General features: G+C 34.7%; 5 protein-coding genes, 2 long non-coding RNA genes and 2 other non-coding genes across 14 annotated transcripts; 5 read left to right on the top strand and 4 right to left on the bottom strand.

The window, feature by feature from the left end:
* Positions 1–17565: 17565 nt before the first annotated feature.
* Positions 17566–26725, top strand: LOC132627388 (protein YIP4b-like). The gene is made up of 3 exons (XM_060342714.1): positions 17566–18159; positions 25727–25801; positions 26190–26725. The coding sequence occupies exons 1-3, from the start codon at positions 17683–17685 to the stop codon at positions 26448–26450; spliced, it is 813 nt and encodes a 270-aa protein (XP_060198697.1). The 5' UTR covers positions 17566–17682; the 3' UTR covers positions 26451–26725.
* A 3693-nt stretch (positions 26726–30418) lies between these two features.
* Positions 30419–31682, top strand: LOC132627387 (uncharacterized). Its single transcript, XR_009577863.1, has 3 exons — positions 30419–30605; positions 30874–30957; positions 31543–31682. It is a non-coding gene; the product is annotated as an uncharacterized LOC132627387 (long non-coding RNA).
* Positions 31683–37579: 5897 nt separating this feature from the next.
* On the bottom strand, positions 37580–46835 carry LOC132627386 (protein PIGMENT DEFECTIVE 338, chloroplastic-like). 2 transcript variants are annotated; one of them, XM_060342713.1, is made up of 5 exons: positions 45929–46835; positions 44843–44917; positions 44687–44760; positions 38020–38090; positions 37580–37794 (listed from the first exon to the last, which is right to left on the bottom strand). In XM_060342713.1, exon 1 carries the CDS (start codon positions 46751–46753, stop codon positions 45944–45946), a length of 810 nt encoding a protein of 269 aa, XP_060198696.1. In that variant the 5' UTR covers positions 46754–46835; the 3' UTR covers positions 37580–37794; positions 38020–38090; positions 44687–44760; positions 44843–44917; positions 45929–45943. The 2 variants fall into 2 exon arrangements, with proteins under 2 accessions (XP_060198696.1, XP_060198695.1); XM_060342712.1 differs by having other exon boundaries at positions 45933–46835.
* A 26979-nt stretch (positions 46836–73814) lies between these two features.
* LOC132627385 (type IV inositol polyphosphate 5-phosphatase 3) lies at positions 73815–91037 on the top strand. Of its 5 annotated transcripts, none has more exons than XM_060342710.1 (12): positions 73815–73972; positions 82283–82365; positions 82455–82611; positions 82705–82770; positions 84084–84156; positions 84252–84356; positions 84849–85713; positions 86813–86997; positions 88023–88131; positions 88743–88885; positions 89313–89392; positions 89469–89608. In XM_060342710.1, exons 2-11 carry the CDS (start codon positions 82330–82332, stop codon positions 89359–89361), a joined length of 1788 nt encoding a protein of 595 aa, XP_060198693.1. In that variant the 5' UTR covers positions 73815–73972; positions 82283–82329; the 3' UTR covers positions 89362–89392; positions 89469–89608. The 5 variants fall into 5 exon arrangements, with proteins under 5 accessions (XP_060198693.1, XP_060198691.1, XP_060198690.1 ...); XM_060342708.1 differs by lacking the exon at positions 89313–89392 and adding an exon at positions 90720–91037 and having other exon boundaries at positions 73816–73972; positions 82500–82611; positions 89469–89703; XM_060342707.1 differs by lacking the exon at positions 89313–89392 and adding an exon at positions 90720–91037 and having other exon boundaries at positions 73816–73972; positions 89469–89703.
* Positions 91038–97635: 6598 nt separating this feature from the next.
* LOC132627384 (uncharacterized) lies at positions 97636–101694 on the top strand. The gene is made up of 3 exons (XR_009577862.1): positions 97636–98921; positions 100915–101119; positions 101472–101694. It is a non-coding gene; the product is annotated as an uncharacterized LOC132627384 (long non-coding RNA).
* A 1739-nt stretch (positions 101695–103433) lies between these two features.
* Positions 103434–111094, top strand: LOC132627383 (uncharacterized). Its single transcript, XM_060342705.1, has 10 exons — positions 103434–103588; positions 103700–103761; positions 104678–104797; positions 104917–105016; positions 105095–105175; positions 105256–105305; positions 105398–105548; positions 105625–105681; positions 110507–110628; positions 110730–111094. Exons 1-10 carry the CDS (start codon positions 103526–103528, stop codon positions 110932–110934), a joined length of 1011 nt encoding a protein of 336 aa, XP_060198688.1. The 5' UTR covers positions 103434–103525; the 3' UTR covers positions 110935–111094.
* An 82-nt stretch (positions 111095–111176) lies between these two features.
* TRNAG-GCC (transfer RNA glycine (anticodon GCC)) lies at positions 111177–111247 on the bottom strand. The gene has a single exon. It is a non-coding gene; the product is annotated as a tRNA-Gly (tRNA).
* Positions 111248–122019: 10772 nt separating this feature from the next.
* Positions 122020–126592, bottom strand: LOC132627382 (signal peptidase complex subunit 2). The gene is made up of 5 exons (XM_060342704.1): positions 126387–126592; positions 126034–126185; positions 125065–125146; positions 122429–122571; positions 122020–122326 (listed from the first exon to the last, which is right to left on the bottom strand). Exons 1-5 carry the CDS (start codon positions 126486–126488, stop codon positions 122230–122232), a joined length of 576 nt encoding a protein of 191 aa, XP_060198687.1. The 5' UTR covers positions 126489–126592; the 3' UTR covers positions 122020–122229.
* Positions 122750–122874, bottom strand: LOC132629665 (small nucleolar RNA snoR74). Its single transcript, XR_009578425.1, has one exon. It is a non-coding gene; the product is annotated as a small nucleolar RNA snoR74 (small nucleolar RNA).
* Positions 126593–132042: the final 5450 nt, after the last annotated feature.

Raw genomic sequence — 132042 nt, 5'->3', positions numbered from 1 at the left:
TCCCCGTCCCGCAAAAATAGGCGCGTCTTGTCCCGTTCGACAGGCTTAGTTGGATCAGTGATATTTTAAACAGATAAGATTTGGGTTCCGACCTTTATTCAACCCATAAAAGTATGGGTATTGATGGGTAAAATATGGATAAATACTGGTTAATCTATATTATTAGTGAGTAATTCAGGTCTATCTCATTTGAGGGCTGCTAGAGGCATCTACATTATGGATTTATGATTCGTTGAACTGTTACGCCTCTCGATTTCGTCGTAAGAGAACTTAGAGCTTCCTAGTTGAGTATACCCTTAGAATAGAGACCCGTGCTCGAGTTTTGGTGATAGCAAGTGTTTTACCCCGTGTACAAAGGTACCAGCAGGTATTCCTGGTAATTTAACGGATTAGAAGTTGAACGGATTGAATCTTCGCGAACTGAACTGATTCGGGAATCTGCAGATATTAGTCAACGTTGATGGGCCGTCAACATGTCGACGGACCGTCATTGCGCACCGTCAACATGTCTTGGTAGCATCTAATCTGCTGGTGCAGATCGACGGAGCAAGTCGATGGGCCGTCGATCCGTGTCGTCAACATGTCTCTGTAGCTTCTAATTTTGCAGGCGCAGTTCGACGGAGCAAGTCAACGGAATATCTACACATCGACAGGTCGTCGACCAGCTCGTCGAACAGCATCTCTGGAACTTTCTAGTTCCACCTCTAAATAAGTGATCCCTCGTTTTATTCTCCATATTACTCATTACCAGATCAGAGAAAACCCCTAAATATTTCCCTTAACATTCTCCTTCTTCATAGTAGAGATTTAGTAAGATCCGGGCCCCGTAAACCCGAGCCTGTGAAGGGAAAGTTGCTCCTAGTGTTCTATTGGAGTTGTTCAGCTTTGGAATTGGAGTTGAAGTTAGATTCTTAGGACCCTAGACTTCTCAAGGTGTGTAAATGGTTCCTATCTTTGTGTTTAAGCTAATTATCAAGAATTTTAGTGATTTTAAGCCAAGGGAATATAGTTACGGAAGTGATGAGTTGAATAACAGTTAAGATGAGTTTAAGAGCTGTTTTGGGAGTAAAATTGATCATATTTTGATATGTAGGAATTGATATTGTTGTTGCTAGTATTGTTATGGATGTTTAAGTTGAATTGGAAACTGAGGGATTATTGAATTATGAAGAAAATGTTGTTTGGGATCCGTTAAGTTCCCTTTTCACTTGAATTGGCTAGTAAGTGCTAAAGAGGGTCTAATTATGACCTATGTTATCTTGATTGTAGACTTACGAGTTCAAGAGGTAGAAGTTGGACGAATAGATATGCTTCGAGGTATGTTAAGGCTTTCCCTTTCTTTTATTTTGGCATGATCCTATGATATGAGCGAACAACGAGTAATCGAGTCTCCATATTACTCTACTTTTAGAAGTACTAGGAGTATCTCAGTTATTGACGATCCTATACCCCTTGTTATGATTGTCCTTCTGTTCATGGGTCCTGAGATTTTGTATGATGATAATGTTAGTTTATATTTATGCATTGCATTCATTTACATACATGATCATTGACCCATGATCAGAAGGCGCTATAGACGCATTTGTTTCAGGTATGTGGGGTATGGGGGAAAGGGAGAGGCGTTATACACGTAGCACCACCTAATCAGCTGGTACACAGTGATGATTATATAGATCGGGTTGCACGTTCCTCGACACTATTATATGATATGTGGATCGGGCCGTACGTTCCTCGACACTATTATATGATATATGGATCGGGTCGTACATTCTTCGGCACTATTATATCGGATATGGATCGGGCCGTACGTTTCTCGGCACTATGACCTATGCATATCATACGCCCTCAGAGGCATTTCCAGTAAGCAGAGATATATAGATATGTTCAGATAATCAGACATATAGATGCATTCAGTCAGTCAGTCTAGCTTATGAGTTTCTGATTTTCTTCATGACTCTTATGTGTATGTTACTCCTATGCCTTACATACTCGGTACATTATCCGTACTGACTCCCCTGCTGTTCGGGGGCTGCATTCATGCTCGCAGGTACAAGTAGACAGGTAGACGATCCAGCTCAGTAGGGCCTCTTCTCAGCTATTGTTGGTGTGCTCCACTTGATTCGAAGCAGCGGTCTATTTTGGTATGAGATTTTTTTTTGGGATGCATGATTATGGGTATGACGGGGCCCTGTCCCATCCTTTCTACAACTTTCTAGTTCCTTAGAGGTCTGTAGACAGTTGTATGTATTAGACACTTGATGTAGCCCTATTGGCTTCCATTCTTTTGCGGTACAGTATATGTAGTAGCCTTGTTGGCTTGCACTGTTCCTTCAGTATATATATACACACATGCAGATGTACACAGATGTTAGGTAATTCTTGATGTCGATCTAATACGAGTCAATCTGATTTAGTCATGAGTTACATGGGCCACCTAGACATTCAGTGAGGTTCAGGTGCGAGAGTAGGGGTGCTTGGCCAGTAGTGGTCAGGCGCTCGTCACGACTCAGCGAATGGGTCGTGACATGAACTCATCTAATGTATTAGAAGATTAATAAAAGCTTATAGATGATGATGGCATAGTAAACTTGATAATATTTCAACAAAAAATCCACAAGCAGAAAGAATAACCTAATGGTTTATATTCTGCTTGAAGTGCATTTAATATTACTGAACTATGTAGTATTATTGATATTTCTTTAACTGCATTAAGCATGTTTACTCCTAAATGATGAAGAGTACAATTAGTTAATAACTGCCAAAGTAAAGTTTATAAACTATTACACTTGAAAAAAATATTACGCTTATATAATATGGGTTAATCCATTTCCGACCCATTTTTACCCGCATAAAATGTGAGCGGATTTATAACCCAATCGATTTTTGTTCAATAAGTTTTCAACCCATTGAAATTTGACCCACCCCGACTATTTGCCTCTACTAGTCCCCACATGTCAATAGCTAGGAGACCTTTAACATCTTGAGGGAGTTCTGAGAAGTTGCAAGATATTTAGTTTGAAAAAGGTGTGGCGCATGGCTGCAATAGCTAGTTACTTTTTCTAAAGTAGTGGTTTAATTTTCACATCAAAGTTTGAAAAGATGAAAAGTACTCACTTAGTATTTTAACCTCTATTAAGATATGAACCTGAAATCTCATAATTCTTAACATACCTCATTGATTCTAGGTCAAGCCCTTAGATGCTAAAAATGTTAGATTAAGTTGATAGCTTACTAAAGTGTTTCTGGTTTCCACTTGTTGCTTATTCATTTTTGTTTTCTTTTGTTTCTACGTGCTCTGCTACTGTTATTTGGTAAATTGTTCCTCTCAACTTTATTTTCGAAAAATGGTTAAAAATTATGTTTAACGTATTAGAAATGCCTACAAAATTTCTTCCTTCTAATACATTGGATAAAATTTGCTTCTTCCACCTATTGGATAAAAAATGCCTTACGTATTAAAAATTGCTCAAAAATGCCCTCCTTTCACCCATTAGGTTAAATTTGCCCCTAACGTTATTTTCAGTCTTTGGGGTATCATTCCCAACTGTTGGGGTCGGAGGAGTCCCTCGGGGGCCTCTTACTCGGCATTTGGGTTGTCGGAGAGTGGTGACATAGTTTTCCTCATAAGTTCATCTCTACCATCAACAATCGTTGTTGCGCCCTCACAATATGCATCACTTCCCCCGAGGTCTCGTCAGTAGGAGTTTCTTATTCCATAACCCGCTGATTTTGACCGTTCCTTGAGGCGGTTAATACATCTGTGTGCTGAGTCCCAGTTGTAAGATCATGGGCAGGCACGCTGTTCAGATTAAGCTACGCATTGTTACCGTCGTTTCTCGCATTAAGACGTGATTGATCGTCAGTGGTACTTGTCATACCTGAAATAGTTATTTCATTAGAGAAAAAAAGAATTAGTATAATAGACAGGGTCACAATGATATCACAATTGTCTAGGTCCCACGTGGACGCCAAGTTGTTTAACCGTAAATCGGTATAGTTGAATTTGTATATATGGTTATGCATGGTCACGTGGATCAATAAGGCCAAAGTGATGAAATAATACATAAGATTAATCAAAATAATTATAAAGAAATCTAAAGAAGTTAAAAAAAAAATAGACTGAGCCCTGATGAAGCGACAAGCTAGAGTATTTCGATAAGCTAAGCGTTGGAATCTTTTCAAGAACAGTCAAGAGCAAAAGTAAGGAAATTGCTTCAGAATACTTTTTTTCTATTAGATCTTAGGTGTCCTTACAGTAAAATGAAAATCTCTATTTATACTTTGTTTACCCTAAAAATTGGATAATAATTACATTTGTACGCGGTTCAAATAATATGCGATTTAATTTAATACGAATGATTACAAAGCTACAAATAATAATGTAAAGGCGAATAAGAACAGTCAAACCAAGATATAACAATGATTGATCCTTAGACACGACCGACCGATTGGCTCGGGTCCCCGAAACAGGGCTCGTGTCACAATGGTAGATGAATGAACAATTATAGAACACTTGGAGAGATTGATAAACACTTAGAATCAAATTGTATTGCTTAGTATGTTTGTGCGTGTAAAGAACCAGCCCAAAAGTAAAAGGGGTCCTCCTCTTTATATAGCAGAAGAGTCCTAATCCTAGTACAAGTCTAAATAAAGTACAAAATCTTCAGTTACTGACAAGCGAAATCGGCGCCGCGATATCAGACTGATGGCGGATATTTCGGACCCTCATTTGTCATTGTTAACCGCCTTCTCGTCCTATCTCGGTATCCAGTTCCAACCGAACTCAGTGACCCAGGATCAGATGTGCTCTGGCTTGCTACGATCCAATGCTTGACCTTGAACCCGATTGGGATTCGTCCGATGCAGCAACGACCATCATGATCTTAAGTTCCTTGATGGGAAATCGATGATACATTTGCCCTCGGTTTTGCCCATATACATATAGTCCTCTAGTACTGAAGGCCGAAGTATGAGGGCTCGAGTACTATTGATCCGATTCAGTTCCTTCTTCTATAAGTTTCATGCAAGTTGATAAGTCCAAACGTCGCATCACTCACATCATTTTGACACCAGACATGCGTCAGACCCTGATAAGCTACCTCGACGGTTATAGAATGTGAATCGTCTCGGTTCCACTGTATAAAACTTCGAAATTTTCACTTCCACCTTTTTACTATTGATCTCAAGCTCTTCCAATTTACCATCGTTTTTCTACCCATTCCCAAAACCTTCAAGTTTTTATACCTTCATATATTCATTCTCCTCGCCAAGGTCTTCTTCTTATCTTCATCAAGTCTTCCCCAAATTTTTATATCGTCATCTTCCAATCTCCATTCCTTATTATATTTAGAAAAATGGCGAAGACTTCAAAAACCAATCCCCAATATGTTGCTACGGCCTCCCGTACCGAGGGAACTTCCTCGATTGCTAAACCGGAACCACCCATGTCGGATTTTATTCCTAACACCTACTCATCGGACAACGACTTAAAGGTCAAAAAACCTTCGACGCAAGGAGATTGATGTGGCGTGATTTTACGCCACAATCGATGCTTTTTTACTATAAGTTTTACTTGTTTTTAAGCAAGTCTATGTGATTTTACGTGTTTTTTAGTGTTTTTCAGGTAAAGGAACAGATTTGACATGACAACAGTTGAAGTGCAGAACCAGGTCGTAAATGCAGTTTACGGTCCGTATTCTACAATACGGCCGTATTCCATGGTCGTGTTTAAGGAAAACAGAACCAGAAAGGCATGTTCAGAAGATGGTGATTTACGAGCTCAGTTTACGGACCGTATTTCAATTTATGGTCCGTATTCCATCATGTATTTAACCAGTTGAGCATCTGGCAGAAAGTCGAAGTGTTGGATGTTGAAATACGACCAGGCAGTTTAGGGACCTTAAAATACTTTACGGTCCGTATTTCAAAAGAAGGAATTTGCTCACAACTGATGGACGACTGGGTCGTAAACTGACTTTACGGTCCGTAAATCACTTTACAGACCGTATTTCGGAACGACGGGACTAAAGTGCAAATCTGTAACTTTTGTATTTCCAAAACCTATAAATAATCATTGTAGGATTTTTAATAAACATCAGTTATTATATTTTTCTCTCTTGACTTAGAATATCAAATACTCTCTAGTTTTTGAAGATTTCAACCATCAATTCAAGTATTATCAATTCATCTTTCATTCCAAAGTAAGCAATTATGAATTCTTCAATTTCTTATTTCTTGTTTTGTGTCATGAGTAGCTAAATTCCCTTACTAGGGTTGTGAACCCAATGATGGGTGTTTTGTGATTGGGTTTTGTGAATGATATACACATAATGGATTATTAGGGTTTAGTTATTCTTCATTCTTCACTCATAATTAATGATTGCAAACATTGATTAAAGCCATAAACCTTAATTTATTTAGGAAAATAATTAGGGTTGGTAAGAATAACTAACAAGGACTCAAAGCTTTAAACTTTGTTTAATAAATTCACTTAGGAATAAGATGAATTTACTTGGCATGATTAATCGTTCTTCATGGTCACTTTCTTATATTTGGGAAAATCATAGAAAGACATAATCTTTATTTATTGGAAAATAGTAGAGATTCACATAGAGATTAAATGCATTCATATAATGGTTCATTATAAGTATATCAAGATCAATACCCATGATCATACACCCTATCTAGCGGGAACACAACCTTAGTTTCTTTTACCATAAATTTCCTTCAAAGCAATAGTTTAGCAATTAGTTATAGAAAAAAAACCAACTTTTACCAAAATCATCGGATTAAGACATTAGACCTAGAACTTAGCATCTACGACTTTAGTAACCTTTTCACACCATATTCCCTGTGGGATTCGACCCCAACCTTGTTGGGTTACTATATTTGACAACGTCCGCGTTATACCATTAATAGGTGTAATTTGAGCGTATCAAATTTTGGCGCCGTTGCCGGAGAACAATTGGCGTATTTTGGCTAATCTAGGAAATAAGCTAACTTGCTTTGAACCTAACCTATGAATATTTGTATAGTTGTTTTCAGTGCTTTATTTTATTTTAAAAAAAAAAATAAAAAAAAATGGCATCTTTCCATGAAAACCTATTTAGAAGTGATTTTTATTGTGAGCATGGCCGAATTGGTGAGTTCAAACTCATGATGGAGTGCCTGCTAGGTGAGGGTAACGAAAATAAAAAAACCTTGGAAGAATACTTGAAAACTAGTCTCCAACTTGGTTTGATGACAGACGAAGAAAATCCTCCATGGGCAAATCATTATGAACTCCCAAATGCTCAAGATGAAAGGGTAAATCATGAAGATGAATTTATTGGGAATGCCAAAGAAAAAAATAAATTGGAGTCAACCATTGTTCTGAAAAATATGGTTGGTGTTGACTCCAATCTGGGGGAAAAAAGAGGATGTCGTAATTCAAGAAGTTCAAGAGCCTTCTATTTTGCAATTTGAAAATTCAAGAAGGCAACATGACATTCCTCACTTGAAAGCCAAGAAGTGTAAGATGAAAAATATTTTACTTGGCGTGGTCATCTATTTACCACCCCCCGCTGCGCATGGTCACAAACTTGAATCAATGTTGGGTGCCCAGTTCATAAGCTCCAAATGGCGAGAAAAGTGATAAAGTTGATTCACATCGTGTCGCGACATTAACTAAGGCGCTTGTTGGGAGGCAACCCAATGTGTAATAGTTTTAGATTTTATTTTTTTAATTTTTTATAGTGTCACGTGTTGTTTTGTTTTGCATATTAGGGGAAGTCTGAGTACCCTGAAGTTGAAAGCTGAGGAGTATGTTTGGGCATAAGTGTGGGGTCATCCCGATCCTTAATGTTGAGGATTATGCTGCTAGCTAGGCCCTAGAGGGTCTGAGGGAGTATTTCTCACCCTTGTTTTAATTTTCTCTACTATAAATGCATCGAGGACAATGCATATTTTTAAGTGTGGGGTGGGTACTTCCGATTTTTGAGGTCAAGGATGATTATGCCATAGGATTTTTTCTTTATTTCTTAGCCTTATATAATTAAAAAAGACTAATAAAAATTCAAAAAGATTTTTTTTCTTTCTTTGTTCGTTCTTTTATTATTCTTTTATAAATTCTTTTTCTGTTTTAGCGGCATACATCATCCGCCCCCTTTGGTTTTCTTATCGCCTCGGTTCTTTCCCGAGGGGGGGGGGGCTTTGAACCGGGTAATTTTTTTATTTTTAGGATTAATTGTTTTTTAGGAGTAGTAAAAAGAGAGAAGAAAGACCCATTTTTGACTTGTTTGATACTAGCATATTTGGGCCTGAGCTTGAGTAGTACTTTTCTGTGAGTGCTTGAGTAATGAAAAAGATAGCACGCTTTCTGACACCTACACTCAAGGGTGAGACTCTATATATAGCTTATTCTTATTTTGTAGTTCATCATGATCCTTTCTGTCCTAGAATAGAATTGATTCATCTTGATTGAGACTTGTTCCATGTGTGGTGAGGATTTCTTGCATAAATTCCATGTTCTGCATCTTAGTCTAGAACTTGCCCTGCAAGTTATTGAAGCGAAATAAAAAGTGTTGCTCTGTTTAGAAAATGATAATAGGCTTTCTTTGATATGTCTTGTAAATTTTTAGCCTTTTCAGAAATTGTACCACAAGTTAGCCCATTGAGCCTGTAGCCTTTCATTTGTTAGCCGTATTTTTGCCTTGATCCTTTTGTTTGAATCCCTCGTTTTTGCACCCTGCTTCCTTGAGCACTATAGCATAGACCGTGATATAATTGATAAATCTGAAGAAAAGGGATGGTCGAGTGAAAAATGGTGACCAATGATAGTTACGAAGTGATAAAAAGGCCCTCTTAAAAAGAATGTGAAAAAAAATGAAAAAAATAAATTGAAACGTTCTTGATATGATGAGAATTACTAGTGAAAATTTTTTTTGATGAAAAGAGGGCTGAAAAATAAAGTGAAGAGATGAAAATAATGGGTGATGAAGTCTAAAAGTGCAAAGTACTTAGGGAAGGGTAAGTCACTATTATATAGTTTTCCTACCCGTCCCCTAGCCAACATTGCAACCCGTTAAAGTCCTATTTGATTCTATTCGAGCACACTTAATTAGTGGAGATGTACATAATGGGCAAGCCTATGGTTCTTTGTGCATACATGTGAATTTCTTTATGAGTGTGAGAATGTGCTTTGATGCTAAGTCCTTAATTTACATTCGATTCTTTGATTTGAGTGTGTGGACTATTTCTTCTTGTGAGGGCACTTGTTTCATGACAGATAGGTGATGTTATTAGCTTCTTTGACATAATAGGTGAGCGTGCTTAAATTTGATGAGTTAGAGTCCATCTTTGATATTAGGAGGTTAGAAGTTTGTTATTTATTTGTTGACTTATATATCTTTCATGATGATCGGGAAGTGTATATTTGATGAGCTGGTTACAATAGGCCCTAATTGTTGGTATCAACCAAAATGGTGGTGTTCCTAGGCTTGATTTATTGAGAGTAGTTTTAGTGCTTACTCGAGGACGAGCAAGAGTTTAAGTGTGGGGTGGTGATGTTCGGCCAAAATTGCATATATTTAGCCATTGTTGCCTCACATATTAGTACTTTTAATTGTCTTTTGAGTATTTATTATAGTGATCTGTGCTAATATTGTATTTTTATTATGTAGAAATAAAACCATGTGAAGATGAAGATATTTCGATTAAAATTGAATTAAAAGTGCTGAAATTGAGGAAGGAGCACATTTCATATTTGGAATTGGAAAAGGAATGTCGCGTACAAATATTAACGTTGAAGGCTTGTAATGATTAGCTGGTGAAGGCTTCTACTAATGGAATACCTAGCAGCAAAAGAGATGTTTGCCTACGTGGAACCAAGTGAAGAAAAAACAAGTAAATTGAAAAGGCAGCAACTAAAAGGGAATGCAAAATTAAGACACTTTGTCTGCGTGGCAATCATTAATTAAAAACAAGAGTAGACAAAGTTGTTGTTTCTGAAGGCGTAACAAAAGTGAAAATTGATCCAGCCAATTGACATGTCAAATTGAAGCAGCCAGGGGCATAAATAAAATTCAGGGACGCTGTACGAAAGCTTCGGTCCATACAGTGTATTTTCCTACTCTTTTTTTGGACTAGGTTATTTGTGTGGGTCTTTTTCTACACCTATAAATATTTTATAAGACACAATTTTTAGACATCTTTGGCATAAAACTCAAGTTTGGAGGCTAGGTTTCCTACGTAAATATTCTTTCTTTTATTTAATCCTTGCTTATGGGAATTTCTTGGTGATAATTAAGATTGATACTTTTGTTGTGCTTATTTATTCATCGACATTATTTATATCCAAGTAAGTTCTTGTTATTTTAATTATTCTTGTTCTTCAACGTTTCTCAAGGGAGTAGCTAACCCTAGGACTCACCCATTTATGTTGTTTGAAACTCGGAAGAGGAAAAACGGGATTGGGATAGAATAATTAACATGAATTTGGGGCGTTAACCCTCATCTAATGGAAATTGACATAGGAATAGGCGATACCACTTGTAGCCATATTCGGGTGTTCTTAATGCTCTTAATTGCTTGAGGGATCTTCAATCGGGTAGTCTAGTTAATCTTCGGGAGAAGTTAATTTAGAGTCATTATCCGAGGCTAGATAACATAAACTTGCTATTATTTATAATTCGTGAAATATATTGGATCGTTACTTGAGAAGTAGTTTCCTTTATTCCATTCTTGTAGCCATTGATCAATTTACGTGCTCTCTAGATTAGAATTTATATTTCCGCATTTTATCAAAACCTTATCAAAAACCACCATTGATGAGTTCGGTCTAGCTATTGTTAGTGATAATTCCTAATCTGCTTAAATCGCCTACATATTGTTCTATGTGGGATTCGACCCCAACCTTGTTGGGTTACTATATTTGACAACGGTGAAGAAGCGTGGAAATATCTTTGCACCATTACTCCGGACAAACTCGAAAGGTCCGAGAAGATTGTGACAGGAAAGGGAAAGACATTGTCATTCCCAGCCCCGAGGAGGATATCATGACATATGTGAAAGGGTATCCAAGTGTTTACACTTATCCTTTCACATTTGGCCCCCTTGATTCGGTGGTCGTAGAATTTTGCAAGAGATACGACCTTTGTCTCGGTCAAATCCACCTTTTCTTTTGGAGAATTGTAACACTTCTGCGTTACTTTACGGCCAAGGCAAAGTAGCCCTTCACTGTCAACCATCTCATCCAGTTATACAGTCTACGAGTATTTCGGGATGGGTTAATCAAACTCACCCAACGAGTTAAGAATGCCTCTTTCTCATGTATCGATGATGACAGGGATAGAGGATGGTAGAACAGGTTCGTCCGAATAAGGACCGAGGACCTCAACCCCTCTAATCAGCTTCCGTTTCCCGAGAAGTGGAACCCAAAGCGTAAGTGCATCTCCCTTCAAGTAGATGAAAATCTTTCTGGTGCCGTATTTTTAAGACCGTTAATTTTTCTTTCATTTGTAGCCACTCTTTAAGTTCTTAATGCGGTTCCAAAATGGAACCTTTGGATCAAGAGCATATGTGGCCAACTCCCTTATGTCGAGCGCAAGTGGTGGCTACTTTCAAAAGACAGATGGGAGGCTCTTCATCACTGTGAGTACATTAGGCCAATATTTTCCTTATTTCCTTCTCAATGTGTCGGTATTAACCGGGCCCATTTTGTTAATCGACCTGAAAGCTCGGGTTTATGCATGACATTCCTTAAAGGGCACGATGTTACAACACATATAGGATGACATTGAAAGTAAGGTTTCAGCTTCCTAGATGCACTCAGTAAAGCAAATGCTAATTTTTCTAAGTGTGGATACCTTGTTTCAGTATCACCTAAGGTTCCACTCACATAATAAATGGGAAATTGCGTACCTTCTTCTTCTCGAACTAGGACTCCACTTACCGCTATCTTGGATACTGCCAAGTAAAGGTATAACTGCTCGTTCACTTTTAGTGTATGCAGCAGTGGATTGCTCGATAAATACTTCTTGAGTCCCTCCAAAGCCTTTTGATATTCGGGGGTCTAGGCGAAGTCGGTTTTCTTCTTCAATAGTGAGATGAATCGGTGGCTCTTGTCTAATAATCTAGAGATGAAGCGACCAAGTGTGGCTATTCGTCAGGTCAATCTCTGTACTGCCTTTATGTCGTCTACTACAGTGATATCCTCTATTGCCTTTATTTTGTCCGGATTGATCTCTATTCCTCGGTTGGATACCATGAAACCGAGAAATATCCCCGAGCGGATGCCGAAGGCGCATTTTTTCGGGTTCAACTTCATGTTGTACTTCCTCAGTATATTGAAAGTTTCCTGCAAATGCTTTAAATAGTCCTCTGCTCGCAGGGACTTAACTAACGTGTCATCAATATAAACCTCCATTTTTTCCCTATTTGGTGTTCGAACATGCGATTAACTAGGCGTTGATATGTAGCGCTAGCATTTTTTAACCCAAAAGGGCATTACATTGTAACAGTACATACCGAACCTGGTTATGAAAGAGGTTTTCTCTTGATCCTCCGGGTTTATATGTATTTGATTGTACCCGGCGTAAGCATCAAGAAAACTTAGCATGTCGTGCCCTGCCGTTGTGTCGATCATTCGATCGATGTTAGGCAAGGGAAATGAATTCTTTGGGCATGCCTTATTCAAATCCTAATAATCTATACACATTCTGAATTTATTTCCTTTTTTAGGCACGACCACTACATTGGCTAACCAATCCGGATATTTAACTTCCTGGATGGACCCTATTTTTAAGAGTTTAGATACCTCATCCTTGATGAAAGCGTGTTTGATCTCAGACTGCGGCCTCCTTTTCCGCTTTACTAGGTGACAATTTGGATCCAAGCACAACATGTGAGTTGTCACCTCCGGTAGGACACCTGTCATATCTAAATGGGACCAAGCAAAGAAATCAGCATTAGTTTTAAGGAATTTAATGAATTTTTCCCTGAGCTCGGAGGTTAACCTCGTACCCAGGTATACCTTCTTCTCTGGTTGATACACGAATAGTATGACTTGTTCCAGCTCCTCTATCGTGGACTTAGTAGCGTCCGAATCATCGAGTGCCACAAAGGATCTTGGAGCCCTATAATTGGTCTCCTCGCCTGCAGCATACTCCTCCCGACCTTTCGAGGCTACCGGGATCGGAGCCTGTGATTGCTATTTAGCGTCTTTTCCCTTGGTCGGCTTCGTATCTTTCAGTACCAGAAGCTTTGGGGTTGGAACTGCTTCCTCAACCGCGAACATTTCTTTTGCAGCTTATTGCTCACCACGGACTGTCTTAATTCCCTCTAGGGTCAGGATTTTCAGCACTTGGCGCATAGTTGAGGGTACTGCCCTTATGTTATGTATCCACGGTCTTCCAAACAAAGCGTTGTATCCCATGCCACCTTCGATCACATAGAACTTAGTCTGTTGTGTGGTTCCCGATGTGTTGACCGGCAGGGTGATTTCTTCCTTCGTCGTTTCGCATGCCATGTTGAATCCATTAAGTACTCGGACTGCTGGCACGATCTGATCTAACAATCCTAGCTGTTCGATAACTTTCCATCAAATAATATTAGCCGAGCTACCTGGATCAACTAACACACGTTTAATTTGAAATTTATTAACAAGTACAAATATTACCAGTGCATTGTTGTGAGGCTAAATGACGTCTTCTATGTCCTCATCGCTGAACGAGATAAGACCCTTGGGATCATAATTCTGAGTTCGATTTTCTCTTGTGATGTAGACTTTGGTGTGCTTCAGTATCGGTCCCTGGGGAATGTCTACTCCCCCAATGATTATGTTGATCACATGTTGAGGTTCTTCCTGCTCGACCTGCTTGGTCGTGTCCTTGTTTTTGAAGTGAGTCTTAGCTCGTTCTCTTAGGAATTCTCGAAGATACCCCAAATTAAACAACCGAGCAACTTTCTCCCTTAGTTGCTGACAATCCTAGGTTCTGTGCCCGTGAGTACTGTGGAACTTGCAAATCACGCTTTTATCTCTTCGATTCGGGTCAGACTGGAGAGGCCTCGGCCATCTCATCTCTCCAATGCGACCGAGAGCCGCTGTTATGCCTGCTACATCCACATTGAAACTGTATTCCGATATTCTCAGGGCATCTTTATTTCCCAATGGTTTGTCGAAACCATTCTTATTCATCAGTCCTTGATTGCTTGGACCACGTTCATTCCTTCTATCATTCCTGGTGAAGTCATAATCGTGGTCGTTACCTCTTCGAACGAGTGGGTAAGGTTGATACCTATCACGATATTGTCTTGGTTCTCGATCTATCGCCCTCCTCGATCGATCATTTTCTTTGTTTGGTCGTAACGATCTCGATGCATTCCTCAGAAATTGATCGTCCTCAACCCTGATCTTTGATTGATATCTATTGTGCACATCGGCCCAGGCAACAGCTGGGTACTCTACCAGATTTTGCTTCAATTCTAGAGATGTGGTCAAGCTTCTTGGGTTGAGTCCCTGAGTAAATGCTTGAACGGACCAATCGTCTTGGACCAGTGGTGGATCCATACGTTCTATTTGAAACCGGGCCACAAACTTTCGGAGTGTCTCGTTCTCCCGTTGTTTGACATTGAACGGGTCCGATTTCCTCGTTTTCACTTTTATGGCTCCGACATGAGCTTTGATAAAGGCATCTTCAAGCATAGCAAACGAATCAATAGAATGTTCGGGTAAATTGTGATACCATACCATCGCTCCCTTTGACAGGGTCTCTCCGAATTTCTTGAGCAGCACCGACTCTATCTCGTCTTTTGCGAGGTCGTTGCCCTTGACAGCGCATGTGTACGCGGTCACATGCTCATTCGAGTCAGTGGTCCCGTTGTAGTTGGGAATATCAGGCATTCAGAATCTCTTCGGGATCGGCTTCGGCTTCGGCTTCGGCGCAGCACTTGGAGGGAAAGGAATTTGAATAAACTTATTGGAATCCGGTCCCTTCAATACCGAGGGTGCTCTTGGGATTTGATCGATCCTGGAATTATAAGTTTCCACTTTTTTATCATTTGCCTCTACCCTCTTTGTTAGCCCTTTGAGATTTCTCTTCAGTTCAGCGATTTGCCCGAGCCCGTTCCTGTTGTTCTCAGCAATGATCCTTTACTCCCTCAGGGTGGTTTCCTCAGTCTGTTCGGACCGAACAACTTTGGGTGCTCGATTCTGGTTTTGTAATTGAGCTATAACCGCTTGTTGGGCCTGTATTTGTGCCATAGCCATCTCCAATTGATTCCTGAGTTGTTGCAATGTGGCTCTGTTGCCTCCATCTGCATGTGCGTCACGCACCGATGACTGATTGGTGTTCACAGTGTTTTGAGAGTGAGGATTGGCTTCATTTGGATCAACTGGGGGTATGTTGTTGTTAGGTACCCCGTTATCGTTTTCCTCGTGGTGGCTTGATTCAACATGAAAGTTAACAGAGTGAGAGTCTGACATGTTGAATAGTCCTGAAATCAAACTTTAAAGAGCAAGCGTAAAAATATGTGTGTTATCAAAATTCATATAAAACCGCCACTATTACCCTAAGCCCCACGGTGGGCGCCAAACTATTTACCCTAAAAATTGGATAACAATTAAATTTGTATGCAGTTCAACGGATATGTGGTTTAATTTTATACGAATACTTATAGAGCTACAAATAATAATGTAAAGGCGAATAAGAACAGTCAAACCAAGATATAACAACGATTGATCCTTAGACACGACCGACGGGTTGCCTCAGGTCCCCAGAACCGGGCTCGTGTCACATTGGTAGATGAATGAACAATTATAGAACACTTAGAGAGATTGATAACCACTTAGAATCAAATTGTATTGCTTAGTATGTTTGTGCGTGTAAAGAGCCAGCCCAAAAGTAAAAAGGGTCCTCCTCTTTATAGAGGAGTCCTAACCCTAGTACAAGTCTAAATAAAGTACAAAATCTTCACTTACTGATAAGCGAAATCGGCGCCGCCATATCCGACTGATAGCGGATATTTCGGACCCTCATTTTATCATCGTTAACCGCCTTCTCGTCCTATCTCGATATCCAGTTCCAACCGAACTCAGTGACCCGGGATCAGATGTGCTCGATCTTGCTATGATCCAACGCTTGACCTTGACCCCGATTGGGATTCGCCCGATTCAGCAACGACCATTATGATCTTAAGTTCCTTGACGGAAAACGGAGGATACCTTTGCCCTCGATTTTGCCCGTATACATACTTGAGCTATGGGGCACATAATTCCAAGAACATGCCTCTCTTTGTTACCAAAAGTTAATGCTATGACAATGATGAGTAATAAAAAGAGTAATTATGCTCATTCAAGGTTTGATGAAGACTCGAAGCCTTTTTGTATCGTCTGAACATTGAACTTTGTGTGTCCGAAGTAATTGAACAGTTTCCCAGATCCTCTTTGAGCTCAGTCTCTAGATGGAAGATGTCGTGACATTCCTCCGAGGCTACACAAAAATATCCTTGGAACCTTGCGCACGTTGACTCGAATCCTATATGTCATTAATGCCGCGTGTCACCATTCAATATGTTCACTTGGATTCTACGAATTTTTCCCAATACATGCTATTAATACAACTTCACTCCAAATTATACTTAAAAAAGGGAAAACAAAAAGAGTAAAAGAAACCAGCTCACCCAGTCTAAACAACTTTTTAATACGAATGTATATGATTTAATTATTTATTTTGAACATTAAAATTGATTAATCAAATTATTAGTTTGGTAAAGAAAATTAATTATGCTTTCTGTTCAATTGCAAGAAAAATTTCACTCGTCCATTTCCTGAACAAGTAATACAATATCAAGTGTTTTAACTTGTATACATTTCCTTAAGATTGCTAGTCTGTTTGTTCAAGTTATTTGTGAAGCCAAAAATGGTTATTTTAGTGAATGGATGATAATTTAATATGATATGAGTTACTGGAGGACCTTTTAAAACCAAATCTAGTGGATGAGGGCACTTTTGGCCCTTTTGTCATTTATTTAAGTTGTCCATTAGTTTTTATTTTTTAAGGCATGTATTTGGGCGAAAGGAAAATGACGGGGGTATTTTTGACTCAATAGGTAGATGGAGGATATTTTGGTACTAAATCCATTAGATTAGGATAGTTTTGGCCCTTTTCTAAATTAAACATAACAGAGCCCAATTCAGAAGTATAAACGATTAAGCATACCGCACAATACACACTTCGCATAGGGTTATTTCACACAAATGCCCCTATTTCAGGGTGATCTTTAATTCCCCCCCCCCTCCCAACCAATATTGTGGTCTTAAATATTTATCCTTTTGACACTTTTGGCGCGTTATAAACTAAATTTTGGCCGGCATAATTAGCGTTTAGTTTCGGCATATGTATCATCACATCCCACACAATTTATGCCTGAAAGATAAAAGTTTCAACACTCAACATAATCTGAAAAATACTACAACTTTTGCGGAGGCAAAAATTCAGTATCCGAAAGATAAAAAAACGTAAAACAAAACTTATGGGGAGCGAAAATAGCTGGATATTTTTAATTAAATAAGCTGCTGAGGAAAAACAATTAAAAGTTAGACTAGTGGCTTTTGAAGCACAAACCGTGCAAAACAATATTGGGGAAGTATACGATCAGCAACCCCGAGCTGTCCCCCATCTCCGATCAGCAAATCTGGAGTCAAAAATGTCACAGGGAGACACAGTACCTCTAAACTCAACCTCCCAATCAGACATTGATGAAATCGAAAACCTCATTTATTCCCCTCAACCTGTCCTTCCAGCGCGCCCTCCTTCTCCTCCTCGCATCCCTGTTTCCTCATCTCCTTTCATGCCCTCCAATCTCCGCCCCTCAACCACCAATCACAAACCGACACCTGTCGTCCCTTCCGTTCCAGCACCCCCGCCGCTACCTTCATCAGGGGGACAGCCTAATATAGCTGCCACTGGGTTCGGATCTCCACCGAATACACTCACGGAACCTGTGTGGGATACGGTGAAAAGAGATCTGTCTAGAATTGTGAGTAATTTGAAGCTGGTGGTGTTTCCTAATCCTTATAGAGAAGATCCTGGCAAAGCGCTTAGGGATTGGGATCTTTGGGGTCCTTTCTTCTTCATTGTTTTCCTTGGTCTCACTTTGTCATGGTCTGCCTCTGTTAAGAAGGTACATTCTCTATTTTATGACCCTTCATTTTGTAATTTTCTTTTACTCGAGCTGAGGATCTTTCGGAAACAGCCTTTCCAGACCCCACTTTGTTGGATTACACTGGATATGTTGTTGTTGTTGTTATCATTTCATAATTTTCCATTTTAGTGATCAAACTCTCGGTTGAATCTAATGTACTTGTGTGTTGTGCTAGAAGGTACTCAATTGTGTAAATTTTTTGATGCATTTCTCTTTGTGATTGTGATTGTGTACATACGTTCTTTTTGTAGTTTGATATATAATGTGTGCCCAGACCCACTTGTGGGATTACACTGGGTATGTTGTTGTTGTTGTTGTTGTATAATGTGTGTAATTCTAATTTACTGTGGAGGTGGATCCAGAATTTGAAGTTTATGGGTTCTGAACTCTTTCAAATTAAAAAAAAAAAAAGAAAAAAAAGCCTGATTGTATGTGCCCAAGGGGAATTGAACCCTCACCAAGGAGGGGAGCAAAATTTTAATAGGTTCCATTACTGCCAGTTAAAAAGGAGTATTAGTTCTTATTTAGTTGATGTATAGGCTTTTCTCCTTTATTTATTTGCAGTACAGTTGTCTTGTACTTCGGTTGAGCATTTCTGTGGAAACATTCCATTAAAATTGTTTAAAGTAAAATGGAAGCCTTAGTAAATTTGCACAGACATGTAGGTAAATATATGTTGTTTCCTCCTTGTGAAAGAAATATAGAGGAGGATCACTGGCAGATATTTTTTTCCATTTGCATTACTATCTTCCGATTCTCAATATTTTGTAGTACTTCTTTTCTATTTTGTTTCCGTCTTTCTTTTGTTGTTTTTACTTTGGTGTTCTTCAAGTATGTGTCGTATAGTCTAGAAGCAAATTTAAGTGCTATGAATTTCTTTACGAGGCTTTGTGCAAGTAAAAGCATGATATTTGGCTTTGTCATGTGTATTGGATGTGCTCTAGATTTTTTTTTTTTTTGGTAACCATGCGCGTGCATTCTTATAGTTTGGATGTATAATGTATGCAATTTACTCACCGAGGAGGTACCTTTAGATTCAAACGAGATCAAGTCTTGGAGGGATGAAATATAATGCTTTGAAGATTACAATTGCCAGAAGAACAAAAGGAAAAGTGTCATCCATTTGCAAAATAAATAAATAAATAAATAAATAAATAAATAAAAAAAAATTGATAAAAACCTTGCATTGATCAAAATGGTCAGTCAAAAACTTCCATACCACCAAACAAAAGAGTTGTGAATGTAGGAAGTAGCTAAATTTGACTAGCCCCACCCCTACGGCATTGCTAAATATCCGAAGTCTGCCTCCATATCTAAAATGCCACATCAACAGAAGTTCTTTAACACTTCTGTGCATCACCTTGACAATAACTCCACTCACATTGAATAAATGAGTGTCAGCTGTCTCTTCATTTTTTTTTTCGCAGTAGAGCTAGCCAGGGAAAACTGAAGCCTATGTGATGCCCTTTCTGTTCTTTGTATTCTTCTAGAGGAATTCGTGAGAGAGAATTATTAGTCGTGTCAAATAGAAATCTAATAAGAGGATCTCAGCTAAAAATAACTGTTACTTATTACAGACTAGTGTGTTTGCTAATTCCTGTTTAATAAGCTTAGGAAATGCACGGAGGCCTTAGTTGACTTCCTTAATGCCTTACATACATTGTAAGGCTCCTCTTTTTGGAAGTACACCTTCCTTGCATTCTCTTAATGCAGGAGTTACATCAATAAAATAATTCACATTACTTTTCAAAGGAAGAAAAAGCTGCCAAATGCACGGGCAAAGTCATTTTTCGGATATGAGCTGCCTGCATGAGCACAGACCCATTATCAACCTCAAAGGAATCTGTGGAATGTTTCTTATCGACCATCAAAATTGTTAACCACAAATTATGACGGTATAACATAACTTCCCTAGAGACAAACAATCACCTTTTCATTCACTGTAAAGTTACGGCACAAGTCTGGGCATTGTTCATTAACTTGGATAAGGTGAACTGGACTATGCCTGAACACACTGCAAACCTTCTAAGTTGTTGGATAAGAAGGGGAGGGAGCAAGAGTCAGAAGATTTGGTGGAAAACAGTTCCTGCCTGCATCTGGTGGAACATTTGGAAGGAAAGAAATAACAGAATTTTTAAGGGCAGAGAAAGTTCATTGCAGAATATCCAATGGAAGGTCATTACTTCATTAAGTTTTTGGTGTAAAGAACAATATGTGGAAGAGGAAGTTCAGTTAGTGGACTTTTTAGGATTATTGTAAGTATTTCTCTTTCAGTAAAGTGTAAATTTTTGGAGGTGGCCAGCATACTTTTAATTCTGAGGAATACAAAGTTACCAGTTAAAAAAAAAAAAAAAAAAAAAAAACTAACTTCCTTATATTATATCTCCTATACCAGTTTTAAAAATAAAAATAAAAAACTAACTTCCTTATATTATATCTCCTGCCAGAAGCCTGCCGCTATCACAAACCTGATAAGAAATGTAGTAGTAAAGACATCGTTTGACATTGTTAGCTCTAGAGAGAAATGAGTCCCTACAGCTTGGCGTCTCCTTGATTGATTCCTTTCAAATTTATAAAATTACTGATTCTATGATCCAAAATAAAGAAGGAAGCATATGAAAATAGTGTTGGTGTGCCTGGATCTATAGTTCGGATAGCGACCTATTATGTTGATTTTGCTGTATCTCTCTTTCATCTAAGGTCTAGAGATTTTTTGGGCCCTTTTTCTCATATAAAAAGTTTTTTGGGTTTAACACAAAAGTTAAACTTAGTTAAGTAAGATATGTTGGTATGGTGTTACTCTTCGGGTTAAAGATTTGACTTGGAGTTGGACATATTATACTCAAGGTTATGATAAAGATGTAGAACCCTATTTTTTCCTTTTATAACCGAAAAATTCCTAAGTGCCACGGTTTGAAACTCGGTGGATAATGGTCCACCCTTCAGCCGTTCTCCACTTAAATACCAGGCTTTTGTATGAAGTAGTGTTCTAACCTTTGACATGTGCCTAATCCACACATCACAAGCTGTGTTTTTACCACTAGACCGAATCTCCGGGGCAAGATGTGGAGATTAGTTATTACATCTTTAGCATAGAAGTGGATTAAGTAATATGCTCCTCCCTCTATCTAGGTCTAATTATATGGAAAAACTAGTTTATGCATCTTGTGAGCAATTTTTTAAAAGTAGAATGTCATACAAGAGTTTCTTTCTTTACCTTTTCCATCCACAGAGAGAGAGAGAGAGAGAATCAATCTACACGAGTTCATGTGCAAGCTTTAGTCACCTATTTATCTAAACTATTTCAAACAGGATCATACATAGAATCAACTAAAGTGACAGTTTCTTTGCATTTCCATTTTTGTTCCTTGTTTTTTATATTGTGTTGGAATGAAATGAGAATGAATAAAGGGGACTGGATACAAAGGATTCATATAGCCAACTCCAACTAATTTGGAATTGAGGTGTGGTTGTTTATGCATAGCCTGCAACTTTTTTTTTTTTTTTTGGTGTTTGTGTCCCTCTCAAGTTCCAATTCTCTTTTGTTCCATTGCTGGGTGTCTTTCAAGGTGGCCCTTCTTTCTCCCTCAATTTTCAGGAATTTGATTTCTGGCTGTTTCATCTTCTAAGTCCTGCCCAAGTAAAAACTCCTTGGAACTGCCTAATTTTTAAACTTCTACCCTTGCTTTCTATTTGCCTTTATAGATAACACTGTACTCATGTTAATGGTCTCAGGAAGAAGGATCGGTAAATCTTTTTTCTATTTATTAACTTAAACTAGTTCAAAATCGGATGTCTTTTTGTGGTCACGTCCCATGAACTTGATAGGATGTCTTGATTATAGTTGCTTGGTTAGCTAATATGATAACACAAATTGAACGGGCATTAATGGTTGTCTGTTTACGTTGTGCACTGAACTCCACCTTGCCTTGAGTTTGCGACAAGCCCTTGTACCACTCTAATGCAGCTTTGACATCTCATCGTATGGTGGACGATTAAATAACTGGGAGTAGAAACAGATGGTCACCCAATAACAATTGGTCACAGAGGAGAAGTTACAAGACCTGTTGTGGCCTTTGGATAGCTTGTTTAAAAGAGAAAAAGCAGAGAAATCAGATATTTAATAGTTAAACTTTTAGAAGCAGAAGTAGTGGAAGAGAATATGCAACAACGGAAGGGGAATGGAATATACACCAAAGTCTCGCAAGGGTGCAAATAACAAACATCTAGTTCTAGAATCGATATTCCTCTTATAAGCAAAACTGTTAAAGCTAGTATATATATGATGGAACTCAAGCATCATGGATACCTTATAGACTTCCAAAACTTTTTTTTTTTTTTTTTTTTTGACAATGTTGACATTCTATATATCCACAGGTATACTATACCATAAAAGTATAGTCCCCCAACCAAACTATTACAGATTATAGCCAAAAAGCGCCTTCTTATATTGCTAGTTACATATTATCCAAAACATCAAAGATATCTTCTATTTCAACTAGACATTCCTGCTTACACCAAAAATAGTAGAGAGCTAAACAATTCATCTTCAGCTTCTGTATGTCACTATGTTTATCTTCAAAGCATCTCTGATTTCTCTCTTTCCATACAGTCCACCATATACATGCAGGGACAACCTCCATCTCTCCTTCTGATTTGAGAAAAGACCTTCTCTGTCCCAACTGCTAAGGGCCCCCTTTGTATTACCTGGCATCACCCATCTGATTCCCCTCAGGTTAATGAAGATCTTCCAGATTTGGTATGTCCATTTGCAATGTAAAAAGAGATGGTTGGCTGTCTCTGATTATTCCCCACATAAATAACATCTAGAACATAGATCAAAACCCATTCTTCTCAGTTTCTCCTGTATCAATACTTGCTTCTTTGGCGACCAACCAAGAGAAGCAAGCTACTTTCAGAGGTATCTTCGCTTTCCAAATCATTTTCCATGGTCAACAACCCACTTGGTTGTTTACTTCGGTTAGAATCCTGTATACCTCTGCCACCTTAAAATTTCCTTGGGAATTTCCTTGCTATACCATAGCATCTGCATTTCCAGTGATGCCCTTAAACTGATTTAGGACATTATAAAACTCTGTTATCCTCCCAATTTCCCAGTCATTTAGCATTCTCCTAAAAGTCAAGTTCCATCCCTGATTAGACCATGCCTCAGCTACTGTTGCTTCTTGTTGTTGGTTTAGAATGTAGATATCTGGGAAGCTTTGTTGTAGGGAACCTTGTCCCATCCAATTGTCCTTCCAGAAGGATATCTTCATGCCATTTCCCACCTTTAACCATGAGTTATTCCACATATTTGGCCACAAGTTTCTGATAGACCTCCAAACACTGCAACCATATGGGGTGGTTACTGTATTTGTGGTCCAACTACCCTCTTCCTCATATTTCTTTCTGATAACTTCCTTCCATAGAGGTTCTTCTTCTGAGGCATATCTCCACAACCATTTCATCATCAAACTCTGATTTTGGGCCTTCAAATTCCTTCTTCCCAGACCTTCCTCCTTCTTGCTTCTTAGCAAAATTTCCCATTTAACTAAATGGAATTTCTTGTCATCACTATTTCCTTGCCAAAAGAAGTTATTTCTTAATGTGTCTATTCTCTTTATCACACTAGCAGGGGCTGGGAATATTGACATCATATATGTTGGTAATGCTTCTAAAACACTATTAATAAGTGTCAATCTCTCTCCCGGTATGGGTGGAGGCTCCAGTGACGGTGAAAGCTGAAGGAAGAAGAAATGGAGAGACTTTGAATTATCCACTGGATAATAGTACAATGCTAGCTTTCTTTGATAGAGATGTGAGGGCTGAAATACCTGTGAATTTAAACGTACAAAAGAACTCTGAGTAATGGTCCTTCGTGTGCCATCTCTTTACTATCTTCCTCTTTTCTTCTGATGCTGCATCGAAGACAAACACCAACCACTTCATGACACTAATGCTAATAGTAACTTGTCATATTAAATGTCTGCTATGTTGGATCCAGTCGAACCATACTTCAGAACCTGAATGTCTCCTTGTAATGTCATATGATTTAAAACCTGCATTGTAGAAAATCATATCTTCCCCCATATCTATTGAAATTCCGGCCAGAGCTGCCGGATAATTTCCCCTGAAAAGCGTTAATACTTCAAAAAAGGACTGAACTGACAGACCTCGAAAAAAGTGCCTGAGAGAGAAAACCTGCTTCTAGATGTTGACACCGAAATATATTTAAGGATCCAAAACTTGGTTTTTCAAAACCAAAACTTGCAGGGAGATTCACTTAGCCAACCAGAAAGACATCAGTGCATATTTCACTTAGGTAAAAACTTGAATCAAGGAACTCATTACGATCTTTTGAGTACATGTGAAAATCATCAAAATTCTCTTAATTAATTAAACTCCTGAAGAAATCAGTGACAGTAATGTTTTGAGGGCATATAACTCTACTTAGTTTTACTACTCTGTTGGGAAGCTGCTGTTAGTTACTTTTGGAGCAACTCCAATCAAGAGTATGGGCTTCTTATTTTTTTTTTTCTCTCGTCGCTTAAAGCAATCACAAAACAAGTATAGTTGTTACAAGACCCTGGACTACTGTGTTTTTTTGCTTTCCTAAAGGCACTTCAGGTTCTCATCCTTGCAAAGTGATCTCCAACTGTGATGTGCAGTCCCTGTCTAAGTCTCCATATGATAATATGGTTTAAAACTTAGTTCATTTTGGTTTTAAACACATGAGCTTGGTTCTGAAAGCGTCTTTTCTCCAGCTAATTCAATTGGGCTCTCTTTTTGTGCATTCAAACCACTAGCTTGGTTACCCATTTCGACATTGTTAAGCGTTTGATGGGCCAGCTGATCTATTTACTAGTCTTAAAAGTCTAGAATGCTTAAACATTAATAGTCTTACAGTAGGAACACCAAAGGTTGCCTTCAGACCACATAGTTCAGTAAGAACTCTTTTATTATGTGGAAGAGAACCTGGAACTAATTGTCAAAAGAAGAAAAAAAGGAATAGAAAGAATCTTGAATTTTTCTGGTTCATTAACTGGCAAGATTTATTTGGATAGAGGCCCTACCGGCTAAAGAGAAATCTGCACTTTAGGGTGGGCTTATCAGGGAGAAATATTCGAATCCTAAACACAAAATCGCGCAATTTTTGCGCCTCCCAGTCTGGACAATTCTTATTCATGTCTAAACGAACCTTCAGTTGTTTTTGCCTTTTTCTTTCTGCTGTTACAATTTCTCTTATATCTGACTTTCCAAGGACAAACCATGAAGAGGTTGTATACTTTAGTTATCTGCAGACACATTAAATGGAGATAAATAATCTCAGTCATTTTGTGGACTGTTGAAACTTGGGTCAGCCTGAATCTTGCCCAGACGTGACATGTTGTCTTGTTCATGAGCAGACGCTCTATTTTTCAATTTCTTTTATACTTCATGTAGTTGCCTGTGGTATATAGACGATTTGCAGACTCACATTTAATGCAGGTGGACTCCTGACTAATGGGTTCATTTTTCTTTCTTATTTCCTTAAATTTTCTTGCAGTCTGAGGTTTTTGCTGTTGCATTTGCTCTGCTGGCTGCCGGTGCTGTCATTCTGACGCTAAATGTCTTGTTACTGGTAATGACACTTTCTCAACTTATCACTCTAACAGAATAAGGGTAAAATGAGAATAACAAAAGGCTAAAAATACCCTAAAGATGGGTATGTTTATGACTTTTAAGCAGTTAATAGACACATGATAAATATACGAAGAGATATCAGATATTGAATGGATAAGGGAAAGGACAGCTAATTACTGCATATATGCCCAAGGAACAGTCTATAAGCACTTCTCCAGAAAAGGAAAACCATTCTAGCGGCACCTGTGATGAAAGGAACCCAGTTAGTAGTCTTGTGTAACTAGGAACTAGCAGTTTTCCTTTTTGCAGTTCTAAAGGTTATTGAGTCACGGAATTTATGTAAATGATGTTGCTACTTCAGATGGATTAATGATTTTGACCTGCAGGGCGGTCACATAATCTTCTTCCAAAGCCTCAGTCTGCTGGGTTACTGTCTATTCCCACTTGATGTTGGCGCCTTTATTTGCATGCTAAAGGACAATGTGATATTGAAGGTCGTTGTGGTATGTGTTGCACTAGCTTGGAGCTCTTGGGCTGCATACCCCTTCATGAGTACAGCTGTTAACCCTAGGAGGAAAGCTCTTGCCTTGTATCCTGTGGTACTCATGTATGTATCCGTTGGTTTTCTCATTATTGCCATTGATTGATGTCAGTCATGCCTGTCATATGAAAATGTATGAAGCCGGTAAACGCACATTGAAGTAGGCATGTAATGTTGTGGACTTTTTGATTGCCATACGAAGTTTTATTGATAGTTTTGGTTCTACCTCTGATCTCACATTTTGTACTGCTGTGTGGATGATGTCATATAAATCTAGTTATGGCTGGTGTTATGTAAGAATGAAAGACTGACTTCACTGTAAAAGAGATCTTTTAATGGTATGCCTCGACATAAAGATGTATTGATGGTCTCTTTATTTCATGATGTGAATCGCTCTGAGCACTATGATCACGTGCTGGTGCCATTACTCGTTAGTGCAATGTGTCAACTTCTTTTTGGTTGATCGTCTCCGGGCAGTCATTTGATTAAAGAGGTCAAGGAAAGCTTTTCTACTTTTTTCATTTAATAATGGAAGGGCAACAACGAAGTCGAGAGAATCATAAACCAGTATTTATAGTTGCAACACTTCCTCGAATCAAAAGGTACAGGTCTGCAGCAGAACGATGTCTATATAACCTTTTTTATTTCTCCAATGATCTTTTTTGGAAGGGAAAAGGCTCAAATTCCCCCCCCCCCCCCCCCCCACCATGCGAAAACATGGATTTTATCCTCCGGTATACCATCGGCATAAATTACCCTTAGCATTATGATTCACATATATCTTTTTTTTGGGTCAGGATGCCCAAGGTGGATACTCATTCCCACGTGGCACATACATTTAACAAGGTGGATGTCAAATTACCCCTCCCCTCCACTTGTTCTTCCACACTAGCATTTCTTCCCCCTCCACCATGTACCATTACGACCGTTAACATCACCATAATCCTTTCAAAGTGAAAACTCTAAAGTTAAAAGGTTGAAGAACCAAAATAACATTTTAATGATGTATATTTAATAATGGGTTCTGTTAACCTACAACATGAAGGTTTTAGGATAACAATGTACCGATTTTATCTTTTCTTTTGGTCTTTTACTTGATAAGAGTTTTTTTTTCTGTTTTAATAAAGAGCCACCACAAAAAAGCTAAGCCCATCTTCTCCTTCTCTCCCACCGATCAGAACCCTTTCTTCATTAGTCTGCAAAGAATCATAGACAAAAGAAGACAACAAATTAGAAAAAGAATTTAAAAGACTAAGGAATTGGAAAATAAAAAAATGGAGAAGTAGAAAAGAAGTTTTCAGTAGGCCGTAGGACCTTATAGTAAAAAAATATGGAGGCCAGAGGTTTCTGGTATAGTTTAACATCCAATTTTATATACTTCCATTTTCTTCAACGATCCAAACTTCATTTTCATTTTTCAATATTAGTTTTTATGCTCAATCAAAGTAATCTATGAACTTCAAAAATAAAATAATGAAATCTCCTTCCTTCCAAATCCCATTGTCAGGTTGAGGATTGATTATAAAAAAAAAGTTGTTGTTGGGTTAAGAGTTCCAACATCTGCATATGCATATGATTTCACCGGGATAGAGGAAAAGCAAAGCGAGAACAGATATGAATCTAATTTGTTTGTTAAAAGACCAAAAAGTCCCTCCAGTTTGTGTATTTTAATGTGCTATGAAGGGCATTTTAGGAAAACATAAAATAAGTACATTGCTATCCTACCACCTTCCTAACGTAAGTTAGCAAAACCCTTTAACAACAATAATAGTAATATAATTAAATAAAAATTTGAAAAATATTAATTTATATTGTATCTTCTCTATATACTTGTGTTCTTTCATATTAGTAACTAATTTTTAAATAAGTTATTTGTCCGTCAGGGAAGAATGTTTCAGAATATTAGTTTAATATTATACTATTGGATCAAATATACCCCTCCTCAGTTAAAGTTATCCAAGTGAGAACATACCACCTCATCACCCCTAACCCATTTTACCTCTCCCTTCTATTAGTTCTTTCACCATTAAAATTTCTTTCTCCTCCACCACCATTACCACCACTAATGTTGGAGATGGAAGTAGCTGTACCTGTCAATTTCTCAATCATTTGGACCTTAATTTGCAACTTACTAATTATCAGATTGAGATCTTTTGTTCGTATTTATATTCAATGTCTAAGAATAAATGATTAGTTAGTTAATCTAATCAAAATGGATATTTTAATCTTAACTTTCATTGTCGTCCATATATGAAGCAGATGGTACTTGCACAATCGGTGGGGTTTTATCATAATCTCTTTGCAATTTAATACATTTCAAAGAATATGAAATGTATTAGTTCTTTCACCATTAAAATACATGTATTTAATTGCAATTCATTGCTAACTCTTTTTTTTTTTTCCTTACTTTTTCCTGATAAGTAATAAATTTTCAAAGTAATTACCGGGGTGCAGGAAATGTATGTTAGTCATCTCTTACTCTTTTCTTCAGGGATCAGTATCTGTGAGCATGTCACTATATCAGACTTTCTTTTGCTTTGTCTGTACTCACCTAACATCGGGTGAGAAGGAGACAGATGCAGTCAAAAGAAACACTGACGTCTATGAAATTCATTTCAATGCATTTTCTTCGATCGGACTTCCTAAGAGCATCCATGATCATGAGTGAGTGTGTTTGCCTATTTAGCAAATTTTTCTGTTAAATCTACAGAACGGTAACCTTTCTCTCTCTTGTATCAACAATGGATTTTGTCCCTTCCACCAAGTCTGATTTAGTATGTATATTTTACATGTTTTTCTATGTTTGTGAATTTCATGGGGGACTATTTTAGGACGGTTTCGCAAGGAACAAAAAATATGTTTGTCGATGTTGCAATTTTCCTTCTCTTTACAAATCGAAGTGGCAAGTTGGTGGCTCGAACACAAATAAATAGAATAGAAGTAGCTCGTAATAGTAAAAAGAGGCCACTGATCCTAGGCTATTTGGAAAGATTACTGTTTATTGGAGGAGAGGGAAGGAAAAGATTATTTATCCTGGAATAATTTATGTTTCCATCTCATCCACTGGCTGCTCCTGGTTCAGTGGTTCTCTGATGCTATATGGTGCACCTAGTCTTATCCTCATAGATTTAACTCATTGTTCAATTTGCAAACGCATGTACAATTATGGTTCTTTTACACTTGGATTGGCTTAGAGCTTCAACACCCGCAAACATGTAGAAAAATCTTTTTCACATTCCTTTTGGAATATCGTGTGTTTGAGAAACTTTTTCTGCAATCCGTGTGTATTTGATTCAGGATTAGATCTGATCATCTAAATTGTCTGATATTCGGTTGCAATTCTCCTGCAATAGTATAAACTCTCTGGTGCTGGTTATGTTGTGTGGCCTATGAGAGTCAGGAGCCTAAAGGTATAAAAATACACGGTATAAACCAAAAGGAGATATTAAAAAATTTACATATCAAAACGGATATAACGTGGACTGATCCACGTTATACCCCAATTTTTTTTTTCAGTTGTCAGAGCAAATCACTGAAAAATTAAAAAAAAAAAAATTGTATAACGTGGACTGATCCACGTTATACAAAATTATTAGTATAACGTGGATCAGTCCACGTTATACAATGAAAGGCGCAGGAAAACTCATTAAAGAAGAAGAAGAGAAGAGATTACTTTTGATTTATCCATTACCTAATCCACATAAAATGGAATGTGATAATGGAAAACTTTTCTAGCCGAAAAAAGGGATATGGTTTATCCTTTACCTTCAGTCAGATAATCAGGCACGTAACTACTATTGCGGTGCTTTTGTATGGTTTAAAAAAGGAAAAGACAAAAAGAGTATGGACAAAGAAATAACTTCTAATTTCTCAAACAAGAAAAATACCAACGAAGGAACAAACATTAATCATGTTGCATTTGGATTCGCTTTTCTCTTCCTTCAAAAAAAAAAAAAAAAAAAATCGCTTGGTTAAGTTTGAGCAATAAAAATTGTCAGGAGCTCATTCCATTTTAAGAAAAGTTTTCCATTATCACATTCCATTTTATGTGGATTAGGTAATGGATAAATCAAAACTAATCTCTTCTCTTCTTCTTCTTTAATGAGTTTTCCTGCGCCTTCCATTGTATAGCGTGGACTGATCCACGTCAGTCCACGTTATACAATTTAATTTTTTTTTTTAAAGTTTTTGGTGATTGCTCTGACAACTGGAAAAAAAAATTGGGGTATAACGTGGATCAGTCCACGTTATACCCGTTTTGGTATGCAAATTTTTGAATATCCCCTTTTGATTTATACCGTGTATTTTTATACCCTTTAGGCTCTGGACTCCCTCTATTGATGGTGCTTGAGGTCTAATCAGCTTTTATTCATCTAAAACTAAATTCATATTTCCGAGTACTGGCAATTTCTAATTATCAGACTTAAGACATTATTGCTTTCCATGTACAATTTTTCTGATGTTATAGACTTTAGCCTCATATCATTCCTGAAAAGATTCAGATTAATGACAAGTTTATACTGTTGCAGGCGAATCGTATTAATTTACCATATGATAGAACACGGGAGCTGATATTAAAAAAGGACTGGTGTAAGTTAACTGAGTGTGATCAGGTAAATATGGATACTCTTAAACAGTAAATGCTTATTTCTCACTAATTGTCAATTGAATTTCTGATCAGTCAACGTTCCTGGTTGACTTAACCGCTGCTCAATCATTAGTAGTTCACTTTGAGAAGCCGCAATACGTTGATGTCTTCTGTGTAGATGACTGCATCATTTCTGCAGAAAATGTTTTATTTCTTGCTCTTTACCTTCCATGACTGTCCCCTGTTCCACCCCCCAAAGGTAAATTCTCTCATTTTGTGCTTGTGTAAGCTCCAATTAGAGGTGGTGGGCAGCGGGCATCTACTTTAATCTCCGCAACCAGTGACTTATGATTTGCATTTGATGAACTTTTCACAATGATGAAATGGAGAAACAGAAGAAGGCCTGTACTATAACAAGTTGTGGCTAGTTTAATTAGTTATCACTGTTAACAATCTTTTTCAGACACCATTGACACGGTAATGTTCATGGAAAAATAACTGTTGAGCCCAGACTAGATGGAACTTTTATGCGTGTTTGAATTGATTTGAATCTGAGACTACAAGCAATTTAGTATTGTGATGATAACATACGTCTTTCTGTTTTTTCCAGCTCAGCAAAGAGTTCAAGAAAGGTCGTGCATTTGATGGGTGCAATAAAATATGTAATCCCACAAATTTTACAATCAGAGATAGAGATAAAATCAGAGTCCGGAGCCAAAATGGCTTGTTTTTGGAGCTAATAGCCCAAAATAGGATGCGTTTTTTTTATTTATACCAAAATGGGTATTTCGTTGGATAACCAACGAAATACCCACAATTAGCACTGTTCCGGTCCGGAATTATTAGTTGCATTTCGCTACAGTTGTAGCGAAATGTAACAAATAATTTATTTATTTTTGCATTTCGTTGGTATACGAACGAAATAGGATTTTTTTATTTCGTTTATTAAAAAACGAAATATGAATTTATTTTTTTATTTCGTTCATATAAAAACGAAATAGGAAAATATAATTATTATTTTTTTTGTATTTCGTTGATACATGAACGAAATAAGATTTTTTTTTTTTGTATTTCGTTTATAAAAAAACGAAATATGAATTTTTTTTTATTTCGTTTATATAAAAACGAAATAGGATAATTTTTTTTTTCATTTCGTTTATATTCCAACGAAATAGGAATTTTTTTTTTTATTTCGTTCATATACCCTTTTTATGCTCTCCACTTTTACCCTAGATTATTTTGCCTTATCCTCTCCATTTTTCCTTCTCCATTTTCCGTTCTTCCTCTACCTTCATTCTTCCTCTTCTTTCGTTCTTCATTCTTTTTCTACTAATCCTATCACAAGGATTCCTCAACTTTTGCTCCATAATCTTCTTCAAATTGAGGTAATTTATTAATTTTATAAGTTTTTACATATATTTTTTGATTTAGTCATTATAAATTAGTTCACATTTATTTTTTTGATTTATTTATATCTTATACTTAGTGTAGTAGACTATAATAAAGAAAACAAAAGTTACAAGTTTAATTAATCAATAGTTGGTAATTTCAGTCGTTGCTTCAATTAAAAGAAACTTTTAAAAAATGTTAGTAGAGTTTATTGGTCAACGAACTACAATTAAAATACTAAAAAGATCGTTGAAGCTACTGATTAAAAAGGTATAAATTTATATTATAAAATGTTCTTTTAGTTAGTCATTTTCATAGAACAACAGTTAAAAAAAAGATGAAGAAAGTAAGATTGTTAAATATAACATAAAGATATTTGTATCATTTGTTGGGTCATTTTCTATGTTCAAATTGTGACTAGTCGTTGGAGATTATTTTCTGTTGATAAGCATGAAGAATTTTTACTTTTCAAATTAAAAGTATAAGATCAAGAAACTGTGGGGAAGTTGGACTTGTTTTTGAAGCTAATAGACAAAAATAGCATGTCCTTTTTTTTAATACCAAAATGGGTATTTCATTGGATAACTGACGAAATACTATTCCGATCCGGTAAAAAAAAAAAATTAACTGTCCTTGCATCCCCTCTCCAGTCATATGGTTTGTTTTAAATAGAAAAGAAGTAGTTATATGTAAGATGAATACTATTATGACAATTAATTATGAGCTTAACCAAAAGTTTAATTACATTTCATTGACCACATAGGGAACTGCAATTATTTTTTGACAGTTGTACTCTTATTAATTTTTTTTCTTTTCTTACGTGATGATATATCTTATAGTTTGACCTTTGTTGACTTTCCTATTTAATATATAGTAAACAATTGTGTAATGTGTTGTCCATTATTCTAACATCAGTGGCTTGGTGTTGCAATGTTATAGATATGGATCGCCCCAAAGTCACTGTACATCCAGGTCCAGAAAACTATGATTTATTAATACTCCAGCAGCATCATCGATCCTAGGCTGTGTGGGATGGAAAATTGACTGGACAAAACGCGTGTTTAACTATACGTCGTGCGAATCATGAATTCTGGAATCACGTGAGGCAAAACCCTTTACATAATCGCATCCTTAATTACTTTGAGAGGTGTGGATTTGGGGGAGTTTTAGCAGTAGGTAATGTGCAGTATGATGAAGGAATCATCACTGCACTTATTGAGAGATGGCGTCCAGAGACGCATACATTTCATATGCGGACTGGCGAATGTACCATCACACTGCAGGATGTCCAGGTGTTATATGGCATTCCCGTGGATGGCCACCCATTGGTGTAGAGAAATGTTAAAAATATAACTAAATCAACGTGACAGGAATTGATGTACGACCTTACTGGTTGGTTGCCCGGAGAAGAAGCAATTATAGGTAATAACTTGTTGGTAATAACACAATTATCCAATCATTTGGAAACCTTGATTGCCAAGAATGATATTATTAATGAACACACTGATGAGGCTGAGGTACAAAAGATGGTCAGGTTGTACCTGCTTTGATTGATTGGTGGCACTATATTCCCTGATAACACTGGTTCAAAGCTTAGTTTACACTTTTTGCTTGACATAATAGACCTTGATGCAATAGGCGGGAAAGCTTGGGGAGCAGCATTATCATATTTGTACAATTGTCTATGCCGTGCTTCGATGGCCAATAGCCGTGATGTTTGTGGATTTATTGCTTTGTTACAGGTACGTGAATTTCAATATATTATATTGCTCTACTTCAGTAGAAATAAGAGATCAAGCATCATTCTTATAGCCACCATTACCCAAATTTTGAAAAATGAAATTAGGAATTGAAAGTTGAACTTTATTATAAACACTAAATGTACCACTATATATAATGCAATCTGGATTATTAATATTTGTGTATATATCTAAATGTCAGCTAACCATATTTCCTTGAGTTATCACGCTAACAATTTAAAAGTATTGCTTGACTATTTAAACGTGTATCAAGCAATACTTTTAAATTGTTAGCGTGATAACTCAAGGAAATATGGTTAGCTGACATTTAGATATATACACAAATATTAATAATCCAGATTGCATTATATATAGTGGTACATTTAGTGTTTATAATAAAGTTCAACTTTCAATTCCTAATTTCATTTTTCAAAATTTGGGTAATGGTGGCTATAAGAATGCTGCTTGATCTCTTATTTCTACTGAAGTAGAGCAATATAATATATTGAAATTCACGTACCTGTAACAAAGCAATAAATCCACAAACATCACGGCTATTGGCCATCGAAGCACGGCATAGACAATTGTACAAATATGATAATGCTGCTCCCCAAGCTTTCCCGCCTATTGCATCAAGGTCTATTATGTCAAGCAAAAAGTGTAAACTAAGCTTTGAACCAGTGTTATCAGGGAATATAGTGCCACCAATCAATCAAAGCAGGTACAACCTGACCATCTTTTGTACCTCAGCCTCATCAGTGTGTTCATTAATAATATCATTCTTGGCAATCAAGGTTTCCAAATGATTGGATAATTGTGTTATTACCAACAAGTTATTACCTATAATTGCTTCTTCTCCGGGCAACCAACCAGTAAGGTCGTACATCAATTCCTGTCACGTTGATTTAGTTATATTTTTAACATTTCTCTACACCAATGGGTGGCCATCCACGGGAATGCCATATAACACCTGGACATCCTGCAGTGTGATGGTACATTCGCCAGTCCGCATATGAAATGTATGCGTCTCTGGACGCCATCTCTCAATAAGTGCAGTGATGATTCCTTCATCATACTGCACATTACCTACTGCTAAAACTCCCCCAAATCCACACCTCTCAAAGTAATTAAGGATGCGATTATGTAAAGGGTTTTGCCTCACGTGATTCCAGAATTCATGATTCGCACGACGTATAGTTAAACACGCGTTTTGTCCAGTCAATTTTCCATCCCACACAGCCTAGGATCGATGATGCTGCTGGAGTATTAATAAATCATAGTTTTCTGGACCTGGATGTACAGTGACTTTGGGGCGATCCATATCTATAACATTGCAACACCAAGCCACTGATGTTAGAATAATGGACAACACATTACACAATTGTTTACTATATATTAAATAGGAAAGTCAACAAAGGTCAAACTATAAGATATATCATCACGTAAGAAAAGAAAAAAAATTAATAAGAGTACAACTGTCAAAAAATAATTGCAGTTCCCTATGTGGTCAATGAAATGTAATTAAACTTTTGGTTAAGCTCATAATTAATTGTCATAATAGTATTCATCTTACATATAACTACTTCTTTTCTATTTAAAACAAACCATATGACTGGAGAGGGGATGCAAGGACAGTTAATTTTTTTTTTTTACCGGATCGGAATAGTATTTCGTCAGTTATCCAATGAAATACCCATTTTGGTATTAAAAAAAAGGACATGCTATTTTTGTCTATTAGCTTCAAAAACAAGTCCAACTTCCCCACAGTTTCTTGATCTTATACTTTTAATTTGAAAAGTAAAAATTCTTCATGCTTATCAACAGAAAATAATCTCCAACGACTAGTCACAATTTGAACATAGAAAATGACCCAACAAATGATACAAATATCTTTATGTTATATTTAACAATCTTACTTTCTTCATCTTTTTTTTAACTGTTGTTCTATGAAAATGACTAACTAAAAGAACATTTTATAATATAAATTTATACCTTTTTAATCAGTAGCTTCAACGATCTTTTTAGTATTTTAATTGTAGTTCGTTGACCAATAAACTCTACTAACATTTTTTAAAAGTTTCTTTTAATTGAAGCAACGACTGAAATTACCAACTATTGATTAATTAAACTTGTAACTTTTGTTTTCTTTATTATAGTCTACTACACTAAGTATAAGATATAAATAAATCAAAAAAATAAATGTGAACTAATTTATAATGACTAAATCAAAAAATATATGTAAAAACCTATAAAATTAATAAATTACCTCAATTTGAAGAAGATTATGGAGCAAAAGTTGAGGAATCCTTGTGATAGGATTAGTAGAAAAAGAAGAAAAGAATGAAGAACGGAAGAATGCAGGTAGAGGAAGAACGGAGAATGGAGAATGGAGAAGGGAGAATAGAGAATGGAGAAGGAAAAATGGAGAATGGAGAATGAAGAGGATAAGGTAAAATAATCTAGGGTAAAAGTGGAGAGCTAGAAAAAGGGTATATGAACGAAATAAAAAAAAAATCCTATTTCGTTGGAATATAAACGAAATGCAAAAAAAAAAAATCATATTTCGTTTTTTTATAAACGAAATACAAAAAAAAATATATATATATTTTCCTATTTCGTTTTTATATGAACGAAATAAAAAAAATCATATTTCGATTTTTAATAAACGAAATACAAAAAAAAAAAAAAAAACTATTTCGTTCATATACCAATGAAATGCAAAAATAAAAAAAAAATTGTTACATTTCGCTACAACTGTAGCGAAATGCAACTAATAATTCCGGACCGGAACAGTGCTAATTGTGGGTACCCATTTTGGTATAAAAAAAAACGCATCCTATTTTGGGCTATTAGCTCCAAAAACAAGCCATTTTGGCTCCGGACTCGATAAAATCACCAGAAAGCCTAGCAAACTGAAGATACTATCCTACTAGTTTTTTACAAACTTATCATTAAGAACCAAGTCCACACCTCCATCAATTGAAAGCAAGACGCCCATATAAGATTCAAATCACCAAACAAGATAGAACAAAGAGTTCTTTTTAATTGCAAGATACAATGAAGAAAAGGATCAAATTTGCCCCGGTATTATCCAGAATTGAGCAACTTGGTCCCCTGTTAAACTTTTCGTCTAGTGTTACCTCACCGCTAGGGAAAAGTCTCATTTTTGCTCGTGACTTCAAACACAGCTACAACCTAATTGAGAAGTAAATTTGGACCTTTTTCCTCAAAGGATTTGGACACGTGGAGTCCACCTATTTCACACTGGAGTTTCCACTAACGGCAAGAGTAAATACGAGACGATTGCTAACGACAAGGTGTGAATGGACTAGAAGTGTCACGGAGGGCAGAATTGAGCAATTTCATGTAGTACAGGGGCAATATGTGGACCTTTTTCCTTGAAACAAATTAATTTCTACATTATATTCAACAACTATAGTGTTCTCAACTACATCATTGCATTTACCTATTTGTGCATAAAAATGATAAAATAAATTTGATCGCATTTTGCATCCATGCTCCAACCTCAAAAATTCAGATTTAATAGATCATAGTTATTAAGTTTTTAAATTTTACAGGCCAGTACTAATCATATCTAAGCCCAATTCTTTATTTGGAAAGGGTAATGTAAATTACCTTCGGTTTGTTTCACCAAGCCTTATCTGTGCGCCACCGGGAAAAAGTTTTTTCACTGTTCCTTCCACAACGGTCCCCTCTTGCAGATTTAAAATTTGCTGTGGAATCCAAGATTCAAGACGCAAAGAAACAAGTAAGAAAAAAAAAATCAAGAGAGGTTCTCAAAGAATAAATAACTGGAGAGAAATCTTGATAGAATTTGCGAAGGCAAACAGAAGAGAGGAACCCCCACCACCACCAAAAGAAAAAAAGAGATAAAGAGGATAAATAACAAACACAATGAAATCATTATGCACAACATACTACAAGTGACAAGAACTAACCCAACCTTCCTTCTCACTAAGTACTAAGTCATTAGTTTCTTCGTTTATCCTGGCATTAACTCGACGCCCACCTGAAATAGCAAGAAAATAGATATAATAAGCAGATGTAAATATAGAGCAATCCATGTCACCGTGGAGCAGAAGATGCAGATTGTTGATATTCCACAAAATGTCCACATAGTGCAGAGCATTCCGGCCACCAAAAATTTGCACTTCCCTTTTTATTGCATATGTTAACAATTTTATATTTTTGGGAAGATGCCAAAGAAGCAGCATTGACACTTAATGTGGCTACCAACAGATATAAGAGTCCGGAACCAAAATGCCCCCCAAAAAAACATTTTGAACCAAAATATCCCAACAAAAAAAAAGTTACCAAAATGCCTTTAGCGCAGTAAATTACTGCGCTAAAGCACTTAACGGGGACGACTCCGTTAACTGCTATAGCGCAGTAAATTACTGCGCTATAGTCCCTCCTTTTTTTTTTTCGACCCTTTTGGTTAACCATTCTTCCATTACACTTTTTAACGTACTTTGACCATAGATTAATCATGCTTCGGAACCCCGAAACTTCAATATTTTATATAACCCTACTTATTTTTGTGCGATTAATAAGGTAGGATCAATACATCAAGGATACGCAAAAGTTCGGATGGCCGTTTTAGTGGCTGAAAAGTGCTCGAACGCCATTTTCGTTTGAAGGCTCGGTGACATTAGCTTGAAGTTCTTTACGAATACTTAAACTTGTTCATTAATGATTAATCAAAAGTTAGTCAAAATAGAGCATTCATACAAAAAAAAAAAACTTAATTGAATTGCATCATTCATTCATAACCTTGAGTAGATGAAAATACTTAACATACTAATATTCTTCAAAATAACAGCATAATCATAAATTAAACTTAAAACTAAAATCACAACATTCTTAATCATCATCAGAGTACAAGTCCTCAATATCGTCCTCAGAAAAATATTGGCGGTTTCTTAAGACACATCTTTTTTCAGTAGCAGTTAGTTCTCTACCGGTTGATGATGCTTGTTCTTCGGCCAACTATAGCATGTAAAATCTACATCGTCTTGCCAGCATTCTGTTGTTTTCTCTTCTAATCCTTTGCACGGCAAGCTCGCAAGTTTCTGGACCTACTTGAGGCATGGTTAAGGAGTACCTTGTTGGGATTGGAGAGATTTTTCAAGTCACGAACAAGACGTTCTAATTCGGCAAGCCGATGTGACCATTCTCGGCGTAAACCGCAATAATATTCCCGCGAATCTGAATATTTCACACTGCAGAAATCATCATTACGCTCTATAAGAAGGTGGGGATTTAGCTCATCTAGTTTGAAATCACTGGTATCGCTCGAAAAACTACTATGATTTGAACTCTCATCATCACTGTTATTTGGTTCTTTTGGAAGGAGTAAAGACCAAGGCTGAGTTTCTACTACTCGACATTGAATATGGTGTAGTCTAATAACAAAAGAAAAGGCTACTTATATAGTTGCAAACCCCCAAGTACCCTCGGGGGGGGGGGGGGGGGGCGAGAGGGAGGGCCTTTATGACCCTACCTACTTACCTTATTGTAAGAAAAATATTGATCTTCATCGGACATTTCACAGTCCGAATCCCACTTGGATCTAAATCTTGTGCTACCATGTATACCATATTCTACCCTATGGTAACGTATTTGCATCCGATTGTTCTCTTCACGAAAACGATTAAGAGCCAAATTAAACTCTTGTGGAGTTCCGCGAGGCATTGACATAGCACGTTTTTTTGGGCGTTTAAGCCCTACTAATGCTAACTTGTGCTCCAATGCTTCAGCTTCCCTAACACGCCAATCCCACTCCTCTCTCATTTTATTATTGTATTCACGATTGAATCTGTCGTTAGGGTTATTTGAGTAATGAAAATCATCATCACCTAGTTCCCAGGTCCTACCCATTGCTTCAAAGATGTTTGCTAGAGTGAACGATATAACACGATTAATATCTCTAAATTGGTCAAAAAATGACATCGTAACTCAATTTTGTGTGGAATGTTGTGTTGGTAAGTTATTCGTCAAATTACGTTATATAAAGTTTGATTTGAATCATGACGTTTTTTTGTTTGACAGTTGAGGTGACAATACGATGCAGCGGCATAGCGCAGTAAAATACTGCGTTATACCAGTATAACGCATTAAATTAGTGCGTTATTCTGACATAACGCATTATTTTACCGCATTGTGAGGCTCTGCGACAGAATAACGCAGTAATTTACTGCGCTATTCTGCCATAACGCAGTTATTTCATGCATTATGCAACACTTTATACTTAATTTGATTTGACGTAACACTGCAAGACACTGTAATTGCATGCATGCGTTGGTTTTATATTCAAACTTCGAATCCTATTAATACCGAGTTCGTATAAGGCAAAAAAAAGCATAAAATTCTAAGTTTCAACTAGTTTTAGCATTTTGTATTCCTCCTCAATTATTCAAAATATGGCAGATGTTCCAAGAATTAGAGTTTCTTTATTCTGGGATGGACAAATTATATTCGAGGAAAATAATTTGCGCTACGATTGTCCCCCAAAATATCATGTTAAGTTTCCACTTGACTTAAAATTCTCAAAACTACTCCAAGCCTTGTATAATAGACTACAAGTTAGTAGAAGTGATTTTGATCTAAATATAATTGGAAAATATCCAGTGTCATTTACGCCGCAAGGTGTAACTAGTTATGGACAGTGGTACATTCAAGACGGTGATTCTTTGACTGATTATTTGAAGGCGCCTTATGATTATAGGCAATGCATAACTTTAAACGTCCTTGAAATGTATATACAGAAGGTGCCCATTAATCGACTTGAATTCATGGCTAGGGCTCCCCAGGAAGCTCGAAATAGACCTCGTCGGGAAGCCCCGACTATAATTCAGGCCGAAGTCACTCTAGCGGAACCTACTTATCAACACAATTACCCTAACTTGAGTACCTATGAAAGCATTTTGACTAGCCAAATGCCTCTGGATAGTTTAAGTCAGCAATTTGACGGGCACTGGTAAATATTCATTTTTTACAATATTATTATTATGTGTAGTGGCACTTGAATGCTACTAATGATGTCGATTATATTATTTAGGGGTTATACACCTGATATGGATCATATCGGACGGTCTCCTCAATCGGGATGGAGGAATCAGGTTGGAACATCCTCAGCCTATCCAATAACTCAAAGCGACGGTCCTTCCTCAAGTTTCGGTGCAGTTGATTACTATCGGTATGTCTATTTTTTTAACATCAATAGTGTTATTTGATGTGTAGTAGTTAAAACACCCTAATTTCTTATGTAGGGAGAATGTGGTGGTTGCACCAAATTATAGGCAAAGGCCTACTATGGATGGTCCGGATTATCCGAATTATATAGTGACATCATCCAGCGATAGTGAGGAAATACCTAATGCGGATGAAAGTGACGATGAGATTGAGGTTGGAATTACTCCTCAACATCAAGTAGAACTGTTGCAAGACATGATGAACAGTCCGGCACACGAGGAGGAACTGAATTTACAGCAACCATTTGAACAGCAAGAGTCGACTCCGGTTCAGCCGCAAAGCCAATTTCAACAGCAAGAGTCGACGCTGATTCAGTGGCATTCCGATGCGATCCCCTATCTTGATCATCTTCAAGATCGCCCAGATGCCTTTGTCTTTACTAGGGATGATGATCATATTCGGCGAAGTTTGTGGAAAGAGCCAGTGGATCTTTTAAAACAAAAAGCTCATATTGAAAAAGAGATGATTTTCAGCTCGAAAAAATCATTGCAAAGAACTGTTAAGATTTATTGCATCCAGGGGATGAGGGAGTTTAAAGTTGACGATTCCACACGAAAACTTTGGCGATTGGTCTGCAAGCGAAAATATCAAGGCTGCGAATGGATGCTCCGTGATAAGGAAACTGCTGAAAAGATGTGGACTATTTCAAAGTTCTACACAAAGCACACTTGTGATATGGGTGACCTCCCAGATGATCATTGCAATCTAGATACCAATATGATTGCTCGTGTGTTAGTTGGCGACATTGGAAAAAACCCAAGGTATCCCCTTCACCTATGTTCCTTTTATTTTTGGTGTTAATATAATGTTCCTCGTTGCTATATGCTGATATTTCACTTTTTCAGGTTCCCTATTAAAGATTGTATTACAGCCGTCCTGAAAGTATATAGCAAAACTGTTACTAGGAGGAAGGCGTATCTTGGGCGTAGGCGTGCACATGAGATAGTCTACGACAATTGGGAGGGCTCTTTCAAGAAGTTGCCGAGATACATGGCGGCTCTACAACACTTCAATCATGGTACTGTTGTTGAATGGAAGCTCAAATCGAAACCTGGTATGCCCAGTAATATTTTTGATTTTGTGTTTTGGGCATTCAAACCATGCATTGATGGTTTTGCTCATTGTCGGCCTGTAATATCAATAGATGGAACACATGTGTACGGGAAGTATGACATAAAGCTGCTAATAGCAGTTGGAATGGATGCAAATGGAACACATGTGTACGGGAAGTATGACATAAAGCTGCTAATAGCAGTTGGAATGGATGCAAATGAAGCTATATTCCCTCTAGCTTTTGCAATTGCGGCTAATGAGAGCATTAGTACGTGGGGTATGTTTTTGGACTACTTAAGGCAACACGTTATTAAGGATCGCATGGGAATCTATGTGATATCAGACAGAAATGCTGGCATATTGCACAATATGTTCAATTTGCAGGGGTGGCAGCCACCCTTTGCCTACCATCGTTATTGTTTAAGACATTTGAAGACAAACTTCCAAAAGGCATATCGAATCCCAGCACTTTGCAATTGGATGTGGGCGGCTGCAACAGAGCATCAGGAGAAGAAGTTTAACCTGCAGATGGACATTATTAGGCGGGCGAATGAGGAAGCCTTCCACTGGTTGAATGCAATTGATAAAGACAAATGGACATTACACCAGGATGAAGGTAGGCGATGGGGTATGCTGACAACAAATAGCTCTGAGTCATTCAATGGCTTGTTGAAATCTGCACGCGGACTACCCGTCACCGCAATGGTGAGAATGACATTTAAGCAGGTTGTGGAGCGGTTCGTCACTAGATCAAAAGAGGCCAAAGCATATGCAACAGAAGGTCTAAGATGGATGCCAAAACCGTCAAAACTGTTCGAGTACCACAAATATAAGGCTCAGAAACATGACCGGATGGAGTACAACCCTGCAGAGCGCATATTTGAACTCACAACAAGTGTGCACCAAGGTAAATGAGGTAACGTCCACACAATTTGTGAGATTCCAAGAACATGCACATTCGGCAAGTGGCAATCATATCACATGCCATGTTCTCATGCCTTCAAGTGTTTTATCACAATGGGAAAAAACGCCTCCTCGTACATGGCTGAGGAATATACAGTTGAAAATTATGCAAGAACGTATGCTGGAAGGTTCTACCCACTTGCCAGTGAGAGTTATTGGCCACCGAATCTATTTTCAATGGTTGCAAATAAAGCATTTATCCGTAAATTCAGAAAGAATGCATACTCGCGTATTCATAATGAAATGGATGTTCCACCGGGGAGATACACTCGAAAATGCTCATTTTGCAATTATGTTGGTCATGATAAGCGCAAGTGTCCTTTATGGCATGGTGGTCAAACTACATCTCGCGGTGGAAGTACCTCTCGTGGTGGAGGAAACTTTCGTGGTGGAAGTACCTCTCGTGGTGGAGGAAACTTTCGTGGTGGAAGTACCTCTAGCGGTGGTGGCGGCACATCTAGCGGTGGTGGCGGAAGATCAACTCAAGGGCATTAATTGATGGATGTTTTTTAAGTTTTTTTCTTACTTTGATGATTGTATTTTAAAAAGTTTGACTTTCTTATTAATTAGTATGTTAAGTATTTTCATCTACTCAAGGTTATGAATGAATGATGCAATTTAATTAAGTTTATTTTTTTTTTGTATGAATGCTGCCATTTTGACTAACTTTTGATTAATTATTAATGAACAAGTTTAAGTATTCGTAAAGAACTTCAAGCTAATGTCACCGAGCCTTCAAACGAAAATGGTGTTCGAGCACTTTTCAGCCACTAAAACGGTCATCCGAACTTTTGCGTATCCTTGATGTATTGATCCTACCTTATTAATCGCACAAAAATAAGTAGGGTTCTATATAAAATATTGAAGTTTCGGGGTCCCGAAGCATGATTAATCTATGGTCAAAGTACGTTAAAAAGTGTAATGGAAGAAGGGTTAACCAAAAGGGCCGAAAAAAAAAAAAAAAAAAAAAAAGGAGGCACTATAGCGCAGTAATTTACTGCACTAAAGGCATTTTGGTAACATTTTTTTTTTTGTTGGGGTATTTTGGTTCAAAATGTTTTTTTTTGGGGCATTTTGGTTCCGGACTCCAGATATAATCACAGTGCTTACTCATATTTACTGTTACAACTTAATAAACGTGATGTCATTTGCTGTCAAGAAAGGCAATGCCTCCAAGCACTTCAATTAAGTAGTTAAACTGTGAGAGAGGATAGAACGTCCCATGTTTTAAATACAGCAAAAGAAGTGTATAAGGAAGTCCAAAGGTACAGAGGTAAATTAAATGTGAGGAACAAGAAAATTGTGATTGGTGAACGCTAAAAGGTTCCAACTTACATTCTCTTTCAGCTCTCGGTGTAGCTATTAACTCTGTTCATTAAATCAGCCTTTGGAAGAAAAGCCCGTAAGCCCTGCAAAACCACATTTAACACTGTTTATCACAGAGAAGTAGACCTGCACTCGATTCACGCCGGCAAGGGGTGGCCAGATTACCTCTATTCTGGTAAGAAGAACACCCGTGTTCCACTCTGTTATCTTCACCTCAAAAGGTTCACTTAATTGTTTAATCTGTGGCATAACAATAGAAAAAATGATAAGTTCTTGGGCTAAAAACTCTAGGATAAAACAACCAAGAATAGAAACACTTAAGAAAACCATATCCGAGAACTAAGTAGTATCCTCAACTTTGAGTCAGTACATCGTGGCACAATACTTCCCCAACTTTTTGTTTGTTCCAAATATAACTGGAACCAATTCTTCTAGAGCTATATCATTTATCAGCATAAGTTGCCCATGCAAGCAGGTCAATAATAGAGCTACTCGAGATGTTCAAACGACATACCCAAAAATACTCTCCCCATTCACAATCTAAAATGGGAAAAGTATCTCAGATTGATAAATGGGAAAAATATGCCGATTTTGAGGTCCCAAATTTAGAAATATAGATGATGACATTTAGTGCTTAAGAGGAACTATATCATCAATATCAGATCTTTAGAGCCAGATTTAAGTGTTTATCAGCAGCATTTAGTACAGTCATAGAGTCTTAGGCTCTATTTACTATAGGAACGAAATGGACCTGAATAGAGCACAACGGATACAGAGGATTCATATAATCGACCTTAACCAATTTGAGATTGAGGCAAGAAGTTGTCTGATTGATGGTCATTCGGGCTAAAAAAAAAAAAAAAAAAGGAGAATGATACATGACCTTTAACAATATTTGTTAAGGAAAAACGATTCATGAATGAATAATAGGAGGTGATCTAATTTTGAGCTTGAGTACATAATCTAACAAGCTTCTAAAACCTCCATTATCTACAACAATTTTGTAGTAAGATCCAGATAATAAAGCATATAGTACATTAGTAGTTCCATCAATAAGGTAGAACATCAAACTGATCCCAACTAGTTTGAGATTGAAGCATAGCCGATTGATTGGACTAGGTAAAACAAGTGGCGGAGCCTCATGTATTCAAGATTCGTCAGAAAATTACAATGTGTAGCATCAAGTTCCCCATCGATGAAAATTTAAAATTTGCATATTATAAAAGAAAGCAAGTGAGAAAAGAAAAGAACCTGCCTCACTCGATGTCAAGCAACGCGTCTAAAGAGCCTTCTTGTTGACCATAATGGCCGACCACTAAGAGTTCTTCCAAGAACCTCAGCAAAAAGAATAGTCCCAGGCTTCCCCGACGTTGATTCCCCACTTAATGCCTCATCATAACTCACAATTCCCATTTTCCCTCTCACCAAGAATTCCTCAGCATCCTTATCCATATCACACAGCAAATATCCCATCTCTTTATCATACAAAGGCAAAACATCCTTAGTTAACATAGTACCTAATAAATCTGCACCAACACTCACATCAAGTTTATTCTCATTGCCTGAAACCACAACACCTACTACTAAATCACCCGGTTTCGGTTCATAATACTCCACACTAATCTTCTTAACCTCTTCTTCTTTAACTGGTTGAACCTTTTCTTCCTCCAGTTCTATATCAGTATCACTTTCTTGTTCATATGACTCCTCCCTAGGCTTAAATAACTTATAAAATGGCTCCAAAACTTCATCTTTACTGACTGTTTTCTTCTCTTCCTCTACATCTACAACAACCCCATTATTTATTTGCTTTAAGTATGGCTTATTAAGTAATTCAAGCTCTTCACTTTCAGCTACTTGGGTAGTCTTAAATTCTTCAAAGATTTCATTTTTAGAGCAAAAAGAGACATGGGTATGCAAATTTATTTGAGAATTCCAATGGAATGATGAATTCTTGGAAATTTTTGGGGTTGGAGCAAGTGTGTATTTAGGGAAAGGTGAGAATTGGGTGGCAGTGTTATAAATAATTGGATTGATAATAGAGAAAGACTTACATGGAAGAAGAAGAAGTGGCATGTATGCTTATCGTCAGCCCCAAATGTGTTGGCAAGAGAATATAAATGGTTGAATTGCCGGTTGTTTCGTTATCTGTTTACAGTTGCCTTTGATGATATTATTACCGACAGACATGTTGGTGTTACATATAGATGGGCCGAGGAAGTGTCGGGCCCAAGCGATACCAAGATGGGATAATTACAGCAGAATTGCCCTTCTTTTGGGTGGTCTTTAAATTTTGCCCCTCATATTTTAAATTTTTAAATTTTGCCCTTCAGCTAAAATCCATGAGTTCTAGGTTCGAACTCCCACTCAGTCAAAAATTTTAAAAAAAAATCGCAAGGTAGAGTTTAAATTTCACTATGCCCCCAACGGCATACACTTGTTAAGGAATTACCAAAGTTATACCGGACCCTAGGGGTGTTCATAGTTCGGTTTGGGTCGGTTATTGATTAAAACCATAATCAAACTAATTTAGTCGATTTTTAAATGTCTAAAACCATAACCAAACCAAATAAAATAATAACCACCGGTTTGGTTATTGTCGGTTTGGTTGGATTTTTCGGTTTATGACTAGCAGCCATGAGACTTATCAGTAAAATATTAAAAATTTGAAAAAGACACGTCTTTTTTTTTGTTCAAACGATAACTTTTATTTATCATTTAAGGTGAAACATACATCATACAAATATTTTCACTATTAGTGATAGTGTCATACTCAAGTTACCCAAAGTTACTAAACTATTACATATAGAGCTAAAAACTAACTAAGTAGTGGTTGCACCATTTTTGTCATCTTAATACACATATCTGGAAATAAAGTAGAGCATGGGAGCTTTTAGTTGTTGTTACAAACGTACATATTAATTAAACATAAACGCTATCTAAAATTAAAATGAAAATATATGAAATAAAAAAAAATTGTGTAATGATCCCAAACTTTGGAGCAATACTTGCATTTTGTCCTCAATTCTCCCATTTTATTAAAAACACTTTGTGTAATGATCCCAAACTTCAGATGTTTTTCTATCATTATCCCCAGGGCTAGGGTCTCGACTACAAAGAGTTGTTCTTTTCTGCCTTTTAGGAGGATTACCCACGGAAGAAGTATTAGGGCATTACCATGTGCTTGAGTTACAACAAATGCTGATATTACTGAAGTATCTTCTATAGGAACCTCCAAATCTACAACTTTTGTCCTTTTCATATGAAAAATATGAGAAGTTTAGGACCCATTCAGACAAGAAAAAAGAAAGGTATAAATTCTTGAAAAAAAAAAAAACAACCTAAAATAAAATGGCTGACAAAGAAAGGCTAAAAATTTAAGTTAAAGACATTAGACTCTAACGTGAGCTTTTGTTAGTAGATTTACACTTAACACTTAAAGAGTTAAAAAACTTAAAGACATGGGTTTGGACATATTCTTAAAAACATGAGCCTTAAACAATTATGTGAAATAAGTAGACCAAAAATCAAATTAATAATTAAAATGTATAAAATATTTATAATTATTTATGAAAAACTAATAATATACATATAAATAATTATAAAATTTATGTATATAATTTATCGGTTTGGTTCGGTTATTTATTCAGTTATTTTTTAATATAACCATAACCAAACCAAATATTATCGGTTTTAAAAATTTAAAATCAAATCAAACCAAACCAAATGTCGGTTTTTTTATTCGGTTTGGTTAAATTTTCGGTTTGGTTTTGATTTTAACCAAAACCGTGAACAGCTCTACCGGACCCGGCATACTTATACCTTATGGGCAGACTTGACATAAGTATGTTGGGTCAGGCATAACTTTGGTAATTCGTTCATAAGTTTATGCCGGGTCCGGCAAACTTTTAATGGGTAAATCTTTTGTTAAGCCTTAACTAAAAGTCTTTTTCTAGTTATACTTCATAACTAAAGTATGCCCCATAATGCATAATTTTTCCTTAAGACATAGACTTTGTCTTATAAGGCAAATTTTTAGTTATGCCTTGAGGAAAAGTTCCGCCTTATGGGGCATACTTTTAGTTATACCTTATGGGGCATACTTTTAGTTGTGTCTTAACTAAAAGTCTGCCCTGTAAGACATAACTAGGAAAAGACTTTTAGTTAAGGCTTAACTAAAAGTTTGCCCATTAAAAATTTGCCCATAAATATGCCGAACCCGGCACAAACTTGTTAAGGAATTACCAAAGTTATGCCGGACCCGGCATACTTATGCCAAGTCTACCCATAAGGCATGAGTATGCCGGGTCCGGCATAACTTTGGTAATTCCTTAACAAGTGTATGCTGGGTTCGGTATACACGTGACCCAAACCTTGCCTTGCAATTTTTTTTTTTTAATTTATGCTTGAGCGGGGGTTCGAACCCAGAACCTCATGATTTCTGCGTGAACGCTCAGAGTTGCAACGCGAAGGGCAAAAATTAAAGATCAGCAATATGAGGGGCATAATTTAAAGACCAGCAATATGAGGGGCATAATTTAAAGACCACAAATATGAGGGACAAAATTTAAAGACCACCCCAAAAGAAGGGCAATCCGCGCAAAAAAATGTAGTTACAGCCCAATAACTTTGGGTCATCTAGTTTACTGAATAGCCAGCAAATGTATAGATTTTATATATTTATACTTAAATATACATATAATATATATATACTAATATGTACGTATGATATACATGTCAGTGAATAGATTTTGGATATTTGGGCTACTGCTGGTAATTAAGTTTGGCTGAAGGGACATAAACGTAAGAATCCCCACAAAAGATAGGGCCCATAGACTTTTGGATTTTTGGATTTTATTTAGGGAAAACTACGTATATATACATGTTAAGGAGATATATTTACGAAACGCGACGATAGTTTTCCTTATTTACAAAACATAACGATATTTTACGAAACATAACGGATTTTCATATATTTTTCGTTTTTTTATTTTATTTTCAGAAAATATTTTTTTTTGATTTTTTTTTTAAAAGTTATTTAAAAAAAAATCATTTAAAAAAATTAAAAAAATTATTTTAAAGTTAAAAAAAAAACAATTTTATATTTTTTAATTTTTTTTGCTTAAAGGCTTAAAAAATTACCTCAAATTTTTGTGTATGAAATGTGTATGTTTAAGCGAAATTTTTAATATAGTTTTTCATACACAAAATGTGAATGAAATTCTAAGTCTTGAGCGAAATATACACATTTCATACCATTCTCATACATAAAATTTTGAGCGTAATGTTTAAGCCTTGATAGAGATATACACATTTCATACACAAAATTTGAGCAAATTTTTTAAGCCTTAAGCAAGATCTACACATTTCATACACAAAAATTTAAGCGATTATTTTAAGTCTTGAATGTTGTATCAAAGTTGTATACAATGTTGTTGTAGTTGTATTAATTTTAGAGAAATCTAACATGAACTTTATAGACGAAAATGTGAGCAAAATTCTAAGCCTTGAACGAGATACAAATTTCATACCTTTTTCATACATACAATTTTGAGGTGATTTTTTAAGCCTTGAACGAGATATACACATTTCATATCGTTTTCATGCACTAAATTTTGAGCGAACTTTTTAAGCTTTGAGCGAGATATACACATTTCATACAACTTTCATACATAAATTTTTGAGCGAAAAAAATAAAAATAAAAAAATATTTTTAAAGTAATATTTTTTTAATATATAACGTAATTCACCCGTTTATTTAAGGGATAATCAAAGTTCATAATATTTTTTTAAATATAGCCGCTTTTAGATTAACTTCAACAAACTTCAGACATACGTATAAGAAGTTTGGCTTGGCAAAATCTAACTTTAACTATAGGCAGCTGCAGTTTGACAAAATCTAACTTCATACATGTATTTATAGTTGTCTGAAATTGGCATATAAGATGGAACTTCATGAATATACTTTACATGAACTGAACTTATTGGACTTCATAATCTACTCATATGCTTAAGCAGAAAATCAAGTAAAAATTTCAAGAAGCAGCCTATTTTGACATCGCTATTTAGCTTATGCCACCTTGTAAAAAGATTTGTGTATATATCCACTTCAGACATGCGTCATCTGAAGTGCGCATGTCTGAAGTTAGGCTTGACAAAACCAAATTTCAGACACAGGTCCGAAGTGGGACATGTGCCAAAAAAAAAAAAGACACAAATTAAATGACGGATTAAAATGGATGTCCGTGCACTTTGCTCCAAAATCAGTATGCATATTGGTTTAATTGACTGCCTAATTGTTCAATATACAGGACAAATAGAGGGAAAACAACCCAAAAGGGGAAAAAGTAACTTTAGAATTAGAGACCAAAAATTTGGCACACAAAGAAAGAAATTTTCTAGTATATACTACACTTTCAACGTGTTCTCGTAAGTAAATTACAAAGAAAGAAATTATCCTTCCAACATTACTTGACTCTATGGTTGAGCAAAACTACTACAAGATGGAGAGTTTTGCTCACTTTTCCGTGGATCTTGCACAGATATAGGGTGATAATCCTTTATTTTATCTGTGGGAAGTTCGGTTCAATAACAGTAGGACCTTAAAAAATAGAAGAGGCGCAACGCTTTGGGCTATCACATAAATTTGCGCAAGGATCCAACAAGATCCAATAATACTAGGGCAATTCACAGAATTGCCCTTCTTTTGGGGTGGTCTTTAAATTTTGCCCCTCATATTTGAAATCTTTAAATTTTTCCCTTCGCTAAATCCTATGGATTTCAGGTTCGAACCCCCACACAGTCAAAATTTTAAAAAAAAATCGCAAGACAGAGTTTAAATTTCGCTATGCCCCCATCGGCATACACTTGTGAAGGAATTAGAAAAGTTATGCCGGACCCGGCATACTTATGCCTTATGGGCAGACTTGGCATAAGTATGCCGGTTCCGGCATAACTTTGATAATTCCTTCACAAGTTTATGCCGGATCTGGCATAAAAGTTTGCCCATTAAAAGTATGCCCCCATCGGCATAAACTTGTTAAGGAATTACCAAACTTATACCGATGGGGGCATACTTATGCCTTATGGGCAAACTTTGCCTTGAAGCGTATATATGTATTTTGTTTTTAACTTTTCAAGGTAAACCTTTAGTAATGCTTTAACTAAAAGTGTGCCCATAAAACATAACTAAAAGTATGCCCCATAAGACGTAAGTTTTCCTTAAGGCATAACTAAAAGTTTGCCTTATAAGGCAAAGTTTAAATTTTGTATGCCCCCTCCGGCAGACTTTTAGTTATGTTTAACTAAAAGTCTGCCGGAGGGGGCATACTTTGCCTTGAGGGGCAGACTTTTAGTTATGCCGGATCCGGCATAACTTTAACTTTTTCTTAAAGATTGTATGCTGGATCCGACATACATTCCCCCAGTCCTGCCTTGCGAAATTATTTTTTTATTTTATGCCTGAGCGGGGGTTCGAACCCAGAACTTCATTTATTCGCCCATCTTTCCAAGCAAAGGGCAAAATTTAAAGACCACAAATATGAAAGGCAAAATTTAAAGACCACAAATTTGAGGGGCAAAATTTAAAGACCACCCCAAACGAAGGGCAATCCGCGCAAAAAAATGATAATACCTAGTCTTCCATTATTTGGGCTTATCTTAAAACTGAAAAGGATTTTCCTCTAGCAATTTTATATTAAATTAGCATACATTATGGTCAAGGATTTTTCTTCTAACAGTTTAGAAAAGAATGAAAGATTTTGTTATGTACGTACCAAAAGTAGCCTGAAAATTTTGTGGTCCTCCATGACATACTATGGCTACAAGAGCATTTCACTAAGGATAAATGGAGAGTTTAAATTAAGTTGTCAAATATCGAAAAGTGTCCTTTAACAAACTAATAAGAAAAGAGCGTCACATTACTTAGAACCATGAAAGTAATTAATTTTCAGTTTGGTCCTTGATTTTCTTTGAGAACCTTTCACTTTCCTTCCAAAAAAAATGATAGAGTTGGTTTCTGTTTCCCTTTTCTTTTCTTTTCTTTTTCTAAAGGAGGAGAATGTTGAATTTGGGACCAAGAAACTATGAAATAGACAAGATACCTACTTTGTTAAACAAAATAAGCGAGATTTAATTTGATTAAAAAGATTAGGTGAATATTTTGCGTAACAAATTCAGTTTCTGAATACTAAACTCTTTACCTAATGATATGTTGCTTGCTTAAAGGAGCCAACGAAATACAATAATACCAGTCTTCCATTGTTTTAGCTACCTTAAAAATTTGCTTATTTCCTAAACTAAATATTCTTCCTCTAGCAATTCACATTCGAAAATAACTACTCCATAATTAGTTTATATTGGCTCAAATTTGACATGACATCATCTCAACTGATTATCCCTTTTTATACATATCAAAAGTATTACTTTGAATTCTTTTTTACTAAATGGGCCTTGGACCACCAAAGACCCAACTTCTTGGACCATTTTCATTTCTAGTCCCTAGACTTAAAATCCAAACAGAGTTCAACTTTTGTAAAGCAAATAACTCGATATTTTATCACTAAAGTTAAAGAACGATATTTTAAGAAACGTAACAGCTTAAAGTATTTTCTGACCAACAACAATAATTGCCATTATCATTTGTACTCTGTTCTTTTTCTCTTTTTCTGACATCCTTCCATTTGTCCACATCTTTTATTCTTGAGTCAGGTCAAGAAGTAAAAATTTCCCTTAGCACATTACGAAAAGCTGGGCTGAAATGACAATGTTGACAGTCCATTCGGTCTTATATACTAGAAAGGTATGGTAAAGTTTCATTTTACTTCCTCTAAAAGGAAGAGTTATATTTATACGTGCGACTAACAATAGTTATTTTCTCCGTTCACTTTTATTTATCCATTATATTAAAAATAAATGTTTACTTTTATTTGTCAATTTTAGTATATTAAGAAAAAATAACTTTTTATGTTTTATTCTTAGCATTAATTATCCATTCCAAAATCATTTTTCAATTTTATTAAGATTATACACCAATTAATGTGGATCGTGGTAAAATATGCATTTTATTTCTTATTTTTTAAGGGATGCATAAAATCTATTTTCGACAAGTAAAAGTGAAAGGAAGGCGTAGTAGCTAGGATAACAATTCATTGAATAGACTGAATAGGTAACGGGGTACATCTTTTGATTACTCAAACAATAAATAAAGTGTAGTACACTGATAGTTTACCCATTTTGTCATCATTAAATTAACTTGTTATAACGTGTATTCTTCGTAACAACTTTATATAATAACTGTAAAATAAATTAATACTATTAATTTATTATAACTAAATAAATTGCATTATTGTATAAAATTTATACACATAATATTTATGAGCAGGGATGGAGCTAAAGGCGCAAGAAGGTTCGTTTGAATCTCTTTCACCAGAAATTATATTGTTCGTGTATGCATGTGTGTATTAAATTTACTTGGCTTCTTGGTACATTTTTTGTTTTTAGTTTTAACCGTTTGGTTAAAATCCTGATCTCCATCGCTATTTATGGGCCCAATGTTATCTAATTTCGACCCTTCTGGATGCCAACCAATACCATACATTTTTTTCAATTTGCTACAAGTTGATGCAGATGTAAGACAATATTAAGAAGTATCTTGGACAAATAAAATAAAGGGAAAATTATCATCTAAATGGCCACTTGTCGCTGGATAAGTCCTAGTAAAAGTCAATGTGGCTTCGTCCACAATTTTCGTCATCATATACAGTAGCTTATCCAGCGAAGAGAAAATTAAAGAAAAAAGTCTATCACCGCCAAAAGTCTAATATTAATCAATTTATTTTAGTGACATTATTTATGGAATATATAAATGTAGAGGCATGTAACTCCATACGAAACAGATTGTTTATAAATCGCAAAAGGAGAAGTTTCTTGTGTAACATATGATTGAAACAAAGAATAAATATAGTTATTGATCGGTGATAGTTGTCATGTTATATCAGAGAAATCACCTATTTCACAATCCAAAGCCTAGATTCGTGCGATAGAAAGAGAGAGCGGGAATTAATGAGCATTTTATTTTACTTTGTTTTAATCGTACATCATAAGTTTACTTATATAGGAAAAACTACGATTAGCGGTAATTAATAAATTACTATATATATTTTTAATGAACCTTTAGAACCTCTTATGGATGAACTCTTATTTCCAACAATAATAACAATGCATAGTAAAGTAGAATAGTAAATTATGAGATGAAAGAAACATAAATTAGGGGAAGAACCAAAACAGGGCTTCCAACCGGTACTGTTTAGGTCTGAACTGGAAGTCATCTGTGATCTGACACAATTCACAACCATTGACTATATAGCACATGCAATGTTTGGCTAACTTCATACTATGATTTTCACTATTCAAATAGTCCACTTATTATAAGATCATGTCATCAATGGTTAAATAAAATGTTATAATGCTTGTCTTCCCTCATTTATCTACAGACAATGTGAGTTTTGGTAAATGGATAGAACCTGCTACAATATATAATTATATATAAGTCGTTTTCTACACTGACGTCTTGACCAATCAAATAAGAAATAGAAGGTTTCCAAATAAACATGAATTTAAGTTCTGGGCATGACAAATGTTAGCATATTGTTGGGTTTTGTGTGATGTAAATGAGAAATGAAGAGTTGGAGTTTTTTACGAAAAGACAACGGGAGAAAGAATGCAATTTGAACACATCTTTTCACATTAAATAAGTTGTGACTTTTCCAATAATGCATAAAAACCCATGTTCACACTGCCCTTCGTTAACTATAAATTAAGAGGACTAGCCTCAGTTTTCTGCTCCCATATATTTCATGTCATAGGTTCGGTTGTTGGTCTTGAATTAATATTTTGAGATGGGACAAAACTAATCTTCTTTTCACATAAATAAATGCAATATAATTAATAGTCAATCACTATACTATACACGTATAGCGATATTATTTGAGGTAATCATGGGCATGTGACAAACTAATTTAATTCCTTGTAGTTATCATAAGAAATTAATTTTGAATCATGGGATGTAGAATAAGAATATATTCCTCTAAGACAGTCATCAAAATAAATCTACGGTACTTGACAGTAGCATGTGCCGGGCATCTGTATAACATAGATTCTCATTCTTAAATTTTAATTCCTCACTTGAAAAGTCCAACTTGAGTTTTGATTAGTTTAATTTTATTATTGATAAATACTATCAGAAAATAATTAGAGGAGCATGATTCAATTGATCATCAATCAGCAGCAAATTTTATAATGTTGGCTATAACTTAAGTATTCCATGCAAATGTTTATGGTGAGTATACAACTATAAATACCTGGCTGCCATGATCATCAAAACTTGTCCGAATTAAAATTTAATTAAATCCCTTTTATCGAGTAATTATACTATAAAACTAAGTTTGTTTTGTTGACATAAATAAGTTTCTAGTGTAGCTATAAAAGTGGCGAGAAAATTACTTTAAGTGGGCTGATTCGAAATATATGTACTGTATACTATTCTTACATCTTTTAATTCACCTTGTTAAAATTTCGGGATCCACCATATATATATAATCAATACAAAAAGTTGCATAATGATAGAAGGGTACTTGTCAGTTTTGGTGTTTACTAATGAAAGCGAAGTAATTTTTTTCTTGATTATTCTTTTATTGTATTTTTGTGTGGAAACAAGAGAAAAATCAATGAAAACCCTACTAGAAAATTCAAGAGGCTTAAGTAACTAAAACGCCCCCAAACTTGACACGAATTGCAACTTTCGTCCCCAAACTATTGCTGCACTTCAAGACACCCTTAAACTTGGCAAAATGGATCTTAGTTCATCCCCGAGCTGCCACATGGCACAGCAAGTGTAGTCACACACCAACAGGCGCGTGAGAGGTGCCACGTCAGCTTTAAAAAAAAAATCAATTTTAGAAAATTCATTAAAAAAGTGAGTATATTTTTTTAAAATCAGAAAAAACTAAGTTTTAAAAAAAATGTGAAAAACCCATTTTTTTAAAAAAATCTGGACAGGAATTTTTTATTAAAAAATCTGGAACTTTTTAAATCTTGAAAACTGAGAAACCCGTTATTTTAAAAAAAAAAATCTGGAAAATTGATTTTTTTTAATTAAAAAACCTGGAGTTTTTAAAATTTTGGAAAACTAAATAAACCCATTTTACTAAAAAAAGAATCTGAAAAATACAATTTTTGATTAAAAACTTGGACTTTTTTAAAATCTGGGATACTGATTTTTTTAAGAATAAAGTGGAAAACTGATAATTGTTTTTTCTAGATTTAAAAACTAATCTAATTTTTCGGGATTATTAAAAAAAAAAAGGTTTTTCCACATTTAAAAAAAAAAATAGTTTTTCCAGTTCTTTTTTAAAGAAGAGTCTTAAAAGAATCATGAAAATCTGGATTTTTTAGGACACTTTTAAAAAAAATATCAAGTTTTCATTTTTTTTAAAATTCATTTTTTACAGATATTTTAATTAAAACTGTAGTTTTTCAGTTTTTTTTTTATTATCAAATTTTCCAGATATAAAATAAATATTTCATTATTCCAGATTTTTTATAAAAAAAAAATCGGTTTTACATTTTTTTTCATAACAATTTATTTATGTGGAGAACACATAGGATGAAAATGCCACGTGGCATTAATATTTTACACGTGGAGGGCCACATAAGCCTTATTTTACAGCTGGACCCGCGAGTGACAACACTCACTCCGGGTCATGAGCTCAGGGGTGTAATAAAACCCATTTAGCCGAGTTTAGGGGTGTCTTGAAATCCATCAATAGTTTGGGGACTAAAGTTGCAAAACGTGCCAAGTTCAGGGGCGTTTTAGTCACTTAAGCCAATTCAAGATTTCAAGCCAATCTGTTGAGAGTCCGGAACCAAAATGCCCCAAAAAAATCACTTTGAACCAAAATACCCTAATAAAAAAAAGTTACAAAACTATCTTTAGCGCAGTAATTTACTGCGCTAAAGCAGTTCACGGAGACGGAGCCGTTAACTGCTTTAGCACAGTATTTTACTGCGTTATAGAAGCAGTTAAAACAAAAATTCTATAACGCAGTAAAATACTGCGTTATAGAAACAATACCAAAAAAAAAAATTGTCCAACTTTATTTTTTGCAACACTTAGTGTTTTTTTCCATACTTTGACCAATGATTAGTCGTGTGTCAAGACTCCGAAACGTCAATATTTTATATAGAACCTGATATTTTTTTCTGCATACAATAATGTAGGCTCAATACATCAAGGATACGTAAACGTTCGGATCGTCATTTTAGGGGTTGAAAAGGTGGCCAAAGTAAGTTTTGTTTGTAAACTTTAGGTTTAAGTGTTCTATATACATAGACGTCCATTTTTGTTTGAAGACTTGTTGTCATTAGCTTAAGATTTTTTATTTTTAGGGTTTAGATTTATTGAAAATAAAGCCGTTGCCAAAAGGTTTTTAACTGCAAGAATTTCTTTTTTGTATAGCGTAGTAAAACAGTACAAAAAAAAAAAAAAATTGGCCAACATTTTTTTTTGCAACACTTAGTGTGTTTTTGCATACTTTGACCAACGAGTAGTCGTATGTCAAGACTCCGAAATGTCAATATTTTATATAGAACCTGATATTTTTTTCTGCGTACAATAATGTAGGCTCAATACATCAAGGATACGTATACATTCGGATCGTCATGTTAGGGGTTGAAAAGGCGCTCGAAGTAAGTTTTGTTTGAAAAAACTTAATGTTTGACTGTAAGGTTATTTTAGTCAACTTTATATGTCGAGAAAATTGGTCAGCTTTATTTTCAAAAATTGAAACCGCAGAAGTGAAATTGACATTCACAGCTACATTACCCCGGGATTTTTACGTTGAAATCTATTGCGTATCATCATCTTATAAGTAAATAAAACTGAAAATTTCACGTCAATTTGGGGGAAAATAGAAATTGAATGGGATAAAAGGTGTTTTTTTAAAAATTGGCTCGGCCAAACCGCGTTGCGGCAGCTTGTCCGCATAGATCTCGAAAAAATACGCAAGTTAAAAAAAATGCGTAAAACGGACGTCCGAGCGCAAAGTTATGACCATCTAATACAACTAGTTTTTCTCCCTATATTTTTTAGAATTATATTTATATTCAAAATAAAGTTATGTCTTGATTAAAAAATAACATGCTTAAATCAAAATCTTAAAAAATAAAACACCCTAAAGTTTCGAAATAAAACTTACTTCGGGTACCTTTTCAACCCCTAAAATGACTATCCGACCGTCTACGTATCCTTGATGTATTGAGCCTACATTATTGTACGCAGAAAACATATCAGGTTATATATAAAATATTGACGTTTCGGAGTCTTGACACGCGACTAATCATTGGTCAAAGTATGGAAAAAACACTAAGTTTTTTCAAACAAAACTTACTTCGGGCACCTTTTCAACCCCTAAAATAACTATCCGAACGTCTACGTATCCTTGATGTATTGGGCCTACATTATTGTACGCAGAAAAAAATATCAGGTTCTATATAAAATATTGACGTTTCGGAGTCTTGATACACGACTAATCATTGGTCAAAGTATGGAAAAAACACTAAGTTTTTTCAAACAAAACTTACTTCGGGCACCTTTTCAACCCCTAAAATGACTATCCGAACGTCTACGTGTCCTTGATGTATTGGGCCTACATTATTGTACGCAGAAAAAAATATCAGATTCTATATAAAATATTAACGTTTCGGAGTCTTGACACACGACTAATCATTAGTCAAAGTATGGAAAAAACACTAAGTTTTTTCAAACAAAACGTACTTCGGGCACCTTTTCAACCCCTAAAATGACTATCTGAACGTCTACGTATCCTTGATGTATTGGGCCTACATTATTGTACGCAGAAAAAAAACCAGGTTCTATATAAAATATTGACGTTTCGGTGTCTTGACACACGACTAATCATTGGTCAAAGTATGAAAAAAAACACTAAGTGTTGCAAAAAATAAAGTTGACCATTTTTTTTTTGGTACTGTTTCTATAACGCAGTATTTTACTGCGTTATAGAATTTTTTTTTTAATTGCTTCTATAAAGCAGTAAAATACTGCACTAAAGCAGTTAACGGTTCCGTCTCCGTGAACTGCTTTAGCGCAGTAATTTACTGCGCTAAAAATAATTTTGTAACTTTTTTTTTATTGAAGTATTTTGATTCAAAGTGATTTTTTTAGGGGGCATTTTGGTTCCGTACCCATCTGTTGACTTGAAATTTGATTCCCTTTGATTGGCGATCTTTACTTACACCATTGAAACTAGATAAAATAGGGTGACAGAAAAAACAATGATAGAGACTAGGATGACAATGACTGAAAATGAGAGTCCACAACTGACACGCTATTGAATTATCAATTTTGAATCGAATTATTCTATTTGTATAGTCGTAAATTTAAAAAGTTAAAATGTATGGAGTACATATAATGACCCACTTACTGTAAATCCTAAATTCTTCTATGATTAAAAAAAGAAGTAAAAGTTTCACTAGGTATTCTTTTTGGATACCTCCATTTAATTTGTATCCATTTTTTTAACCTGTATTCAATTTTACAAACATTAGACAAAACACATGTTGCCTCCCCGGACCCTATCTAAAGTGAGTTTAAATAAAATATGTATTGCTGAAAAAACTTTAAAATATTGACAAATCACCATTGTTGCAAAATGAATATGTTAGATTTGTTGTCGTTTTGACAAATTGATGATAGCGGCTTGTTTTTTATGATATTTGGAACTTATGTTTCAACTTTGAGCTCATTTGAAGTAATTTGAATTGTTGAAATTCGAATAACAAGTTATTTCTGGACCTTGTTCACTTGAACTTTAGGCATAGACGCCTAAAGCCCTAAACTTTAGTCATATGAGTTTGACGGTCAGGCAAAGTACCTGAACTTCAGTAAAAAATAGATGAATTTCAAGTGTATATTTATGTGCATTAACCTCAGCCACATATGACTGAAGTTCAAACTTCAGACGCCACATATATGAAGTTGTTTCGAAGTGAGTAAACTTATAAAATTTATAATTTATCGTATAATTTAGATAGCGGCTAACTCAACTATCCGAAATTATCTAGTAAAGTCATGATGTTTCTTTCGTTTGTAACAATAAAATCATTTAACTATGCCTATATCACCTATAAGGTCACTCAACCGGCCAAATACCTATGTTACCCTCTAAATTATCAACCTCTGTTATTATTTACTTTTTCAATATAATTTAATCTTTTTAATATATAGTATGGACTTAAATATAGAACAAATAAATCTTATTTATAAATTAAAAGTAAAAATAATTTCTAAATATATATATATATATATATGTTGGAATAAAAATAATAATATATAGTATGGACTTAAATATAGAACAAATAAATCTTATTTATAAATTAAAAGTAAAAATAATTTCTAAATATATATATATGTTGGAATAAAAATAATTGAGCATAATAAAAAAAACAAATTAGAATAATTGATTCGTGTCATTAATTGTGATAACAACAAGAAAAACTAAAAATGTATTTACATAATTGAAAATGAAAGAGAATAAAAGGATTTTAAAACATATATTTAATGCATGTAATTCAAAAAAAAAAAACTAAAATAGAGGTATATTTTATAATATATATTACATATGCTTGCTTCACTTTTTTACTTAGAAATAAGATTTATTTGTTCTATAGTTAAGTCCATAATGTAGGTAAAAGAGAAAAAAAAATCATAATGCTAAAACAGTAAAAAAAACAGCACAAATTGATAATTTAGAGGGTAACATAGGTATTTGGCCAGTTAGTAACCTTCCGAGTGGTATATGTATAGTTAAGTGACTTTTCTGTTACAAACCAAAAAAATATGACTTTACTAGATAATTTCGAACAGTTAAATGACCTTATAAGTAATGGACTCGCCCAAATTGACACAGTAAGTTTTGATTCTCTTCTTTTTTTCATTTTCTCTAACCAAAAAAATTTAGGGATATTTCTTTGTTTTTCTTCTCAAAAGGACAGTTCACATAGCACCACTTATAGGATACGGCTATTGTCAAAAATATTTGTCATGAAAACATAACGAATTAATGTGTTTGTCCCTTACCCTTATACCTTTGGAATACGCAAATTGTCAAAAACTTTGTCCAGAAAACACAACGAATTAATGTGTTTGTCCCTTGTACCTTTGGAATCAAGCCGTTTGTGATCATTGTGGTGCACGTAAGACGCATTTATTGCACGTGAAAATATATTTTTAAGACTTTCTATCGTATAGTCACGTTGACTAGAAAGGTTAACTAGCTGATGCAATTAATAATGTAAAGTCTTTTTCTACAGTTATATCTCTTTTCGAAGAGTTCCTTCCTATTTGACAATTCGCCCTAACTAATGTACTGATTTGTTTAGTAAATTTTATAAATTCCCTTTTAAATGAATTGACAGAAGATTTATTCTTACAGTATCAGACAATTCAATAACAAACACAAAATCTATAAGCTTGATATGGTCCATGGCTTCTAATTGTTACAAAAAAAAAAAAAAAAAGGGAGATAAACATAATTTCGTAAACTACAAGAGACTAATATTACGAAGAGAAATATAAGGGATGATTTCTTAAATTAATCCATTACATTTAATATGCTTTATTAAGCTGAGTAGCTATTTAGAGTGTCGTGTCATATGTGACAAAAAATCGAAAAGTGATTTTGTGTGATAAACTTTAAAGTTAAAGTTGAATGACTTTTATTCGATAAAAGATAAATAAATTGGATAATAAACTCAAAGTTGGATGATCACTGATGGAATTTACCCCTGCTAACAAAAAAGAAATAAATAAAATGTAATCTTGGCCTTTATAAAATTAGGTTAATATATGTAAAAGCAAGAGGCAATCTGAAATAGACTTTGAAGGAAAAAAAAAATCTGAAACATAGTCTAAGAAGTTATTGTAATAATTAAAATATTAACACAATAATGATAATAATAAAAATAACTACATGTTGATATGCATACCAGACTAGTTCTCTACTTCACATGATGAAGAAGCTCGAGGCAGAAGATCAAGGAGGAAGACATTCACAGCATCGGAGATAATGCGTGCGAGTCCGGAGCCTAAAGGGTATAAAAATACACGGTATAAACCAAAAGGGGTAGTCTAAAATATATATACCAAAACGGGTATAACGCGGACTCCTCCACGTTATACCCCAAATTTTTATTTCAATGTCAGCCATCACAACCAAAAATAAAAATAAAAAATTAATGGTATAACGTGGATCAGTCCACGTTATACAAATATATGTTGTAAAACGTGGGCTGATCCACGTTATACAAAATTATTTGTATAACGTGGATCAGTCCACGTTTTACAACATATATTTGTGAAACGTGGTACTGTCCACGACTCATTGTGCATTGTTGCCCTAATTTTTCTCCTTTCTCCTCCACCTTTTCCTCCATCCTTTTGAAGTTACAGAACTCATGGATTAATTGTTGCCACCCAACAATACTTATATTTCTAGCATTAACATCATTCAAGGGATTACCATCAACAAGACAACAACCATGTCAAACATGAGCTCAATATCTTGTAATGTGATGGTCGCCTCACCCGTACGCAGATGAAAGGTGTCCGTCTCAGGACGCCATCTCTCTATAAGTGCAGTGATGACTGCCCAATCATATGATACACATCCTACCTCTACTATTCCCCTAAATCCACACAGGCCAAAGTAGTCAAGGATGCGAGGATGAAAAGAATGACGCTTCACGTGCTTCCAAAATTCGGTATCCGCGCGGCGTGGAAACAGGCATCCGGTCGGTCCTCTCAAGGCACCATCCCACACAGCCTGTGATCGATGCTTCTCCTGGAGTGTGAACACATCGTACACTTCTGGCCCTGGATGTACGCATACCCGTGGAAGCTCCATACCTTAGATAAAAAAAAAAAAATTGAAGTCTAGATCAAGCTATTTGGAGTAACTTACTATTAAAAAAAAATTATTCCAATTTTAGCAGAACAAATATGCACTGGCTAGATAAAGCCAACTTCCATACGCCTTATTTAGAAACCACTGATAGTGGACCACATTAATACCTATAAGGTATAGACAAAATAATTGTCCACTCACTTAGACTTAGGTCCCATATAATAAAGCATTATCATGACATTTTAAGTATCTTTTTTTTTTTGGGCTACTGAGACATCAATTAAGTTTCACTTTTCTAGCTATATAAATATCACATTAAAGGTACAATGAAAAACAATTAGTTATTCAGATCTTTTATATAACAACCCACAAAAATAACAGTAACATAACAACAAATTTCTTCAAAAGTTCTACTAAACAAATCGGACCTTTTATATAATAATGCTTCTAACAATCATATCTTAAGTTCAAATTAAAATAACACAAATAACACAAACATATATCTTATATGTATTAAAATAACACAAATAAAAAATAACAATTAAGATATATAAGATAAACAGATATTCTACATCTACTATAAATATACAATATTATATGAGTTAGAAAAAATACCTTAATTTAAATAGCAACAAAAGATAAAGATGAAGAAGTTGCTCCAAAAATTAGACTGTAATGCAGGGTTTAAAAAGAAAATAAATGGAGGAGAAGGAGACGAAGACGAAGTTCTGTAACTTCAAAAGGATGGAGGAAGAGGCGGAGGAGAAAGGAGAAAAATTAGGGCAACAATGCACAATGAGTCGTGGACAGTACCACGTTTCACAAATATATGTTGTAAAACGTGGATCAGTCCACGTTATACCATTAAATTTTTTTTTTTTTTTTGGTTGTGATGTCTGACATTGAAATAAAAATTTGGGGTATAACGTGGAGGAGTCCACGTTATACCCGTTTTGGTATATATATTTTAGGCTACCCCTTTTGGTTTATACCGTGTATTTTTATACCCTTTAAGCTCCGGACTCTAAGGCGTGCACACACATGATATACATATACATACATATGTGTATGTATTATATGACAAAGTGATTTTTAATATTATTTAATAAAGACTAAAGTTACAGGAGGTCTCCTAAACTTGTTCGCATACTTGTTCCTATTGAACACTAACATCGATTCCTAAAGTTCATTTATTAATTAGACATTTTTAACCGACATGGCATATGCGTTAGATACACCTAAAATCAACTCGTGAAAACCATATATTTAGAATTTTTTTTTTTCATCTCTTCTTCTTCATTCTCTTTTTGCCAACACTTCCTCCACCAGCCCCCACCACCGAGGCCGCCACCATGCATCCTTCTCCTTCCTCTTTTTTTTCTCTTTTTTTTTTAATCATTATTTTGGGTCTAATAAATGCCACTTGCATGTCTTCAGTTTATTTCGTAATTTGCCATGTCATTGGCGGGTGTATTACATATTTGTCTTCAGTTTATTTCGTAATTTGCCATGTCATTGGCGGGTGTATTACATATTTGTTGGTTAATTGTAAAGAGAATGTCTAATATATATACATATTTTAAGTAGTACAAATATTCAATAGGAACAAATCATAAATAAAATGTCAAATGGATGATACGAGCAAATTTAAAGAGCAGCTTATGAAACAACCTAACTATTTAAATTAATTAGCACGACCTTAATTGGTCTATGATAGCGCTATCTTTGTGTTGTAATACTGGTTCTAAGACCATATTAATTATCTACACTCGTAAGTAAATAACTAAGGATCTTGGATATTTAAAAAGAATAAGTACTGTTGTACATCCAAGTACGAACTTGGAAGAATAAAGATTGGAAAAAATGGAGATAAGCCAGCTTAATTGGTATATTTAGAACTGCTATAATTTATGGTCAGCATATCTTGTACATAACCTTCCTTAAAATGCTGTATTTTGCTCAAAGATGCATGGATATTTTTCTCTTGCACTTCTCACAGATGGAATTGTAGTGAAAGTAACAGTCCTAGTTATGTTCTCATTGCACACGGAATTGGAGTTATCCGTACTAGGTTTTATGGTTGAATATGTATGTAACAGTCAATTTTTGTTTGTGATACAGTATATCATTGGGTGATCCAAATTCAATCAATTTCAAGCTTTATACTTTCTGTCCGCACTTGCAATCAACTAGTATTACAACTTGGAGCATGAAAGTGGCTTTTACACTAGTTGTTCGAGGCCATCTTGTCTTCTGACAAGTGGCTTATGTGGGCTCAGAGGCTATGTTCACATTCAGCATTCTTTCAAAGTTAGTACGTACGTAGTACTTTATTTTTGAGACCCCCCTCATTGCTAATTACTCTCTCCTTTCTTTTCCCAATGGAAAGAATGCTAAAAATATCCTAGGACTATTCGAATAGAATGATATAGCCCTTCTTTTTTGTTTTTGAACCAAAAATGTCTTTATTGTTAGTTAAATAGCTTAAAATATCCTCCACATAAATTAAGTAGATCAGATGCATCATCTCCTCTGACGGTTGCTTCAAAATAAGGGAAGACGTACACATAAATCAAGTAGATCAGAAGCATCATCTCCATTTACGGTTGCTCCAGAATAAGGGAAGACGTACTAAATTACCTATGAACCGGCTAAATATAATATCATTGAACGAGTTCATTCATAGAGCATATCCTTTGTTAACCCAAAGCTTAAATTTAATACCTAGGGTTACTATTCAGTTAATTCTTCTCCATTAAATCATGATTTCATTCTCTTAATAAGCCCAAAGGCACATTTCGTAAATATACGCGATGGAGGAGTTGAGATACTACATTATTAAGAAATCTTCCACTCTTAACGTTCTTGGTGATTCTTGAGAAATGAAATTAAAGAGTGAAAACAGTAGAGAAGATGATGACAGTAATGAGAGATGAATGGAACATCAATGTTCTTTATGTTGGTTGAATTATATATGTAGAAGAAGATATGTAATGGTGCATCGGTTGGGTTGTTTTTTCTTGAGAGAGTCCGAGTAAGTTGTATGTATAAATTTGTTTATCAAATTGGGGATCGTTTTGGTCAAGAGAGTATTGGGAAAAATGTGAGTCCAACTGGTTCTTTACGTAGTAAAGTGTAGTGAAGAAATTGCGTACATGTGTAGTTGTCATCAAAATTATTTTCGGCCACCGGTTGCAAAATTGATTTATTTGCTATATAGCTGCCAATTTTTTTGTTACAGTGGTACATTCGTACGATTATCCCTGACGAATTTTATATAAAAAAGAATAACCTTGTCCGTCCACTTTGTTTGGCACTATTTTATTTTGACAATTTAAAATAAAACGACGTCATTCTATGTTTAAAAACTATTCAATCTATACATTCTTATTTTATCCTTATTATGAGCTTCACTTGAGAGTTGACATCTTTACACACATTTGATTCACTTTATATGCCACCATTATTATTTGAAGAGTTAAATATATTTTTTAAAACAACTTTCTTATGATATAAGAATATTTTAAATTAATAAAGGGTCATATTTATAGTATTTTTGCGTAATTTCTAATTATGTAAATTAAATTTAGAAATATTAAAAATGAAGTTTCCTTGAAGTTTCCCTTTCCTATCCGAATCACGTAGTACAATTTATATATGCATTGAAAACATTCACATGTTTTTTAATCTCTCTCATCCAATCAAGTGGCGCCAAGCAAAGTCTGCCCAATAAATAGCCACCGTCATCATGCGCTTTAATCAAAAAAGAAAAAACAAAGTCAAATAAATACATTTATTTTAAACATCACGGAAAAATAAGTAAAAATAGCATCATCGCCCACTTTGTTAATAAGTAAAAATAATATCAACTCCCAGGCAAAAATAGGTAGTTTGACTAAATTATTTCTGACTAAATAGATATTGAGATTTGATCACTTAATACTTAATAAGGGCAACTCTGAAAAAATAAGATTAATTCTTTTTTAATTTGTTAAGTGAACATTCTTTACTGATAAAAGAATAAAGGTTAAGTGGACATTCTTTTTGAACCGGAGGGAGTAGCATATATCTAACATTTCTTAGAAGAAGAAATTGCAGCTCTAATGGTGCAGTTTTTTTTTTTTCATCCTATGGTGCAGATGCATGATACACGTTTTGCCACTTTAATTCCTAGATTCTCAATATTCTCACCACCCTTGAGTTTTTCTTTGCCCAAACTGCATAAATGAATTAAACGTAAACAAGTTTGAGGATATTTGCTTCTTGAGTTTTGCCCTTAGTCTTCAGTGGAATTTGGTATGTTCAACCACTGGAGAAATCTGCTCCATATATCCTACTATTCTAAAGTCTCAAATTCCACAATAAAATTCTAGGAAAATAATTAGTCTTATTATATGAACTAAACATAGTTATTCCTTTAGTTCTTTTAATTTACTTATCCTTAATTAATGACTTGTCACTCTACTTAAAAAAACTACTCCTATTTATTTAGATTTTTTAAAATTAAATTAGCCTTATTATTATGCCTCAGAAATCTCAGGTTGACTACCAGTACTAGTGTACTTGTCCGCGCTTTGCGCAGTCATAAAAAGAATCTTTACTAATAAAGCATCTTTTCGCGTTTCTTTAAAATTCTTTATAAAAATATTTTACCGAAAGATAATTTAAGTTAAATATGAAACAACCCACTTAAACTGGTATATATACTTGAATTAAAAAAAACATATATAAAATTAAAAAATAATGAGAAAGAGGGAAACGCTAACTTAATAATCTAGGGAAAATGGTTATCCGCCTTTTTATCTTCTTCTCCTAAGAACTCTCTGTTAGCACTTTATTTCTTTCCACAAATTGTTAACACTTATTTTCTTAAGATTAAATGTGCAACCTAATTAAAACGGTTTTGATATTAGTAATTTGAAAGAGTGCCAAGGTGAATATTGTATACCTCACCAGTTGAATGTTAATAAAGTTAGACTAATAGAACAAAAATTCTAGAGAGTGATTCAAGAAAATAAATCACTAAAATGATATCTCTAGTAAAAGAGCAAATGACTCTATCAAACATAATACACATACAGAACATATAAGCTCCGGCTCTTCAGATAAAGCAAGTGAAATTCTAAAAGATTAATTCTCCAAAGTGAACAACCTTATTGGGGGGAAAAAAAAAACTATAACACCATGTAAAGATTGTAGATATCTTATAATACAATATTGTTTCATAAATTAAAACAAACAAAAAAAATTGAATACATTGTTTAGAAATAATACCCACCTCAACCATTATGTTGTAAGACCAAATCAATCCATGCATAGATACATGATACTTCAGAGTGCTCTCCATGATGAGATATCTCCTCAATAAAAGTAAGAAATTTACCTACAAAGATAAAAGGGCATAATACAAAACAATAGTAAGCACAAGTACGATGGGAAAGAGAATAAAAGTAAGGGCATAATAAGAAAGAGAAATAAAAATGGTAGAGTACTTAATTATATAATTAGGATAAAAGTAAAATAAAACTATGATATAGTAAGTAAGGCCATAAATCATAATGGAAAATAGATATACGAATTCACGCAATCGCACTAATTGGTTGTTATATAAAATGAGTATTTTCATCATTCACAATACAATACAATACAATAAAATAAAATTTTAAGTAAGAGTCGAAACATAAATTATACCCAAAATAACAACACAGTAAGTAACAATTGCCCGAACAACCTGTAAAAGATGAAGTAGGGAATTGAATGGGGAGGAATTATTTCTTTTTCTCATTCAGTTAGTTTCCAACAAAGAAATATTGTGTTGAGCATGTCAAATCAAAGATATCTAATAAAGAAAAAACAAAGATAAACATTCCATTCATACGCTCTAGGTAATCCTTTAAAAAATTTATACCTGGAGTAAATTTGATTCAAAACTCTGCTCATGTTTTAGTACCAGAAATGCGACATTTTCTTGTTCAACAAAACTTGAAAATAAAAAGATACCAATCACAATAGAAGTAATCACTCTTAATAATATATTAAGACTAATAAATACCATTCTTAATTAATAGAACTTTAAGACAAATGAATACAATTTTCGATGCTGAAACGTGGCAGTAGCGGTCCATTAGCTTGGAATACAAAAACGTATAAACTGAAAGACTGAGCAAATTAACATCACATTTAACGTAATTAAGAGATTTAATTAAATGAGTGACTTTGAGTTTTTTTAACATGGCACATAAATGGAAAAAAAGAAGAAAATGTCAACAAAGAAAATGAGAAAAAAGATAAATAGGAATGGTGGTCACAGAGAGGTGTCACATCACCTTGTCTATATCTAGTTTTATATTATATATAGATTTTATGTAGTACTTCATTTGGTCCATATTAAGTGATGCTTTTAGCTTGGATACATCCCTTATGAAATTTACTCACTCCTAATAAGTAAGAAGTATTTTTATAATCCCGGGTTTAGCTAATACCCCAAATCAAACATGGGATAAAGTTAATCTCACAATTTATCCGGACTTATTATCCTTATCCCAAGTATCAAATGACCTCCAAGGGTATAGTTGAAAATACTTGCCGACTTTAATCTTGAATATCTAAAGTGACAATTATTTTGGGACAAATTGTGTGAGCTAAAGTGACTGTTAAAATGGGCGGAGGGAGTAGTATCTATTTAAATAGTCTTTTGGTTATGGAAAAACACATTTTTCTAAAGAAGGGTAAATTTGAAGGAAAAATAATTAATACCTTTTTAATTATGTGAAACATCACTTATTTTAAATTAAAATAAAAAGTAAAAAACATCAGTTAATATGGGCCAGAGAGAATAATTACTTTATTATAAGGATAATATTGAAATAAAATAATAAATCCTCTTGATTCGCTAAAATTGACAAATGAAAAAGAAAAATCTATTTAATTTTAGTGTAAGAGACAAGTGAAAAAAAGGGGAGAGTAGAATTTGTCAACCCGAAAAATAAGGGGACAAGTAACTTGACTGTGTCTGACGATACAATTTATTGAAGTTTCACTTGTGAATTTTAAAACTGAAATAGATTGAGAACCATGACGTCTCATGTTTAAATTTCAATATAGATAAAAAAAAATTACTAGGTGCTTTCTTCCCATTTGTAATCTTGGTGGACAGAGTTACATGATACCTATTGCTAACAGGAGGAGGCAGACATCTCGGGAAATTAGCTGAGGTGCTCTCAGGCTAACCCGAACATCACGATTATATTAAAAAAAAAAAAAAACTTCAAGACTCACGACGGTGACTATTTTCTCCAACTAGTAAATTGTCCCACGCTTTGCGCAACTTGAGTTAAAACAATCAAATATAATTAGTTGAAACATCTACATATATTATGGGATGCTTCTTATTAATCTAAAACTCCTTTTAAATTCCATAAAATGAGTATATAAAAATAAATATATTAGACAATACGAAAAAATAATATAAGTGAAAAATATGCATGAATGAACAAACTAAAACAGAAAAAGAAAATCCAAAATAAGAATCAATGGTATAAAATAGTTGCAGACTTGCATATAATTACTTAGTTGGCCAATTCAAATGATTTTCACACGTATTAGCATTTCTTTTGCTTCATATTGTTAACGAAATTGTTATTAAATCTTAATTTCTTGTGTTTATTCTTTGACATCCCTTCTCGTCCCCGTCCCTCTCATTTTCTCTACCCCCGATGGACCCTCTCATTTTGTGCAATTCTCTTATGGTTTCTATAAATATTCATGAGATTTTTCGAAAAGTGAATCACAATACTTATTGGGTTATTCACGAAGTATTGAATTTTTTAATTTAGTATTAGTCATCGTTCTCATGTTTTAGCTGAAGAAGGAGAAGTGTGTCGAAATTGTTTCAAAGGCTTTACAAAACGCGCAAACATTAATATACATATTAATTAAAAATAAAAACAAATAATTAGAAATAGAAAAAGAAAAATTAGAAAAATCTTTATGTGGTATCCATCTTAGTACATTAGTTGTTGAAGGAAAAAAGATGATAGCAAAAGATAACCTATTAGTTGAAAATTAGTTGTTGGAGGAAAAATCTTTATGTGGTATCCATCTTAGTACATTAGTTGAAAATTAGTTATTGAAGGAAAAAGATGAAAGCAACAGATAATCTAACTTTTTTCTTTTTTCTTTTATCTTTTGATAGCATGATTTTAATGTTGTGCATCAAATAAAATGGGAAAATAGTGTGTAAAAGTCTAAAAAAGTTCATCAGTTAAATTTGACAAACTATCATTTACCAAAAAAATCTCATTTCTATTTTACATTGATATAGCTACCCCACTAACATTACAAAAAGGAAATATATTTAAGCAATTTTTTTTTTCCAAAAGGATTAGTCCTGCTGATCATAACAAAATTGGGGCAGATCATAAAGAAATATGTACACAACTACAATCAAATAGATGTATAACAATTAAAGAACTTTAAACAAAGTTACTTGAGTCTTTTAACTCCCTGAATAATGTTTATTAGCTGTCAATATTGATCTATAAATACATGTTCGTTTTTATATATATATATATATATTGATTTAGACCAACCTGATAGAAACGATGGAGAACACAATCATACAATGCGTTTTCAACGGTAAGATGGAATACATACACTTGATAAAATAGAAGAAATGCTGATTTTGCTGGGAATCCAAGAGACTTTAGAACCTGCAAGACAAAATAGGAGAAATTGACATTGCTCAGTCACATTTGCTAATTCTAATCATAGTTTAACCTAAAAAAAACCCTTAAATATGTACTCAGAAGAAAATATACTCGTATATAACTACATAGATTGGACAAAAGATGTGCTTGCCAAGCAGTTATGCACTCAACTTATGTTCGTTGGAGTTATGGTAATGGGTTTAAAGGTTACATTTGAGGAAGTAAATAGTGGGAGTTTAATTGGCAAGTAAATACTACAAGTGGGAGAGAGAAAAAGAAGTACATAATGGTAATTTAAGATGCAAATATATACTACAAAATGGCTCATACGTTAGAGAAAAATGTTAATTAGGAAGAAATTAATAAGTGACTTTTGAACTTTTTAATACATTATTATTTATAGCACATAAATGCGAAAATAGAGAAAATTCCCAAAAAATGAGAAAAAAAAGATAAATAGGAATGGAGGCCATATAGAGGTGTCACATCACCTTATCTATGCCCACCTTTATATTATACAGTCAAACCTCTCTATAACATCTTTGGATCCGATTTTTTTTTGCTGTTATAGAGAATTGTTGTTATACGCCTATAACAACATTTTCCATTAAAATAGTAGTTGGTTGTTATAGGCAAAAAGATGCATAAAATCTACGTATTTATTTTTTAGTTTTAATGTTGTAAAAAATAACAAATTATTTAAATTTTAAATCTCAAAGATATGAATACTTCACTAACTAAACATTAAAGAAAGTTAATACAATTTCAATAAATTCATAACTGAATGTATAAAGTTTTAAGCTCTAAGGAACACATTTTAAATCTACAGTACTTGAAAATTAAATTCTTTCAAGATTGATGGAAGAAATTCATAATTGTAGTTGTTTCGTAGAATCCAATCTCTTAGTGTGATATAACGCTTGAATTTACGAAGATTTGTGTTCAAACTTTCAGCAAACGAGTATCCAATTGCTTTCCCTTGAAGAGAATCTTAGAGTTGAACCATTGAATCTTCTAACTCAGTCCAAGTAACAATAGGTTGAGGTTCTCCGTCAGCATTTTCATTGTCATCTTCGACTTCCATATTCTCTTATTCTATTTTTATAAAGATGGTTGATTATTATATTACCAAAAAAAAGTAGATAGCTGTTATATGGGGGTAATTTTATAAAGAGTGTACTGTTATAAAGTTGATTGTTGCTTTTATAAATAAAATACTGTTATAGAGAAATAAAATATAACTAAAAAAATAATTATAAATTTTTTTAATTGTTACATAGAAGTGCTATTATATGCTGATGCTGCTATAAAAAGGTCTGTAGATAGATTACGGGAAATAAAGATACTAGTAATTTGTGAATTTTATGCCAAAAATAAGGGGACACGTGGCTTGAGTGTGTTTGCACGATGTGATCTATAAAAGGTGGTCCTTCTTCTTAATGGGAAACTTCCACCTGTTTTTCTACATCTCACATTCAGAATAGTCCAGACTCTTTTTTTTCCAGGCACTCTCAAAGCTTAAAATAATCCCAGATGCGGAGAAGCCATTGAAGAAAGAAAGAGACAAGAGAGAGAAAATCTAACACCTCAACTCTGTGAAGAAAAAGGTATGTTCTGTCTTCATCTTCAAAGTAAAAACAAGGTGTTAAAAATAGTAGTTGTTGATTACATTATTCTACTAATTAAATAGTACTCTAAAATGTCTAGCTTTTGAAACTGTACTATGAACATACTGACATTATTCTTGCACTTGTTTTACTTTAGTATGTTCTTGTTTTCGACTGGTTGCTGTTGGTCCAAGATTATTGTCCCTTTCTGCTAAAGATTCTAAAGGCTTTTAAGATTAGAACACCAAATTCATTAGCGTATCTGCTGTTTAATTGGCTGAATCATCAGCTTTATGGTATATATGTACTTCTTTTTTACATTTTTTTTTTTTTTTTTTTTTTTTTTGCCTTGGGTGTCTGATATTTCGATTCGAGGCTACTTCTAATTTTGATTTATATCTCATAAGACTGAAATATTTCATGTCAAAATCTTTTTATTTATAAAGCTCAAACCTGAACCTCTAATTAAGGATAAATTATATTTTATTCACTTGGCCACAACCTTTTCTGGGCACGCTTTGCATTATCTTCCTTCTTGTTCTCCTTCCTTCAATTTTTTTTTTTTTTGGGGAGGGGGGGACCAAAATACATTTGCTTGTCTTGTTCTGTGTAAAATTTAGATAATGATTTATAAAAAAAATAAAATCAACAAAAAAGCTCCTTTGTTAAAAGTGAGGCACTTCTCAAAAAGAAAAACAAAAACACCACTAAAAAACTTTATAAAACTTATAGAGCAACTTAAAACATAATTTTATTTGCTCAAACTTCTCACTTTTTCCCTTTTTATTTTTCTTCTTTTCTGTTAATTTTAAGTTTTTTTTTTTTTTTTTTTTTTTTAATAGTCTGGTTTCATTCCTCTTTACAGATGAGTGGGCCATATATTTTCTACCTATAATAAAGTCAATTGGTAGCTAAAATTGGGCCACTGATCGCTGAAATTTGTTAAATGCTCGCACTATGTCTAGACATTTGGGGGAAAAGGCAGTGGGCGTCCTAGTAATTACCACATGATTTTATTACTATTATAGATATTATAGATGATAATGGTGTTACCCTCTTCTTTTCTCCTTTTAACACTTTAAGAATAATTTTTATCCTTTATGGCTATTAATGGTGTTTTGCCTTCCCAACAGCAAAATCAAAATTAGTTCTCGGTTTGAACAAATTAAGGAATATCCCGAATTTCCCCTACCATTGCATGTTACATATTATAATGATAAAATTAGATATGAATGCTAGTGTTTGGGCATGTGCATTTGTGTGCACCCCATGTTAATAAGTACCTAACTTAAAAAAAAGGACTTAAATTGAAAATAATGAATGTTGATCTATTTTATCTAATTTTTTAAATGAAGAAATTCTGGCTCGCAAAAGTTCTTAGATGCCTTATTATGATTTTTGAGGACTTATCTAGGAATATCTTATGGAAATTATTGTTACTTCTATGACCTAATATTGAAAACAAACAAGTAATAACCAAAAAACGACACTCTTTTATCATTCTTTAAAAAATTGTCAAGTAATACAGATTGAAAAATTAAATCTTTAAGCCTTACAAATTTGGAAATGAAAAGATTGATGTTATAACTCTTAAAAAAGAATTAATTCACAAACAATAATATAAAATCTAAAAATAATTAATCTCTTATAACAAATAACTTAATATATCGTAGTTAAGAAATTTCTACATCTCAAATGATGAAGAGGAGACGTAATAAGAAGCATTCCTCAAAGAGTTGATGGATATTATATGGGTGGAGAGGAGCTATTTGCAATGATGGTATTTAGATATTTTCCAATCGTGATGAATTTTGTTTTAACCTAAAGTCTTAAAATAGTACCCCTCAAGCTATTGGCTAAGAAAGAAAACCTGAATATTAGTCACAAAATTTCATATTGGCACTACGTTGGTGTTTAGATATTTTGTGAATCTTTTCAACCCAAAGTCTGAACCAACATGATTTTTTGTTCCCTGAAAAAAAGTTGAATAGGATGGTCATTAAGAAAAGGAAAAACTTATAAAAGGAAAATAATTCTTTCAAAACCATATAAAAGGCATTAAGAAGCAAAAGTAACAACAAACTAAAACAAGACAAAACTACCGTCGGCTACAATAATATTCTAGAGTTAATTATATTAAATACCCTTATGATATAACTCTATTTCGGATTACATTATTAGTATTGTAAAATCAAACACTTACTCTCTTTATATTATTATTAATTATCCTTTGCGTGTAAAACAAATCATAGTAATCGACTTATCATGTCGCATAAGGGATGAAAACTAGAAGTCTAGCTACGAGTTCGGCGAATTAAGCATCTTTAGCCAAAACTCTTTATTTGTGTTAAGAAATTTATTTAATATGTATAAATAATTTATTCAAAATCTAATAAGCTATCATTTCTAGAACCCAGAGCCTGAGATCGCCTCCGCCGGTACACACAAATTGAAGCCACTCAACTGTTCTCCATTGTATAATTATTATTTTCTTTCTTTAAAAATATATTCACCAAACATCATAACACGGCCCAAGTCAAAATACCATTACTTTTTATTTCGGTACGATAATTCACATCCCTACATGTACCTAACGAAGTAAATACAATTACTACTTCGTAAGGAGGCAAGTAGGCAACTGTCCAAGATACTGCCTAGACATTAGACATGGTTGCCTGTATTTTCTATTATATATATGTTGTCCTTGAACAAGTAGTCTGTTTGCTGACATTATTTGTCAAGGTATTGGTACATTAGGGGCACGGCATCCACAAAATAGTATTTTGGGGTTGTTAAGAGTTATATGAACGGATGAACCCACGAAATGGGTCACCGAAGTCTTTTGTTTGTCGTTTAACCAAATTTGGTGTTATGAAAAAAAAATTAGTACCCTTTTGAACCATGCATTATCTTTGGGCAGATGGTTTGTTCACGTAAAACGACACACACAGAAGAATGAATAGATTACGTTCTTTAATATTTACTAAAATAAGTAGATTGAAAATGATGGCTTATTTGTTGAATAAAAAAAGTTGCTTACACTATTAGCCAGTCAACTAAGTCCAATCGAACCAACTAGCTAAGAATTGTGGCAAGTGGTAAACACTTTTTTAATCCATAATCATTGATTTTGGGTTCGAATCAGTGGCGGAGCCAGAAATTTGAGAAAGGGTGTGCAAATTTTCTTCTCATTTGTATTAAGATTTAAGAGTGTGTAAAATTAAATATATACTCATAATAATGAACTTTAACTTGTGTACGTGCACCAGACCACCTTTCGCCTGAAGTGGCTCCGCACATGGTTCAAACCTTAGTTATGGAATCGCCTATGCTTGCGTCAGTTTACCTCTAATATAGGACATTCAGACGGAAATCCAAATTTAAGCGGGCCTAATATAAGTACCGGACACCGTAGAAAACAAAATAACAAATCCAATCAGAGGGAAAGAATATGTAATAGTACAGAGGTTGGCATATACTATTACAACAACTTTTAAGTTGATGGGTTTTAGCGAGTTTGCTGCTGTATCCATGATACTCTGGTGTTCTATACAGTAAGCAACATGTGTCGTATGTTAGTACAGCAGCTTGAATTGAAGGGTCATGACTATGATATTCAGTAGCAATATGACTTGTTACTTTCGAATTACTAATAGTGGAAAAAGGAGACTGACTAGTGGAGCAGTATTAGTACATTCTCTGACAAAATTGAGGGGGGAATGGGGTCACTTCACTGACTGGGGAGGAAAGGTAAGTACTAGCTAGTGGAACAAACATAAGTCTTTTCTTGTCTACGCTAGTCTCATTATTGATGATGGCTTTGAATAATACCGGGGGAACAAAAACATTTATGACCCAACTTTTGGAGTTGGAGTACTATATATGTTAACAGTGTAAAAATATCTTGTCACTGTAGTTAACCCATCATAAAATTTGATACTCCATTAGAAAGTAACCTTAAAAACAAAACTAAGTTAGGAGTCATTTGGTTGCGGGTAAGAGTTAAAGTTATTCATGTATTAAATTCTTCATAATAATATCATATTTGGTAGCATTCTTTTGCTATGTATAGAATTCGACACGTACACCTAATGGTGTTTGGTTTGTAATTTAGAAACTCACATAATTAATATATATATATATATATATATATATATATATATATATATATATATATATATAAGTTATGAGGAGATTTATGTATTATTTTATGCAGAATAGAAGATGGAATAACTAATATTCCTTCTATCCCAATTTATGTGATATAGTTTGACTTGACACAAAGTTTAAGAAAGAAAAGAAGACTTTTGAAACTTGTGTTCTAAAACAAGTCATATATTTTTGTGTGTCTGTAAATCATTTCATTAAGGGTAAAAGAAGAAGTTTCAAGTTAAGTTATCTCTAAATATAGAAATGTATCAATCTTTTTGGGACAAATTAGAGCGTTAAGTGTATCACAAAAATTGAGACAGAAGTAGTACATGAATAACTAATACTCCGTTAGTCTCAAAAAGATTGTCTTAGTTATTATTTGGACAATTAAAGGATACTTTCTTTGGCCCTAATATCTTTCAAATACTTTCTAAATATTTTGAATTATTAACTAATACTCCGTTAGTCTCAAAAAGATTGTCTTAGTTATTATTTGGACAATTAAAGGATAATTTCTTTGTCCCTAATATCTTTCAAATACTTTCTAAATATTTTGAATTATTAACTATTGTGACTTATAATTTTTTAGATAGTTTCTAAATATGTAATTTTATTTCAAAAAATTATATATTCTATGTCTGAATGCACACTGAACATTAGTTAGTTTGACCTTCGTAATTCGAATCAAGACAATCTTTTTGGGATGGAGAGATTGGGTGGGAGTACATGAATAACTAAATCTTGCATAACTAATTCATTCATAAAATAATACATAAATTTCCTAATAACTAATAATTTCTCCATTACTAATACATATATAACTCTAACTAGCAATCAAATGACTCCTTACTTTTCGACAAGTGAGGAAATAATTATTTTTCACTTGAGTTAATTACTTGCATAAAATGATTATAATGTCTAGACATTTATAGAACTGTTTGGCATATGACTAGCTGCTAGTCTAATACGTGTATCTTTTTAATCCCACATTTGTTACTTCCCTAGTTCATATACAAAATTATACATACATATTCATTTATTTCCTAATACATGAACGAAGTAAATTAATGTACTTTTGTGATAAATCTAGTTCATTTTTTCAACACCCCTCTTTAAACTAGATTCTTCACTCCAAGAGATGCATATCTTGGAAGACATTAATTTTCATGACTTGTTGAAGATATCCACAAGTCGGTCTTGTGACATTAGAAACTCGAGCTCAACTTATTTTTTTAGATGTTACCTCGTTCATTTTCACGATGTCTTTGATGAGCCATGTTTTTCATCCATCTCTTTCCAGGAGGAGAAAACTTAGTTGCAAAACTTGTTTAACCGATTCTTCAGTTTGCCTTCTTTGCTCCTTTTTATTCATTGATTTGTAAGAGCTGATAAGTTCATCTATGGTCATGATGTTCAAATTCCTGGACTCTTTAACGATGACCATCACAGACTAAATCGTGAAATATACTTTTTCTAAAAAATATGAAATATGATTTATATCCCTAATTTTAAAAAACTAGCAAAACAACTCAAAGCAATTAATAAACATAATCCTGCATAAACAATGTGCCATCGATCCCACCTTGCACTCGTACTCCATACAAAACCCAACAAGAACTAAATCAAGTAGCTGTAAACATAAACACTCTGAAAAACTTTTATAAGAATAGCTGTAAAAATAAACTCTTGAGGGTCCTTTATATAAAAATAAAAAAATTTAGGGTAAAAATTGAAAACAGAAAAATAAAAATAATTGTTCAAAATTGAAAAAGTAAAAAATAAGATTTGGTTGTTTTTCAAATTTCAAATACAACTTCAAGCTATTGTATTTGAAATTTTTATCGTCAAACACCAATTTTTAAAAAAAGTGAAATTTTTTTCTAAAAAAGGTAAATAATTCTTATGGTCAAACGGGTCCTTAGATTCTCCAGAGGTCTCCCAGAGCAAGTGAATGTGATACCAAATAATGTTGAAAATTTCGGAGAGGATGAGATGACACTCAATCAGTCATATTTTTTTTTTTAAGACAAGTGAGAAAATAATTCTTTTTAACTTCACGCAACTTGCTTACATAAATTGAGTATAACGCGTGCTATTTATTTTTTGTTGCATATATGTCTAGTGTAAAAAATACATATGTCATAAATCGTGGACTTTTTATTCTTCTCTAGTTCATGAACAAAATCAAACATACTAATACATGATCTAAGTAAATTCATGTCTTGAAATGAATTTTAGTTTATTTTTCCAATATTATATACACTGATTATTAATTTATAATAGTGCAATTTTTTTTTATAAGAATATATAATATCATTTCGGCAATTACATTTTATTGCTCATGTTTTTTTCCTTGAAACTGTCATAAAATAAAATCCTTTCCCACTGCCTTTTATTTAATTGAAGAATAGTAGATGCTATATTTTCTATATATAGTTAATTCCTTTCAATGAAGGCTATGTACTATATTATTCGATCACAAGGAAGCTACGATTTCAAAATTTATCATTTTAACCACCCTATTCGGGGGACAACATTACACAAAGTCTTTGTGAGAAAGAGTACGAAAACATCTCGTCATTATTATTGTTTGAGCAATGGAATTTTGACTCTTCTGACAAAAAAGGGAATAAAGAGATTAAACATAAAGGTCAAAAAAAAAAAAAAGTTTCCACATGGCCAAGTGGCACTACTCATGTTCACTAAAGGCAAAGGACCACTTCAACTAGAGTTTACTTAGATCTAAAGAATGATTTGGAAATGCAGACCTTTTTTTTGGACATATTTTGTCATAATTATAAATAGAAGAGGTACAAAAAGACATACGTAACTTCTTGTAATCTATCTTGAACAAAAACAAGTAATCGGGTTCCAACACTGATTTTGGTGTCCTATGCTTATTTGACTTGTGATTAAAAGCTTTTTGTACAATTAGAACGCTACAAAACAGATAGAACAGCTGGAGTTATAAATTCATCACTAATTGTTCTGAAAGAAGCAATTCTAATCTTCTGAACATCTTGCCTTATTTTGCCTTATTTTGTAGTTTGTACCTTTATGCATTTCTTTTATTATGTTTAGGCTTAATGAAAATTTTGGTCCCTCTATTATTGATAAATTATAATTATGAATTTTGTGATATATGAATAACTACATTCTAACTTCAATTAATTGAAATCTGAACTTTTGATCACTGTGCTAGTAGATATTCACAGATTTATCATGATCGTTAACCGTTTCACTATTTAATCACTTGTGTATTAATTGAAGGTTAAATATAATATGTCATATTTCACGAGGATCAAAAATAAAATTACCAAAAATGCTCAGTACCTTTATCGAATCAATTATGTTACTTTGATTATAACTATACAAGTGATGGCAGATAGCTCCAACTGCAATGGACCACTTTTTTAATGGCATATATATCACACACGGAGTAGTAGATAACAAAACACGAAATTTGTTCTTTAACGACACGTCTGAAAGTTTATTAACTTCAATCCATCATGCTGAATGCTGATAGTGATGATGTTGAGCTAATTATTAATCATATCCCATTACCAAGTCACAACCAATTTTGGCCACAAATATTCTTCATTACATTAATCTACTCCACCTTCCTTACTTATTTTATTATTACCCCATTAATTATCTTAATTGAATATCCCTTGTCCCTAATCCCACAGTCAAAGCCCTTTGCCAAATAAAAAATAGGCAGAATACTCATATAGTCATTTAAATTTGGCCTCTACTGTCACTTAAACATTTTAACTTACAAAATGATTTTCAAAATTTATGTGTCATGTCAAAGTCAGTGCTCACGAGACATAATGAGGACAAGTTAAGGTGTCTAGACGTGCATTCTCAGAATTGAAGCGTTTAGTTGTCGGTCGAAATTAAGTTAAGGTGTCTATCTATCTATGTATAATATGTATATAGCTAAAATAAAATAATAGAAAAAGTAGATAATAAATGTGATTTTACAGCTCAAATACCGTTGCAATTTCCACGACACCCCAGCTAGTGGTCGTTACTCGTTAACCCATTTCCTCCTCCTTCTCTTCTTTGTTCCCATTTAAAGCTCTTTATTACTGTAAAAATAAAACTTTTCAACTAATTTTCTTCTACTTTTTTTTTTCTGGTTGCTCTCCATAGCGTTTTTCCATTGAAAATTCACCAAACAAAAAAAAAAAAAAACAAAAATGAAACACAGCTCAAGACAACGGCATCAAACTCAGGTAATTATGATATCTTTTCGTTATTATTTTTGTTAGTTTTTGTTGTTGTTGTTGTTTATTTCCTTATTCAAGTGAATGAGGAATTGCAGAGGAGTTGGGCTGAAATATTGTGTTCTGGTTGCACGTGCCTACAGCTTTTTTGGCCGCGAGTGTTTATGCGCAAATGGCTCCATATTAGTGCTAAGGATTCCGATTATAGTGCTGACCCTGACTCTGATTCCAACTCTGGTTCTGATTCCGATCAAGGTTATTTTTGTCTTTTTATCTTAAGCATTTCTAAATTGTATGTACTATCATTATTTTGTAAAAAATTGACTTGTTAATTTTGCTGTGTTGTAGAATTCTGTGAATGGCCGAGGCAGTCGCAGCTTAACGATGAAAAAGAAGGCTCAGTTGGTATTGATGGTAATAGAATTTGTTTGTTGCTTAATTTACTTCCATATTTATCCAACAATGTAAATTTTCGGCAACTTTTTTTTTTTAATTTTTTTTAATGGTGATTTTCCGTAAGACCTTTTGAACTTCCTTAGGTATTTTTTGACTTTTAGGTTATTTTTGTACTTTTTTAGCCTAAAAGTAAGTACTCACTTTGTTCACTTTTACTTGTTCACTTTTGACTATGCATATTCTTTACGAAATAATAAATGAAGTGCATAATTTATCAATATGCCCATATTAATTGGTGCATATTTTATTGGATTTGAAAAATGATTTGAAGTAAGTATTTAATATTATGGGTAAAATAGGAAAAAAGAAATTGTCTTGTCCTGATACGCTAAAAGTGATAAGTAAAAGTGAAAATTTATTTTTGAAATTCTTGACAAGTAAAAGTTAACGGAGGGAGTACTTAAAATCACTTTTTATCTTTCTCAAACACCACAAAAAATTGAAAAGAACTTAAAAGTCAAAAAGCACTTAAAATAGGCCAATTCAAACACCTCTATGTCTACTGGGAGAAAATATTTACGCGCATAACCCATATTTTGAGTTTGTTACCTGGTTTCGCCCATATTTGTGTATGAACGCCTTTTATAAGCTATTATGCACATCTATACAATGTTTGATACATTATGTATAATGCTTTCACCCAGGTATAATATTGTATAACATTGTATATTGGGCTACATGGCATAATATTTTTATGTTTGGCGGTATAATTTTTGAAAATTTCCCTTTTTTTATTCCCTTCAAACAATGTACCGTCGCAGAATGATGGAAATGGTTCCTAATACGGAGTCAACAATCTCAGCACAATTGATTTTCAGTGTAGATTGGGACATGGATTTCCAATGGTCCTTACAGGTTCACAGATTCAAGTTCTATTCTTCCTATAATATTAACACTTGCACCACTTTCAATGTCCTTTCACTAATCTTTTCAAAGGAAAATTTACATGTGCAAGTCTCACTTTTTAATAGGTACTAAATGTAAAAATATATGAAATAATTTTGTTAAAGAGAGTATTAATTAAAAGTCTGTAAAGGATCTTGTTGCAACAGTATTGATGGTAACAGAATTGTTTGTTGCTCAATTTAGTTCCAAATTTTATCCAAAATGTTCATGTATGCAAATATAATTTGTTCGAATTGTTTTTTGTTCATGTATTTGGGTTCTTTGATATGTCATCTTGAACTTTACTATTATTTTCTTATCTAATTACTTCAATCCTATTTCATTTCTATACTTGGTTAATTTGTTTGTGACCTTTTATGACTCAGATGCTCTTCCCAGAATAAGAAGACGGAAGTCAGAAACATTTAGGCAACAGTATATTAACACAAAAGAAATTAGGTATGCATCTTTTGCTCTGACTTTTTGCTCCAAAAATACTGTTTCCATATTGGCCTGTAGCATGATATAAACTTTACTGTGTATGGTGCTTCCAGAGTATGTGTTGGCACATGGAATGTTGCAGGAAAATTTCCTACAGAAGATCTTGAACTTGATAGCTGGTTGGATGTTAATGAGCCTGCTGACATCTATGTAATTGGGTAAGTATGCCTCTTTGTATGTGAAGTCCAGATCTGCAATTTATGCATAAAGAGTGTTGTCAATTGCTCTTCACACAACATAGGTAGTGCACAAAATTGCTCGAGCAGAATGACTTTTACGGTGTCATGTCACCAGCCACAGCTTTCCTTTTTCGGGGGATAAGGTAGTCACCACCCACAGTTAATATCGAAAGTTAGAGATGCTATTGTATTTTTGGTCTAAAGTGTGTCATATGGTCCCTGTATTTTATCAGTGATATTAGAAGTTAAATCTACTGTCCAGTTCTACAACTAATTTCCTCTCCTTCATATTTGAACCTTTACCTACCATCAGGTTCATGATTTACCTGAGGATGCATGTTGCATTAGATGGTGAAAAGTCCAATCTCACATGCACCCATGCATCACCCGACATCAGAAGTTATTTTGATTTTTTGGTGTTATGTAAAAAGTCTTCTAAGTTATATTAACTACCCTTATTTACATAAACAGATTTCAGGAAGTTATACCATTAAATGCTGGCAATATATTTGGTGCTGAAGATACCCGCCCAATTTCAGTTTGGGAGGACGTCATTCGCGAAAGTCTGAATAAAGTCCCACCGGTGAATAATTTTAGATCCTTTAGTGATCCTCCTTCTCCATCAAGGTTTAAGCCATCCGAAGACTTCCCTGATATAGAAGAAGAAATCGCCTCTGAATCTGACAGTGGCAGTGAGGAGGAAGTTTTCCCAATAAATGAAGAGTCCAGTGACTTTGATGAAATCAAGGATGAATCTGTCATGGAGGATGATACGAATGTGAAAAATGGTTTAGCTTTTTTGAACAATACTTGGAGTTTGGAGCCAATCAATGAGGAGTTTCAAAGGCAATTTTCTTCTTCAAAGAAGCTAGACAGGCTGAATTGCTTTAGACCAGAGGAGGATAAAGAAGAAGCAGGCGAATCAAATGTGCAGTTTGCCAAAAAATTGACAAAATCTCTCAGTGGGACAGAAAGAATTGGTCTTTGCTGGCCAGAGCGACCATTGGATCTTTTGGGCCAGCATGTTTCAGAAAGACCTGGTTCCTTACAATCTTTGAAATCATTCAAAGCTTCTAAATCTTTTAAAGCTTACAATTCTTTTAAGTTGCCTGTTAGTGGTCAGAATAGAACACAATCAGATGCCACTCTGCTTGCAGAACTAGATCTTAAAGCTTTGATAAATAGGAAAAGGAAACCACCTTACGTGAGGATTGTAAGCAAGCAAATGGTTGGAGTTTTTCTTAGCGTATGGGTTCGTAGGGGCCTAAGAAAGCACATACAGAATTTGAATGTATCTACAGTTGGTGTTGGTGTGATGGGCTTCATTGGTAACAAGGTTTGTTCTTTATAACTTTAAGCTTTTTGGTGATTGCTTTTGATAGCTGTTTGAAAGATAATGACATTATTCAGACTTCATTTTAATAGTTGGAACTTGGAAGCGAAGAAACATCCCTATCAGTTTTTATTTTATATGTTGCACTGCATTTCAGAGATTTATCAATAGACAGAAAAGCACATCTAAATGATCAAAGGATTAGAATCATTGATGGTCTTTTCCTGTCAAATGTATTTACTAATCCTTTAAGGATATTAGTAGATAGAAGTACGCTCATAGAATTTCTTCCAGTATTAGTTTCCTTTGCATCACAATGATCTTAGATAGTATATTTAATTCCATAATATTAATGAAATCCTATAGTTGGGACCACGCTGTTACATTCACCCAGTTATCAAACAGATAGACATAGGCCACTTGAATCCAGATTTAAAAGCTGTCAATTTTATTTTTTAGAACGGTAACAATAAAAAGCTGTCAATAATATCTGTCTATTGACTAGCTATTCTATATTTTGGGATTGCAACGGACTTCCTATAACCTTGTGAGCTAATAGGCAGTATTTACCATTCAACTTGGGTAAACTTTGCAAAAACAACTGTGCTTGTCCATGCATAAGGGCTAGTTTCCCTTGAAGGATATTGGTCAAACTTTTGCAGAGGACAAAATAGAAAATGTGGTCTAACTTAAAAGGGGGAAAGAGGAACTTCGACTCTTTATTCAACTTGTGACATACTGCACTAACAGAAAGAATCCAGATCTTCTGTGAAAGTTGGTTACCTCCAATTTTGTGATGAAATTGCATTATTTGGCAGGTTTTCCCTGCATACTTCTCTTCTACATAAATTTTGGATAATAGCATCTGAACTTTACAATTTGCTTTTATGCTTTTTGATGACACTTATCTTAATATAGTAGATGCTAATGAAAAACTCCTCAGAATTTCATTTTCTTAAATGGAAAAATACACGTATTTAATTGCAGTTCATTGCTAACTCTTTTTTTTTTCATTCCTTTTTCCTGATAAGTAATAAATTTTCAAAGTAATTACCAGGGTGCAGGAAATGTATGTTAACTCATCTCTTACTCTTTTCTTCAGGGATCAGTATCTGTGAGCATGTCAATATATCAGACTTTCTTTTGCTTTGTCTGTACTCACCTAACATCGGGTGAGAAGGAGACAGATGCAGTCAAAAGAAACACTGACGTCTATGAAATTCATCGAAGAACACATTTCAATGCATTTTCTTCGATCGGACTTCCTAAGAGCATCCATGATCATGAGTGAGTGTGTTTGCCTATTTAGCAAATTTTTCTGTTAAATCTACAGAACTGTAACCTTTCTCTCTCTCTTATCAACCATGGATTTTGTCCCCTCCACCAAGTCTGATTTAGTAAGTATATTTTGCATGTTTTTCTCTGTTTGTGAATTTCATGGGGGACTATTTTGGGGATGGTTTCTCAAGGCACAAAAAATATGTTTGTCGATGTTGCAATTTTCCTTCTCTTGACAAATCGAAGTGGCAAGTTGGTGGCTAGAACACAAATAAATAGAATAGAAGTATGCCCCAATACCCCTGTGTTACAGTAGTCCCACTCAAGCCAGGTATTGAACATCTTTATCAAAAAGGACAGAGAAACCCACATACTGAAGAATTTAGCTCGTAATAGTAAAAGAGGCCACACTGATCCTGGGTTACTTGGAAAGATTATTGTTTATTGGAGGAGAGGGAAGGAAAAGATTATTTATCCTGGAATAATTTATGTTTCCATCTCATCCACTGGCTGCTCCTGGTTCAGTGGTTCTCTGATGCTATATGGTGCACCTAGTCTTATCCTCATAGATTTAACTCATTTTTCAATTTCCAAACGCATGTACAATTATGGTTCTTTTACACTTGGATGCTGGCTTAGAGTTTCTACACCAGCAAACATGTAGAAAATTCTTTTTCACATACCTTTTGGAATATCGCGTGTTTGAGAAACTTTTCTGCAATCCATGTGTATTTGATTCAGGATTAGATCTGACCATCTAAATTGTCTGATATTCCGTTGCAATTCTCCTGCAGTAGTATAAACTCTCTGGTGCTGGTTATATTGTGTGGCCTATGCCTCCATTGATGGTGCTTGAGGTCTAATCAGCTTTTATTCATCTAAAACTAAATTCATATTTCCGTGTGCTGGCAATTTCTAATTATGAGACTTAAGACATTATTGCTTTCCATGTACAATTTTTCTGATGTTATAGACTTTAGCCTCATCTCATTCTTGAAAAGATTCAGATTAATGACAAGTTTATACTGTTGCAGGCGAATAATCTGGTTGGGAGATCTTAATTATCGTATTAATTTACCGTATGATAGAACACGGGAGCTGATATTAAAAAAGGACTGGTGTAAGTTAATTGAGTGTGATCAGGTAAATGTGGATGCTCTTAAACAGTAAATGCTTATTTCTCACTGATTGTCAATTGAATTTCTGATCAGTCAACGTTCCTGGTTGACTTAACCGCTGCTCAATCATTTGCATTCTCACCCTTTATACTCTATTAGTTGTTCGGTTTGAGAAGCCGCAACATGTTGATGTCTTCTGTGTAGATGACTGCATCATTTCTGCAGAAAATGTTTTATTTCTTGATCTTTACCTTCCATGACTGTCCCCTGTTCCACCCCCAAAAGTAAATTCTCTCATTTTGTGCTTGTGTAAGCTCCAATTAGAGGTGGTGGGGGCAACGGGCATCTACTTTAATAGCCGCAACCAGTGACTTATGATTTGCATTTGATGAACTTTTCACAATGATGAAATAGAGAAACAGAAGAAGGCCTGTATTATAACAAGTTGTGGCTAGTTTAAGTAGTTATCACAGTTAACAATCCTTTTCAGACACCATTGACACGGTAATGTTCATGGAAAAATAACTGTGGGCCCAGACTAGATGGAAATTTTATGCGTGTTTGAATTGATTTGAATCTGAGACTATAAGAAATTTAACATTGTGATGATAACATACTTCTTTCTATTTTTTCCAGCTCAGCAAAGAGTTCAAGAAAGGTCGTGCATTTGATGGGTGGTCCGAAGGTACTTTAAACTTTCCGCCGACTTATAAATATGAAGTAAACTCAGAGAAGTATTGTGGAGAGGATCCAAAGGGCGGGAGACGTAATCCAGCATGGTATGTATCAATTATTATTGTTCGTTGAAGCGCTTTATTGACTCAGATTAGTCTTTTGTTTGTATTACCCAATATCTTAAAAATTCTGGCTTAATTGTAATCTATGACGTGTACTGCAAATCAATATATTTATGCTGCTATTTGAAAAAACAAAGTAAACAATAACAACAACAACATACCCAGTGTAATCCCACAAGTGGGGTCTGGGGTGGGTAGAGTGTACGCATACCTTACCTCTACCTTGCAAGGTAGAGAGAGGTTGTTTCCGAAAGACCCTCTGCTCAAGAGAAAGCATGGCAAAACAACTCAGACCATGCTAAATTGAAGTTGCATAATGGCAACTGCAATCCCTCGCTTAAGTGTATAAGCCTGTCATCTTTTATGTCCATCTGGTGTTTTTTCTCTTTAAGTGATGCCTGTGCTTCAGTCATCAGGTTCTCTCATCAGATTGGCAACTCATATATCGTGATAAGTGACTCGAGATTAGGCGAGCTATTTTAATGCACAGTAAAAATTTCACTTCTCAATTCTTTTACAACCAATAATTTTTAGTTGCGGTATTTGAATGCTTCTTGTTTTTCAGGTGTGATCGAATCCTATCACTCGGGAATGGGATAAGGCTTCTGAGTTATGGGAGATCTGAACTTAAGTTTTCAGATCATCGACCTGTCTCTGCCACATATATGGTAGAGGTTGAGGAATTTAGCCCCAGGAAGTTGCAGCGGGCCCTCACTTTAACTGATGCGGAAATTGCAAAGGAGGAAATTGTGACAAATATGGGAATAGAGAGTGGAATGAGCCGATTCATATCAAACCAGGTTTGTTTTTTAAATTATATATTTTAATACTAAAAGCATAATTCCTTTTGGTGCGCTCATTTCAAACAAATCTTGTCATGGAAGCAGATGGAGGGTCAGTGAACATCATAACCAACAGTGTCATTTCTATTAGTTATATAGTCTTCTAATTCCTAAATGATGTTGTGCAAGTATTTGGCTTTGCAGTCTCGAGGGTTTGAAATTATGAAATTATATGAGATGGCTATCATCCATCTTGGTTAAATGAAATATTTGGAATCTCAGCCGTGCTAACTAATTTAGGATTGAGGTGTAGTTGATAGATATATGGGAGGGCGAACGCGAAGTTACCATGTCATTTTAAAATTTGCAGAGTTTTCAAACTAGAAAGAGAATATGGTGGAAAGAAATTTCTAAAATTGTGGATGCAGTATGATGACTTCAAAGAAAACTAAATCACTCCATGGCACTATCAATTTTGGTATTTTGTCACAATATTATCTGATATTATTTCTGGCATACAGGTATCCCCTATGATGGTATAAGTTTTTGTGATATTTGGAAAAGTTGATTGATGCTAGATATGAAAAATAACGACTTTGAGTTCCAAAGACAACGAATGTCTCACAAAAAAAAAAAAAAAAAAACCATTTTATAGTTTCCCTGAGTAATTCTCTCTCTCATGTTTTAATTTGTTGGAGTTGTTACATGAATCTGACAACTCGGGCTTTAGAATCAGATTATTTGCAGAGTTGCTTTCTTCCAAAAGTGAAAGCAATCATAAAAAAAATGTTGAGACTTTTTGACTTCAAGTAGAAAGAAAGCATCATGCATCAGTAAGTAGCTTGGTCATAGAAAAGAAGTATATACATGTTAAATTCAAAAGCAATCAAGAAAGCGAGCCATGATCCTAAGTTCTAATGTAAAATTATTTTATTTGAAAGTATTAATGTTGACAAGTGTATTGCTTTTGATGGTTGTCAGTGAAAGCTAGGGATTTCTAACATTTCTTTTACAATAATCTTTTGCTGAAACAGGACAAATCTTATTGGATGCGCTAAAAGATGTTTCCAACAGTTGAAGAGGCTGCAGGATAAACTTTCCACGACTCGCGAATTTTCATGAGTAACGGTCTGCATATATTATTTTGATTTTTTTATTCTTCACCCTTGAGGCTGTATATTGTGTTTAGGTGATGCATCTTTACTGTATATTGTTGTTGTTGAGACTTCTAAGTGAGCGAGCTCATTTTTGTAGTCTTCCTTCGTAGTCTAGGCTTTTTCCAGCATGAATTTCTGAAGCAGTGTATAGCAAATTAGAAATGTATGCAATAATACAAATAACGTTCTGCACAATACGAAGCACGTTTTTCTTTCTATAAGATGTTAAAAAATTTAGCAATGAAATAGAAGTATCTTACCCCGTATGTTGCTGCCGTTCTGCAAATTAAGAATTTGGCAAAAAGTTGCAGTTTCCTACGGTGTACACTGCTACATGGATTGTCAAAGAAACTTTTAACTTCTTGTTCATGGTGATATTCTTCAAGTCTACAAACTTAACTGATGCAGTGGCAGGGAAAGAAGTTAGCAAACTCTGGTTTGCAACAATGAAACTTGAAATTTTGTGACCCTAACTTCTACCACATGGTTTATGCATCAAGGTAAGTCTACTCGAGGATTTAACAGTAATTATGTGGCTTGAAAGAGAAAAAGAAGGGAAAAAGAAGAAATGGCTTTCTGGCTTCTTTCCTTGGTTCACAAACTCAAAGATAGGAAATGTTACAAATATGAATCGACACTGTGGCTTTACGTACAGAATATGTGCATAAAAGGATCAAAGTGTACATTTTCACTTATAGTTCTTTTACGCACAGATTCTGTGTGTAAAAGCACTGAAATTCAGTCTTCGTTCTTTGAAAATCAGTCAAAATTAAGTTTTTTTCAGTACTTTGACCAAAGATTAGTCACTTTTCTAAACTCCAGAATATAAATATTTTATATAGAACTTCATATCTTTTTCAGCGTATAATAATGTCGGCTCATTACATCAGGTATACATATATGTTTGGATCGTCGTTTTAGGGGTTGTAAAGTGCCTCGAACTAAGTTTGGAAACTTAATTGTTATCTTTAAGTTTTTTTTTTTTCGTACTTTGACGGAAGATATATAAATATTTTATATAGAACTTAATATTTTTTTTAGCGTATAATAATGTCGGTTCATTACATCAGGTATACATATATGTTCCGAAGTAAGTTTGGAAACTTGTTATCTTTAGTTTTTTTTTCGTGTTTTGACCGAAGATTAGTCACGTTTCAAAACGTCGGAATATAAATATTTTATATAGAACTTAATATGTTTTTTTAGCGTACAATAATGTCGGCTCATTATATCAGGTATACATATATGTTTGGATCGTCATTTTAGGGGTTGTAAAGTGCTCCGAAGTAAGTTTGGAAACTTGTTATCTTTAGTTTTTTTTTCGCATTTTGACCGAAGATTAGTCACATTTCAAAACGTCGGAATATAAATATTTTATATAGAACTTAATATGTTTTTTTAGCGTACAATAATGTCGGCTCATTATATCAGGTATACATATATGTTTGGATCGTCGTTTTAGGGGTTGTAAAGTGTCTCGAAGTAAGTTTCCAAACTTACTTCGAGACACTTTACAACCCCTAAAACGACGATCCAAACATATATGTATACCTGATATAATGAGCCGACATTATTATACGCTAAAAAAGATATTAAGTTCTATATAAAATATTTATATTTTGAAGTTTAGAAAAGTGACTAATCTTTGGTCAAAGTACGGAAAAAAAACTTAATTTTGAGTGATTTTCAAAGAACAAAGGTCGGATGTCAGTGCTTTTACGCACAGAATTTGTGCGTAAAAGAACTAAAGTGGAAATGTACACTTTGGTCTTTTTATGCACATATTCTGTGCGTAAAACCTATTTTAATTTTTTTTTTAATGAATTATTTTAATTCCAAAAATTTATTTTTGAGTTACAAAAGCTTTGGGTCCTACATTAGTCGCGCCAGGTCCAGGTGTGTGAATTTAGCGGTGGCAGTTTCATCTCACTGCTTGTCAAAACCCATGTTTGTGACAAACTCGACAATAAATAGTTTAAAGGTGGCAGCTTCATCTCATGTTTGCTTGTCAAAACCCATGTTTGTGACAAACTCGACAATAAATAGTTTAATGGTATTCTGGAAGGAGATATTTAAGCAAAGTTAAAAACTAATTTCGAGGTCAATGAGATGATACCTAGGTTGGTAAGAGGTAGCATCCTAGGTTGATAAGAGGTAACATATACTGAAAGAGATGTATGCAAGCTGATTTAAATATCTAACTCGTTATATTTAAAATAAAATAAAAAAAGGAAGAGGCATACATTATATTATTGCTTATGTGCTAAAGAATTAAATCATTTTTCTACTAGAAACACGAGTTACACCATGGTTTCGTCATCCAAGGGCATTTAGTCATTCTATCATATGGTTACTGTAAGTTTGCATTACGTGTAAATTGTAGGCTCAATCCATTCCAGGTGGCTTTTACTCCAAATAGACAGCACAACATAGATCTAGAAATTTACAATCGTTAGTCTATTTCTTCAACTTTTTATTATTGGTTTTCTTTCTTCAAAACCTCAAAGTTGTTTCTAATTCTTTACTTATGTTTCTACGGTGCTCTTTCTTCTGACTATTAGAGGGGTTTATTTTGGTTGGGCATCTAATCTGAACTTTTGGGGTCTGAAAATTCCTAAGGGACACATCTTGCAGATGAAAAATCTGTACTATATTGGTAGATATTCAGATTGGACTTGAATACAACGGAGTCAAATTGAAAATTCACTCAAGGGTCGATATTTTGTGAATAAATTTGAGAGACTGGGAGAGGAAGATATGTTCTAGATTTAGTTAATTATTCTTGAAGTGGTTACTTGATAATAACATCTTCCTCCCGATAGAAGAGGAGCAAAAGTTAACGATGTTATGAAGTCGATCCTAAGAAGTGAAAGATGGCATATCTTTGGCATCTACTGATTGTGGAATTCATGTAAACTTTTAGTCTTGCAATCTCGGGCACACAAGCCTGAAGTTCGAATTCCAAAGCTCAAACTTCAGGACACACAGACTTGGAGTTTTAAAAAAACAATTCAAATTTCAGGACACACATACCTTCTTCAGTTTGAGTTCCACATTTTAAACTTAAAGGATATATATATCATGCTTATTATCTTCACATTTTACCTTTTCTTTTCAAATATTATTGTATGTATTTGAAGTTCAATTATGTGTAAAAAGTGACTTAAACTCTGTGATTTATAATGAAGACATACGAATAAAAGCTATTAATCTTGATCACTAGCTAATCATCTTAAAAGCAGCAATAGAAAGTAACATAAGAATATAACATTAGTTTGTGAATTGCGAAAGATTGATAGATTATATTGTTAGTAGAAAGGAGTATATGCATATTTACATGCTTTGAAGGTGCTGTTTCCCCAATAAAGTAAGATTAGTTAACAATCTCAATAATTTATGCACTGTTGATAAATATAACAAAGATTGGAAAGATTTTTAATTTGTTTGTCTTCAAGCCATTATAGTAAATATAAGATGACATATATACTTTTAACTACGGAGCTCAAACTTTAGGATATAGAGTTCGGATTGGAGGATCCGAGCTTGAAATTTGTACCTGCCCAGGGGGACAATGATAAAATTTTCTTTTTTGGGTAAGCTATAATAGAAGCGTGAGTAAGGCCTCTAGGATCGACATGGCTACTATGTGTCATTCATATTAATCTTGAGGGCATTTTCGACTTTTAAAGAATGAAGCAACGTATCTCCAGTAAAGCAACGGGTATGGCTTTCTAGGTCCATTTTCTTTCTTCACTTTTATAGGTCTATTTACGTGTTTATAGATCAGCTAACTAATGATTACGTGGCTTTTGTTCTGGAACAGCAAAAAGGCATAATTCGAGAACCACAGTATGGGTTAGCAAACAAAGCAATAATCAAGAAAGAGAAGCACAATAATCCCCCATAACTGAAGCATAGAACTGGAAAATTGATATATACAAGTATAATAAGCCCTTCTGATGTTAAATATTTTTGTCTTTTAGTTAGTTTAGCTCCAAACTTTTAATTTGTGGGTATACATACGAGTCTAAGAACCTGGTAGCTATTATCATGTGTGGCATTAGTTGTTGTATGTGGCATTAGTTGCTGCCGGCATGTAGTTATATTACAAAGTTCCTTCTTTCATATTTTTTCATAGATCTCTCCTGCGGTGTTCATCATCTCAATTATTTCATTTTTTTGCGCGGATTGCCCTTCTTTTGGGGTGGTCTTTAAATTTTGTCCCTCATATTTGTGGTCTTTAAATTATGCCCCTCGTATTGCTGGTCTTTAATTTTTGCCCTTCGCATTGCAACACTGAGCGTTCACGCAGAAATCATGAGGTTCTGAGTTCGAACCCCCGCTCAAGCATAAATTAAAAAAGAAAACTGCAAGGCAAGGTTTGGGTCGTGTGTATGCCGGACCCGGCATAAACTTATGAAGGAATTACCAAAGTTATGCCGGACCCGGCATAAACTTATGAAGGAATTACCAAAGTTATGCCGGACCCGGCATACTCATGCCTTATGGGCAGACTTGGCATAAGTATGCCGGGTCTGACATAACTTTGGTAATTCCTTCATAAGTTTATGCCGGGTCCGGCATAACTTTGAGATCTCATGTCAACTTTTTACAGATTTTTAGTGACATCAAAATTCTCTATTAAAATTCAAGTGGTTTTGTGTCAATGTGGCCTAAAGACTTTCTTTGCTACATTTCCTGTATTGGATATATTATAACTGCTCTTGTTAATATATTATGTGGTAGTGTTAGAAAAGAGTAGTTGTCGTGATTTTGTTCCATTATATCTAAGCCTAGTTTTTCATGAGTATTAACATTATGATAATTGTTGACAACATTTGCATGACGATGAGTGGAAGAGGCCACGCACAAAGTTTTTACTGTGAAGCCTTTTAGTTCTGTAATAATATTGGAAGAGGGACAATGAAATTCTTCCTAGGTACCCTCATCGGGTGGGGGCATACTTTTAATGGGCAAACTTTTATGCCGGACCAGGCATAAACTTGTGAAGGAATTACCAAAGTTATGCCGGACCCGGCATACTTATGCTAAGTCTGCCCATAAGGCATAAGTATGCCGGGATCAGCATAAGTTTGGTAATTCCTTAACAAGTTTATGCCGTTGGGGGCATACTTTTAATGGGCAAACTTTTATGCCGGATCCGGCATAAACTTGTGAAGGAATTACCAAAGTTATGCCAGACCCGGCATACTTATGCCAAGTCTGCCCATAAGTCATAAGTATGCCGGGTCCAGCATAACTTTGGTAATTCCTTCACAAATGTATGTCGGTGGGGGCATAGCGAATTTAAACGCTGCCTTGCGAATTTTTTTTTAAATTTTGACTGTGTGAGAGTTCGAACATGAAACCCATGGGGTTTAGCCGAAGGACAAAACTTAAAGATTTGAAATATGAGGGGCAAAATTTAAAGACCACCCCAAAAGAATGGCAATTCTGCGAATTGCCCCAATTATTTCTTCATCTTAGCCCAAATCTCAGTTTTTATTGTCTTTCTTCTTTCATAATAGAAGTTTGTCCTTGAGCTTTTGATTTCCCTTATTATTTCTCTATTTTATTGCAAATTTGTGGGCAACTTATGCTGCAATTTCTTGCCCTTGAGTATTTAGCACATGTTAGTTTTTTGTCCATAGAATTGATTATTAATGGTATATTAGTCATTTTGTCTATTAGGCGATAGCTAATCATGCTTTTTACGTGCCTTTCGTTCCTGCATCCACCTCATTATTCCTACAGTGTGTGAATATATCTAATCTATTGTGTTAGTTGTCTGTTGCCTTTTCATTTCTCTCAAATTCTCCACGGATTATAGAATTTTCTTCAGCACAAAATCCCTTCTATCGTTCTTCTCTTTTGGTGTTGATTGTTTTCTTTGTTGCCTCTTACAATTTTCAGATTAGTATTATAATCTATCTGCTATTTAATTTTTTTGTTCTTCGTTTGTATGTTTCCTGCTGTTTTTGGATGTGGTTGAATCCACTTTTGGCTATGGTGATCTTTAGGTTAGATCACATGTTTGCCATGTTCCTATGGCATTCCCAGTTCGCACATTATTCTGCTAACTCATTTTCCATGGTTTATTAAAATGTTTATGCCGCTTTCAAACTGACTGTTAGATGTAACAAACTATAGAGCTTTTACAGAACAGACGCTCTGTGTCTTTGAGCTCTTTTACTTAGATTCTTTTTTTTAATAATGGATTATTTTTTCCAAGTGTTCGACTACAGAGTTTCTTTAAAATCGTAGTAATAATTTTTTGTCTTTACCTCACTAGGATGTTGAGCTTGAAATGTGATGTCATATAAAAAACTTCTTTTCCAAACTTTGATTTATATATATAGTACGGAAAAGGGCCAAAAATACCCCTAAAATATGTCGACAAGAATCCATGATTCTAAAACTTTATGATTTTGACAAATAAACATAATAAGAATACTTAGCCAAGAGAATCCATAAGAATGATTCAGATTGCTCTGTAACTCTGGAAGGTTGAGGGTATTTATAGACCAAAAGGTAGAAGGAGGGATATTCTTGAATCAAAAATAAAGGTTGAGGGTATTTTTAGACCAAAATGTGCAACAAGGGTATTTGTGACCCATTTTTCATAAGTTAGAGGTATTTTGGCCCTTTCCTTGTGTAGTTAGTAAATACTTCCTTGCATTAAGAATGTCCAATGATAAGTGTTCCATCTGCTAAAACAGAAAAGAAAGAGTTCATGTCGATACTATTGTTTGATCACCCATGAACATATAAAAATATTAAAAAATAATATAGTGTTGAGTTGTTTGCTCTTTTTTACCTGTAGCTATGAGAGAAACTGTAGCTATGAGAGAAACTGATGAACCACATTAACGATGTACACTCTTTTGGGATCTATCCTTAACTGTAAACATAGAAGAAATTGGTCCAACAGATCCAACAGATGTCAGTGCAAAATGACGAGACTTAGAGAATTGTTAGACCCCTTTGTTCTGTGTTGTTCACTTATCACTTTGGAAGTTGTCTTACGGTTAGCTCCAATGTTTATCGTCTTTCTTGGCTCCTTTGGCCTAGTGATTATCATTACATGCTCTTTGACCTTTGTTGATGAAAGTGATCTTCTCTGTAAATCAGATTTTTGTTAAACCGGCACAATTACAATCATATGTGCAACGATTGATGATGTTTGAAAATATATGCCTTTCACCAATAAAATCTGCAGAACATAATTTCATTTTCCACTATATTAGTGGGACAAGTTTGCATTTAGTCTATTCGAGATATGGACACTACTATTTGATCAGTTCAACGTAATTCTACGGGTGTCTCTGCTCAGAAATTGCTAGGAATGTAAATCACCTTAGGAAAATGCGAGGAAGAAAGTAGTCTAGACAATTCTGAAAGCTACTTAATAGCATAATGCAGATAACGGAACAGGCTTGCCACAACAAGAAGGCATGGTATAAGGATGATGTAACTGAGGCTCTGTATTGGTTATTGGAGAGGCATCGTCCGTATGTCCTTTGTGCAGATAATTTTTTATGAGAATATCCAGATCATGCTCATCTCTCTTGGATTCTCCACGCATAGAATTTTCTCCTTAAACTTGAACGGAAAAGTTTCTGGCAGCAACCCCTTAAGCTTACCGTCCTCAAATTGGATGGTTCTTCTTTCGGTATTCTATATGCTTTTGTTTTCTTAATTCGAAGATTGATGTATATTTTTGGTTGATGGATATGTTTTAATTCTAAGATTTATAGAAATTGAAGTAGCTAGACATGGGAACGTGGAAGCTCTCAAAAGGGAGGTGCAAGATGCCTTCACCCATTTGATGGTATGTATTATGTATTATGTCTGTTGTCAATTGCAAATGCAAAATGCTGGGACTTTTTGTGATGGTGTGTAACAGGATTGAAGGAGCTGTATAAAATTTCATGAAATATCTTCAGGAGTTCGACAAGAAAAAAACATTGGGGAATCTCTTGCAATTTCACATAAATTAGGGTTGTTGGCCTGATGCAGCTCTTCAGAATTCCTTGAAGGATCGGACTGGAACCGGGTTCCTAATTCTACAGATCAAAGGTAAAAGTAACTGTCAAACATGTATTTTCCACATTAGAATCTGTTTAGGTGGATATATAGTTAAGACCAGCTATATATCTTTTAATCAAATTGTATTCTCTTTTACAAATGATTACTGCTTCACAAAGTTCAATTTGCAATTTCAGTGCTCTTTGTTTTTGCTCAAGTTTAATGACTGATGTTAATGAGATATAAGTAGGATATTAACCTTGAATTAAATGCCTTGACTTTAAAATCCTCTTTAAAGATCTGAAACTATAGAGAAGAATCCAATAAAAAAGTTCAAAGTCTGGGCGATTCTAACTTCTCAACTAATGACGACTCCTGCAAAAATGTGTCATATCTCTTTGACAAAGTTAGACTAACAAAGTTTTAACACTTTATGTGCTTTTATGGGGCAATTTGGAGAAAAAGCATTTCAAGGGATTTTGTGACTCGACTTCACTCAATTGGTGGATACAAAGTTCCATTTTCAGCAAAACAAAAGAAATTTTGTTCTACGTTTGAAAAAAGATTTTTTCGGTTCCTAAGTACGGAAAATCAAAACCAAATAGAATGGATCCTTGGCTCTAGAAAAAGGTCTGACCAAAGGAAAAGTACAACATCTTATTCCCTTGCTACGTCGTATTCACCGTCACTTCTTTTCAGTATTTTCGAACCCAAGACAAAGTAAAAATTGATATAAATAGAATCTCAATTTTAATTCGACTTTGTCTATGAATTTGTTGTGTTTCTGACTAACATGTAAGTAATCCTGCGTTGAGATGGATTGTAGTTGCCAAAGTGAGTAATTTTACCTTTACCAGGAACCAGAATAAGTTAATCTGTTCTAATTTTTAAGAATGGACTGAGAACAAGAAACACTTGGACTTATAGAGGCAATGAGGCTGATGAAAATCTAGGTGAACTAGATGAGGAGTGGATCGTTGGACGTCATCCGTTTGTTCTCAAATTCTCTGTTCGCTGTGAGAGACTAGAGAATGAAACACCTTTTTATTGAAAAAGGTAATTTTTGAGTACTTTATATGTGTCTATAAGTTTTGTTAGTTATTTTAAGCTAATTTTGATTTCACTACTAAAATGTTGTAAACTAGATTTATGGTAATAGAAATAAAACATTTTCTTGCTTGGAACCAATGTACTTACATTTAGATATTACTTTTACCTTGAAATTGAATAAATTCATTTAGTGTGTGTGTGTTATTGGAGTGTACACCTTTTACCTCTTTGGAAATTACAACATGTGATGGTCTCAATAGCTAAGAAGCAGCTCATGTTCGATACGTCTGCCTCTTGGTATTAATTTAAATCAAATCTGAGAGCAAAGTTTTTTTTTGGGAATTATAATCTACTCTGTGGAACTAACTTATGTGTCCTTTAAAGCTGGAAATAAAGATCTTCATTAATAAATTTAGATCTTCAACATGAGGTAAGATTGTCGGATGCTCATTTTACATCTTCAAGCCAGAAGGTTGTAGATGTTAAATATGTAGATGGATCATAGTTTGCTCCTCTGATTTTGCAGCTATCTCTTCGTACTTTTCTTTTGTCTATTTATCTTTCTAGATAGATTATGTGTTTCTTTTGAATATTAACCAACAGCGTGTTATTTTGCATGTTTTCTTCTTTAACAGAATTGTCCTTCAAAAACAAGTTCAGCTCTTGACTTGCTCTGTTAATTCTATCAAAAAAAGTAAATTTGCTTAGCAGTCCTCTCACATGCTGTTTCATTTAATTTTCTGTTGCCTATATCTATGCTTTTATTGGCTGCTTACTCAACTGTTGCGCCTATTTCTATTATCTTGATCTGCATTTTCTCTTCCTTCTTTGGGAACTATTCTCATTTTCTCTCTTTTCTTAACTTAGTTGCTTGCCTCAACATTAAGTATTCGTCATATTTTGTTACACTAGCTACTATAGTCCTATTTTTCCCCATTTGTTGAAAGAGTATTTATTGACTCTCGATTTTTTTCCCCTCATATTTTGCTTTCAGGATTAAATATTTGGAGGCATTCAACGGAGCAGTGATAGAATGATACTTGAGTTCTTATGCCATAGAATGATACTTGAGTTCTTATGCCACATCTAGAACTATGGTGTTGTTGAGTTTCCTCTTCATGTAATAAACTCATGCTTCACGAGAAGAGTGAAATATCCGTTCCAGAACTTCTTGCAAGAATCGAACGACCATTTTGCTGGTAAGTTTCTACTGGCTTTATGCCAAAGCCTTTTAAGAGACTGCTTCTTCTCTAATGCTTAGCTTACTCTTTCTTTACGTGGTATTTCAAAATCATTATGTTTTGGTGGAAGATTAATCAATTGTTTGGAAGTGAAATGGCATGCTATTGATTTCTCTGTTACTCTTGACTTTCTTTCTGGGTGATGTGTACGGTCCAGCTAGCAAGAACGATCATTAAGACTTCGTGTTCAACTGCTTCTACACAATATAAACGTCTTTGCTATTTAGTGAAAGATTTTTTCTTAGATTATGATTTAAAATGTTGACTGATCAATTACTCTAATCGATCAAACCATTCTGTGTAAGTGCAGGGATGTCGACTATAGGCATTCTTTCAAGCGGTTTGCTCAAAGATTGCGCTGCAATTAGATCTTCTGGATTTATAACATCCCGAAGCCTTTGAGTTCTGTAAAGAGTAAAATATCATTTGCTTGAAGCCATCAGCTCATTCTATTCAAGGAAAGTACAGGCCCGCTTCACCCAAATGATATGCCTGAAAGGTTTTTGCTTTCCTGTTCCAGAGGAAGATTAGTGAAAGCTTCCAGAGAAGGATCAGTGAAAGCTGGTGTGACCTGTATAAGTATAGAGTAGTTTGTCATTTAACCATATGATCCTGGGCTACTAAATGAATGATCTTCTTTTGCACTTGTAATGAATTACACTATTTTTGATATTCATATAACGTTTGTGCAAATAAAAATAATCTAATGCAATATGTTGAGCCCGCACATTTCAAGAATCAAAACTTGCTTCTATTGAATTACAATATTGCTTTCAACAAATCATATAACATTTTCCCAAATAAAATACACAAGTTAATGCAAAGTTGGGCCCGTGCTTGCACGGGCTAATGCTATCTAGTATCAAATATAGAAGCAAGTAGCAATGATGACCTGGTGCACAATCAAATTTACATCGAAAATTACAACTATCATATTGTTATTGTCCATTTAGAAAATAATGGAAGTCGAAATCTTTGAATCTTATCTCATCAATTTAGAAGAGTAAGTGACTCGCCGTAATATCACAGCAGACTCGTCACTATTGAAAAATAAAAGAGACATGTTTTATGATATCTCGTGCAAAGTTGAGTTATCTTTTTTGTTACAGATATAATAATTTAGTGATTTTGATGTAATAAAATTTAAAATTTGAGTGATCATCCAAGACATTACTCAAAATATTTTTCTTTGAGGCACTGTAAACAGTTTCGTGAAACTTGAGAACTATTTTATGTAACTTTGGATGAGAAGATATATTGGGTGTCTAGATAATACAGGTTGTATAAATATCTTTTTGTCAATTCCAAATTAATATTGTCTGTCTATATTGAAAATAGTTTTATTTTAAAAAATTTATTTTACGCTTAATGAGATAATTTATAATCACATAAATAGCTAAGGCTTTAAATTATAAGTTTCAAAAGCCTTTATTTCTTTCTTTCTTTCTTAAATATAATGTGCCTAGCTAAATAATGTCACATAAATTGAAATGAATGTAGCGACCACCATCCGAACCCTAAAGACTTATTAATCGGCACCCAGTCAGCTTGAATCGAACGTATCCATGATTAAACATACTAAGCATGCTTCATAAGCTAGTAAACAAAGCATAACATAATTAAGCAGCGGAAATCATAAGTCTAATTATAACTTAAAATATAATAAGCATCTGGTAATTCTAAATGGATAGAAAGTTTGAACTACTATATAATCAATTATGGAAACATTTATAGGACCTGCACGGGATTGGGCACATGAAAAAAAATATCTAAAAACTTTTTAAAGAAAAGTAAACAAGCCGCCTTAAAAAGAATATGACGGGCTTACCATTGTCTAAAGCTATCAAATAGCATTGCTCCATCCATCTTAATTTGTTTTTAATCTGTTTTAAAAAAGAATGTTTTTTTTTCTTGTCAATTCTTGAATTTCAACTTTTCACATGACATGTTTAAGACCACAAGATTAAATGTCATTTCGATACTTCTACATGTCTTTAGTTAACTACCACAAGCTTAAAAATTCTTTACTTTTTTAAACTCCCTGTCAAGTCAAATTCAGATAAATAAATTAAAACAAAGGGATTACATTTTACTCGTATTTATTAGGGACAATCATACGTTATTATTATTCAAATAATGAGATAATGTAAAAAAAGTTGTAGGATTATACTAAGTATGTTGTGTTGTTGTTGAGATAATGTAAAAAGAAAGATTAAAGAAAAAAGAAATGTCAATGGCAAGGAATTGAAAAAAAAAAAAAAAACGCCAGTAAGAATAGTGGTCTACGTGGAACAAGACAAGCCTAGTAGCAAACTACACTTTTCAACTCCCAGAGTCTTGTACAAGTGAGAAAAATATTGCTGAATGCTTACTTTTCACATTCAAATTCGTATCTCTACTTCAATTCTCATCATGTTTATTGTCAAGGTAGAGTTATAAACACACTTTTGATCATTTCACTTCTTTATTTTTCAAGATTTTTTTTCTTCTTTCCTTTGGTTTGTTTCTGATTCTTGATGTTGTTGTTCTAAAATGCAGACATTGAGAGCTACTGCATTTGGGCTTTATGGATATATGAATTTCACAAAGTCTGCTTTTTTGTAAGTCCCTTTTTTTTTTTGGAATATGAATTATATGTTTGATTTGAAGGGGGTTAGTCTCCTAATAATTACTTCAAGTTAGTATACTTACAAAGTTATAATGTTGATAGAAGAGTTATTGCAATTTACCTTTTCCTTGAGTTTCAACTTGGGAGATTAATTAGTGAAGTGGTTTTTTTGTGATTGTGTGTTCTACTTATATAAATGGGTTTCTTGTAGGACACTAAAGACAATTTTGAATACTCTGGATCGCTTGAGCTAATCTTTTGCATTTGTTTAGGATATTCAAAAGTTAATATATGTACATTAACACAGAAAATCTACCCTATATGTACATATCGGGTGACCACCCTCACCACCCTTCAAATCCGCCCCTGCTTGTAGGATGATATTCGTTAGTCGTTATTGTCTGTTGGTATTGGCTATAGGTTATGAGAATCAAGCCAATATTCCAGTTTTTTTAGCATTTGGAGAAATGAGAATTGAAGTGGAAAATTTTCATTTATCAAATATGGGTTTGTTTAAGCAACTTGTTGGAGAAGTCAAAAAGGAAATATGTCGCAAAGGCTTTTTATCTTTTGAGCCTTGGAATTTGCTGCTGAATTTGAGTAAAGTTTAAGAAGTGGATGGGTGGATCTCAGGGATTAGCAAATACTCTTGATTTATTTTTGTGATCAAGTCCCATTCTTTTTCCTTATATAATTTATTTATGGGAATTTAATTGTGTCGTGAGGATACTAGAGAAAAGGGGCAGCCGGTTCACAAAGCATATCACATTCACGCAGGGTCAATGGATGATTTTACGTCTCAATCCTGTGACATATAAGTCATGAGGAGTCAACTTTACCGTTGCTCTAAGGCTCCCCTTCAATTTCAAGGATACAATAAGTTAATCTTTGGCCATAATTGAATTTAGGGAACATGCAAAGAATTTCAAGCCAGAAGATATGCAAGTTCAAATGGAAGGAAAGAATTGCATTGTCACAGGTGCAAATTCCGGCATAGGTTTTGCAACTGCTGAGGGTCTCGCTTCACGGTTGTTATCTTCCCTTCAATTCTTCATTTATATGGAGTTGGCATTGAGAGATGAATTCAAGAACTATACTTAATTTGTATCAGGTATCACTAACAGCTATTTCTTTTGAATTTTTCAAGTGGGGCGACCGTTTACATGGTATGCCGTAATAAGGAGAGGGGAGAGGCTGCTCTTACCGAAATTCACTCAATCACAGGAAATAAGAATGTCTACTTAGAGGTAGTTGTTACTTCTATTATCTGAATTGGTGCAAGAGGAAATCTTTTGTTTTAAAGTTCTGTTTCAAAAAATTGGCAGGTCTGCGATATTTCATCAGTCAATGATGTCAAATCCTTCACTTCCCGGTTTTGTTCAAAAGATGTGCCTGTCCACGTCCTGGTAGTATACCTTTTCTCATTTGTGAACTTTTTCGTTAGATTTCTGTTCTTCTGACTGGTTTCATTTTTTTATATAAAAAGATTAACAATGCTGGCCTGCTTGAAGCTAATCGTGTCATCACACCAGAAGGGTACGCAGGCTTATATTTAATGCTTTCAAAAAAACTTCTCGTTAGACCGCTGTTCAAACGGTGATGATATCCTTTCATTATCTCAAAAACAGATATGAGATGAGTTTTGCTACAAATGTTCTTGGAACTTACACCTTGACAGAGTTGATGTTACCGCTCCTCGAGAAGGCTGCACCTGATGCTCGTGTTATCACGGTTTCCTCTGGTGGAATGTACACATCTCCATTGACTACTGATTTACAGGTAACATTTTTTCTTTTCAATTTTCTAATACCTTGATCTTGCTAGGAAGCCTATTATCTGATAAACTAAATTGCAGTTTAGCGATGACAAGTTTGATGGGGTGGTACAGTATGCTCGGAACAAGAGAGTTCAGGTACACTAAATATTTTTTCTTGGAAAGGGGTACTTATAAGAGGTTTGATGATATTCATGTGACTTTTAGGATATCAATGTGATTGATGCGTAGCCTTTATGCTTACTAGGGGCATGCTTTTAAGTTACCATTGTGGCTAAGTTCATAATGTTTGTGTTAATGCATTTAGTAAGTGTGAGTCTAGACTCCCTTATGATGTTGTTGTGTTAGAGTGAAGTTTTCCTAATGATAAACGTGAGCTTAATGTCTATCTCCCCTTTCCCTGCTTTTTGTGCCTTATGATATTAGAAAGGCCCACCTTTATTCAAATAGTTCCTCCATTAAGCTAGGTTTTGCTATGAAGTAAAGTGTAAACATTATTCTCAAATGTTGCTTATTGTTTTCTATTTTCATTGACTTATAGATCCAAGAGAAACAAGTGATTTTCCTCCCCCTTTTGGAACATAAAGGCTTGCTACTAGATGTATTAATATCTTTCTTGGTGTAAACAACCTAGAAGAACTGGTTCATCACAATTTGCATAGTGTTATTGGCGGAATTGCATCTCTTAAGAGAATACATTGCTTCAAAATATTTAAACAACAACAACCCAGTGAAATCCCACAACGTGGGGTCTGGGGAGGGTAGAGTGTACGCAGACCTTACTCCTACCAAGGTAGGACGGCTGTTTTCGAAAAACCCTCGGCTCAATAAAAAACATAAAAAGAGGTCAGATAAGGCTAAGAGATTCACAGCGATATGGAAATGAAGTAACGCAAGCGACACAGATAACATAGAATAATCAAAGCACAGGAAATAACAGATAATAGCATAAATCAGAGCACAAGACATTATACTACGATAATGCGACTACTAATAAGACAGGATAATGAGACTATCTACTAACCTTCTACCCTAATGTGGGTCCTCCAAACCCTCCTATCTAAGGTTATGTCCTCGGTAAGCTGTAACTGCGCCATGTCGTGTCTAATTACCTCTACCCAATACTTCTTTGGCCTACCCCTACCTCGTCTGAAACCATCCATGGCCAACCTCTCACACCTCCGCACTGGAGCATTTGTGTCTCTCCTCTTTACATGCCCAAACCATCTCAATCTCGCTTCTCGCATCTTGTCTTCCACCGAGGCCACTCCCACCTTGTCCCGAATATCCTCATTCCTAATCCTGTCACTCCTGGTGTGGCCACACATCCATCTCAACATTTTCATCTCAGCAACTTTCATCTTTTGAACGTGAGAAATCTTAACTGGCCAACACTCCGCCCCATACAACATAGTCGGTCTAACCACCACTTTGTAGAACTTGCCCTTAAGTTGTGGTGGCACCTTCTTGTCACATAGCACTCCGGAAGCAAGCCTTCATTTCATCCACCCTGCCCCAATACGATGTGTGACATCATCGTCAATCTCCCCGCTGCCTTGCATAATAGACCTAAGATACTTGAAACTACTTTTCTTCTGGATGGCTTGGGTACCAAGCCTCACTTCCAAGCCAGCCTCCTGAGGTGCTTCACTAAACTTACACTCTAAGTACTCTGTCTTGGTCCTACTCAGCTTAAACCCTTTAGACTCCAGAGTTTGTCTCCAATCCTCCAGCTTAGCGTTAACTCCGCTACGAGTCTCGTCAATCAGGACTATGTCATCCGCGAAAAGCATACACCATGAATTTGCCGCGTCAATCCATCCATCACCAAGGCAAATAAAAACGGACTAAGAGTTGATCCTTGATGCAACCCCATCACAACTGGAAAGTGCTCTGAGTCTCCTCCTACTGTCCTTATCCTGGTTTTGGCTCCCTCATACATGTCCTTGATCACACTAATGTACGCCACAGGTACACCTTTAGCCTCCAAGCATCTCCATAGGATCTCTCTTGGAACTTTGTCGTAAGCCTTTTCTAGGTCGATGAATATCATGTGTAAGTCCCTCTTCCTCTCCCTATACTGCTCCACCAGTCTCCTCACAAGATGGATGGCTTCTGTAGTTGAGCGTCCCGGCATGAATCCGAACTGATTCTCTGAAATAGACACGACTTTCCTCACCCTCATCTCCACCACCCTTTCCCACACTTTCATAGTATGGCTTAGCAGCTTGATACCTCTATAGTTGTTGCAACTCTGGATATCTCCTTTGTTCTTGTATAGAGGGACCATTACACTCGACCTCCATTCTTCAGGCATCATTGTCGTCTTAAAGATGACATTAAACAACCTAGTCAGCCATTCCAAACCTGCCGGGCCCGCACTCTTCCAAAATTCCCCAGGAATCTCGTCAGGTCCGGTCGCTCTTCCCCTGCGCATCCTACGAACAACACCCTTAACCTCCTCGACCTTAATACTCCTGCAATACCCAAAATCGTGACGCCTTCCTGTATGTTCTAAATCTCCCAGCACAATGTCTCTGTCCCCTTCTTCATTTAAGAGTTTGGAGAAGTGTGACTGTCATCTCCGTCTAATGAGAGTCTCCTCTACCAATACTTTGCCATGCTCGTCTTTGATGCACTTCACTTGAACCACATCACGTGCCTTTCTCTCCCTCGTCTTGGCTAGCCTGAACAATTTCTGATCCCCTCCTTTCTCTTCTAGTTCAGCATAAAGGCGTTCAAAAGCTGCCGTTTTTGTCGTCGAAACCGCCAACTTCGCCTCCTTCCTCGCCATCTTATAAAGTTCCCTATTCGTCCACTGCTCCACCTCATCCTTGCTTTCTATCAACTTCGCATACGCCACCTTCTTTGCTTCCACCTTCCCTTGAACTTCTCCATTCCACCACCAGTCCCCTCGATGCTGTCCACGACTACCTGTCGAGACCCCCGACACTTCCCTTGCTACCGCCCTAATGCAACTAGCCGTCCTATCCCACATACTTGTCGCATCCCCAGTACTATCCCAGGCCCCCATAACCTTTAATTTCTCTCCCATCTCCACGGCACTAGTCGTGGTCAAACTCCCCCATCTGATCCTAGGTCGGTCATCCACGACCCTCTTCTTCCTCGTCATCTTGATCCCTAAATCCATCACCAAGAGTTTATGTCGGGTTGTAAGATAGTCGCTCGGAATGACCTTACAGTCTTTGCATAGACCTTTATCGTCCTTCCTAAGGAGTAAAAAGTCTATTTGGGTCTTAGCCACTGAACTACGGAAGGTTACCAAGTGCTCTTCCTTTTTTGGGAAACTCGAATTGGCTATCACCAACCCGAAAGCTCTTGCAAAATCCAAAAGTGAGACTCCTCCTCCATTCCTGTCCCCGAAGCCAAAGCCTCCATGCACATCATCATAACCTCTCGAAATAGGCCCGATGTGCCCATTGAAATCACCTTCCACGAATAACTTCTCAGTAGGCGGTATGCCTCCCACTAATTCGTCCAAATCCTCCCAAAAGCGCCTCTTCTCCTCCTCGCCTAAGCCCGCTTGCGGCGCATATGCACTAATAATGTTCAAAGTGAGCCCTTCAACGACCACTTTAATCGACATCATCCTATCAGTGGCTCTCCTAACCTCTACCACCTGGTCCCTTAAATCACTAGTTACTAAAATGCCCACCCCATTTCTATACTTCGACCTACCAGAGAACCACAGCTTATACCCGTCTACCTCTTTAGCTTTAGGACCTACCCATTTAGTCTCTTGGACACAAGCTATATTCATCTTCCTCTTCTTAAGAATCTTAACTAGCTCTATGGACTTCCCCGTTAACGTCCCAATGTTCCAAGACCCTACTCTCAACCTAGAGGCTCCTTTAACCCACTTACCCCTTCAAAATATTTAAAGTTTTATCTAAAAAATTTATGGAAGTTCCATGAACCAATCTCCCTCCAGAATCGTCTATTTGTTAGCTATGAATACTCCATAAAGAAACTTCTATGAGAAGCATGATTGGTATTCATAAAATTATATCCTAACTACATTTACCTAGCTTATGAGTATGCTAAGAAGAAGGGTAGCTCCTACTGATATCTTAATGGTCACATAAGAGATGTATTTTCATCCTTGATAGCTGTAGTTGTTTGTCTCCCCCATTCCTAGACAACTTTTTTCAGTTTTATCTTACAGCAAATTGGAATTTGATTTGTTGATCCTAATTAAGGCCTTTACCATGACGACAACCAACTTCTACAATGCCACTCATATGTTTTCTTCCGAGAAATTAGTTGATGGTGGGATCTCCTTAAGTCACATGGACAAATATAGTGCATTTTTATCCATATTGCTAGGACACGTCGTGAGTTAATATTTCAAGAGTACCGCCGATAAAGTAGGAGTTCTTCAAACTTTTTAAACAGAATAACTTTTTTTTCCTTTGATAATTTTGGTTGTCACACCTCAACTAATTCCACGGGGTACTTGTTACCTCTCACCAGCACAGGTTCATGGTAACTCAGTCCACCAAGGTTTGGACATATGGAAGAAATCACCTAGTATTTTTGCCTCCACCTAAGACCTCATGGTTCTAAACTCACTTCTTTGATCACTAGGCCGCACCCTTGGGTGCTACAGCGGAACAGCTTTAGAGTTCTCCCTTCCATTGTGTCTTAGAACCCAGTAAGAATTTTACTACTTGATCTTGCCAAAGCATGTGTCCGTCCTTTATATTTTGTATGTATTGTCATGGTATCAGTATCTAGCTGTGATGTAGATAAACGGATATACGGGACATGCATATTATGATCCTCCAAATCAACAAATGTATATCAGGCAAATTTCGTTCACGTGTCTTGCTTCTTTTGCTCTCCATCTAAACTCCAACTCTTTCTACTCTCTAGAACGAAATTATATCATGTTCTTCAAAGCTACCATTAACTTAATGGACTTGTATATCTTTCATTTCAGGTTGCATTGACAGAAAAATGGGCTGAAACATACAAAGATAAAGGTGTTGGTTTCTACACCATGCATCCAGGGTGGGCCGAGACACCTGGAGTGGCTAAGAGTTTGCCGGATTTTTCTAAATCGTAAGTGAATCGTCTCTCATGGAGCACACTCCCTAGTGAATTCATTTACCTTCCTAAGAATAATTTTGAGCCTAGAACTATACGAAATTTATGTTTTGTAGGTTTGAAGGAAAACTTAGAAGTAGTGAGGAAGGTGCAGATACAGTTATCTGGTTGGCTTTACAACCAAAAGAGAAGTTGGTTTCTGGACAATTTTATTTTGACAGAGCTGAAGCACCAAAACATCTGCCATTGACAGGCACTAAGAATTCTCATTCTGCTATAGACTCCATAATTGAGAAACTTAGGTCTTTTGCTGGCTTATGAGGATACATATATACTTCCCCTAAAGAATCCTTAATGAGCAAGTTTATAAAATAGGATTATGATCTCTTAAAGCATAACACTAGTTATCTTTGCTTCTTTTGATTTTGTACAATGAGTATTTCTTGTGATTATTATTGTAGCATTTGGAAGTTATGATTAATATGTTGAAAGGTGAAGAAATTTTCAATGATTATAATACTGAAGTTATGCAAAAACAAAAATAGAAAAAGAGACAAAGGATTTGCACCAGCCGGGAATCGAACCCGGGTCTGTACCGTGGCAGGGTACTATTCTACCACTAGACCACTGGTGCTAGTTGACCCATCAAAGTTTAATTCCGTCTCATAACTTACATGAGCACAGTTCATACTGTATTGAGCCTCCAGATTACTGTTATGGGGTTATAGTACCTTACGTAAGATGAAACATATATCAATAGCCTAGGTGATCGTTGATGAGTTACATTTCCTACTCGATAGCTTCTAGATTACCATTATTGGGTTGTAGACCGTTACTTAAAATGAATCACTTTGATACATCCATTCCAGTCTTTTGTGAAAGTAAGATTATTCGGATGATATTGTGAAACGTTCATAGGATCTTATTTTACTCTTGATTGCGGATGGTTTTCAGATTATACAGGTTAGTAGTAGAACCTTTTTGAGTTTTATTTATTTTGGTCTTACGGATTTATGAATAATGTATTGTTCACATGAGGTAAGTCTTACTATTTTAGGAGTATTTTATGAAAGCTTAAAAACTATGAGCTAAAAGAGTTTGTAATTGTATGCATAATGCGAAACCTAAAGAACGCTTTACGAGATTTCACATTGTAAAATAATTTTCAGACACAAATTACTCTTCCACACAGATTCAGTGTGATTTCTATTCTTCTCGGAGCCTGGTCATAGCACGAGCTTAGTGCACACCTTTTTTTAATAGAGTGCTCTTCGATTATTTAGTTGTTTTTGCATATAACGTACACTTTATTTAAGTAGTAGAAGTATTTGTCAGTCAGTACTATAATTGTGAGTGCTGGATTTACATCCAAAAATTGATGCTCTTGAAACTTCAAAGGAAAACTGCACAAAAACTTGGGGGCAGAAGGAATCTAGCAAGCAATATCCAATTAATTTTTTGACAATACTGGCTTCACCTTTGTACTTATCTTCAATTCCTGCATTTGACTTGAGCAAACTATTGAAATTTGTCTCAAATTACTTGACCAATTCTCAATGAACCTGTAAATGATTGAAATATTCTTTTGAAAAAATTTAGATCTGGATTAGAAACTATACTAAAACTCTAAAAGCACAACATTACTGAATAAGTACTTCACAAAGAAAGAAAAGAGGAACTTGGACTTAAAACACTTCTTGAAGAGTCAATGACTAATAAAATATGGTCCAACCGTCCAAGCCACTCAACTAAGCAAAAGTCCCACACCGTTACATAAACTGTTTTTGTTCTCTTTTTAATAGTTTTGTCCGTCACAATGATGCATCTAGGCTGCAAGACGACGTGAATGGGTCAAGGTCCACTCATTGAGTGGTTTAGGACCCAGGAAAGTCCCCGGGCCACAACCCGCAGAGATGCGGTTTCGGTAACGAATAAACTTCCGGAGTTAGGAGTGTCTTTCCGCCCCTCTTAAGAATGGGCTGGGCTGAGACGAGGTGGAGCCTAATGGACTCCTGCAGGAAGCGATATTGGCCAGTTGTGACAGTTATTCACGTGGCCCAGTTTCTCAGCTGGGCTAACTGAACGGGGCTTATGCTCTTGCAGTCGTCCTTTTTCCATTTTTCTTGCGTGGAGGATTGTCCATTCATTTGGGGTGGTCTTTAATTTTTGTCCTCCAGATTAGTAGTCTTTACGTTTTGCCCTTCACTTAATATTCCGAGATTATGGGTTCGAATCCCAGCTCAGTAAACCAGTTGTGACAGTTATTCACGTGGCCCAGTTTCTCAGCTGGGCTAACTGAACGGGGCTTATGCTCTTGCAGTCGTCCTTTTTCCATTTTTCTTGCGTGGAGGATTGTCCATTCATTTGGGGTGGTCTTTAATTTTTGTCCTCCAGATTAGTAGTCTTTACGTTTTGCCCTTCACTTAATATTCCGAGATTATGGGTTCGAATCCCAGCTCAGTAAACCAGTTGTGACAGTTATTCACGTGGCCCAGTTTCTCAGCTGGGCTAACTGAACGGGGCTTATGCTCTTGCAGTCGTCCTTTTTCCATTTTTCTTGCGTGGATTGTCCATTCATTTGGGGTGGTCTTTAATTTTTGTCCTCCAGATTAGTAGTCTTTACGTTTTGCCCTTCACTTAATATTCCGAGATTATGGGTTCGAATCCCAGCTCAGTAAAAAAAAATCGCAAGGCAGATATTTGGATTCTTAAGGCAGAATTTGCAAATTCTACATTGCGGTAGATTTTTGAAGGCAAAATTCTGTCTTGCGAGTCCAAACTTTACCTTGCGAATTTTTTGACTGAGCAGGGATTCGAACCTGAAACCTAGGAATTTTTAGCGAAGGGCAAAAGTTAAAAGACCACCAATTCCAGCTCATTTTAAAAAAAAAAAAAAAAAAACATCGCAAGGCAGATATTTGGATTCTTAAGGCAGAATTTGCAAATTTTACATTGCAGTAGATTTTTGAAGGCAAAACTCTGTCTTGCGAATTTTTTAAAATTTTTTGATTGAGCAGGAATTCGAACCTGAAACCAAGGAATTTTTAGCGAAGGACAAAAGTTAAAAGACCACCAATTTGAGGGACAAAATTTAAAGACCACCCCGGCGAAGGTCAATCCTGCAAATTGCCCGTTTTAGTACCTATCATCTCATATTTAACTTAAAATTAATTTTGATCAGTTTACTTTCTAATGTCTAAAAGAAATAATTATTTTGGAACAGAAAATATGTTTTCAAATACGTAATAGCGAAAATAGTTTTACTTAATCTTTTAGGTTCTGCTCAGAATAGCGTAAGATAACTTTTTCGTTCATAAGTTTTTTTTTTTTTTTTTTCCTTGAAGAAATTTTAATGAAAGTATGTTGTTTTCCTAATAATTTTCATGTTGGCAAAGTGCAGTATATTTTAATCTTCTTTTTCTTCTTCGGTCTCTAACAAAGTAAGTGCATATAAATATTCTGAGGTTTGAATAGTTATTGTTGGGATCGAAATAATCAGGCGTCATGCGGAAGCTTACAATTATAAAATCTTGAACGACAATAAATCAGACGATAAAGAAAAACATACTAAAAGAAGCATAATATTCTAACACGCTTTGATCAATTAATCTACATGTGAAAACTAATCTAAAAGCATAAAATTTATTGAGAGGAAAATCTCCTCCTAATCAAAATTCTCTAAACACTACATTGTGGATGCTATTGTGTTGTGTTATATGAGAAGGATTATTTAATTTATCGAGGTCCAAAACATTTTCCTCTAAGAAAAGGACTAACCAAATATGAAAGAGAATTATATTTTCCTTTTAGGAAAAGTAAAACGATTATGGTTACACTTTGACTTTTCTTTTAGAAAAAAGTAAAACTCAAATATGATAAGGAAATCAGGGCAAAACCCTAACAGTTATCTCTTTGAAAGAAAGTAAAATGTCCAAATAATGTGTAGAGGAGATCGTTGCGTAAGAGCTACAATTGTTTCAGTGGGAGCACTGGTATTAGAAATGTCCTTAGGTCTTTGATTCATTCCTTGACAGCTACAACTACCTTAACCCGAGGATCAAGCTTACTAGAATGCTCCAATTAAAGTAATTGATCCAACACAGTAACGATCTTCAGTAGTGCTTCTTCTCCGCTCTGTACAGTAATAATAGAGGGCAAGCTAGCATTAGCAAGGCAAATTGACTTGAAGAAATAACTCTTAAGTGCGGGAGTGAATGCATCATTGGGGGATGGGGCACGATGGCTAAAATAATAAGTAGGTGCGAAGTGCACTCCTCAAACCATTTTATAGTTGAAGATGGAGGTGACGGAAGACAGAAGGAATAGCATAATTAGTAACCTCTTTTATCATTCTTCTATTATAGCTCACCAATAATAGGAATTATTATCTTCATATTCAAAATCATTAAATTGACCTCACAAGAAATCCTATAACACGAAATTTTTCTATGTAGAAGTCCTCGAGCAACTTGGCTTTGGTCATCAAGCAAAAAGATATATACAGATATCTCCTCATGCCGGAGAATCCATACTAAGTGCTCTCCAACGGTCGAATAACTTTTTGCTAGAAATCACCAAAAATTGTGGTGAGTTGATGAGTACTTCAACATTCTTAATAAAAGGTTTTGAGATTCAAGCACTAAAAATAGATTTGCTTTAGATAAGGAACGCTTTACCTCCCGAAATGCCTTAAATAAGGGCTGGTTTACCTCCCAAAAATCAGTTACTCCCGCCATCTCAATTGATGTGGCACTATTTAACTAGGCACAAAGTTTAACAAAGCAAGGAAGACTTCTGAATTTCTGGTCCAAAATAAGCCTTAGATATTTGTATAGCTGAAAATCATATCATAAAGTTAAATTATTTTTAAATATATAAAAGTGTCATTCTTTTTAGATTGACTAAAAAGGAAAGAGTGTCATATAAATTCGGACTGGCATAGCGGGAGCACTTAAAAACTTAGATCTGCACAAAGTAACTCTTCTTGGGCCAATGCTAGAGGAGAAGTCTGTTGAACTGTTTGATCAAAATTAATTTCCATAAACGTAAAATATGGAGACGATAGGTACTAAAAAGAAAGATGACTGCAGGATCGTAAGCCCTGATCGCTTCCCGGGGGCAGGAGTCCATTAGCAGAGGCGGAGCCAGGAATTTGAAGTTTGGTGGGTTTGTAATTTTAAGAGAATCTTGCTAATAGAAGAAAAACCCAAAAACAATGGTATTGGTTGGTTTTTGAACCCACATCTCGAGAAAGAGAGCTTCACTAGCTCTGTTTTACCACTGAGCCCTGCACTTATTTGTATTTGTGCGTTCGGAGGTAAATAATATCTATCTTTACTGAATTTTTCTAGCACAAATATAGGGTCTACGCAAAAGCTATTTATGTATGTGGGTTCGGAAGTAAATAATATTTATTTTTATTGAATTTTTCTAGTACAAATATAGGGCCCGAACCCCTCTTTAAAACTATAGAGCTCCGCCCTTATCCATTAGGCACCACCTCGTCATAGCCCAGCCCACCTTTCAAAGGTGGGCAGAGACTCAAGATGATTCGGGAAAAAGGCCACTTCTAAGTTTTAATTTGCACTGTGGCCACTCATTTTCTTTTTGATTTAATTTTCATTGGTAGGGTTTAGAAAAAGCAAAATGGGGTTAGTTTTACAGTTTTAAAAAGATTGGGACTTTTAACTTCTACACTTTAGTCCATCTGATTTCTTTTAAAATATACAAAGACCCACTCTCTCTCCTCACTCCCTTTCACTTTTCTAAATTAAAAAACTCTCAAGCTCCCAAGCTACTCTTCCTCTCATCCGACCTTTGATATTATTCCATCGTCTTCCCAGGTATTTTCTTTAAATTTGCTTCTCTATCTGCGCATTTTGAGCTCCATATTGCGTTGAAAAATGGTAATTTTTTTTTCCGTTCTTGAAAAAGACCTTTTGTTCATAAAGTGTTCATAAAGCTTTTCTTTTTTTCAAAACCTATAAAATTTTGCCTGTTTTTTCATTGAAATGTGAGTTATTTATACTTATTTTGCTTGTTTCGATCTTTGATTAAGTGTTTTTGCTCTGTAAATAATGGTCTATATTAATAGACTTTTGGTCTATTATTCTTATTACGTGGTTCAACAATGTTGCAACTCTGTCAGAGCATTTTTCATATTGCCCTGAAAGTTGTTAGCTTTTTCTGATTCATAGTGTTCATAAAATTCCGATTTTTAATCAAAATTTTGGAAATTTAGCTGTTTGTTTCGATCTTTTTTGTTTGTTTGTTTAGCTTATGTGTTATTTATACTTATTTTGCTTGTTTCGATCTTCCGTGTTTTGTTTTTTATTTTTGGAAATGCATTATGGTCTATTAATATACTTTTGGTCGATTATTCTTATTCTTATATCTTAGTTGATCAATGCCACTCTATTATTTGTATATAGATATAGAGGCGTGCAGATATCAACGGTTCAAGCAATTTATTTGTGTTGTCGGCTGAAAAGACGATAAGGGAAAAAATTAATGAGGGAGATTCCTTGTTTGTCAATAATATAAACAAGGATATGATGCCGATGAGTTCACCGTAGTCGGCAGTGGCCTAACTGCTAAAGTCAATCTACTGAACAGAACATGTGTGAAAGTATGACTTGGTGAAATTACTGTGTGCTCACGCGAGGGCAGCATTGAGATTGAAGTACGATGTTGATTATGGTTCAAGCATCTACGAGTATTGTTCGCCTATGGGAAATGCCAACATGTTCATTCTCCACCTCTGTACGAGCCCAGACTTGGAAGAAAGAGAATTAAATGTATTCGTGACATCATGGAAACTTTCAAGCCCAAGGTAAGTAGCAAAGGGAAGAGAAACAAGTGCTCGATTTGCAAGGGGGATGGTCACAAGAAAACAACGTGTCGATATTTCAGAGAGGATCTCACTTGATATCTCTAAATTTTAATGTATTTTTATTGTAATTTGTTCTGAAAAATGAATGCAAGTTCAATATTAATGAACTTTGTATCAGTTTATACTCTAAGTGAATTTATAATATACCATTCAGTTGGTCTATGATATTTCACAGTTAGGATATTAGTCTCCCTTTTGGAGGTTTATACTCCCCAATTAAAAGCCTTATCATGGGGAACTAAGCAACATAATGAGTACCTTTCTTAATTCTGCAGCTTCCACATCTAATCAAACTAATCAAATTTAGCCATTGGGTGACGTTTCACTTAACCGATGCACATGTTTCTTTTTGTTGTAAGTATTTTGCAAAGCTTTCATCGGTGAAAGTTAATGATGGAAGCTTTTGGTGAAATGAAGTATATGGTTGTTGTTCATATTTTTTGTGTTGTGTTTTGTCCTTTTTTATTATTATTTTTGCATTTATTTTCTAACCGTCAAAATAAAGCTAAGTATGGTAGGTCCATTAATAGACTTAACTGATAATAAATGACTTTGATCCATAATAACTCATTGACACGATATATGATGGACCTTTAAGGTTGATTATAAATCACGAGAATAAAGGTAATTGTTGGAACGCGAAGCCTGCTAAATTTGCACAAGTCCAGCATACAAAAAATAAATAAAAATGAACACCTTAACCCCAAACCCCAAACTCCAAACCCTAAATCTTAAAAAAGTAAAAAAAAAAAATTAAAAAAAAAAAATTGATCCTATTTAAACATTATAATAATACTTTAATACATCATATGAGAGTCACCATCCATTAGACACATGAACCAAAGAGTTTTAGGACACCTAATGGTTCTTAAATCACTACTATTAGTCTAAAAAGGTCAAAAATAAATAAAATAAAATAAAATAAATAAAAAGACTCGATACTATTTAAACATTATAATAACACTTTAATACATTATATGAGAGTCCATATCCATTAGAAACACGATCCAAAGAGTTTTAGGAGACCTAATGGTCCTTAAATCACTAATATTAGTCTAAAAAGCCAAAAATAAATAAAAAGACTTGATACTATTTAAACATTATAATAACACTTTAATATATCATATGAGACCCCCATCCATTAGACACATGATCCATAGAGTTTTAGGACAAATAATGGTAATCATAACACTACTATCCAATAAGTCTGACAATAAGCTAATGTTCTCAAAGTACAACCATGTTCCAAGGAGGACCATTACTTGTTCTAAAGCTCTTTGGATCATGTGTATAATGAATAGGGAGTCTAATATGATGTAATCAAGTGTTAATATAGTGTTAAAATAGCAACAAGTTTTTTTATTTATTTAATTTAATTTAATTATAGCCCGTTTAGGCAAATATTTGATGATTAAGGACCATTACTTGTTCTAAAGCTCTCGGGATCATGTGTATAATGGATGGGGGGTATAATATGATGTACGTAATCAAGTGTTAATATAGTGTTAAAATAGCATCAAGTCTTTTTATTTATTTCATTTAATTTAATTATAGCTTGTTTAGGCAAATATTTGATGATTAGGGATCATTACTTGTTCTAAAGCTCCTTGAATCATGTGTATAATGGATGGAGAGTCTAATATGATGTAATCAAGTGTTAAAATAGCATCAAGTCTTTTTATTTATTTTATTTTATTTAATTATAGCATGTTTAGGCAAATAGGGGTCTGGTTTATATATCAACTGCAGTAGAGTATAGACGAACTACTTAATCTATAATGTACTATTCTCGTTGGCGATTATACACTTGTGGTATATTATAGACCTATCCATGCTTTAGATTTACGTAGTTTGTGGTTTGACTTTTTTAATTTTTTTAATTTTTTTAATTATTTTTATGAGCTTTACATTTACCAGGTTTCTCATTCCAAAACAGTCCCCTTTATTTACTTAGTCTATAATATACTATGCTCTTTGAAGATTATACACTGTTGGTATATTATAGACCTATCCACGGTCCCTTAGATTTACGCAGTTTGGGGTTTAGGGTTTGACTTTTTTATTTTATTTTATTTTAATTGGTGACGTTTGGCGGTTCAGCAATCGATGGGCTTTAAAGGCGAATATATATCATATACGTATAGGCTATACCTAGTAAATATATAGATATATCATATACGTTATCTAGTATAGACTAGATATTAAGTTTATTATTTACTATACCTAGTAGATATATAGAACACAGTCTTAGTTTATTATATACAATTATACAGTTGATTAATATTAAACTGACATTCAAGAAAAAACACAATGAAATACATTCACTGAAATATTTAATTGGAGAACCTAAACTGGAAAGTACAAGAAAAGCACAATGAAATACATTGAAAAATACATCAAGTTCATCCCTCTCTATTTCGGCACGTTGTTCTCTTGTGGCTGTTTCCCTTGCAAATTGAGCACTTGTTTCTCCTCCCCTTTACACGTCCTTTGGGCTTAAAAGATTTTGCGATGCCAGGGATACACTTTATTCTCTTCCTTCCAAGTTGGTTTGGCTGCCCATCACACCCTTCGACATTAACATCATGATCATCTGTATCCATTGAATGATCACCCATGCTCTCATTGCATTGAATTTGCATCCACTGGCTGTTGTGGGGGTGGGGGTGGTGCTGCTGATGTTGACGCTGCTTGAAACCTCTCAATAATAGTTATTCTCAAAACAGGCCTACAACCATCAGCAGCAACATCAGACATATACAACACCACATGCCTACCATTTGTTATGAAAGAAGGGTGAGCTTTTCCCCTAGTAGGCAGAACATTAATCATATAACTAATGTGCTAGTCGCTGGGGTCACAATCTAACTCCCCGCTTTCCTTTACGCTCTCAACCAAATCGTTATATGTACCATTGCGACGCACGGTGATCGACACTGTCACCTTACTCGCAGAATTCCAAATCCAACATTTTGGGGTCTCCACCCCTTCACCCATATAATCACCACCTATTATAACATATTCTTCAATAGACGCCATACTAAAGATATAATAGACTATTGCTATGGTCTATAATTGGCCCATGCCTAGATTTAGAAACCAGATTCAGACTAAAAAAACAGCAGGGATACAGCTCTTTTAATGGAGAATTGACTCCAAAAGAGGATCAGAACAAAAGACGAACTCCACTACCAGTAGACGCTGATGGAATTGGCACCTGATAATTGAGCTTTGACAACAATGGTAAAAATAATTTGAGCTTCTTTTCAATAATTTCTAAGAGATTTAAGTTACAATGACTGAAGTGGGGAAGAAATCTGTCGTTTGGGACTGATTTTGAGATGAAAAGCTAGAAATTTGGCCAGAAACGGGATCGGAAAAGTGCAGAAATGGGGAGCAACGAGCTTTTGGAGGGAGGGAACAAAAAAAAATGGAGCTATAAATTGGGGTAATTAAATGTTGGTGGTTAGGGGTTGTTTTGTATTTTTTTAAAACTTTGGGTATAGGGATGACAACATAGGAGACTTCATTTGATGATGTCATAAATAGTGGCCCTTTAGCCAATTCTTTAAGACTTATGGCCTTTTGTCAAAATAAGTATTGAGAATGACCTTTTAGCAAAATACCCCCATAGACTCCATAGCCCGGTTAAGCGTCATTCGCTACCGAACTCGGGTATTTTCCTCTTTCAGTCAAGATACGTATCACTAACAGACAAAGCTCTTAAAAATAAAACATAAGCTGCTATGTGGGACTTTTGCTTAGATAAGTAGCTTGGGACATATTTTATAAGTCGTTGACCTTCAAGAAGGGGTTTTCAGTAAGTTCCTCTATTTTTCGTAAAGTATTCAGTATATTGTGCTTTATGTATTTTTCTCATCTAAATTTAGTTTTTTTTTCACAAGAAAACATTTCAATCATATACAGATTCATTGAGAATTGGTCAAATAATTTGAGATAAATCTCATTGAAGATAAATACAAAGGTGAAGCCAATATTGTCAAAAAGTTAAATGGATTTTTCTGTGTTGAGACTCCCTCTGAGGCTCTGCCCCAAGTTGTTGTGTAGTTTCTACTGAAGTTTCAAGAGTACGAATAACTGGATGTAATCTAGCACTAAAACTGTTGTACTCATTGAGAAATACTATTTAAAGACGGTGTATATTATACGTGAAAACAGATAGGCAATCAAAGAGTAATCTATTTGAAAAAAGGTGTGCACAAACCTCGTGTTGTTTGTGGATCCATAAAATAATATATAAATCATATTGGATCCATTTTATGCAAATCAATGTCCAAAGAGAAATATATATGTTTAAAATTTATTTTGAAATGTCAAATCTCGTAAAGCGTTCTTTAGGTTCCGCATACAATTACAAACTCTTTTAGCTTATAGATTTTAAAGTTTTCATAAAAGGAGACTTACCTGGCATGTGAACAGCACAATATTCATGAACCATATGAATTGGCAAAGAAATAGGCAAGACTTCAGAAACCAAGTGCAGGTACCGCACATCGCAAAAATACTCTACTTTTATAATAATAATAAGGGCCAATAGGGCTAAAATACTTTCAGCTGGATCAAATAATTCAACTATGAAAATGGATCAACTTTGCTTCAATAATGATTTAGATTATATTAATCCAGAAGACATTAACCGACGTTTTAAATCTCATTGGCTATATCCATGCCACCAACTTTCCTATCAAAATGTCTGACAGCATCTATTTGCTCTTTTTGTGTTCCTTAGCATAATCGTTAACTAAGGCTTCAACATCTTTCCAGAATAGCCCCTCCACAAGAACTCCATCTTTGGCAAACCTGCAAAAACATATCTCATCCGAATCAAGTCATACAGTTTATGAAATCTCACTCGTAATATATTTTCTCTCTGGAAAGGAAGAGAGGTAGGGAGAAAGAGACCATTTTGTGACGCTCTTGGTAAATTCAACTTTTGGCCTTGCAGAAATAGACTTGGGATCAGCACTTTCTACAGTAAGTGTGTACATATCGGAGAATCTAGGCAGCTTCGATGAGACGATTAAGCCAGTGCTGTTAAAAGATCCCTGTCACAAACAACAATCCGTAGTTCCTTTATGAGCAGGCATAAGAAATTTATTGCTCAAGTGCGACAAATTCAGTACAAGATTAACCAGGCAATAAATGTTATTTCAGCATATGCATCTCCTCCCGACAGAAGATTCACACCAGTTTTAATAAGATAGATGAGTTTGCCAGATAATTCAATATAGCATAAGCTACTGAACCTCCAGACACTGGAAGACGAGGCTCAACAAAAGTCTATGCAGGTGATATTCCTGATGACTACAGGAGACATCTTCGGGAGAAGAAGAAGCCTCTGGCCTTCAGATTTCACCAGATTCAGCTAGAAGTAAGAGTCACAAAAGTCATAAGACATAAAAACGCTGATCATAGAATACAGCAGTCCACAAACTGCAGTGGATACGAGTTGACTATAGCTAAAGGTATCTTGCAAGTAACAAGATAGCTAAATATATTGGAAAGAATACTGCTGCAGATTGATATTACTCCAAGAGCAAAATTCTCCAATAAAAGCAACATAACAAAATCTAGTAGAGAAAAAATCACAAAGGGGCAGTCCTTCATGCTCTCTTCATAGCATCATATAAGCCTCTAGAGCAACTCATTAGACTGTACCACTTACTTGAAAGGAGCACGTAAGTTCCCATAAAAGATGTTTAAAAAAAGACAGACAAAGAAGAAAGAACTCCGAGACGCTACAAGAGAAGATTACACTAGAGAAATAAAACTAATGACTTTACAATAGAAAAGTAAAAGCCAAAAACAAGAAAAGAAAGGGTATCCAGCAGATCTAAGGTCTGAACACGGTATGCTAGCAGGTGTAAGAGTTACAAAACATGAGAGATAGAGATTAAGACTAAGAAGAGAAACAAAAGATGCTACCAGATTTGATGTCTGAACACAATGTGCTACTATATGAAGATTTCACACTAGAAAAATAGTGCATCTTATATTTACAGAAACTGACAAAGGAATCTTGATAAGAAGATCTAAGGTGCATTAGTGAGACCCCACCACCATAAACCCCGGAAGGAACCAGGTAAAATAAAATAAACAGCATGGACCACCCTTTTGGTGGGTAACTAATAAACCTAGAGAAAACAACATCCGATATAGTACTTCGCCTGAGGTAATTACATATAAGTTCTTTTAATCAAATTTCTTTCCTTATGATAAGTTACACTAGCCATAATACGATTGCCATAATATGATGCCCCCTTCATCACACTTTTAATGAGTGCTTGAAGAAATGAATAAAACAATCAAGTATCCGTCCAACCCGCTAAACAAAAATGAGTTGGACAATTGATTCATTTAAACCAGGTCAAATATGGACTATGTCCGTATAACCTGCTGGGAAAAAAAGTATTTGATGCGTCAAAATGGGTTTACATTCACCCATTTCATGTGTGTTTGATCAACGCTTTCATCACTAGTTGTTGAGTCCGAAGCTCCAACACGAAGAACCCTTTCTTCCAACAAATGAATACTCTCTTTTATGGTGAATATGGTGGAGACTTAAATTTTTTTCTCTCTTTTTTGCAAAATAGACCTCTCGTTTGATGCACACTACTACACTTGTTCATACCATCACAACGTAAAATGACTCCTATTCATAGGTGTAGGAATTCTTCGAGTCCGTTACGTTTTGCACCCGCAACGTATGTCCTCTTTTGCGATTCACACCCTATTCTAATTTTTTTTATGATTCGCACCCTAACCTCTTTATGCTTTTGCAAAACAATGAAAACACACTTTTTTTTTAAATTTCCACAAGGGCAAAATTGGAAATACAAAAAAAAAAAAAATGGCACAAAATTAAGAAAGAATAAGAAAATGATGGTCTCTGATTATGGTTCAAATCCAATTGACAATGTCACCATTTTTTATTTTTTTTGAACAATCGTCCCGCCATCACTTTATCAACTCCCTAATTTATTAGCAATTCGTTTAGACCGCAACAAACTCACTGAACAAATCCCAAAATCATTTGGGAAATTCAGAGGAGAAATCTCAGATCTTTACCTGGTAACCACCAAATTACCAGGACTATATAGAAATTAGAATGCAACATCATAGCAGACTATCATGGACCTTATATTGTTTCATCTGCAATCGAAAGTGTAAGAAATGACTTTGACAGCAAAAAAAAATCTCAGCAACTTAGTTTTGTCATACTTTCCCTAAATGCAATCGAAGATTAAGGGGGCAACTCAATAAAGCATAATATTTACGGGAAAGTTCACCAGCCTAATTTTTGACAATTCAAAATAGACATAAAATGGAACATCCAAACCACCTTTTTTAACAGGTATTTAAGTTCTAATTCCAGCAAGCACATTCATCAAGAAAGATCCTCGCATTAATCAGTGACTACTCCAGAAAGGACATGTTAGAATTCACTAATTCAATTAATGCACAACAAAAAACTTATTAGCATGTTGAATTTCACAAACATATTGTTGCAGAAAAAGGCATGTTGATGGATAACTTACTTCCGGAGGATAGGTGAACAAAATCGCATTTTTTTCCTTTGTGTGGATAATCAACTGCAATATCCCGTTGAACAAGATATACGTGCCATAGTCAAGGATACGACAAAGTTAGAGAAAAAGTTTCACATATTAAAAGTCTTAAATCTCTCAAGCACCATAAAACGTCCATCAATCAAACTCCCATATATGTACAAATGTACAAATATTGCAAAGGCATATGTCTTCAACCATCATACATCAAATATACAACGCCTGTAAACATGTGGCCTTCAAATTTTATCACTTTGCATTGTTCTCAACCATAGACTCATACAGGACCAAATATGAGCATTCACATCCAAAATTCAACTCTCTAATCATGTCTATTAAATTGTGACTATTCATAACAAGGATAAGGCCTAAGGGACTTGTTCGTTTTAATTAAATAAATAAATAAGAAATTACTTAGTAATCAATTTGCAATTGTCATTTTCACTGGAGAAATAAGTGAGTATTAGTATAAAAAATTAATTTTCTCACGGGATAACCAAACAGTATTTACAACAAATGAAACAGATGCCATCAGCAACAGTGATGAAGTAATGTAAAAAAAGGTCCCACGCAAGCACGCCGTGAAAGCAAAACAGTTGTTAAACCAGTGAATTAAATTGTTTTTTTTTTTAGTTTCAATTTTTCAACTATTCCTAAGTGATAAGCAGTGATAATCTTCACTGATCAAAGAAATAAGGCAGGTTATATAATTCCCTATATCCTCCATTAGGTTTCATTTTATTCTAATACTCAATAAATGAAAATAAAAACACATAATCAGCAGGTGAATTAAATTATTATTTTTATTTTCGATGTTTCAACTCTTCCTCAGTGATAATCTTTACTGATCAAAGAAACAAGGCAGGTTATAATATAAATCCCTATATCATTTGGATCTGTTTCATAATTAACAGTTAAAATAAAAATCAAAAAGGATATAAGACAATGCAGCCAATGAGAAAATCGCGATTCGCAGGAAACTCCTTCTTGTAAAACTGAGCAACAAGTGCAATTGCAATTATAATTGTCCCAATCAACAACCTTACGTTACTCAATCTCACATCTTCTGGATATCCTTTGCTTGTCACAATCTACAATAATTTAATTAAAAAAAAAGAAGATCAATTCACAAAAGAAGACTTAAAATTCAATCCAAATCTAGGGTAAAAACTATATTACCACAGTAATTGTTCAATTCAAATATAGGGTAAAAAAACTGAATAACACAGTAACTGTTCAATTCAAATCTAGGGTAAAAACTGAATTAATGTAGGGTAAAAAAATTGAGTTACCTCAGTGACTGATTCATCTAGAAGGTTCTTGATGGAGTGATGATCCAATAGATTGGCCTTTTTGGGGTTTTTCTTAGGGGGTGTTTGGTTGGTTGAAGCCATTTTCTCTGATTTTCGGAGTGCGTTTTTCACTAGGGTTTGTCTGGAAATTGAACCCAAAAAAAAAAAAAATAGGTATTGCTAGTCAGAGGAGATGAGAGAAATGACGATAGATGAAATTACTAAAAGGTACTTAGGAGTGTAAATGCATGTGATATGTATCAAGGGTTATTTTAGTAATAGAGTGAGAATGGGAAGAAGTTTATTATACTACCAATTAAAGCAATCTGGATTTGGAAAGAGAACCACTCTTCTGTCCCAATTTATTTGATACTTTTTATTTTTTGAGAGTCAGTTTTTTAATTTTAGGTATGTGTTTGAACATAAAATTTCTAAATTTTTTCATAAAATCTCTAATTTTTTTGAAATAAAATTTACATATTTAAAAACTACGTAAAAAGTATTATAAGTCACCGTAATTAATAATTTAAAATATTTAAAAGACATATGAAAAAAATACGATCAAAGAATAACTCATTTAACTCTCGAAAAGCGAAAAGTGTCAAATAAATTAGGACAGAGGGAATACTATATTTGACTTGAATTAACACTAATTATTTCTATGTTAGTTTTTAAATTTTTTGGTTATAAATTTCTCTAGCAAGTGAAAAATATATAATATCCTAGTGATAATTTATTTATTATAAAATGAAAGTACGAAGTCTATATAATTTAAAAGATTGCTTAGTTGATACACAATTTTAAGTGAAATTCAAAAAATGGCTTAGTTGAAATATACCACAACAACACCATACTCAGTGTAATTCCAGAGGTCTGAGAAGGATATGATGTACGCAAAACTTACTCTTACCTTTGTGGATATTCAGGAAAGTTTTGAGAGATTCAAATTTGGGAGATTGATTTTTTGGTGGATAACATGTGATTTTAGATAATCATTTTATTTTAATTTAAATTGCAACCTACATATAATAGAAGATTATTTCCTATGCAAATTTCTATTCTTAATTTCAACTTCATAAAAATAATGTAATAAAAATTTCTGGAAGTATTATAGTGAGCAAGTCCGAAACTCAGACTACTAATAATTTGCGAGTCCACTATCCATTTTCCAGATCCCAACTTCCAAAACGCCCCACGACTATGTGTAATGCTATGGTTGGTTGAGGTGATGAGGATAGATTAGAGGAATGGGTGTGACGTGGAGGTGGGGCGGAAAAATCAGCCCATGAATGAGTTCCAATTACATGGGTGGCTTTCCAAACATGCCCTAAAAGAAGTAGTAGATTTATATGAAAAAATCATATTTAAAAATCTACTACTACTAAATCATAAGATAAGACACTCTTATTTAAATTAAACAATACATACGCATTAAAATTTGAAACACAATATTTCGAGAAAAAGTAGTATGAAACAATGAAGATGCTATCCATTTCAATAATTTTTTAGTAATGATTAGTAGTCGGGTGAATTGATTAAATGACGCTCTATAAAAATATTACGGATCTCTTATGTGTTATGTCAGAATCGCTCATGTATACAGATGATCATATGAGGGTCATGTAGATTCATTTTTGTAGAGACCCTTTTTAACTAATTTCCTTGTTTCGCAGAAATAATTTACAAACTCATGGTAGATAGTTACCGAGGAGTAACCTTATTTGATATAATTCTCATGTATTAATTGTTGTATCTGTTGACACCCAATTTTGTCCCGCCTCTCCTCCGAAATACCTATTTACGCTTCTAATATTTTTGGCAAATTAAAAAATATATTGATATTTTATTATAATTATTAGCCTCTTATCAATATCGGCGTTTCATTATTCTATTACAGTTACTAGCTGTTATTATTATTATTATTATTATTATTAGTTCAAATACGAGCCCAAATTCACCTCCAATATTTTCGGATTAACCCAAAACAATTTTCATGGGCCACTACCCATTTTAATTCACCCCAACCCAATTTTCAGACCAGTCCACATTTTATTCTCAGCCCACATCTTCGAACCATCAGCCTAAATAATTACCCAAACGGACCAGCCCAACCTAAACACTACCCGACCCAATTTTATTCCCTAAACCTAACCCTTCAGCCGACACCCCTCTTTCTCTTCACCCCTCTCACTCTCTACCCTACCCCTTCTTTCTCACTTCTCTCCTCTCTCTTCCACTCTCTACCCTACCCCTTCTCTCTCTTCCGCTCCTCCTCGCTCCCACGTTGCCACTGCCACCCCCATTCCTTTCTGTCCCCCACCACCGCCTACACCCCGCTCCCACTTCCCTCTTGTCCCCCCGCTCCTCTCTCTCTTCGTCACAAGAAACCCTAGCTCGCAACTATAAATACCAGTCCTTGCATCCATTTGAGGGGGAGTTTTGGATTGATGAAATTCCCCAAGAACTAGATCTTCTTTTCAGTCGCAAAAACCCCCCAAAATATTGAGTTCTTTCAGTCGTTGAATTAGTTTTGTTTTTTAGCACTCATAGTATCGACTAATGTCGATTAAAGTATAAAACGTTTTCCTTTTTTATTGCTTCGATTCCGAGTGATACCAACTCAAGAGTTTGTGGTGTTTCAAGGTAGATCGGAGATTCGAGGCCTCACTTCGCTGCACACAAAAGAGGTAAACCTCGATACATTTATTACTCATAGTCTTTAATTTCTGTTTTGGTTAAGATTTTAGTTTATTTAGCTATATGTTTAGTGGTTATGTAGTTTCTTTGTCGTCGCGTTATTTGTTTGATGTTTGGGAGCTGTTAGGATAGGATATCAATCGTTAATTGAATTTGAAAGATGTCTATTGTAGTTCGGATGTTTAAGATTGAATTTCCAAGACTCAGGACACACTCAAAACCGAATATACATAGGATATACAGTGGGTTAACAAGATAAGAAGAAGATATACACTAGATATACACACCCTGATATGTATATTTTAGGTATATTGTATATATGTTTAAAACAGTTCTGAACTATCCCTCTTTACTCTATTTGTTCTAAGTAATGTACCCTGCGACGAATGTAATCTGCTTAGATTTAAATACGATAAAGTGATTATACAACATGTCGATGTTGGTTGCTGAATTCTGTTTGGTCCTTTTCTTTTTCATCATTTTCCAGTTCGGTGGTTAGTGTATGTGTTTGGTTCAGTTGTCATTTGAGTTAAGGGATTAGTTTGCTCCTCCTTCATATTTTAGAAAATGAGGCTTGTATGAAATTTATGATTCTGTTTTAGTTGCGTAAGGATTAAATTCAGATGATGTTGTGCTTGTTTCCCTGCTGGTTTCTTTATCTGCTTAAGTTGTGATGAAATACGAGGGTGTGAGCTTAGATGTTTATTTTCAGTATTGCCTTTCTTATTCAGCCTCCACTATGTTGTTAAATAAGACTAAGCATAAAACTGATACAAATGATCAGTCAATATCTGTGCACTTATCTGATTTACGATATGTCAATGACAGTTTAAGGTCTGGCCTGTGCCTAAGTGTTGTTGGAACTGCTTTATACTTGTTTTGACTGTTCAGTAGCTCACTTAAGGCTAAACATCTGAGTCTTATGAGTTAAATGCTTACCCTGTTTAATCTACCATTTTTGGTCATGGAATAATTTAGTTTCTCAGTTATGGCTATTATATGATTAGTATAATCAGGTTTGCGTCATAGACAGTTTGCATCAGTCCAGTTTGCACATACAACCCTACAACAACATACCGAGTTTGCACATGTCACTCTAAATCGGTCTTTTGTGTCCAAATTCATATGATGAATCACCCACACTTTCGTGGTATATTTGATTAAGACCTGCTGCCTAATATTTATGACTCTGGCTATTTTATTCTTATCGCGTTATACCTCCCCCTTTCTTCTCTGATATTTTCCTTTGTTATTGCCAAACTGCCTTATAAGCATGTGATTTGTTTGAACCGAAATATTTAAGCAACCAGTTTTTTTTGTTTGGGTTGAAGTATTTAACTATCATTTCAGTTTATGAAAATAAGACATTTGCACATTTATGTTGGAATTATCTAAAAGAAATGAATAGGATAAAGACCCATTCTTAAGCAATTAGCTAACCCAAAGTTTCAACCATACACTCTTTAAATGATACTTGGAATGATTGTTTTAACATTTTTGTCCCATGTTTGATCTGAGCTGCAGATGCTTCCCAAAATCAAAAGGCCATCATTGCTAATGTTATTTAAATCATTCATACCCCCTGTAATTCAAAATTTCTTTTCCAGTATGCTTAAGTGACTTCCCTGACTTCCCTGTTCGTTAACTAATATACACTTTGGGTCAAGTTAGCATGTCAAAGTTCTGCTTTTGTCTGCTATTTACGTGGTGTTTTACTTTGTTTCAGCCATTGATTTCCTTTCATTTGAAGTACTAGTCTTATAAATTCCCACATTACTAATCATTTTCCTTTCATTTTATGCATGACTATCGCATACGAGTCCGAGGGACTTGTCTTCCGCATTCGGTGTTGGGCCAAGGCCCAACGAAATACAATTTCCCCTTTTTGCCCAGTTCTGCCCGCAGCCAAAGAAATAAAAAGTGGAGTTCTGGGCCAAAGCCTAATAGCATGAATAGTGCGCATCAGTTGGGCCTGGAAAATGGGCCAGATCCATTCAATTTTCTTCCCCTCTATCTTATTTTATTGTTGTATATTTTTATTTGCTTTGTATGACTAACCTTATCTTATTTTATTTTCTTAATTTAGACAAACCTTAGTGGAATTAGTAGGTTTAGTTTTAGTAATGGGTAGTTAAACCAATAATTAATTCTATAAGTTTTTATTCTCTTCTTTTCAAGTTCAAAATGTCTAATATTTATTTTATTTGGAATAATTGATTTGCAAAATGGCATGACTATATATTTTAAGTAAAGCGAATCATATTTTATTCTTACCATCATAAACATTTCAAGACATCACTAATATGTAAGTATAAACTCAAGTATATTTATAGGTAACTCTTCAAGTTGAATCAATCATGCATATTTTAGCTAAGCATAATTAATAAGAAATAATAAAAAGGAGAAAGAAAAACTCACTTCCTTTTGAGTCCTATTTATAAGCCTAGATTTTTCTACATTGCTACATTCATATAACATAATTTATTCAAAGTTCAAAATTTCTAAATCTTTTTCTCAAAAGCTATTATTTATGGGCAAAATATCATATTTTCATCAAGTCTCATCTTCGAATAGTATTTATTATACTTTCATTTAAAGCCTTAACAACCTTTATAAGTCTTATTTCAAAAATGGCATTTAAAGTTTTCTTTTTATACAAATTATTATATTTTCTGTAAATCTTATTTTAACTAACATTATTTTCTTTTTTAAAAACTTTGGCAATATTTTTAAGTCATTTTCTAAAATTTAAGCACTGTATTTAATCTAATTAATTAACCTAAGTTTGGTCGGATAGCCGTAGTTAGCGGATTCTAAAGGATGCCTAACCCCTTCCCTTTAGGATAATATAGAGCCCTTACCTAGAATCACATTGGTTAAGCAGACTATTAACAGAAGTTTAGTTTTAACTTTACCTTAGTTAGCATCTGGGTGTCCTAATTCATCGTTAAATTAATTA

Source organism: Lycium barbarum, chromosome 2 (assembly GCF_019175385.1).
Source record: "Lycium barbarum isolate Lr01 chromosome 2, ASM1917538v2, whole genome shotgun sequence".
Classification (NCBI taxonomy): Eukaryota; Viridiplantae; Streptophyta; class Magnoliopsida; order Solanales; family Solanaceae; genus Lycium; species Lycium barbarum.
Note: the sequence above shows the minus strand (reverse complement) of the source record. Positions and strands in the feature narration are given on the sequence as shown.

Bases quoted from the DNA above. Each gene is read 5' to 3' on its own strand.
- LOC132627388 (XM_060342714.1), top strand. From the start codon at position 17,683: ATGTCACAGGGAGACACAGTACCTCTAAACTCAACCTCCCAATCAGAC. The intron at 18,160-25,726 runs GTACATTCTCTA...ATTTTCTTGCAG, and splicing joins GGTCTGCCTCTGTTAAGAAG to TCTGAGGTTTTTGCTGTTGC. The intron at 25,802-26,189 runs GTAATGACACTT...TTTGACCTGCAG, and splicing joins CGCTAAATGTCTTGTTACTG to GGCGGTCACATAATCTTCTT.
- LOC132627386 (XM_060342713.1), bottom strand. From the start codon at position 46,753: ATGCCACTTCTTCTTCTTCCATGTAAGTCTTTCTCTATTATCAATCCA.
- LOC132627385 (XM_060342707.1), top strand. From the start codon at position 82,330: ATGAAACACAGCTCAAGACAACGGCATCAAACTCAG. The intron at 82,366-82,454 runs GTAATTATGATA...GAGGAATTGCAG, and splicing joins GACAACGGCATCAAACTCAG to AGGAGTTGGGCTGAAATATT. The intron at 84,357-84,848 runs GTAAGTATGCCT...TTACATAAACAG, and splicing joins GCTGACATCTATGTAATTGG to ATTTCAGGAAGTTATACCAT.
- LOC132627383 (XM_060342705.1), top strand. From the start codon at position 103,526: ATGCTTACTTTTCACATTCAAATTCGTATCTCTACTTCAATTCTCATC. The intron at 105,306-105,397 runs GTACGCAGGCTT...TCTCAAAAACAG, and splicing joins CGTGTCATCACACCAGAAGG to ATATGAGATGAGTTTTGCTA. The intron at 105,549-105,624 runs GTAACATTTTTT...ACTAAATTGCAG, and splicing joins CATTGACTACTGATTTACAG to TTTAGCGATGACAAGTTTGA.
- LOC132627382 (XM_060342704.1), bottom strand. From the start codon at position 126,488: ATGGCTTCAACCAACCAAACACCCCCTAAGAAAAACCCCAAAAAGGCC. The intron at 122,572-125,064 runs GTAAGTTATCCA...TGTTTGTGACAG, and splicing joins TGTTCACCTATCCTCCGGAA to GGATCTTTTAACAGCACTGG. The intron at 122,327-122,428 runs GTCTCTTTCTCC...ATGTTTTTGCAG, and splicing joins ACCAAGAGCGTCACAAAATG to GTTTGCCAAAGATGGAGTTC.